Source organism: Nymphaea colorata, chromosome 9 (assembly GCF_008831285.2).
Source record: "Nymphaea colorata isolate Beijing-Zhang1983 chromosome 9, ASM883128v2, whole genome shotgun sequence".
Classification (NCBI taxonomy): Eukaryota; Viridiplantae; Streptophyta; class Magnoliopsida; order Nymphaeales; family Nymphaeaceae; genus Nymphaea; species Nymphaea colorata.
The window spans coordinates 9,792,812-9,936,990 of record NC_045146.1 but is presented as its reverse complement, the minus strand read 5'-3'; the positions used below and the strand labels follow the sequence as shown (position 1 = coordinate 9,936,990).

The window sequence follows — 144,179 nt, the reverse complement described above, 5'->3', positions numbered from 1 at the left end:
ATGTTTAGCTACCATACCCACATCTATTGTGCATCTTTAAACATCTAAAATTCACATTCTAACTTTCGAAAATTACAGAATCAGGATGATAAAGATCAAAGGAAAAATCACACACAGTAATTTTTATGTACATACAAAAAGGTGGTGCAGAAACATGAATTCATGGTAGCGGAGCGAGCATCCCTTTTCGCAGTCTATTGCACTCTCTCCTGCACAAATTTAGGCTCAAAATACCAAAGAGAGAGTAAATAAAGTCTCAAGTACAAAGAAAAAAATTGTAGCAAGTCAAAAAGACCCAAGTATAATTTTTGAATTTTGAGCAATGCAATGATGAGCCTTCATACCCATTTCGTAGTATTGATTTTCTCAACCAGTAGCAAGGGGTAGTTCTAAACCCATTCTAAAAACTGACAAAGTTTGTTGTCTAAATAACATGATTCGAATGCGGAATGAAAAGTATAAGATACACTCAACAAAGATTGCAGTCCTGCACTTGCAATGACTCAATGGCAAAATTAGGGTTGAACAAACAAGAGCAACATCTGCATTTTCTTCTCATTGAGCAAAATTATGTGACATCATTCTCCTTCAGTTGTGATTCCACTATAACAACCACACCCATTGCATTTGCATGAGAAAGCAAAGAGAAAAAGAGTGAGAGAGAAAGAGAGAGAGAGATCTGATATGGTGCAACACTATGTTCATAGCATAAAGAAACCATTATCATTTCCAGAATAAATCAGCTTATCTGTGCATGTGTGTGTGCATGTGTGTCAAGGAGATTTTATAAAATATCAAGGATATGTTATAACATTTTACCGCAATGAAATATGAATCATGCTAATTCGTCACCAGAAGATTCCTCCTTATCTTCAAAACTACAAAAAACACATTACCACAAGCAAACTGCAATGTTAGTACATCATGAAAAACAAAAGGAATGATTAAAATTTAACATTGGACAATGAACATCTTACGTTCACATGAGATATTTTTGTCACGAATCCAACTCTGTGTGCAAACTAGTGCTTCAATAGTTTTAGGAGTGGTTGAATATCATTAATGATTCTTCTAGTTGTATTGAATGCAGACTCAGATGCAACTGTGGATATAGAAATTGCCAATATATCTCAAGCCATTTTGGATAAAACTCTATATTTACTTTCATTTGCCTTCCACAAAGATAATATATTGAAGTCTTCATTAGGCCGAGGTCGTTCTATTAGATTAGTTAAATATGCTTCCAGATCTGTGCGAGGTACTTGAGGAGATGCAGAACCCATGTAATATGTGAAGAAGACATCTCTCAAAAAATCTCCATCTTGTTCAAATTCCACAATTGCGTTGTTTGCATTTTCATTTTCTTCATCGTTTGTACCCACACATTTTTGTACTAGACATACAATTCATGAAGATTTCTCTCCACTTTTTCATATTGTACTATTGCATCAACTTCATTTAAACTCTCAAGCACATACTTCAAAAATCCCAATTTGAATGTAAGATTAAGACAAATGTAATTGCAAAAAGGACATTGTAGTCATTTTTTCAATATTTGTCAAATTTGACTTGCATTTTGTATGCTAATGACCTTATATAATTATTGTATGCTACACGATGTGTATGCAAATGTTTGTGTACCTTCTGTATTTCTTCAAAAACTATATTAGCTATTACGTTTCTAGTGGCAGAGAATATATTTGTAACATTATCAAATAACTTCAAAAACTGGCACAAGGAAGTTGCATAAGACCATTCATCATCAGAAGGTAAATTTATATAATTGGGATCTATAAAAGCCAAATGTTGAAATGTATCTTTGTAGAACAATGCATATCTCAACATGACATATGTAGAGTTCCATCGAGTTGGAACATCATAAGTTAATTTCTTTGTACCATTCAAGCCCATTATTCTTATACAACCTTAAAAGTATATAATTGCTTTAGTGATCCCTTTACATATTTAACACTTTCACAAATTTTTTAAATTGTATCATGCAGATCCTGCATAGCATCTTAAACCATAAGATTTAGAATATGCGCAACACAACGAATATGCAAATGTTGCCCTTTCACTGGAGTAAGATTTCTTCTTCCTAAGTTCCTTTTCAATGTAGTTATTGCACTATCATTTGTCGAACAATTGTCGCCATTAATAGAAAATAACTTTGACTGAATGTTCCATTTAAAGATGCATTCCGATAAAACCTCACACAAACTATTTGCATTATGTGGTAGATGTACATGTATAAAACTAACATATAAGCATGCAACTTCCAATATCTATCAATATATTGTCTTGTCACACAAAGATAACCCAATGTTTGCTATGATATCAAATGTCAATGAAACTCACTGCATATAATCATTTATAAATCCTTCAAATCGGGCTTTTCAGTCTTGTACATTGACATAATTTCTTTTTTCAACATTCTTCTAGAAAATGGAACAAACATTGTATTGCAAGCTTGAAGAAGTTTGTTATGATATTTATATTCTATCAAATTGAACGAAAGCTCATGTGCTATTACACACTTTGACATCAACTTTCTTATAGACTCCATGTCAAATTTTTGTATACATAGAGAAGTTGCACCAGAGTCACTAACTGCAAGTGGTAAAGCTCTTTGTTTTCCTTCACTGATTTGCCTATTTAAACAAGATTTATATGTCGACTTAAATAACTAGTTTCATTAGCACTGCATCCTTTCAATCATTCTCCATAATGTTTGCATTTGGCAAGCTCTTTTCTTTTATATTTAACCAATGTAAAATCAATCCATACTTTTGAAATCCTTTTTCTCTTGGAGACAATTTCTCTCTCAGTAGATGAGTATGATTCGACTGATTCCATGATAGGAGTTGGACAATATTCTTTATCAGAAGAACTAGGCGACATAACTGACATAAGTTTAAATGACACATGTAAATAACCAAGACAATAAAATGCACAATAGAGTTTGTGAGAATGGATTTATTGAAACTGTTGATGAACAATAACTAAGACAGAATAAGTTGCAACTTATTGAAAGAAACAAACATACCAAAATGGAGAGAGGTTAATCAACAATTCCTCTTAAATACTCAAACCATCTATCAAAAGAATAGTTGTAACACTTTCTTAAGCAAAATAACTCAAGCAACTAGGATCTTAAAAAAAACTGTAAACTTATCAGCTCGTACAAGTTGATTGTAGTACATGCTATTCTTCTGCAACATAATACTATTAATACCTTGGATAAGCATGTTGTTGATTCCTAGACAAATGTAACCACAATGGATACAACAGGATTTAGCCTGAGATGATGCCAATACACCCTCAAAAGATGTAATCAATGACCTCCACTAGTCTTCCTTTGGTATGCAAACAAAAAGCTAGAGTAGTGAACTACTACTTATTGAGGAGCTACTAGCCTACTAGGGCGCATAAACATAATTAACACTGATGGAACCACAAATAGTTTTCAGAAAAAAAAAATCTTGTTCATTAGACTTGCAACAACCAAGATGGTATAACCGATTTTACAAGTTAGTAGACACCTGTAGAGCAAAAGCCTCAGAAACCCATAAAAAGAGTCTTGTCATGGACAAAAAGATAAAATGGAAAGGAAGAAAATGAAAATTTTGAGAACTGATGCAACACACAGCCTGAAAGAGTTGGTCCCGAAAAGTGAGTTACAGTTGCCTAAGACAGTAAACAAACTACATAGATTGACAAGCACATTAGAAATGATACTCAAGCATCAAGAAATGATCAAAAACTGTTAACCAGAGCATTTCATCAAGTTGCAGATGTTAACATGAGTATCAAGAGCACAGCTATATATAGAACTGATCAATTCAAAATGTCAAAAACATAAAAGCAAAGGCATTCAATATCTGGGAATGCAAAAAGGCACCATTAAAGTGAATTTTGCGGTCACTATCGTCAGAGCTCATAGTTGCTGAGGAAAAGACAAAAGCTACAACTGGTACAAAAGGATCATTGAAATCGACACTCCTAGAACACCAACCAACACAAATGAATAGTAATTGAAAAGCTGGAATCATCTCAAGCCAGATCAAGCACCACAAACAACCAAATCGACATTTCAGAGGACTGGTTGATTAACCTTAATACCAGAATAAGTTGCCGCTTATTGAAAGAAACAAACATACCAAAATTGAAAAAATGCAACACACACACACACACATATATATAGATGTGGGAGCATCCAAGAACGAGGTTCTGTAATTTGCATGCATCTTGAGACTCAATTAGAGAAAGAACACAACAAGCAAAAAAAGTTGACGTCGAAAAGGAAGGGAAAATGGGGAAAACAAAACAAAGAGCATGGATTAGATTCTTCAAAAAAAAGCAACCCACGGAAACCAGATTGGGCATCTCACCGACTCCTCAAATTTGAAGAGAAAGACAAGAAAAACAGAAAGCAACCAAGAAAGCAGCACAGCTACATTTAGAAAACCTCATAGAAACCCACATGTGAGTTTGGGGAAAACTCCAGCCATAGTCAAAATGCAGATACTTGTTGATGTTCAAAATTGTTGCATAAAGTTAAAGGCTTAAGCTGATACCTGAATCAAATACCCCTTGCCACAGCTCTATGAACCAAATGGGCAGTCTTCTACTCTTCTTCTCTCTTTCTCCCAGTTGAGCAAATGGGTGGTCTTTTTCTCTCTTTTCCTTAAACTGCTGCTAGATGGAAAGAGATCAGAGATGTAGAGAGAGGGGCCAGCAGCCCTCAATCCAGAGAGAGATACCTGAAATTGATATACACTCTGTTACTATGAGTGAAAGAAAGAGGGAGAGATAGAATAGGGAACGTGTGGTTGAAAAACCAACCTTCAACGGCGCGGCGATGATGGCAAGGCGGCAGTTGGCAGTCACAAAGCCGATGGGCGACGGAGAGGACTAGTTGATGGGCAATGGGGAGGACCAGAGGAGGCAGTCGGTACTCGCTGTCTTGCTGCTCTCGCAGAGCCGCAGAGGACTAGAGGAGGACGACGGTCGAGTGTCGACGACTCGACGGGGAGAATGAAAGTATGAAACGAAGGTTTCACCCTAACCTAAGTTAATTTTTTTAAAAAAAAAAAAAAAATTTAGTTACTGTCGAGCTTCTCGGGCCCTCGACGATCACATTCTCAAGCCCAAGCCCGACCCGTTCAGTGCCAGGCTGGGCCGAGCCTGGTAAAATGAGCCTGTTAAGCATTTTTTCAGGACCCGGGCCCAGGCCCGAGTCGGGCCGGGTACCGAGTACCCAGCGGCGGCCCGGCCCGGTGCCCAGGCTTACTTCATGACATTGTCTTAGATAATGATACCCATTTCAAGAACAAAAAGGTACAAGATTTTTTGCTAAATTTTGGATCAAAGATCGCTTTTTTGCACCTTATTTTCTACAAAGAAATGGCAAGACAAAAGCTACAAAGAAGATCCTAACCTAAACTTAAAAAGAATAGTAGAAACCATGCATGATTGGCCCAAGAAGGTTCATGATGCACTATGGGCATATAACAGCACAATTAAGACACCAATACTACTTGATATTCAGAAGCCATCCTTGAGGTTTGCTGCTATGACAGAAATGTCCATTGACGTATACCAAGGGCAAAGGATGTTCTAGCTAGATATATTAGATGAAAAAAGGCTTCAAACTTATGCATATTGTCGAAGAGTAGACCTGCACTATGCCAAATCAGTTAGTTAGTAAAAATTCATAATGACTAATCTCATCCTCAAATCAACCATTTCGTGGAGGAATCATCTATGAGGGAAAAGGGCACTGAGTTGGGATGCTCCATATGTGTTGAAAGAAGCCATTCCTAGGAACTCTTACTATCTCATTGATGTTGATGGAATAGAATTACCTAGTCTTGTAAATACTCTTCATCTAAAAAAAATCTACACTTGATGTATTTTTGTCAATCATAAAAAAGATTCTCTTTTGATGGCCAACTTATCTTCCAAATCTCTAATTTCACCCTTCTAACTGGGGCATCTTTCTCTATCTTTCTCACCATACTAACTGAGCAATGATGATGCCCATGAATTACAAAGGAAATTTCAAAAAGAATCTCACAAAAAGGAAAGGTTTCTCTAAAAAAGAAATTCAAATTTCGAGATCTTCCCCCATTCAAAAGGGAATTTCTTAAAGTTTTTAAATCGCAGTGTCTTCAAGAGCAAATTAATACTAAAAGCACTAGAATACATATGAATTTCACACTGAGTATGAACAACCAAGCACCTGCATAATAATGCAGAGATTTCATGCTTCAGTCCACAAACACCCAAATACCCATATATAGTGTGTGGATTTTACGCTCTAGCATACCCTTTGAACAACCCTTTAAACTAGAACTCCCGCAATGCACATAGAACTTATGCTAATAATTCACTAAAAATACCTAAGCACAAACATTAGAACTTGTGCTTCAACACACTAGAACTCGTATTTACGTGCATATAGAAGCATGTGAATACACCAAATTTACACAACCATGTTTTGAACTATCTTTGCAATACATAAAACTAGTACACTTGTACACTAGAACTCATACTCATGTTCATACATGAGAATGTGATTACACTGAACTCATGCCCTAGGTACATGAAACTTGTGTAGTGTACACTGAACTTTAGTCTCGGATCACCTCCTTGGAACTCGTATCACATTGGCAAGAACACCCATTATAAGGCTCCTTAGTGCCTCAGTGCCACGAACTCGCATTTCCAACACACCCTTATAGATCTCATCATGAAATGAACCAAATTCTCACAGGTTAGAACTCATGTTCATGAGCATAAAAAAACTCATGAACACAAAAATTAGAGCTCACATTCATGAGGATACATAAATTTATGAACACAAATATTAGAACTTATGCTCACATGCATGTATGACCACAAGAACATGCACTTAGGAAGAATGATTTTTTATCATGATCTAACAATAATTTGAAAAAAAGGTCTCGATAGGACTATAACATGAATTAAAAAGTGTCTTGATGAAATGGAATGCATCAAGTCTATGAGATGTCATTTTTTCTGACAAGTAGCTGGACATGAAAGACCCAAATGGAAATATATGAGGAATAATGATCGAGGTGAACCTAAGTCGATCAAGTATAACATTACAAAATAATTGCTGAGAAATGGGCTCAGGGCTAGTATATTGGTTCTTCTGGAACATTCGGTCAAGAATGTTAGGTGGCATATAGTTTATTTAGGTATATTCCATGAAAACTGAGATCAATGAACAATCTCACTTAATTGAAACTTGCAAATTCAAGCAAGTTGAAGATTGAGTAAGAGCTATATAAGTAACACCAAAGCAGTGAGGCTAAGGAGCTTGTGAGTGATGAGGTATTAACCTCTCAGGTATAGGCCAGACAAGAAAAGAAAAAGAAAACAAAAAAAAGATCTAAACAAGAGCCAAAGTGGCCAAATTACATGAAAGAGAAAAGATAAGTAGAAAAAATTGCTTGTCTAAAAAGCAAAAGAAGTCTTGGATAAAAAATTTCTCTATAGGAACCATGAAATCTCTCGTAACCAGGATCTTGACAAAATCAATTACAAACCCTTTATGAGATTATCTATGAAACTTAAATTTTGCTCTAAAATTCATAACATGGAAATGAGAAGAACTCTATCTTACAAAGTCAAAAGGTAATGATAAGGAAAAGCTCCAATCCTCAAGAGAACAATGAACAACAATGACATGTCCCTCCAAGCTGCTAAACTCAAGAGAAAGCAAGATCTCAAAATCAAATGTGAAATTTTTGAAGTCATCCTATTTGGACACCAATTTCCAAAATGATGAATAAGTACTCCTCAATTTCCAAGCTGATACATTTTTTCAGAATGCAAGTGTCTCAATTTCTGCAAATCTCAAAATGATTCTCAAACCTAAATAAGAACTATTACTCTGGAACATTTTATTTTATTTTTCCAAGATTTGGTGTGTCTTGTCTTTTCCATTAAGCACTACTTCCACTTGTCTTTTCCAAGATTTTATTTTATTTTATTTTAACCGAATTTCTCACAGTTGTAAAAATTCTTAAATATTTATGGTCAACATCCGAACATTAAACCCAATGGTTGCTTCAACCATTGACAATGCTTTCACAAACAAAGGAGGTAAAGCAAGAGACACTACCCAATTTTTCAAATAGAGTTGGTGGGAAGATACACATGTTTTAATGAGAATCAATGATGTTGGATAAGCCCAAAATATTGGTCAAGCCTCTTGATTTTTCCATATGCGGATCCATCATGGATCACAATAGGCCATATTTCATGCAGTGAATGAGCCAAACTTGAGCTAGATGTGTTCAACTATGTTGAGCTCAACTAAGCTCAATGAAAGAACATATGTTTCATAGTGTTATATCCACCTTGTTCAAACAAAATAAACATTATATGTGGTGCAAGAATGCAATATTTTACCAAATTCTTCTTAGATATCACTTTTTAGAAATATTATCCATGAGGATGCATGGAAATCCAAATTGAACACTTCCTTAGCACCACCTAAAAAACCTTACTGCCTTTTTGGTTAGCATGAAGTAGTTCTTTGGTTCAAACCTCATCATATATCATTCTATATGTATAAATGCCAAGAGTTTTAATGCATGATCTGACATAACTGTGTGTGGTCCAAACTGCAAAGTGAGTAGGGTGGTATGGTCTTTTATGGCATGTGGAAGGAGTAGGGGGTTTTCCCTTCTGTGGCGGTGCTTGGTTGGCCAGTGCTATGCCATACAGGTCGTTTTGTTGTTTTGCAGCTGAGTCTGCCTATGTGTTTGTCATGCTTGGATGGGTTGACCCGTTCCCTCATAACGAGATTTGGCAAGCAACCCACCAACTTTTGCTTTTCAAGGGCCGATTCAATGGAGGAAGACAATGGTCGTTCTGCAAGTATTGTGGCTGAATTCTTGTAGTAGTTATTGGTTGCTCTCTTGGGCACTGAAATAGAACTGTTGTGTGAAATTACCAATGTTGGCTCAAACACCACCTGCATAGTGCCTGCAGTTAATGGACAAGAGAAAATAATGTGTGCAAGCATGCCAATAGATCATCAAATTGCATACATTGCATATACATTCGCAAATGTCTTTAATGTAGTATTTATTATTGATTGATGATTATCCATATATATAGGCATTTATGAATGTTGGTACACTAAATTTATTGTTGTATCTAGATATTTTTTGTCATGTACTTTGTAGATTTGAGCTAGTTTTACCTGTCCTAAGTTGATTGTGAATGTGTTTGTTATAAGTTGGCAAGTCAAGGTAGTCATCGTACTGAGAACTAATTTTCAAGTTCTCACTCCACTATCTTTTTCAAGTGGCTGCAAGTAGAGGGGAATGGTCATTATGGATGTTGTGCAGTTGTGATGGTCTGATGATGCCAAACTTTGTCTCAAAGTTTTAGGATTTGGAAGTTGGAAACTCTTTATTTCCGTGTTTTCTTTTCCAACATAGGATGATCTCGTTATATTAGGTTTAGTTTATTTTATTACGGTGTGGTTGTGGTTGGTAAAAATGTAATGATTTTAAATGTTTTAAGGATTGAAAGGTTGATGTTTATTTTCACATATTGTGTTTTGTAAAAAAAACATCCTTCAAAATTTAGAGTAGATGCATGAACATTAAATTCAATGGTTGGTTCTATCATTGATAATGCTTTCACAAACAAAGGAGATGAAGCAAGAGGCACTACCCAAGTAGAGTCGGTGGGAAGACATACATGTTTTAGTGAGAATCGATGATGTAGGATAAAACCAAAATAGTGGTGAAGCTTCTTGATTTTTCCATATGCCATATTTCTTGCAGTTTACAAGCCAAACTTGAGCTAGATATCTTCAACCGGTTTGAGCTCAACTAAGCTTTTTCGAAGAAATATTATCCATGGTGCATGAAAGGCAAACTTTTACCAAATCCTTCTTATATAGTTCTTTTCAGAAATATTGTCCATGAGGGTGCACGGAAATCCGAATTCAACACTACCTTAGAGTTTTTCAAGGTAGCATGAAGTAGTCTTTTGGTTCAAACCCCATCATATATCATTGTATATGTATAAAATGTCAAAAGAGGTTTTCCATAACAACATAGTAAGCTTGACCTCATGACAAGCATGGGTTGGGCAGGGCAGAACTCAAGCTAGGTTCCATCTGGCCCAGCTGGGGCGCCCTCCTCTCAGCCTTATCTTTTAAGGCACTCTATCCAGGTTGAGCCACGTGATCTAGAAGGCGGGTTTGGTTTGGTCGTCGGTTTGAGCTTGAACCAACCCAGGACAACCTGTCCTGGCAATGCGTTGGGCTTAATTCAGGCCACGCGAGAGTACCGCCTTGGCTGAGACATCAATATTACGGGGATGCCATCTCCTTCCTGCTCTGATTAAATTCAGATAGACTACCGCCATCCCCTAAAGGATTGCCAAACCACCTTGTTCTCTGTGGCAGCAATGGCTGCTCTCTGCCTCCTTAAAGTTCCCATTGGCCGTCTCTCCGACGCTCTTGGTGCTTTTCCCGATTCATCCTTCCCCTCGTCCATGCCAGTTCCCCGTCCGTCGAAGAGGGTATGTTGTAAGATCGCCCCCAACGCCAAGCTTACTTCCAAGGCAAAGGTTTCCGCTGCTTGGTCGGCCTCTGCTCGGCGGAAGGAAGAAACCGAGGCCCTGAACATCGCCAATGACGTGACTCAGGTGCTCACACCTCTCCCTCTCTAATCTGACATTTTGCTCATCTTGGTAAAACAGCTAAGTGAAATACATTTAGAAAAGGGACGGAGCAAAGGTTGGACAAGCTGGAATATGTTAGTGCGTTTGCTGAATGCAACGCGTGCTTGGTTTATTTGTGTGGATGCTAATACTTCTTAGTTTCTCTGAATGTCGTCCAATAAATTTTCACAAAGTTTGTATTAACTTGTTAGAATATAAAATATGGAGCCGTTTTCTGGTGAAAAAGTTAACATCGTCTGACTTTTAATGCGTTATCTGTTTAAATTCTTCGTATGTGCTAAAGAAGCTAAAAAGAGAAAAGCTCAGAGTTGAGATGCTTGCTTGTCTAATATTTACTGATTATATTACTTTACATCAGATGATTGGTAAGACTCCGATGATATATCTCAACAGAGTTGTGGACGGTTGTGTGGCAAATATTGCTGCAAAGCTTGAGTCCATGGAACCATGCCGAAGTGTCAAGGACAGGTGAGTGTTTTTGTTGCTGTAGGCCATACTTTTAGAATGAGGTTCTTCCACTTGGATTTATCTAAATGTCATTTGCGTCACAGAATCAGTTACAGTATGATATCTGATGCTGAATTAAGTGGCGCTATTTCACCTGGAAAGGTTAACCTCTTTCTTTCATGTTTCTGTTTTGTGTTTGACATTACTTTTGACTTCCCACAGTCTGGTGCATTTGATGCTCAACTTTGTCCATTGTGGTATGTAAATTTCGTAAAGCACCGGCGTCACTTTCATATTGTTCAAATATCTGTTGCAGACAACGTTGGTAGAGCCAACTAGTGGAAACACTGGAGTTGGTATTGCTTTTATTGCTGCCTCCAAGGGATACAGGCTTATCTTAACAATGCCAGCTTCTGTAAACGTAGAGAGAAGAGTCCTTCTTCGTGCTTTTGGTGCAGAGCTTGTTTTGACAGACCCTGCTAAAGGAATGAAAGGGGCAATTGAAAAGGCATCAGAGATTGTGCGTGCAACACCAAATTCGTACATGCTTCAGCAGTTTGAAAACCCAGCAAATGCAAAGGTTTAAGCTTTACATGAATTGAATGTTTCCCCTGCATGAGCAATTTTTATATTGCAGAACTCCTTATGCTTCTTTTAAGTATTACAAAAACAAAACATAACCGACTGGCTTAAGGTATCATGACATTGGCAGTGAATCTGCAGTTTATGACTCTGAGCAGATATGTAACATCCCCCCCCCCCCCCCCCCTGCAATTCGCCAATATTCCACCCTGCATCTTGTCAGTGACTGGACGTGTGGAAGCAGCTAGCCTTGTCTATCTGCTTGTGTTATTTTAAGCTTACTGAACTGATGTTCTCTTCAGTGAAATTAGTTTCTTTAGTTGACATAGCAATAAATATGTTCATATGCAATCTTTCCTATCTTCTTCTTATGCCAATTATTTTAAACTTTCACTTGAATGATTACAGATCCATTTTGAAACTACTGGCCCAGAAATATGGGAGGATACGATGGGCAGTGTTGACATATTTGTTGCTGGAATTGGGACAGGTGGTACTGTGACAGGCACAGGAAGATACCTGAAGATGAGAAACAAAAACATCAAGGTCTGTGCCATTTTTAGCCATCTTTCTGGATGCCATTACACCTCAAAGGCTCAAACAATAACATTATTGTTGCTTCTGTATTTGTATACTTCCATAAGGCTGGATCCTAATGACAATAAACTATTGGAAAAGCAAGTGCAATATCATCTGTGCCTTAATTAACAGTTTGATTGTGGCATTGTCTGGTTATCTCAGATAGCTTTCATTTTCTTGTTCTTTCACCTTCACAAGAACATTGTGGGTTCTTTTTTTCTTGTATAAGAACTTTTTTGGATATATTGGCTGTCTTCTTGCCTTGTTTACTTGAGTTGTGTTTGGCGTATCTGTTTAGATCTAATTGTACAGTTTTTGCCTAGGTAGTTGGAGTAGAACCAGCTGAGTCTAGCAGTATATCTGGTGATAGTCCTGGTGAGTCATTATATTGCACCTTGGAGCATCTTTTTGTGTCTCTAGCATAAACTCATGGGAGCCTCATTTATGCTGTTGATGCAGGATGTTTCCCTAAAATTATGGATGTTAGATTGCTTGATGAGGTTATGAAGGTACAGTCGATTTTATTTTCTTGATCACATTTTCTTGTGAGTCACATAATTATTCTAGCATCATAGTTTGTGAAATGACATCATTGATTGCAACCATAGGACTCTATTGTTAATGACTGCAAAAGCAGCCTGGGTTCCCCACACTTCTAAGTCTGCTTTTTGTATCATTAGCCAGCCCCAAAACATATAAAAACCACATCATATCAAGAAACACTTTTATATATTAAACATTTTTGTCATTTTTAACAAAATCATCACAATCTGCTTTGTTCAACTGAATTGTGGAAAGTGAGATTCGATGTTTGATGTAATCGACTGCATTCCATGCTCACTGTAACTGTTAGGAGGCAAACACCTTTAAAGCAATTCATTTAGAATAATAGATCAAGGTGGCAAATATTAATAGGAACGTGATATCTCCTTATCAGGATTCTGCGTGATGAGGGAAAAATAAATAATAAAGAAGTACTAATATCATGAGTACCTTACAATTTTGAATATATTTAATTTTCAATTTTGTTGATCTTTGGGACTACTGCATAAAAATCAAAAGTATTTTTCAAAGTATTCAGAATATTGTTTTGGTTGATAATTTATTTTTTACTATTACGATCTCTATACTTGTTCCATGGACTTCTATAATCATGTCTTATTTATTATGCTAAAGCTAATTTTTTATTCACTGTACATTGGTTATTATATTAGTGAATTGCCAGTCTTGTCCCAATCTATGCTTTTGTTATTGATTTTAGTTTTCATATCTGATGTGTGTATTATAGACTGATGTCCTACTTATATTTTTCATTGCATTTTTCTCTCTAAAGGTGAAAATGTAAAGAGAGAATGTTTCTCACCATGAGTCTCTTTCATTATGAACTAACTGTAGTCAATTCTTGCTTCCCACTTGAATTGGACCCTATTTTCTGTTTTTGCTTCTTGATTGCTTTTATATTCTACTTCTTTTTGGCAAGTTCAATGAATACATTTCCCCTTTGAAAATCCGGCTAATGAAATATATCTCGTAGCCATAGTCTTCAACGAGAACTTGTAGGTTTGGGCAGTGCACCCTAACAACTACCTATGTGATTGGACCTTGACCAATAAATGTATCAAGTTACTGTAGTCCCTCTCTCAAGGCCAGAACTAAAAGTTTTTGGCTTTCTTTTTTTGTTTTTCCATTAGTGAAGCTTTGTACTTCTAAGGCACCTAACTGTAGCAAGATCTGTATGTGCATGGGAACACTGAATTTCTTGCTTTTAAAGCAAACATCTAAGTGCATTCACTATAGTCCTATTTTTCATTTCCTTGTATAGGAACATGGAATTAATATATATCTTTTTAATGTTCCATTAGATCACTAATCATGAGGCAGTCGAAATGGCAAGGAAACTAGCATTGAAGGAAGGTTTGTTGGTAAGGAAATCTTTTCTTTGAGCTATAGTATTATAAGATTCAACAGATATTTAAATATGCATCAGCACTGCCATGGAACCAGGTGAACTTGATAGAGTTTACTTTTGACTGATTGCTTATCAAATATTTCCAAGTTTCTTCCCTCAGATAGCATTTGTTTGAATGACTTGTTATGATACACATAAACACATCTGCCGTGAGCATTGTATGGCCACCCCCCACCCCCATATAGAATCCATGGATTTGGCCATCCAATCTGGACAACTGTCCATGTCTGTCTAGTGCCAGTGCTATCTGTTTTTCAAAAATTTGACCTCATAGATGAAGTTAGATTCTCCAAATCTTTAGGAGTGGAAAATGAAATCATCGACATTGGATGATTTGATTATATAAATATAGTTTTATACATTTTAAATCCAACAGTATGGTTGGATTTTGAAAGAACCAGCTGAACCGGCCAGTGGGCCATATATATATATATATTGTTAAGACATGTATATTTATGTCTTGTATCTGTTAGTATATTGGATCTGGATCTGGACTTAGTCCACTCCATATCTTATATGTTTTTGTTTTCTTCTCTTCTAAAGGAATACTTGCCTAGTTGTGTATTGAACATTAGGGCATCACCTTTTATAATAGAGAATACTGTCACTGTTTCCCAAGATTGGGACGTGTGACATTCTTGGCCTCTTCTTCTTCTTGCTGTTAACAAGTTTTGGATTTGAATCTGATCAACGTGATCAGATTTCAAACAGTAATATATCTTAATGACTGATTTACCGATCGAATATAGAATTGCTTCAAAGACAATAACTCTTTGGAATTTAGAGACATGTGAATCCTTTTGAATATCACAAGCAATATGAAAAACCAGGAAGAATGACATCTGAGTGACGTCAGATTGATTCGCGTCAAGTTCAGACTGATGTCACTTTGCAAATGTCACTTTGCAAATGGCCCAAAATGGCTGATATCAATTTGATTTTCACATGAATTCAGGAAAACAATTTGCAGAACAGAATATCAAAGAAATCTGACTTAGGGCAAGAAGAAAATTTTCAGATGTCGATAACGAGAATATTTAAGAATACTCATAAGGTATTTCAGATCCAAATCAGACAGAAGAAGAGTAGATATATGAAGAGATGTTAAGGAGATGATGACTAGAAGATGTTAAGTAACTATTTCTGTTTGGGTAAACCCTTCCTTACACATAGTTAAATACATATTATTTACATAAATTCTGCAGATATTACCCTTGTAAATGGAAATTATGATTTTAATACTGCATAGTATTTGTTTGCACAGGTTGGTATTTCATCAGGTGCTGCAGCAGCTGCTGCCATTAATGTCGCCAGAAGACCAGAGAATGCTGGGAAACTTCTTACAGTAAGTAAACCTCCACTTTCCATAACAGTAGCAGTTGATGCCTGATGAGATGCAAAGCATTTTGTATTTCAGTGCACCAAAGTTGGCTGCCAAACATGGTCTATGTTTATTACGGCTGACTAGACTTCGATTAAGCTTCTGCACCCAATTTCCTTTTAAATGCAGAAAGGTCATAAAACTCCTTGGTCCACATAGCTTTTAGTCACTATCTGGTTACAGTTTATGGAAAGGCTTTTTCCGAGGAGCTAAAAAATTAGCTGTCCTTCTGATTGCCTTCTGTTGCATTGTAGGTTATTTTCCCCAGCTTTGGTGAGAGATACATTCCGACTGTACTTTTCCGTTCAATTCATGAGCAAGTTCAAAGAACACATGAAAGTTGACAATTGCCAAGCAGTTGCACTTGCCATTGATTTGAGGAATCCCCTCTCTTGCCACTGGGACCTGTTAGGTCATGCGTTATGGATCTTATGCAAAGACTGGCATGCCAGGAAATTCCACAAGGGAAGTGCAGAAAAGTGCAATCTGTTTCCAGTAAGGAAATGAAGACCCATGGGGTCCCGTTGCAACAAGTTTTGTTTGTGATTTCGGCACCGAGTCTTTTGAGAAGTGTGATTAGTGTTTGTATGATTTGGCTGTTGTTCTAATTCGTTGGGGTCCTTGTTTTATTGACCCTGCATAATATATTTGTGCTAAATCCCCGCCTAAAGTCATCATATTTGAGATGGAGGTTGACTTGAGACGGACTTTGGTTTGGTTGCTCATACACCCATGGCAATAACTTAGTCCTGCCAATGTTCACTTCATTTTTATCGCATGGGCGGGAAGTGTTTTATACAAAGCCAAAGTCCTCTATTGTCTAAGCCCAGCATATGAGTCTTGCTGGTCTTTGTCAAATTACTGAAATCGAGTTTAGTTATGGAATTCCTGGCATAATTCATAAATCATATCTGAACAAGGACAGCGCCGTTTTATGCTATTGGTTTTCAAATTGGAGAATTATAATATGAAAGGGGGCTAAGGCGTATGTGTGGTGAATGATAATTTGATTAGAATATAGCCCTCTAGGAAAAGCTTCACTGTTATTTTCCGTTTTGTCAGTGCAGGGAGCTGTGAACTGTTCCAGCATGAGAAGGAACGACCCTTCAAAGGTGAAACGCTCATGCCGGCTGACTTTAACTGTTCTATTGTGGGGATGCCTTGTGTTTGTGTGGAGTTCTTAAGAGGGTTTTGAATCTAAAGGTGCAATACTATCGCCCTGGAAAGGTTGTGTTCAACCTGTCCCGTACGAAAGTTAAGGGGTCGTTTGGTAAATGGAACATTTCCTGAGTGTTTCATGGACGAAACTAAGGGGTTGTTTGGTAAATGGAACATTTCCTGAGTGTTTCATGACTTTGACACTTAGTATAGTATTACATAAGTTTGCCCAATACCGCAGAATGTTCCTGCCAAACAACTATTAAAGTCACACCTTCATTTGTTTTTTGATTCACACTTCCAGGGGCCCCAAACAAGTGTGTAATTGCTCTCGTAGAAATTACTAGGAAGCCAGATTTTGTCATCGTATGCCTCCATACATCTTCCAAAGAGGCCCTTACTGCAGAACTGCTTGGATGAGTTTGATGTGGCATTGTTTATTTGATAAGGAAGTCGAGCCAAATCATCGACTTTCTCAGACGCTTCCCGAAACTGGTTTTGATGTTCAAATAATGTTCTTTTATTATGATTGTACCGTCAAAAGCAGCCAAAATGAACCTTGTTCAGTCAAAAGCATCAATTGCTTGCCTTATCCATTTTTTTTGGCAAAGTCGCATTGGCTATTCAACATGACGGCGTGCTTATAGTAATTTTCATGCCATGGATGCCCTAGTTAGGGTGCCCCATGCATAGAAATACCCCGCATAAAATGAACAAACTAGGCTCCTTATATAATCTCTATTGGTCCCTAATTTTACTCTGTGTTGCATTTATTTATTTGGCCTTTGATTTGCCTATGAGACAAAGGCCCAATCCAGTTCCCTTCGTTTAAGATTAGGTGCACTCATAAACTTCTTGTGGTCGTATCATAGTTCGAGCATGTCTTGATAAATCCCAAAATGAAACGAATATGCAAGTGGAGCAAGTAGCAATAGGAGACCAATATGAGCTACCAGAACTGTCCTTTGTGCTTCGGAAATCACCTCGTTAATGTAAAAAATATTTATCAGATTAAACTTGGTAAAAGAATGATCCGTTCTTGATGCATACATATGGGGTATAAGTTGGAGAGCAGCTTACATTTTACCTTGCACAGCCTACTAAGTCGATGAGCCAACACAATATTGATTTGACTGGGCCTGGCCAAAGTTTTCGATAGCCCAATCAAGTAGAAGCACATAATGCCAATTAGATGATTAATCTCGGTTACTTAATGACCTGGCACATCAATTTGATGACTGGGGTGTAGCCTTTGTCTAAGTCATCTCAAAAGTATTCATGTACCTTCAGAAAAACATATACAAGGGCATAGCAAATATATCGATTTTTACATAACTATATATGTGCTCAACATGGTTGTGCTCGTAACTGCCAGAAAAATATGTTTGATTGGGCCAGGTTAAGCTCTTTCGTCGTGCAAATTAACCAGCATGATAAGCTCAAAAATAAATAAATTGATTGCAGCTAACGCCATTTTGGATCTGTGCGCCATTAAGCATTGATCAAAATGGGGCTACCCACTGTTTACCTCAAATATAAAAAATCACAGCTTTTACTGAGAATAGTCCACCCACCATTTAATACAACTTAAAAAGCTGTCTCCATCTCTCCTTATAAATACCTATGTTGAGCATTTGAAAAGGATGGAGATAGAGTTATTTGACTTGTTCCAATAATTGGTTGTCAGGATCTAGTTGCCTTACATGAGAGAGAGAGAGAGAGGGAGGTTTTCATTTATAATAGCACAATAGACGACTGTTTTTAGCAAGGGCAAAAACCATTGCTAAATACATAAGAAAACCCTACAAATAATAAAAACCATTATTACTGTGCCTAAAAACTTCTAGGCATGGTTTTAGATTTTTAAGAACTTGTTATCACAGGCATTATATAGAGATGTGTATGTGTGTGTGTAGATATATATAAAAAAATTGAATGGTGACTTTGGTTTTTAAGAGTTACCTGATTACCTATCTAGGGCTGTCTGATCTATCATGAAGGATGATTAGGAGAAAAATAATGCAGAAAAGGTGATGTATATTTTTATTATCTAGTATTGATTCATACTTTTTTTTTTCTCTCAACCATCAATTTGCTTTAGATGGACGGTTCTCATGAAACTTTGGATATATATATATATATATAGTGGTTGGTACATACTAGACCACTTGAATAAGGGATAAAGACCAAAAATGTTAAATTTATATTAAAAAGTGTTTTAAATAAAATGTGAACCTTTTAATGGGTCTATAAACACTAATTTAATATAAATCATGTTTTTGTTGGAGTCATTTCTGTAAAAAAAAAAGAAAAAAAAAGGGTTGGTCATTCTACTATCAAAATTTTGATGCAAGCCCTTCATTTTTTATTATTAAAAAATATTACTTAAGTAATAAGATGACTAACGGTACATATGTTCATCAAATCACCCTTAGGATCATATCTATAATGTTAATAATTAAATTTGATGGGTCTGGTTGTTGTCTCTTACCCAAGTGGTCTGGTTTTACAACACACACACACACACACACATATATATATATATATATATACATATTTGTGGCCGGAATTTTTTTGTTTTATGTGATTAAAAACTGTTACAAAAGGTGTATTAGCAATGACCAATTGATGGCTAGAACTTTAAATGACACAACACAAAAAAAATCAGCCCGCCATAGAGATAGCCAACAAATCTCTCTCTCTCTGGCAGCAGCGCTCTAGGCTGGGTTGGCTCGCGCATGGGGACAGAACTCTAGATTCTTCCACTTGGCCGCCTCTCAAAGGCGCCATCAGACGTTGCTCCAGTCCATGGGTATCGGGGGCAGGGTTTTTCTTGGCGATGACATCCTCCCAGCTCTGAGCGCTCATTTTCGGGATTTCTACTCTAAACCTCTTCGCTTCCATGCCACGCTGTCGGATTTTCACCTCTCCTCTCTCTCTGTCTCTTGAGCAGCCCTTCCAGCACCAAGAGATCAAGAACGTGGTCTGGGTCCTTGACTCTGGTAAGGCGCCCGGCATTGATGGTTTCCCTGTCGAATTTTTTCGTATTTTTTGGGAGGTTTGTAGCGCGGATGTGTTTGCGTTTTGTGATGAGTTCGCCTCCAATTCTGTTTTCCTGAAGGAATTCAATCAAGCTACCTGCGTCCTGGTGCCTAAGCGCCCTAACCCTACGGACGTCACCCACTTTCGCCCGATCTCCATCCTATGCACACTTTACAAGATTATTGCTAAGTTGCTCTCTTTGCGGCTTGCGCCTGTCATGCCTTCTGTCATTAACCCCTTTCAGGTTGCTTTCGTCAAGGGTCGGCATCTGCAGGACGCGGTTGTCCTAACCAATGAGGTTGTTCACTTCCTTTACTGTCTACGGCTTCCTTCATTCACCCTTAAGTTGGACATCTCTAAGGCCTTTGACTCGGTTAGTTGGGAGTTCCTTTCTGACCTCCTCACCCGTCTTGCGTTTGGTCCATCGTTTATATAGTGGATCATGTCGCTTGTCATTGGGGCCCAGCTTGCAGTCTCCTTCAATGGGAAGTGTGGCGATTTCTTTTGTCTCGAGCGTGGCCTCCGTCAAGGTTGCCCGTTATCGCCCTTGCTTTTCAACTTGGTTGCTGAGAGCTTTTCTGCGCTTTTCCATCACGCAACGGTCGTTGGCTTCCTCACACCCCATTCGCTCTCCCACTTACCGTCCTTCTCCACCCTTCTGTATGCTGATGATTTTCTCCTGTTCGGCAGTGCTTCCTGCCAGTAGATTGTAAGAACGTGGCTCATCCTTCGGGTTTTTGAGCTCATCATAGGTCTTTCTATCAATTCCGCCAAGTGTCACCTTTCCCTCATTCACGCGGATCCGACCACGGTACTTCTCGCGGAAGCTTGCTTTGGGTGTAAGGTTACTAGCCTGCCTATGGACTATTTGGGGCTTCAGATTACGTTGTCGCCTCCTGCTCCCTCTTTTTGGAATGGGTTGGAGCAGAAACTTACTGATCGCCTTCAGTGTTGGCAAGGAAAGCTGCTTTCTCTCCCAGGTTGGATTACTCTAGTTAAACACTGCCTTGTGTCGGTCACTCTCCATGCTTTGGCTCTCTTTCGGCTTCCTGTGGCTGTTTTGCATAGGTTTGATAAGCTTATTTGTAATTTTGTTTGGGATGGTGATCGACCTTCAGATCGCCTTGCGCATTGAGATGTGGTTGCCTTTCCACGTCTTCTTGGGGATGCTGGGGTTACCAACCTTAGTCGGGTTTGCGAGTCTTTTCTGTGTTCTTGGTGGTGGCGGTTAGCAACTGAACATTCTCTCATCACCCAATTCATTAGTTCAAAATTCAACCTGCCTTTTTCTAGCATCTGACATAGTTCTATCTCTCACACCTCCCCCTCTCACTTTTAGTGTGACATGCTTTCTGTCCTTCCTCTTTTCCTCCGCCTTGCTGACCTCTCATCATCCATGTCCCTATCCTGGCCTCTTTCACCTACCCGTGAGTTCACTTTTTCTTCTTGCTACCTGGCCTCCTTTGATCCTTCTGTCGCGTCACTCCCTCTCCAGTCTCTTTGGTCTCCTGGCCTATCTCCTCGTGCCATTGCTTTTGTCTGGCTTCTTCTCACTGACCATATCAACACTTTTGACCACCTACAGCGCCTTGGCATCAGTTTGGCTAACCAGTGTCCCCTATGTCTTGTCGCGACTGAGTATTGGGTCTACCTTTTTACTTCTTGCCCTTTTTTCTCTAGTGTCTTTGCTTCTACTTGGTCTTCCCTTGTTAGTAGTCTTCCAAACCCACCATCCATTCGTTTTCTTTTCCTCTTTTGCCCTTCCCCACACCTGACTGCTTCCTGGGGTCATGTCTGGAGGCCGTGGCTCATTTCAGCTTTGTGACGCATTTGGGTGGAGCGCAATAACAGGGTCTTTAGGGGCACCTTTTTTTCGCTAGATTCTGTGGCTCGTCTTGTGCAAGGGGATGTCCAGTTTGCCATTCGGTTGAAGCGCCGCTGCCCGTCTGCGGTTGGGTGACTGTGTCGCTCCGTCTTTCCTCTTCTCTTTTATTTTTCTGTGCATTGTATTGTATATTTCTTCTTCCTGCTTCTGTTTTTGCGGTCTGTTTTTTTGCGGATTGTTTTTGTATTTAGGGGACCTCTTGTCCCCAAATTTTGTTATATATTCCCATTTTATCGGCTCTCTCTCTCTCTATATGGAAAATTTTAAATAAGCTGGCTGTCTTAAATTTCCAGCTGACCAAAATACCTTCACTAAAAGCAACATAAATTGTAGCTACCCCATAATATTTTACTAGTGCTTCCATTTCATGATATTTTTTAGGATAGTTTTTTTTTTTAAATTCATCCAGCAGAATTCGGCGGCCGACTGACTTCAATATATATATATACACACACACACACACGTATGTCAGGGATAAAAAACAGTTCCTTTAATTGTTTGCTACAAAATTATTTTAAATAAAATATCAACATCATAATATTTTTATAAAAACTATTTTGGTATAAAACATGCTTTGGATCAAGTTGTTTTTATGAAAAATGTTGATGCTACGAGAGCAATTTTGTTTCGCTTATTATAAAAACGATATTAAAACTCAAAAAATGGTCAATTTAATATATATTTTGCATTAACCTATCTTTAAGATCATATTGATAAGGTTAGATTTCAAAAAAACAAAACTTTCGGTGTCATATTTAAGGGTCTAGTTTTTATTCCTGACCTAGTTGCAAACAATCACTATATATATATATATATATATATATATAATGAAAATTAGCTGGCTATCTCTGATGGTAAGTTTTTTTACACATTTATATGCATACAATGGTTTGTCATGCATGTATAAACCATTGATTTGCAATTTTCTTACATGTTGATCAACACAAATGCTTTTTACACGTGCGCACGGTTCCTCCTAAAAATGTTGCAGAAAAAAGATTGAATGTTTTGATATCTTGTAGGATACACTTTCGAAAACACACATCATGCTTTACAAAATTGAAGTCTTTTTCAAAACCCAATTCAAACTTCCTTTCAAATATGTTTCCAAAATTACTTTCCAAATCTGTCTTTAAAATCCCATTTTCATACTAGGTCTTCCAACCATGTTCCAAATTTGCTTTTTAGCACATGTTATAAACTCATTTTGAAATTTGATTTTCTACTTGGGCTCCACCACCCGTTCCCAATTAACTTTCACATTCTAAATTTGTTTTCTAATTCCAATTTCCACATGCATCATGTAGTCTTAAAATGTGTAACACGACCAGATGATAAAAAGGGTTTTCAATGGAATATGATCCATATTTCTATAACCCTGAGGGCTACTTACAGTTCTACCATGTTCCAAATTTGCTATTTAGCACATGTTATAAACTCATTTTGGCATTTGATTCTCTATTTGGGCTCCACCATCCGTTCCCAATTAACTTTCACATTTTAAATTTGTAATCTAATTCCACTTTCCACGTGCATCATGTAGTCTTAAAATGCATAACACGAGCAGATGATAAAAAGGGTTTCCAATGGAATATGATCCATATTTCTAAACCCCTGAGGGTTACTTACAGTTCTACCATGTTCCAAATTTGCTTTTTAGCACATGTTATAAACACATTTCGAAATTTGATTCTCTATTTGGGCTCCAACATCCGTTCCCAATTAACTTTCACATTCTAAATTTGTTTTCTAATTCCAATTTCTACATGCATCACGTAGTCTTAAAGTGCGTAACATGAGCAGATGATAAAAAGGGTTTCCAATGGAATATGATCCATATTTCTAAAACTCTGAGGGTTACTTACCGTTCTAAAATTAGCTTGAATATGATCCATATTTCTAAAACCCTGAGGGTTACTTACCGTTCTAAAATTAGCTCTCATTTTCAAACTCTCGAAGCAAAAGCAATACACGATACATGTTACAATTTATGTTTGAAGCATATTATACAGGAATATTAGACATGAAACAATGTCATTTTGGATTTTAGCTTGTTTAACTTGGATAAAGGCCTTGTGATTAGCCGATCCTCGTGCCAACAGAATAGGTTGTATCTCTTTTCAAATGGATGGAGGTGAGTTCTCTTTTCCCTACCTACCACAACACCACAAAAATTTCGCACATGAAAATAATGACTTGCCATAGTAATGCCAACAAGTAGAATTTTGGATAAAACCAAAACAAATCAAGTGATCTAAAACATCTCTTGCTTATTGATGTAAACAGTTTGCACTTTACACAAGGGCAACTTTTTTTTTTTTTTCCATTGATTACCATTGTATTTGCCATGGCAATATTAATGAATCCTTCAACTCCTGTCACATGTTCAAGACTTGTTTTGAAAATAAACAAATTAATAAATTATAATAAATCTTAAAATTTATAGTAAAATAAAAGAAAACATTACCTATCTTTATGTATTCAACTTCGAATCTTTCATCTTCAATAATCACATTTATTTATTATATACTATCCAACTGACAAAATTAAAATATTAATATACATAATATAGAGTGTGATGCACAAACCATATGGACATTACCCATTCAAAACTTTTTTGGGACCTCGTATCTTTATATATATTATAGAACCTGATTGGCTGACTCTTTACTTACTCTAATGGGCCATAATAAGCTATGATAAGATGTCTCTACAACATTCTTTATCTTTAACGACGGTTTTGATATCATCAAAAGCTGCAAGGTCGTCGTCATATGGTCATGACGACGACCTTTTCCTCATCGACCAACGCTTGGTCGGCGGAAGGCAGGCACATTTTATGACCGAAAAAGTCATCATCAAGGTATGTTTCTCACGACAGTTAGGCCAGTTGCGCCATGTTCAAATTAAAAATAAAAAAATAAAAAAAGAAACTCTGTACCATCATCGCTCAGAGAGAGAGAGAGAGAGAGAGAGAGAGAGAGAGAGAGGTAGAGAGGAGTGCGATAAGGGAGAGGATAAGAGAAGCTCACGGCCAGCCGAGGGTTTGAGAGAGATAGATAAAGGGAAATGCCTTTCTCTTTTGATTTTTCTACGAAACAAAGAACACAGTTGACCCTCCACACACATTTAAGAGGGTGAGAGAGAGCATTGGCCATGGCAGCCGAGGGATATGAGAGAGAATGAGAGAGAGGGAGGGAGGGCTTTTGACGCCCTCTTTTGTTTGACTTGCTAGTTGAAAGAGAAAGCGTGTGTTTGAGAAAGATCGATCTCGTACCTTATTCCAGTCAGCCACTGAGCATCGGCGCCCATCATCGATGGATAGAGATAAAGAGAGGGATTGACAAAGCGCCCCAAAGCTACAGATTGTTTTTATCTGTCGGTGCCCGAAAACCAACGTAGACAATTTGGGGAAAAACTATTTTATGAAGTGCGTGAACACTTGGTACGAGAGTGGTAGAAAGAAAATATTGTTGGAACAAGCATTGTTTAAAATCAAATATGCATGATTCTAAATCTAAACAATATATGATTTAACTCAAGTGAGAAACTATATGACCAATGCATGTATGAAGCTAGACAATGAAAATTTAATTAAACCTTAGAATTAAACCAAGAGAAGAGGGAAGAATCTCGAGGCATACTGACCTCCACGCCTACTAACGGGCAAAAATTTAAAATATAATCGAAAGGAAAACTGAAATAAACTATCCTAAGAATTTTAAAAGAACTTGAAGAAAACTAAAGCATGCTTCAAGAATATCTAAGAACTAAAATACAAATGAACTAAACTAAGCATGCGAAAAAAAAAAAAACTAAATTAAGTCATGTTTTAAACAAATGTACGAACTAAGCAGAAAAACTAAGCTAAGCATGTAAAAGCAGAAAAGGAGAATCTGAGCATGCTTCTAAAAGACCAAGTAAGAAAATAACTACATTGCAGATAAGAAAAGAAAGAAAGAGGGAAAGGAATTACATGAAATGATGACTTCCTTATTTGCAGTACATCCAGAGCACGTCTTGGCTCTATAAAGCTAAGCCTTTGTGGACTTGGTTAGACTCTAGAACTAAACTAAGACCCTGGCTCAAACCCAAAAGAACCTTAAAGGTTTTAGCCAAAAGACCTTTTTCATCAAGGTATAACTTAATGCACTTGTTGGGAATTTCTCAACTTTTATGCTAGCTTGTGTTGGAACTTTTTGGTTAGAGACCTCCTCCTCTAGTGGGTATTTATAGTGGTCAGGACGGTGGAGATTTCCCTCTAACTTTAGATACAAGACTAAACTTCATTGGGGGAAGAATCCTCAAGGAAGCTATATGATAAAAATTTTAAACTTGACATTATACTTGAGATCAAAATACAAAATTGTTTGGTCCAAGGCCATAAGTTCTGATTCCATCTAAACCACACAATATTTGTTGTAGGTACTAGAAACAATCTTTATTTTGATGTATGTTATAATATGCTTTCTTACTTGATTCAACATATTTGGCATAAAATGGACCTTCTTTTTGCCTTTATATGATTTTGTCAAACAATTGACTATCTTATCAATGCAGTCATATTCGTGTTGCCATTCTCACTTAGATAAAGCTCTCATGTTATCCGTTCTTGCACTAGTTTTGACAAATGGGCAACAATGCTACCAGCCATTGCATTTTCATATTTGCTTAGGGCTTCTACTTCCACATTCACTATTCCTATGTGGTATCATATTCCAAAATCATGACCTTTCATATATTTTAACCACCTATTCTACCTTATATTCAAATCTTTGTGGGAAATCAAATATATTGAAGTTATTTGTGGTCTATAATTACAAATTTTAGCCCACAAAGATAATGTCTCCATATTTGTAAACACAAATACGATTGCCTTAATCTCCAAATCATCAGTAGTAGGATAGTGTTTTTCATGAGTTTTAAGTAGCCTAGAAGCACATGCAACATCCTTCTCGTGCTGCATCAATACACAAGCATAACTTGTTCCTGATGCATTTGTGTACATCACAAATCTAGTGTTTCCAAAAGAGGGGTTAGAATTGGGAGGAGGGGGGAGTGGTAAACTTGTCTTTCAATGTATAAGAGCTCTTCTCACATCCAGCATGCCATGCAAACTTTGCTTCCTCTTTCAATAGTTTAGTCATTGACATGACAATCTTTGAAAAATCCTGTATAAATCTTTTATAATATCCTACCAACCCTAGGAAACTTGGAACCTTTGTCACATTTTTAGGTGCTTTCAAATTGTGCACAACTAACACTGTTGAAGAATTCCATGATACACCATCTTTAGATAAAATGTCGCCAAGGATGCTCACATTTTATAGCCACAACTTGCATTTTCAGCTTTTGGCATAAAGCTTATGCCATATAAAAACTCCGTCACACCTCCTTAAAAGATCTCTATATTATTTTTTGCTGTCAAAATATATCAATAATCAATAAATACAATCACAAACTAGTCTAAGTAATTTTGGAATATCTGATCTATTAATTCCACAAATATTGTAGAGGCATTGGTCAATCCAAATGGCATCACTCATACTTCATAATGCTTGTACCTAGTTTGCAAAGTTGTCTTAGTCACGTCTTTTTCTCATATGAGCAACTAATGGTACTTGAACTTCAAAATCTTTCTTCAACAATTCCTTCGCATTCTTAAGCAGGTCAAACATATCCTCAATTTTGGGGGAGGATATTTATTTTTATTATTGATATGATTAAGCATTCGATAATCACGTCCTTTTTCTTTACAAATAGCACTATTTCTCCCCATGGTGATGAAATGGGTCAAAATGAAACTCTTATCTACCAATTGCTTTAATTGCTTCTAGCTGTAGCCATGTAATCTGGTCCCTTAGATATAGGGAGGGGTTGCTAGAGCCAATATTGCAACTCCCCTGCTTATACAAGAGGTAGTTCAAGTAATTTATTAGAGAATACATTTGGATATTCATGAACAATTTTCATATCTTTGACTTTCAATGTTCTACCTTCATCTACCACAGTTGTAATACCCAATAACTTACTAAGCAAAAATTCAAAGTTTTCAATTATTAATTGTAACAGGATCAAAAAGGAAAATAAAAAGTGGTAGTGGTTGCAATTGTGACAATGGGATTAGCAATTGTCCATCATCTGTGGGAAAACCAAAGATTGTTTGTTGGCAGCACATTGCAGGTATGTGTTTACATGAGAATTCAAGGTTTCACATGCGATTAATAGGAAAAGAATGTTAACTTGCCTCTGTCCATTGAAAAAATATGGGACCCATCCTTTAGTAAGAGGAGCAGCTATTTCAGACATCTTTATTCAAAGTAACCAATCTAAGTTCCAAACTATGTTGTATAATGTCTAAAATTCTTATGTATTGTGCTTCAAACCTAGATAACAATGCATAATGTGAAATGCATATGCTTCCAGATTTTGAAAAATAGGAATTGTCTTTGGAAGGCTAAGTGGCCCTCAAGGTTTTAGAAATATGGTACATATCTCTTGAAAAAACCTTTAACAGATATGTATGTGTTTTAGATATCTAATTTTGGAACATGAATTGGAATTTTGAAATAAAAGTTTCGTCATTTTGTCAATTCTTACTAAATATGTTCGTTCCATTTGAAGAGAGGAAGGACTTGTTACCCCAAAAAGGATGTGTACGCTTGATCTAGTGTAGTTTGCATAGCAAATAGTTTCTCTTTTGTGAAAGCATATGTAGAATGGATTGTCATGCATGTATACAATATTTTTCTTGACTAAAAATTGGTATTTTGGACTCTGAGTATAGGACAGTTTACTGAAATTGGCAAATTGTGGAAAGACCTGCTAGACTGGAAGTTATGGTTTGACAAATATAGAGCAGAAAAACTAATTATAAAAGAAAATTGGGATGTAACATAGCATAGTTCCTTGGGTTGATTTTATTTTAGGAGCTAGGTAATGCATCATAATTTTGTGACAGCATTTCTTCATACAACATGAAGATGTCATGCAAAGAAACATGAAAATTATCTATTAAATGCAAAATTTGGTATTGAAAACACATTTTAAAAAGTTATAACAATTAGACAACCTATTACATTTTAGTAGAAAACCAGTATGAGAAAATACACTTGTTGACGTAGCAAAACACCTTAGATTTAGCTCAAATTTGGTATTTTTTAAATTCAAAATGAGTAAAGTAGGGCCATCGTGGAATGAAATGAAAGGTGTAAGGCTGATTCAAGGATCCAGGAGGGCCAAAAAATTTGATTCTTTGTAATAACCAAATTTCTAAGGTTTCTACGGTTCAAGGGCAGAATCATAAAAATGACCTAGGATTAGTGCCAGAACTAAGGCTCCCCTATGTTTATGGAATATGTCATCCTACTAGGGTAGAATGGGATATTCTAGGGCTGTACTAAAGTCATGCACACAATAGGTTAGAAAACTATTAAAAACAGTGATAAAACAATTGATGTAGAGCCAAATTGTCATTTTGTAGTATCTACAATATGGGGTGTTCATAGTATGGTGGCTAACCCATCCAATTATTTTCCCATTTTGACATTAATAAATTGCATGTATAATTGTAAATGATCATGCTTGACATTCGAAGATAACATGTTTTGTTTGTAACTATTGAAATTAAATTGATATGTGCTATTTGAATATGCTAATAATGGATGCACATATTACACAATATCTGCATAGGACAATTGTAGGTGTGCTTATGGGTTGAGCTTGGCTTCTCAAGCATGAGTGATGCATTAGAGAGTATCCCAAAATGTTAATTGTATAGGGCAGATATTTGTGGATTGTACATGGAGATTACTCTCCATGGTTGTTGACAGAAAAAAATAGATATCAAAGTGAATTTCTTTAACTAGAAGATACCAGTGGTTTACCTATATTGAAAATAGACCTTATCAAAATAGAATTGAATACTTACTTCACTTACTGTATAATGAATATACCTAGGTTAGGCAAACCTAATGGACACATAACAACTTGGGGTCACCTGTCCAAGTGTAAAATTTTGTGGTCACGAGTAGCTAAGTTTGTAAATAGAAAAGAATATTTAAATGATTGATTGATAAGAGTATGGAGTTTGTGTTAATGTATATAGATGCTTGACTGGGCACCATCTAACTACTGGACACCTAATTGATGGTTTGAGCCATCCCAAATTGATTGTGATTGTTCGAGTCATCCCTAATTGATTGTTTAGGCCATTGTGAGTGTCAATGAAATTGACTTTGTATGTGCTTGTTGAATTGTGTTATGTAGGCCTAAATGACTGACAAAAATGCTTTATGTTTCTTTGTCCAACACCTAAAAAAATTGATAAAATACTAATTATGTGTTGGGGAATTGGAGTGGCACTCCATGTGGTTGTGCCCTATCTTTTCCACTAGAAAGCCTACTCAAACAGTAGGTATTTGCAAGACCCTACAATATCAAATTGTGTTGTGTACTTTTGGAGTGTAGGCTCCCACCCTCCCAGCCTAGTGCCTTAGGAAAGGTTGAACAACCCTATTGGTAAATGAGTTTCTTGATAGATTGATCTGCCATTGTAGGAGGTCTAAATACAAGCATTTTATGCCATCATGGGGGTTTCTTCTGACCATGAGGTCACCGGTGGTGTGCACATGCTTGTATTTGCATTGACATGAGCTATAAATTGAAATGTGAAAATGTGAAAGGATCATAAGGTGTGATGGATAAAAATTGACAAGACCACTTAGATTAACAATTTAAAACATTAGAGGTAAATTGCAATTAGCCACATCTTGGGGTTTCAACTTAAGGGGTAGATACATTAAACCTTTAGGTGATTGTACAATATGCTTTTGTTAAACATGATAAGTGCCTTTCAAGTGGTCTAGGGTAATTGACAATGAAAATAGTATTTGAATGAATATCTAATGTTGAATTATAGGCACCGATTGAATGATGTCGTGTTTGTTTGAGCAAATGACATCCACATTATGTATACCATGTCTACATAATTGGAAGATTTAATGAAGGATTGATCAAGTGCAATGTGAATGACAAATCACTTTAATAAATGATAGCTAAGTGAACGATTTGATGAATGATTGATTACGTGTATTATGAGTAAGTGTACTGTGATCAAGTGAATGATTGATCAAGTGCTCAATATGAATGCATTGTGATGAAAAGGATGAGTGAATGTGTTAACATATCATGTGTAGGGAACCGGGTCTGGATCCAAACCCGGTCCCATGGGCACGGGTACCGAGAGTGGCTCGATACCCTAGGCGGTTTTCCCTCTTATTTAATCACACTTATGGTGTAATTGTTGATTAAGTGGAATAACATTTTCTCTCTCCTAGGGTTGCAGTTGTGCCCCTAGGTTAGAGCTTCTCCGTGGTTTTTCACCTCTCTTTGAGGTTTTCCACGTATATTGTGTGTTCCTTCTCTTTCTCTCCATCTTGGTGTGTGTTTCTATATGGTATCAGAGCCAACGCGTGAGAGATCGTTGGTGTGATAGTCGTGTTTCCACCGTTTTTTGCCGCTGCTGTTTCCGCCATTTTTTTCTGCCGCTGCTGCGTCGTCGCTCTCTGCTGCGCCGCCGCCGTCCAGCGCTGCCAGCTGCACCGCCATCGTCTAGCGCGGTTATTCTCTGCTGCGTTGCCGCCATCCAGCGCCGCCGTCGCCCACTTCAGCGCCGCCGTCGCCCACCGTCGTCGCTCTCTTCAGCAGCGCCGCCGTCGTCTAGCACTGCTGCCTCTTGTTTGTCGTCTCTGGTGCTGGGTATTCTTTCTCCTTGGTGATTGTGATGGCCGAGGAGATGTCCCTCAAGATCGATGATGCCCTAGACTCAGGCAGCAATACCAAGAGCGAGATCTTGCCTGTTCAAGTCACCTCCATCTGGCTGAACAAGGACAACTATCTCTCTTGGTCGGCTGCCCTAGAAATTGGGATAACCAGTCGTGGTCGCCTGTCCTACATTACTGGGGAGAAGCCTGCACCTTCAAAAACCGATCCGCGATGGGCAACTTGGGCGTTGGAAGATAGTCAGGTTAAAGTATGGATTATTAGTTCTGTTTCTGCAGATATTCAGCCTTTGATCTTGCGTAAATCGACTGCCTACGACATGTGGACTGTGCTTGCACGGATGTATGGCCGTAAGAAGAGAGTATTGCGTACGTACCAAATCAAACGTAGCATATACTCTCTTAAACAGGGTGACTTGTCTGTAGCCGCTTTCTTTGTAGCCCTAAAGACTAAGTGGGAGGAACTTGACTACCATGTGAATGATGACTGGCACTGTGGGTCTGATCATGCCTTGTACTGGGACAAGAATGGATGGATCGGACGTTTATTTTCCTTGGAGGCTTACACGATGAATTTGAATCCATTAGGAGCCAAATTCTCAATTGTGACGAGGTCCCCAGAATTGAAGAGGTGTATGCCCGTGTGGAATCTGAGGAACAACGTCGCCAGGTGATGCATATTGACACCAGTCAGGGGAGTTCTCCTTCAGCCTTTGTTAGTCGTGCTTCTGGGATTGGACAGCGTCCTGTTCGGCGGTGTAGTCATTGCAACAAATCAGGACATTCTGTTGATTTTTGTTGGGATCTTCATCCTGAGAGGCGGCTTGTCCGGGGTCGTCCTCCTTCTAGCCGCCGGAGTCCTTCTGTGCCTGAGCCTAGTCAGAGTAGCCCTTCAAATGTTGCCAAATCTAAGCTTTCCTCCGATCAGATCAAAGAACTGCATGCGTATATCAGCCGGCTGTCTACTACTCAGGAGGATACTTCCACGTCTGAGGGGGCTAAGTTAGCCCAAGCTCTCGTGGCCACTAGTGACCAAGGTAATTCCTCACATGGTGATTGGATTGTTGACAGTGGTGCTACGCATCATATGACAGGGGACCCTAAGATGTTCCAAGAATACAAATTGTCTTCGGGGCAGCAACGTGTTTCTATGGCTGATGGTTCTTCTATCTCTGTGGCTGGAAAAGGGAGTTTGTCCTTGTTAAATAAATACTGTCTTCATAATGCTCTTCATGTTCCCAATATTCCTGTGAATTTGTTATCTGTCAGCAGTATTACTAAAGAACTCAACTGTAATCTGATCTTTTCTGCTGATCGGTGTTTTCTGTAGGACTTGGTGACGGGGCAGAAGACTATGATTGGTTCGGCTATTGATGGAGTCTATAGGCTGCCTGTGCAGGTTGCGTCTGCTCTTATTTCAGCCACTAGTGGACAGTTGTCAGGCATGGAAGACAGATCTACTATTATGCGATGGCACGAGCGGCTTGGTCATCTTCCGTTTCCATTGATTGAGAAGTTGTTTCCTAGTTTGTTTCATTCTGTTTCCATGGACTCCTTCACCTGTGAAGTGTGTCAGTTGGCTAAACATGTTAGGGCCTCGTACCCTATTTCATTCAATAAAACCACTCGTCCATTTGCTTTGGTTCATTCTGATGTTTGGGGTCCTTCGGGAGTACCCACTTGTCGTGGTTTTCATTACTTTATGACCCTTATTGATGATTACTCCTGTTGTACGTTCGTGTATCTGTTGAAAGAACGTAGTGAAGTTCCCGTTATTGTCAAAAAATTTGTGGCCTTTGTTGAGACTCAGTTTCAGACGTCTGTCCAAGCTTTTTGCACCGATAATGCTAGAGAGTATGTCTCTCAATCCCTAGATGATTTCTTGAAGAGGAAGGGTATTGTTCATGAAACGTCATGTGGTTACACACCTCCCCAAAATGGCGTGGCTGAACGGAAGAATCGCCATTTGCTTGATGTTACCCGGGCTCTTCTGTTCCATCGACAGGTTTCCAAGCACTACTGGGGTGATGCGCTTCTCATTAGTGCCCACCTTATCAACCGTATGCCTACCCGTGTGTTGCAGGGACATTCCCCGTACTCTATGCTTTGGCCTACTCAGAATCCCTGGCCTCTTACTCCTCGGGTGTTCGGGTGTGTCTGTTTTGTTCATGACCATAGTCCCACCCTCAAGAAACTTGATCCTCGGTCGGTCAAGGCTGTCTTCCTGGGGTATTCCTCCACTCAGAAGGGATACAAATGTGTTGATCCTACCACCTCTAAAGTCTATGTGTCCCGGGACGTCACCTTCCATGAACATGAGGCATACTTTCATGTGAATCCTCTTCAGGGGGAGTATCTAGGGCACAGTAGTGAAGAGTATTCCTCAAATCAGTTGATTCAGTTTACGGATTTCTTGGATTACAAGGCCAGTGACAGTGTGGCAAACACAGTCAGAGATGATAGAGACCATCACATGGACGAGGGTCTTGTTGATAATCAGCCTACGGCTGTGATCATTTGTTTGGCCAGGTGTACAGAAGGAAGAAGACAGATGTGATTGAAAATGTTAATGTAACCAATCCCAATCTTGTGAGCTCCCCGGATGACCCAAGTCTAATCAATGAAGAGCTTCCTATAGCCCTGCGCAAGGGCACCAGGTCTTGCACTTCTCATCCTATTCAGAGATTTGTCTCTTATGCGAAATTGAGTAAGAATTACAAATGCTTTATAACATCCGTGTCTAAGTCTGTTATTCCCAGGTGTGTGGAAGATGCTAGAGAGGATCCTAAATGGCTACAGGCCATGACAGAGGAGATGAATGCCTTGGCAAAGAATGACACTTGGGAAGTTGTGGATATTCCCAAAGGGACTCATTTAGTTGGTTCAAAGTGGGTGTTCAATGTGAAGTACAAACCAGATGGTACTGTGGAAAGGTATAAGGCTCGGCTTGTTGCAAAGGGGTTCAGCCAGAAATATGGTATTGATTATCTTGAAACCTTTGCCCCTGTTGCCAAACTGAAAACTGTGAGGGTCATATTAGCACTTGCCGTGAAAAAGGGGTGGAGCATGAATCAACTTGATGTTAAGAACGTATTCTTGAATGGCCATCTAGAAGAAGAGGTCTATATGAGTATGCCTCCTGGATATGTTCAAAGCGGAAAATGCTGTCATCTTAAGAAAGCCTTGTATGGATTAAAGCAGTCTCCTAGAGCATGGTTTGAAAGACTGAGGATAGTGATGAAGACAAATGGATACAAACAGGGAAATGGTGATCACACCCTATTCATTAAGCAGAGAGATGGCCTGGTGAGTCTTCTTCTTATGTATGTTGATGATATGATAGTCACAGGTGACGATGAAGAAGAGAAAAAGAAGATGAAGGAGAGGTTAGCTGCTGAATTTGATCTTAAACATTTGGGTAAACTAAGGTACTTTCTAGGGATAGAGATTGCTCGGTCAGAGACAGGGCTGGTTATGAGCCAAAGGAAATACACTCTGGATCTTCTAAAGGAGACAGGCAAACTTGGATGCAGACCCTTTCTAACTCTAATGGAGTCTGGTACAAAGATAAGCATCAAAACTGGCAACATCCTAGATGAGGAAGGAAAAGGGCGGTATCAGAGGCTGGTTGGTAAGCTCATCTATCTTACTCTTACTTGCCCTGATATTACTTATGCTGTGAATGTGTTGAGTCAGTTTATGCATGCTCCTACTGATTGTCACTGGAAGAGTGCAGAAAGAGTGTTGGGGTACCTAAAGAATGACCTAGGAAAAGGATTACTCTATACTCAGCAAGACCAACTTAATATTGAAGGATACTCTGACGCAGATTGGGCAGGATGTACTGATACTAGGAGGTCTACCACAGAGTACTGCATCTTTCTGGGGGGTAACCTGGTTGTATGGAGAAGTAAGAGGCAGGAAGTTTGCTCTAGATCCAGTGCTGAGGCTGAATACAGGGCTGTGGCTATGGGAGTTACAGAAATGTTATGGTTAAAGATTCTCCTAGCAGATATTGGTGTTGAAACAGAAGAGAAGATGAGAATGTACTGCGACAACAAGTCTGCAATTAATCTTGCGAATAATCCTGTTTTGCATGACAAAACTAAACATGTGGAGATTGATCGCCACTTCATACGGGAACGCATAGATTCAAAGGAGTTGATCCTACCTTATATGAAGTCTGAAGATCAAATTGCAGATGTTCTAACCAAAGCCTTATGTACATCTCAATTCGAGAAAAATGTAAGCAAGCTTGGCATGTTTGACATGTATGCCAAGCTTGAGGGGGAGTGTTAACATATCATGTGTAGGGAACCGGGTCTGGATCCAGACCCGGTCCCATGGGCACGGGTACCGAGAGTGGCTCGGTAACCTAGGCGGTTTTCCCTCTTATTTAATCCCACTTATGGTGTAATTATTGATTAAGTGGAATAACATTTTCTCTCTCCTAGGGTTGCGGTTGTGCCCCTAGGTTAGAGCTTTTCCGTGGTTTTTCACCTCTCTTTGAGGTTTTCCACGTATATTGTGTGTTCCTTCTCTTTCTCTCCATCTTGATGTGTGTTTCTACAGAATGTATTATGATCGAATGAATGACCAATCAATTGTATCATGATAAAATAATTCGAACATACTATGATCAAATAAATAATGAATCAAGTGTAGTATGATAAAAAAAAGCAATTGTTGAGTGTATCAAGTTCTATGGTTTTGTGGGATTTCATCTTACTGGTCACATTATTTAGAAAGTTACATCACATGTGGGATATGTAATATAAATCTTGGTTGTGATATGCTTCACTATAAGAATATCGTATTATTTTGGGTAGTATAGTTTTGTGGAATTGAACTAAATGCATACACTATAAGAGGGGGTCTCCATCATATTGTGAAGGCTGCTCAACCTTCTGTTTATCTTACTTTCAGGTCTCAGCACACTTGGGCAGCAGGGAAATTTGAGGGGATAGTTTACATTCCATTGGAAAAGAAGTGTTTTGTGAGATGGCATAATATTTCTTTTGTTTACTCACTTGCTTTGGTCTTATGAACTTTAGTTTTGAAAGAAAAGGAAATTAGGCTGTCATGTCTATTATTTGATAGACATTTTTTTAGTACTTGCATGTTTTGTAGATAATGATAATGAACAAACAAAAGAAGTGTTCTATGTTTTATATGATTTGATTGTGTGCTTGTTACATCTCCAAACATTTTGTGTTCATTGAATTTTGGTATATCAAAACAAAAGGAATGTGTGAAATTTGGGGTGTGCACAATTTTTCTATCAGAGCCCACCCCAATTTGGATGTGAACAAGTGCCTATCTGATCAGCTTGGCTTGTCAAGGTATGTACATCCCTATCCTATATTGCTCAACTCAATCATTAAGTTTCATTGTAAGAAGATATCCCTAATGGGAATGCCATATTTTACATTTGGTTCTTTTTGGAGAAGGAAACATGTGAGATGGAAATCCAACATATATAGTGCTAATGATATTAGTGTTGAGAAAGGAATTGTCATATGCTAACCTCTGTTTTCCATTACCTACCACTGAATCAAAAAAGCATGTGGGTATATTCGAAGTTATATCGATGTACACATATGAAACAAGGTTATGTGAAGATGAACGACTGCAAGAGACAAATGTATGGGTTACATGAATTAAAGAAATATCCTATGTTTCCTTATGATATATCGACAAGTATATATAATGGAAAGAATGAGAATTTTTCTTCTTTCTTATCCGTGTACAGGTTGAGGCGTGTTTTTAGCATTAGTTACAAATATTATGGTGTGAAATGATACATACCAATGAAGGGGCCAAGAGCAACCTATGGGTGAAACTAGCACACCACCAAAGGAGGGACACTGCTAGTAATGTACAAGTAGTTTATGGTTTTGAAGGCACCATCTTTACTCTCTGTGATGATCTAGATGATGCCGAAGAGACATCCCATGAGGCGGGCCATATTTTTGAGCTTCTCAGCTTTCTAGAGGAGAACAAGGTGAATTTGACATTATTGGCCAGTCAATCCATGGCATCCTTTTTGCAAAAGAAGCACCCATCACATGACCGTAGTTTAGAGAAACCTTCTTCAACAAGTGTTTTACCATGAAGATGTAAGATCCCTTAAACAAAGGTAGAATGTTGTAGAAATACGAACAAGAAGAAGACGAAGAAAAACAATGATCACGATGTAACGTGGAAAACCCTCAACACGAGGGAGAAAAAACCACGAATGAGGAGGAGTTGGTGCCCACTAGCAGCCAGACTCTCTCTCTCTTAAGATTATCATTAACTCTTAAGGATTAGGGTTACATGACTTAAGTAGAGCCCAAACCGGGCTACAAGGCGGGTCGGGTATGGATCCGGACCCGAAACCCACAATCTATCAACACTCTCCCTCAAGTTGGGCGTACATATCAAACATGCCCAACTTGGATACATTCCTCTCAAATGAAGCTGAAGGAAGAGCTTTCGTCAGAACATCAGCAGTTTGGTCTTCAGACTTCATGTAAGGTAAGATCAACTCTTTCGCATCAATCCTTTCCCGAATGAAGTGACGATCAATTTCAACATGTTTTGTTCTGTCGTGAAGAACAGGATTGTTGGCTAAGTTGATTGCAGACTTGTTATCACAATACATCTTCGTAGGTCCTTCAATCCCTATTCCAATGTCAGTCAACAATATCTTCAACCATAATAACTCTGACACTCCCATAGCAACTGCCCTATATTCTGCCTCTGCACTGGATCTAGAGCAAACATCATGTCTCTTGCTCCTCCATACAACAAGGTTTCCTCCCAAGTAGACACAGTACCCTGTAGTGGATCGTCTGGTATCACCACAACCTGCCCAATCCGCATCAGAATAGCCCTCGGTTTCCACAGTCTCTTGTTTCACATACAGGAGTCCCTTACTAGGATTTTTCTTCAGGTAGCATAGCACTCTGTCCACAGCCTTCAGATGTGCATCGGTTGGCGCATGCATGAATTGGCTCAAAACATTCACCGCAAAGGTGATATCAGGTCTCGTGAGGGTAAGATAAATTAGCTTCCCAACCAAACGTTGATATCTTCCCTTGTCTTCTTCACAGAAAGGCTCTCCATCTCTAAGACTCAACTTGTGCCCAGTGTCAAAAGGGGTAGGAGTAGGTCTACATCCCAATTTACCAGTTTCTTCCAGCAGATCTAATGTATATTTCCTTTGGTTTAGTACAAGACCAGTATTAGACCTAGCAACCTCCATACCAATAAAATACCTTAGTTTGCCAAGATCTTTGAGGTCGAATTCTGTAGCCAGTAACCCTTTTAGCTTGATAATCTCCTCCTCATCATCTCCAGTAACAATCATGTCATCTACGTAGACGAGCAGGAGAGTAACCTTGCTCTCCTTCTTCTTCACAAACAGAGTGTGATCTCCATTTCTTTGTTTGTATCCATGACGTATCATCACTCTTCTCAGTCGTTCAAACCACGCTCTGGGCGATTGCTTAAGGCCATACAATGCCTTTTTCAGCTTACAACACATTTCTGGTTCTTCATATCCTGGAGGCATATGCATATATACTTCTTCTTCGAGGTCACCATTGAGGAATGCATTTTTAACATCCAGTTGATACATCTTCCACTCCTTCATCACAGCTAGGGATATAACCACCCTCACAGTCTTCATTTTCGCAACAGGAGCAAAGGTTTTATAGTAATCAATTCCATATTTCTGGCTAAACCCCTTGGCCACAAGTCGAGCTTTATATCTTTCAACACTCCCATCTGGTTTGTACTTGATGGTATACACCCATTTGGATCCAACTAGGTGAGCTGCTTCAGGAATCTTCACCACTTCCCATGTCAAGTTTCTTCTTAGGGCATCTATTTCTTCTTTCATTGCATCAACCCACTTTGAGCTTCAGCGACAGTCCTGGGAATCACAGCCAAAGAAAGAGTAGAAACAAAGCACTTGTAATCTTTCCCAAGTCTGGAATAAGAAACAAAATTACCAATGGGGTGTTGAGTACATGACCTGACACCCTTTCTCAGGGCAATGGGAAGATCGTCATTCTTCTTTTCAACCTCATCATGGGTCTCCACGGTCTCCTCGGTAGGACTTGGTTCATCCAGGGAAGGAGTGGCATTGGGATTGGAAGTAGATCTAGCATCACAAGTCATCACCTCTGTCCGAGTACCTCGTCTAGAGTAGAACTGTCCAAACAACTGAGGGCCTTCCTTCTCAATGCTATTGTCACCCCTTTCCTCCTTCTCAGGCACATCAACAGTATTAAGTGATTCTGCTTTCTTGTAGTCCAAAAAATCTATAAACTGAAGTTCCTGTCTCTGAGAATACTCTTCCCTGCCCACAGACTGCTCCCCCTGAAGAGGATTCGCACCAAAGTAAGAGGCATGTTCCAAGAAGGTAACATCCCTCGTAACATAAGCTCGACCAGTAATAGGATCAATACATTTGTATCCTTTTTGCGTAAGGGAGTATCCAACAAAGACACCTTTGATAGACCTAGGATCAAGTTTCTTGACATTTGGACTGTGATCATGGATAAAACATACACAACCAAAAACACGAGGAGGAAGAGGAAATGGTGGACGACTACCAGGAAGCAACGAGTGGGGAGTCCTACCATTCAAAACACGACTGGGCATGCGGTTAATAAGATAGGCACTAGTAAGAACTGCATCACCCCAATAGTGTTTAGGAAGATTTCTCTGACACAAAAGAGCCCTGGTGACATTAAGAAGTTGACGATTTTTCCTTTCAGCTACCCCATTTTGAGGGGGGGTGTAACTACAGGATGTCTCGTAAACAATCCCCCGTTGTCTAAGAAACTCCTCAACAGGCCGACACATGTACTCACAGGCATTATCGGACCTGAAAGTTTTAACATTCGCACCATACTGGGTATGCACAAGAAGAATAAATGTCTCGATGATTCGAGGAACCTCGCTGCGGTCTTTTAACAAGTATATAAATGTAGCACGAGAGAAATCATCAATGAAAGTGATAAAATACTGGAAACCTTGACGGGTATGAATGCCCGAAGGTCCCCATACATCAGAGTGAATCAGAGAAAAAGCTTCATTAGCACAACTAGAAGAAAGAGGGTACGAAGCCCTCACATGTTTGGCAAACTGACAAACATCACAAGAAATGGAAGACACATCAAAGGAGGAACACAAGTCTGGAAACAAATGTTTCAAAATCCCAAAAGGTAAATGCCCAAAACGTTCATGCCAGTACATAAAAGACTGAAGACAATCTTCTCTTCTCTTATCTGTCTTGCAGATCGCTGTCAACAGAGCAGTAGCCACATGTATGGGAAGACGATATAATCCATCAGAAGCTAAACCAATCCCAATCCTCTTCCCTGTCACCAAGTCCTGCAAAACACAACGATCGGCAGAGAATATAAGTTCACAATTCAATTCTTTAGTAAGTCTACTGACTGATAAGAGATTTAAAGGAAACTGGGGAACATGTAAAGCGCCCTGCACATGAAATTTGTCCAACAAGGACAGAGTGCCTTCGCCGGCCACACAGGTAGAGGAACCATCTGCAAGAGAAACACGTTCCCTTCCTGAGGACAACTTATACTCATGAAACAATTTTGGATTACCTGTCATGTGATGAGTAGCACCACTATCGACAATCCATTCCCCCACAGAAGAGTTACCTTGATTGCCAATAACTGCAAGAGCATGATTAGCTGTAGTTCCCTCTGAGGTCTCAGTCTTGTTGACATCGAGCCTGCCCAAATAAGCCCTTAGTTCACGAAGCTGGTCAGCAGAAATGGAGACTTTTTCTCCACTAGAGGCTTGCACCTCAGACACAGGCATTCTCCCAGTCAAAGATCTCCCTCTGTTCCCCTTCTTTTCTGGATGAAGATCCCAGCAATAATCCACAGTGTGACCTGTCTTCTTGCAGTGAGTGCACCTGCGAAGAGACCTAGATGGGCCGCCAAGACCACGACTCATGAGAGCAGATCTCTCGTTATAGGGCACAAGTTCCCTCTTCCCTTCTTTTGTAACAAGCCTTCTCTGTTCTTCCGCTTCAACACAGGAGTACACATCTTCAATACTGGACACCTCCCCTGAATTCAAAATCTGGCTTCGAACACCTTCAAACTCATCATTTAAACCTGCTAAAAATAGGAACACCCTGTTTTCCCATTCATGAGCAACATAGAGCGCCTGATCATGGGGACAATGCCAAGGAATATCAGAATGATAGTCAAGCTCTTCCCACTTGGCTTTCAAAGCCCCATAGTACTCTGCAACAGACGAGGTCCCTTGTCGAATGCCATAGACTGTCTTCATTACTTGGTAAGTACGAATTGCGGTCTTCTTTTGGCCATACATTTGCTCGAGGACCACCCACATGTCTCTAGCAGTCTTCTTCCGAAGGATAAGGGGCTGAATATCGGCGGAAACGGAATTGACAATCCAAGTTTTCACTTGATTATCCTTAAGAAACCAAGTATGCCACACATCACTTGTTCTTGCTGGTTCGGGGTTGCTCCCATCAATATAGGCCATGCGACCACGGCCAACAATCCCCATGGTCATAGCAGGCGACCACGAGAAATAATTATCCTTGGTGAGGCGAAGAGTGATGACCTGCATGGGAACATTCTCAGTTCTAAAAGCCCCTATTTCAGTGGGATTGGTGTTGATGGTTGACGAGGAAGAGGCTGCCATAATCACAGACCAGTCTAGCTACGGGTGAAGCCCAGTAGGCAGCAAGGGCAGCAGGGAGCAACAGCACAAAAAGGCAGAGAGCAGGCAACGGACAAAACGGAGAACGCCTAAACCTCACCGGCAGAAGAGACAGCAACAGAGAGGCAGCGCCAGAGAAAAAACGAAGCAGAACGGCGCGGCGCTGGGCGGAAACAGACCGCCGGAACCAGGCAGAGCGGCGCACCGGTGGAAGCAGACCGCCGGAAAAAGACACGGCGGTGGGCGATGCGTCGGATGACAGAGAGGAACGCCGCTGGACAGAGCATCGCTGGGCAGGCCGACGCTGGGCGGAAGCGACTGAACAGGAACGACGCTGATCAGGGCGTCGCTGGGCCGGTCGTCGCTAGGCGGAGACGGCGGAATCCTGAGCGGCGCTGATCAGGGCGGCGCTGGGCGGAGACGGCGGCGGGGCGACAGACGAAGCTCAGGCGTCGGGCACGGACGTCGGGCACGGGCACAAGCGTCGGGCAAGGGCGTCGGGCGAAGCTCGGGCACGGGCGATGAATAGTGCCGGGCGAGACGATGAACAGTGCCGGGCGAGTCAATGAACAGTGCCGGGCGAATCCTCCTCCAACACGGGCAAAAGACAAACCAGAAACGCCGGAACTTCACGGCTCTGATACCATGTAGAAATACGAACAAGAAGAAGACGAAGAGAAACATTGATCACGATGTAACGTGGAAAACCCTCAACGCGAGGGAGAAAAAACCACGAATGAGGAGGAGTTGGTGCCCACTAGCAGCCAGACTCTCTCTCTCTTAAGATTATCATTAACTCTTAAGGATTAGGGTTACATGACTTAAGTAGAGCCCAAACCGGGCTACAAGGCGGGTCGGGTATGGATCCGGACCCGAAACCCACAATCTATCAACAAATGTGATGCACTTATATTAAACAGATACATGAAATACTGACTCATTTCAGTATGGATTGCCAATATACAATCCATAAGATCTAACCTTCCATTGTCTGCACAAGCTTCATAAAATACACATAAAGAAGTATGGAAGGCAGGAAACAAGCATCATTTTTTTTAAAGAATGAGAAAAAGATCCTCATGCACCTCAGGTAGATGTTATAAATCGATGAGATTACTCCCCTTGTTAATGTGTATTTGCTCTAGTTAGGAGAATCCTTTCAAATGATGAAGTTATATGCTCACTGACCATCTCCTAAAGTTCTCCTTTCTTGCTGAAGGTGGATGTCGTAGGAAATGGTGACCTCCACCGGCTTACCTACTTAATGCATATAGATTTTCATATTGCTTTTAGTTGAAGATGAACTACATGCATTGAAGAACGTAACATAAAACTTCATCAAGTACTCTTTCTTCTGCCATAGTAATATATTTTTTGCCATGATTTAGATACGTGATAGTGACATATAGACCTTGAAGTGGTACATGGATGAGAATCAATAAAGTAATTGATGCATAAGTAGACCAAGCCGAGAATAAGGCAAAACTTAACAATCAAACAAGGATTTTGAGCACGATATTATGGCACTAAAGTCACAGCTGCTCTAAAGCAAGAAAAAAAAAAGCGTGTCTGATGAACGTGAGCGTCAGACGATGGTTAGCCCTAGCGCCACTGACAGGCTTGGCGCTAACCATACACGTGCTAGAGATAATGCCTCCTCGTCAAGCCACGAGAGCCAGATCTCTGCTGGTGGACATCCAATTGCCAGGGCCCACAACAATGACAACTCTTGCCAGGGGATGGCATTTTTAGGAACTCTAGCACTAGCTTTTGAAGCGCCATAAAAAGTTTTCTTCGCCACACAAACAAGATTTCATGTCTCCCCTGTGCGCCCAAAACAACTTTGCTGTTGCCAGAGGCCCCTGTGCTCAACTCGAAGAAATCATTTCCGTCGAACCTGCATTGGTCTTTCTCTCTACACATCCCCCCCCCCCACACACACACACAATCTTTCTTCTCCTTCACTCTCTTGTTTTCTGCCATTTTGCATACTGGGTGGGAGTAGTTGTGCCTTTGGCTGTCGGTTATCCACAACGCCAATTCTCTTCATCCATCTCTCTTCCCTTCTGCTCCTTCTTCCTCACGCTATTCTAATTTTGATCAGGGATTTTTCGATTATCCTACCAGACTTGTTCGCATCATCACCAGTGTAAAGCTTTTTTTCTCTTACATTCCCCTTGATAGAGATTTCAAGCCGATGTGTAGACTATGCTGAAAGACAATCCCGACGCTCTCTTATTTCCAATCACAGAAATTGTCCAACAGGACAAAGCAATAATAAAAAGGTAATTCCTTCTTTTTGTGTTCTCATGACCATTTTTAGGTTTTGGCTTTTATAAGTTTATTGTAAATTCAGATATCTGTATTTGTGGTATCTTCTTCATGCAGGCTACATCTGGTTTGGGTGAAGCAACTATGAAATGTTTACTTGATGAAGGCTTCTACGTCATTCTAGGGAGGATGCATAGATAATTCTACTTAAGTTCCTAATAGTATATAATAATAGACTTGGTGCTTCTGATTTTTTTCCCTTTCTTTAGAAACTAACAAACTGGACAAGGACTTAGAGAGAAAAAGAGTGGATCCCATATGATTTAATTAACAGGGAAGGCGAATATCTTGGATCAAATCCAAGCTCTCCTATTCTGCTGCTTGAGCTTTGAAGACTTGGCTGTTTGGGCTTGCTGAAGGTTTTCCTTTATGAAGGTTCATGGAGGAGGAAAAAATTAACTTGCTGAACAAAAATTTTGTGCTACGTCTAAAATCAAAATTGGCGAGTCATTTTTAGCTGATGATGGTAAAGGTTTCATTTAAATCTCATTAATATCCTTTGTCCACCTTGTTTATCTATTGTGTGTTAAAACTTTCAGCAATCTGTTAATCGTCTTCTTGCCACTTTTTTTAATGGCAAATCTCTGAATTACTCTTCTTCAATTAATTGCTCATGTTGAGACTTTATGACTCTTTTGTTACCTCTTTAACCTACTATTTTTAATGGTTCCTTTCTAAAATTAGACTCTATCTGCTCTTATGATTGTGCACATTCAAACTTCCTCCACCTTTGGATGGTTTTTGGCTCTTTTGTCTGCTTCTATGTGTTGCAGATTTTGCCAAATGCGATCGAAAAAGTTCTGTGTCATTGCAGCGACTACTCATGTGATGTGTTGTAGACTGATTTTCGCATGGTCACTCTTTTGTATTCCAAGTTCAGGTCTGCCCCTATGTTAATTTCTTTTTTCTGCAATATCCATGCTTCTAACTGCCAAATGCTTTTTACTTGAAGGTTGTCAATCTTGTACTTTGTCAATATTCTCTCATTAGTTCCAATGCAATCCTGTCGGGGGAAGGCCCCCGACCATATTATTGAAGAGCTATGAACAAAAGATGCAAAAGAGTGGAGGAATGTACACAGGAAAACACACAAAAGTGTCACTTATGCTAAAGAACTAAGCGACGAGTTCAAATTCCATCCACGAGAGGAGGGGTCCCAATGAAGGATAACATTGGATTGCAAGGACTAAGACAAAATGATACCCAACTCCTTAGAGGGATTATGACAACAAAACTTCATATGCGACTTTAGCCTGCATATGTTGTGGAAAACCAGTTGTCTGAGTTTGGCCACGAATCACCTACCACATAGCTTTAATCCACTGCATGTTGTTAGAAAGTACCTGCACACTCTGCCCCTCAATCTGCAGCATGGACAATAGCTGTTCCAAACTAGTAGTTTCATGGAAAAGTGGATGGGAAGTGAACGTGAAAAGGAAACCTGGTGGTGCTTCCTTGTGTCGAATCTACCTTTTGGTAGAGATCAATGCTCCAACTTTAACAATGTCATCCAATTTTAATGTAGCTATTTGGAATAGAAGCTCATAATATGCTTTGAGGAAATTTAGACCAGGAAGGAAGTCTGTTTTCACCCAAAGAGAAATCTCCCTTTTCAGATCTGGTGGCCAATTAAAAGATTGGTAAATCAAGCAGCAATCCTTCCAAATTTTGTCAATACTCTCTTGTGGGCAAATGGGACGATCTTCAAAGACTATCGAGTTTTTCTATGTCCAAATTTTTCATATCGCCACAGGAAAGGTTATTCGCTAGCATCGGCTCAACCATCCCCTCTTGAAAAATGAGGCCATCCACCATTGGATACCTTGTAGGAATGACCTCATTGTCCCACAAGGTTTGTGAAATTTAGTGAGGATGAGCTGCCAAAGGCCCGTAGTGACTGGACAACCAAAAAACATATGATTAATAGACCTCATCAGATAGGCAAAGAGGGCATCTATTCGGTAGATGAAACCCTCTACATTGGAGGTTATCCATAGTGCTCAACTTTCCTTCGCTCGCTATGTAGGCATACCACTGGGCCCTGGGGAGAACAACAACATCCTAGATAGCCTTTTTCTAATAGAAAGAGTTCCCTTTCTTCCTGACATCCTCCCAAATAAGCTGCCAAGATATGTTATCCCAATCTAAGCCCTTCCATTGCCACAAGTCTTGAGATTGGGAAAGGCAGATAGAGTTTAGATGGGGAAGAACATCCATAGCCAAGAGGTTGGCATCAAAGTCATGTTGTATGGAAATCTTTAAATTTGCATTAGAAAATGACCGCATGGCCTTCAAAATATAAAACTCAGAGGAAGGGACTTTGAACAACAAAATTTGTCCCCCAAATCATCCAACCACACTCGGGCTGTAGAGCCATTCCCCACAGACCATGTGACCTCTTTTTTAACGGTGTCCCGGCCTTACCCTTGCATGTTCAGAGACTATCATTCATGAGATATTTCTTTGAGACAAGGGATGCCCAAGAAGTTGTGGTATGACCAACCTGAAAAACAAGATTTCCTAAGTAGGCTCTGTTTAGGTTTGCAATGCTTCTCAGGTCCACACCCCCTTCCTTTTCGGTCTGCAAAGCTTATTCAATGCAACTAAGTGGTGTTTGCAGCATCCTAAGTTAGAGCTCCATAAAAAGTTAGCTGGAAGAGACTCGAGTACCTAAATAATCTTTTTCGAAAGTTTGAGTAGGGGACACCAGAAAAATATTAGAGGTATAAAGGAAAATTGAAATAAACATAGTCTACCCACATAGGAGAGTAGCAAGGCCTTCCATGCCGCCAGTTTCCTTTGAACTTTAAGGATGAGGAGTTGGCAGAGGTCAAGACTAAGTTTTACCAAAAAGAGGGGGAGCCTCATGTTAAGAGGAAGGGAGGAAAGGGGCGAGCCCGTGGAGGCCACAGCCGAGTTGCTCAAGTCTTCATGGGCATTGAAAGTTACCATTCTCGATTTAGCATCATTAACGCTCATACCAGCTTTCATCTCAAAATCTCCCATAATACTTCTGACTTCTCGAAGAAACTCAACCTTGAGAGGGAGGAAGAATATTATGTCATCAATGAAGAACAGTTCCATGAGTGCTCTTCCAATCCTTGGGAGAGTTGGCCCACAAAGCTTAATCATCTTCACACTATGCAGAATACGCCTATGGAGACACTCCATGATAACAATGAAGAGGAGGGGTGACATTGGGTCACCTTGTTTGAGGCCACGAGAGCTATCAAAGTATTGACCCACGACTCTATTGATTGAGATTGCAATTGAAGCTATGGAGATGCATGTCATAATGTGTGTGATCCATGTTTCATAAAAGCCCAGTGGAAGAAGGGAATTTCTAAGAAAATTTCATTTCACTCAATCATAGGCTTTTGATAAATCCAATTGGCAGCACACTGATGGGGCATAGTGGACAAACATTGAATTTACAACCTCGTGAGATATCATGCAATTTCTTGCCTTTGGTGAAGGCTTGCTGAGAATCTACGATAATTCTAGCTAGAATAGGTCTCATATGGAATCAAATGACTTTGGTGGTGAATTTATAAAGGGAGTTACAAAGTGCAATCAGCCTGAGGTCCTGTGGCAACCAAGTGCCTTGATGCTTTGGGGTAAGCAATAGAATGAACATGTTTATCTTCTTGACTAGGCGTCTTGTTTGAAAGAAGCCCTTAACCACCCTAGTGACATCGTCACCAACAATGTGCTAATGGCGTTGAAAAGAGAAAGCAGAGAAGCCATCTAGTCTTGGTGCATTGTCCGCCTTAGAACTAAAGACTGCATGTTTGATTTCTGAATCTGGGATAGGAGATAGGAGCTCTAGATTTTCCTTCCTAGATACAATGAGACTAGGGCTTAAATGAGCAAACATAGAGCTAGTGGCAGCATCCTCATAGAGTAGCGCTTTAAAGAATTTGTTATATTCTTCATTGATCTGGTCCTAAGGTTCAAACTTAAGGTCCCCCAAAGATATAGTAGATAGTGATTGCCTAGATTTCCTCCTGGATGCAACTTCTTGATAAAATTTAGTGTTTTTGTTGCCATTTCTCAACCAATTAATTCTGGCGTTTTGGGACCAGAGCAGCTCTTCTTCCTTTAATGTAGCTTACAACTCAAATCTAATGCAATACTCGAGGTCAGATAGGGATAAGTCCCTGCTATCCATTCTCGCTTTAACAATGTCTAGCTCTTTATGAAGGGAATCAATCTTGGCATTGATGTTGCCATAATGCAAGTGCTTCCAAGCCGAAAGTTTACTGCGAGTAACCTCAAGCTTGCCCAGAAAATGAATGAAGGCGCACCCTGAGGTTTGATAGCTCCAACCTTCTCTAATGACTTCCTCACATTTGGCTCTTAAACTTCAATTCTTAAGGAACTTAAACTAGCCTCTTCCAGAGCACTGTGGTTTGAAGCATACCGTGGTAAGATTTGAAGACTATTTTGATCCCCAAATTGAAGCACCCAATCAACATTAACCATGGCCCAGTCCAATTTGCACAAGATCATAGCCGAATTTTTTCTGTTATTGCTCCAGGTGAAATGCCATTGGAGGTCCTCAACAATGTTGAGGTTGTTGTCTGTTATGAACTAGTTAAAGTCATTGCAAAAGGAGGAATTTGGGGATCTGCCACTTTTGTCACTACTACCTCTTAACTGCATTAAAGTCCCCAAGCACAGGAATAGGGAGGACCAAAGTTCTGAGAGAGCTGCTAAGAGTACGAAGAGCAGCCTAACAGGCGAGTCAGTTGGGGTGGAGATAAAACCCGAAGCTAGCAAACGTTGGGGAACCATTACACTCCTTGGCAATTAGACCGATCCAATCTCTGCAAAGAATAATGCCTACAACTTGGATAGTTATGGGGTTCCATCCTGCAATTACACAAGCCCGACCATCCACTTGGTCATGGTTTAATACAAAATGATGTTTGTCATGTCTATTAAAGAAAATAGCAATGTGATGACTAGAAAGCATGGAATCAAGTAAAAACACTATGTGAGGATTTTTCTCCTGTAAGGAGTTATAAACCACATGTTGGGCTTCCTTTCGGACCAACCCTCTGATATTCCAATTCAAGATCTTCATAAGAATAGGGGTGGCAGGGTAGTACCTTCAATTAGCAAAGCAAATGTGAAGCAGCAAGGGGAGACTCTGTTTCCTCCTTCTCAAGAGGAGGGATAGGCTTGCTATCGGCACTCAAATTGCCAAGATAGACTTCCATAATGAGGTCCTGGCTGGGGAGAATAGACAGAATGTTGTTGTGCACCTGTTTGCCTTTCACCAGAGGTGAGGAGGGAAGAATAGATATATCTGTGAGCAGGATCCGGTTGTCGCCTGGGTCAATTGGCCAAGAGGGGGGCGCCTGAAAGGCGAGGTTCATCTGGCAGTCAAGGTCCTTTCCATAGGAGGGCTTTTTCACATGCTTCTTGAGGGAGGGAGAGGAGAGAGTATTCCCTGAGCTAATACCCTTCGAGCTCCCTGCGATTCTTTCTGAAAGTCTAGAGTGAGATTTGTGCATAGTAATCTTAGGAATGTGCAGGACATAGAGTGGTCTGCAGTAGCCAAGGCCATCTGGGGAAGGCAAAGTGGGCGTCTTCTCTTATTGGAGCTAGCTCCTCTACTCTACTCCTCTCCAGCAATCCATGCTGCCATGAGGTTGGATTTCTCTAGTTTGGTAGCCACTTGTTCCTGTGGATCATCTTGAGAGGAAGGGCGGCTTTCCCCTTCCTGCACGTTTCTTTGGAGTGCATTGAACCTAGTACTTTTTGGAGCTTGCTTAAAGACCTCCTGCATAGTGCCAGGGCATTTCAGTTTCATAGATTTCTTTGCCATTCTAACTTTAGTCCAACCACTAAGATTGCAGTTCTCAGATTTCTTCTCAACATCCTATGCAGAGCTCACCCTAGACTGGGCACAGTTTGAATCCAAGTATGAAAGTGATCCACAATTGCGACAGAACCTGATCACATTTTCATAAACCATTTCAACCCAGATGAACTCTCCATGAGTTCTGAGCAAGAAAATTTTTGGTTGGTGGGAGAAGTAAAGAGGAACCTCAACGCACATCCAAGCGTAGCCCATGTGAACCAATGAGTGAGTGAAAGGGTCAATGCTGACGACTTCACCTCCCAATGTCCTAGCAATTCCCTCAAATACCGATTGATTCCATAGTTATGACGCCAGGTTAGGGATTTGAATCCAGATAGGAATCCGTGCAATATGGTTGACTTCCATCTCCATGCGAGGATGCCAACAACAAACAACAAAGGTTTTGGCACCAATGCGCCAAGAGTTCCTCCGTAGGACAGCTAGTAGTTCAACTTCAGAGTCCACCCTGATGAGGTATAACCCTTTGCCGAGAATAGAGAAACGTGGGTTGTGAACTTCTCTCCAGTGTCTCAAGCTCTTGAAGACAAAACTATATTCCATATTCGCTTTGGCACCTCCTCCATAAAAAGTGCCAATGGCAGAAAACCTAAACAGCTTAGTAATCTCCTCATACACTTCATCTGAGATGAAGAGAAACTTGTGCCCATTCTCCTCATGTATCTCTAGGTCACCCAACTTGGAGAGTTCTTGTTGAACAATGTTACCAACCATGGCGGGCCAACACTTGAGAGGAGATTGAAGAGGTGCCTTTGGATGCTCTACTTTACCTAAGCCCTCAACTGAAGGGAGGCACTGCTTTGTACCAGCAGCACAAAAGCCAGAGTTATTCCCAGACTGCAAAACCAATGGATCATCCACTCACGGTCTTCCATGGTCACCTCTCTTAACGGAGTAGGACTCTCCTTGCCTATCCAAGACTGGAGAGAAGGGGTTGGAGGCCCAAGTTCATTCTCTACTGGTAGCAGGGGGATTGAATCTCGCCCCCATCTTCTGAGCAACTTGGAGGTGAAACGATGGAAGCACAAAGCCTTGGCTCCCCAAGCCTCTCTCGCAACGGCCACACATTTCTCATTAGTTCAAACGAATTCTTTTGTAAATATTCAAGCATCACCAATTTGACAACCTACCCATAGTATGGCGACCTTTTTTGGCTCTAGAAACAATGCCAGATTTGACCTACTCTGACGCTCAGAAAATGCCATGCATTATTATGTCTCTGGCACAATATTAGCAGCAAACTGATTCATCACTGGTAGCCACTACTATAAATAACACTTTTAGGAACGGCCAAAAACCGTTCTTAAAAGTATGGGTGGCCATTCCTAAAAAGTAAGGAATGACAAAGTGTTCCTAAAAGTGTGTTCCTAACTACTTTTAGGACTGGTCGCAACCGTTCCTAATGATATGTTTATTAGACCGGCTTCTATATGTGTTCCTAAAGCTTAAATTTGAAATTATATTTTAATATGCATATAGGCACCGCCATGGTGACCATTCCTAATACTTAATCGCAATAACTTATATATATATATACTATATGAGAGAGAGAGAGATAGGGTTTTTATATGAATATTGAAAATATCAATTTGTTCGTAGATTTCATGCTGACATAAGAGAAAAGAGAAGTACAACATTATTGTCCAAAACTTCTTCAGCTTGTATGCAGAAACCAATCACTCGAGTGCTCATTTTCTTGCATAGCAGAAGGTTTTATCTTCCCTCTTGCGTCTTGTCAAATGGTGTTTGTACAGATGTGGCTGGATGATTATGGCGTGTGGCGTATGAGTGTGAACATGTATCCCTTCAGGTTGCTAAAGCTTGCTGACCGCTTTAGCTTGGAAAGGTTGGCCGACTGCTTTGGTCGACTAATATCCCTTCAGGCACTTGACATTTCCAATTGTGCTTGCTTGAGATCAGTGTCAACTTCCATCCGTAGATTAATGGATGACTGCCAACGGCTAGCAGAACTACCTGCAGTGCAGGCCAAATAGATGTGGGGACTGGCGATACCTGCTGCATCCTGGGAGACTCACCAGTGTGCCTTTAACTTGACTAGAGATATGCACTTTGGCAACATTTGGGATGAGCCACCCTTTTATTTACAACAGCTTTTTTTAGAACTTTAGAGAGAAATGGTATTACCAAGGAAAAAAAGTTACTAGTCCAAACTCAAGTGGTTTTACCAGACAAGCAATTTGTTAAGGTCCCGTTAGCAATAAATTCATAAACCAGCATCTGTTCGCCCTTGTCAAAACGGAAACCCACAAGGCTAACTAGATTCTTTTGGTGAACTCTTGATAGCAGCTCAATTTCAGTCTTGTACTCGAGTCCACTTTGCATGACTCCATTTTTAGCTCTCTCGATGGCTACGATCTCACCTTTAGGAAGTATCCTCTTATAAACCTGTAAAAATTTGTTGACAACGAATAATGTATTGGCATGACTATTGTGTGAGCTAAACCAGACAAGGAATAGGTTTTAGGCCAAAGCCACCAACTCCAACTATCTTGCCTTTGGAGAAATTGTTTGTGAAGGAACCAAAGAAATTTCCTATGCATGCTTCATCATGCACATTACCTTAATGCTTAAAGAATAAAAAATGAAACAACCTTTTAACAGGATCCTGCCTTCTTACTTCTTAAATATCTCAGAGTACTGGAATATCTGATGCCCCTAGATGTTTAGCTTATAAATTAGATAAAGAACTTCTAAAATCAGCCAAATGTGTTATGAAAGAACATAAAGAACACAATTCTTGGAAAAACTATATGCATGATTTGGAACATAGATTGCAGATACCCGAACTACAAAGAAGTCGTATCCGTGCAATTCTTCTGAGGACAAACAATGACAGAAAGACAAATAACGCAATCATCATTAATACGACACAGGGAATTGATCCTTTGAAATTGTTAGTGCAGGGCTCCATTGATCCTTCAAAATGTTGATACAAATGTTGTCGTTATTGTTAATATTTGGATGGAAAACTTTTGTCCTAAAGACAACCTAAAGCAAAACAACGAAAAGTTATTAAGCAATATTTTGCCAAGCATTATCAAACAGTGTGTGCAGCAAGCATATGGAAGAAACATGTCAAAAAAACATCCCATTCCTTAATCAGGGCAATACAGTTTTGATCTTATGTACCTTCAGTGGCTTAAAGGGATAGTTTAGAAGGAAATGAATCGTTACTAGAAAGACAGCCCCTGCATATGGACTGACAGGAGGACCCATTATTGTTGATTTCTAGTGAAACTTGTCCTCTGCTACTGCACCTAGAAATAGTTAATACATAAAAGGAAACATCAAATATGAGATCTCAATATATGCAACTTCCCAATTAATTCAATAAAGTCAACAATGTTCTTATAGAAAATGGTAATACATAAATCGAAAGCTATTCTACTGAAACAAAATATGCAACCTTCCAAGTAATTCACTCAAACCGACAGGGTTCTTGTAGAAAGGGGCAACACATAAACAGAAAGTTATTCTGCTTAGGCACAGGTTCATAGATAATTATATGCAGAAAATTCTGACTAATGAGACTAAACCAAACTTTTCTGGAAGTTGATAGAAAATTTGAAAGAGAAGTAATACAAAAAATAACAAATTTGAAACAGAAGTAATACAACATCAATATCTCAGAGTACTGAAAGGGTCCTGCCTTCTTCTTTCTCAAATATCTCAAAGTACTAAAATATCTGATCCCCCTAGATGTTTAGCTTACAAATCAGACAAAGAACTTATACAATAAACCAAATGAATTATGAAAAAAACATAAAGAACACAGTTCTTGGAAAAACTATATGCATGATTTGGAACATAGAACCCATCCTACAAAGAAGTCATATCCGTGCAATTCTTTTGAGGAAAAACAATGAAGGAAAGACGAATAACGCAATCATCATTAATCTGAGGCAGGAAACCATTAATCTGAGGTAGGAAACTGATGCCTCAAATGTGACCAACCTTTGAAATTGTTAGTGCAAGGCTCCATTGTTCCTTCAAAATGTCAAGACAAATGTTGTCGTTACTGTTAATATTTGGATGGAAAACTTTCATCCTGAAGGCAACCTAAAGCAAAACAACAAAAAGTTATTAATCCTGAGTATTTGGATAGAGTTCTTCTTTTTACAGTTGCTATATTTTCCAATTCAGAAGCGAATTAGATGATAATACACAAACTAGGTTAAATTTAGTAAATGGTCAAGCCAAATTTGAACTTGTGCTTCTTACTTTTAAATTAGTAGTTTTCCCTTTTCTTGAACTTAGTAATTCCTCTTTGCTCTTCCACTAAGGTAGTTGATTTTTTTGAATAAATCATGTACAATAGTAGTAACCTCTGCATACCAAACTGCAGTTTTAGCTTGTACCACTCTTTTATACATTCTTGAATGATGATCTTGAATAATCAGTTTTAATTATGCTATAAATAGGACAGAACAAATAAAAAATGAAAAAATAAGTATAAGCAATTTACTGCAAAACTGGACCTGCCAAAACTCATCTCTTGGACGACTCCACCACTCAGGATGCATGGACAGCACAACCATGGTCCAGGTCAAGGTCACTCCCATTGTATCCTAGCCTAAAAACTAAACAGCTTGCACTCCTCTGTCACATTGCCTTTGGACATTTTCATTTCCTTGATCCTTCTTTGTTCTGCTCATGTGCCTTTGAGTGCGTTTGGCTTCACTGCTTGATGTGTGCCTTTGAGCCTTTAGTGAAGGCATGTTATCCACTCTCGTTTGCCTTCACACATACATACCATGTAGCATAGCCCTTTATTGCTGAAACCAGATGCATTTGTCTTCACCAAAATTCCTCAAGTTGTCTTCACGGAAATTCCTGAAGTTGTGTATGCATGTAGCATAGCCCTTTATTGCTGAAACCAGATGCATTTGTCTTCACCGAAATTCCTCAAGTTGTCTTCACGGAAATTCCTGAAGTTGTGTATGCATTGTTGTATTTAGATTTTCCCCTGCATTGTAGGCTTCATTCCATTCGACCTTCCCTCTACACTGCCTTACTCTTTTTACTAGGGGCACCTCTACAGGCCTAATCCACTAAAAAAATGATCATTCTAGAGGTGGAATTTAGACTCTGAAACACATTATTGGCACTGAGAGGATCCTAACACAAGATTAGCCAGGGTTGCTGGAGCTTTGATGTCATGAAGTGGTGAAGATTGAATGAAAATGGACCATTTTTGGACCATATATGGCTGAAATTGTGTTTGTGAGGTCTAGCCTAATTATTCTTGAAGGCTTGCTATCCAAAATGAACTAAAGGTAGACAATTCTTAGTTTTTCTACGAGAATTGGCTAAAATGGTGGAGTTCATTGTCAAAATGATAAAAATGTAGCGGGTGCCCTATGAAACTAAATTTTTCCTACAACACGTTGATCATAAGTTGTTTCATGTGAAAAGAGGCAAACCAAATTCCTTTCCCTTTCCTCATGCAGCTAATATCCTAAATTCCAGCTTGTAATGCATGCGGTGTGTGTGTGTGTGTGTGTGTGTGTGTGGCTTAGAAGAAGTGGCCCATTAGGCAATCAATTGCTAGTTAAGTCTATTAAACAAGCAGTTGTGGCACATGAGAATATGCAATGTGGAAAATAGGGATTGATTGCCTAATGGGCCATTGGGATGGAATTGTCATCTGGGACGCCGAAATTGTACTATATTTTGGATAGCTTTTTTTTATGTTCATTTTATAAGAAATTTATTTACCTTGACAATGCAGTATGTTCATGTGCTCCTTGGCACTGTATTGCATGTGGCGCCTGAAACACTATGAACACTTTGTCTTAGGGACCATTTGATAGTGTTACAATGTACTGTAATGGAAGGACAAAAATTCAAATTTAAAAAAAAAAAAATTTCCTCACCATCAAACAAGGGACTCAAAATGTGGTCGTTGGTCTCATAACAATTCTTCGTTTTTCTATGAGAATTGGCTAAAATGGTGGAGTTTTGAGGATTCAGATATGTGGTTGAGGCTGAAACATGATATCCTAGAATGCTTTATGGTTGAGGTGGGGGTTGTTCCTTGCATGGGAAAAATGTCTCTAAGGGCCATCTAGGGTTCCAGGTTTCTTCTAGTTTTGAATTATACTACACCTACTGGGAATATAATGGTCATTGCCCTGGCAACTCAAACTTGACAAATTGAAAAATAAGTTTGAAATTTGTGATAAAGCAGATGATCAGGGATAAAATGGTCATTTTAAAAGGAAAAAAATTAAAGGTGGTCACAAATTTTTGTGAATAGTAGCATATTTGTATGAATTGAAGCATGAAAATGTGTGTTAAGTCATGAAATACTTGTGAAAAGTTGTGTGCATCGAAGTGCAAAATTTTGTGTAGAAACGCAAAATGCTTGTGAAAACTTATGCACGCCGCAACAAGAAATTGTGTGCTAAATCATGAAATTATGTGTCAAAGTATGAAATACTAGTAAAAACTTGTGTGTGAAAAAAAGCAAAATTATGTGCCAAGGCACGAAATTGTATGTCGAAGCACAAAATACTTATGAAAACTTGTGTGCATTGAAATGTGAAATTGTATGCCAAAGCACGAAATTGTGTGTCGAAATATGAAATACTTGTCTAAACTTGCCTGCATCGACGCGTGAAATCATATGCCAAATGCACGAAAACTTATAAAGATTTGTATGTGCCAAGGTATAAACTGTAAAGCAGTGGGTTCCCTAGCCCACATCCGTAAACTAGGAGACATTTACATTAAATCCATCTAGAAAGCAGGAAATAGCTAAATTACAACATACTTCATACAAATTAAAATAACCTAGGCACTAAGATGAAAATAAACTAACCTAAGCATTAAAACAAAAATAAGTTAAACCAATGTTGTTAAATGCAATGAGGCGAAGCGAAACACTAACCCCATGAAGCGAAGCATCGCGAGGCAAACCGAAGCATAAACTTCAAAGCAAAAAAAATGTGAATTATATGAAAAATGAAAAGCATGTCACAAACAAACATAAAATTAAATTATTAAGCTAGTCATGGCTAATATAATGAAAGACAAACTGCATTCAAATCCAACCCACCTAACTAAAACTTTAACAAAACCAAAGTGAACTGCACTAGCAAAAACCTAAGAACCTCTAAATACATAGGGAATTAAGACAACAAGACAAGTAACATGTAACAAAAAGGAAAAATGACTTGTGCTAAAAACGTCTAGGACCATGTCAAAAAACAGATTAACCAGCAAAAACCTCAAAAGCAGCTCACAATGGACCCTTCCATGGTTGAATCCTTAATGAAATGGTGGGAAATCAACAAAAATATTTAGGATGAAGGCTCAGGAATTCGATTAATTAGATCCAACAACACATTGATTATAAGTTGTTTCATGTGAAAAGAGGCAAACCAAATTCCTTTCCCTTTTCTCATGCAGCTAATATCCTAAATTCCAGCTTGTCATGCATGCATTATATATATATATATATATATATATGTATGTGTGTGTGTGTGTGTGTGTGTGTGTGTGTGTGTGTGTGTGGCTTACAAGGAGTGGCCCATTAGGCAATCAATTTGCTAGTTAAGTCTATTGAACAAGCAGTTGTGGCACACGAGAATATGCAATTTGGAAAATAGGGATTGATTGCCTAATGGGCCATTGGGATGGAATTGCCATTCGGTTGTAGAAATTATATTATATTTTGGATATTCCTTTTTTTTATGTTCATTTTATAAGAAATTTATTTACCTTGCCAATGCAGTATGTTCATGTGGTCCTCGGCACTGTATTGTGTGTGGTGCCTGAAACACTATGAACACTTTCTTTTAGGGACCGTTTGATAGTGTTGAAATGCAGTGGAAGGACAAAAATTCAAATTTAAAAAAAAAATTCCTCAAAATGTGGTCGTTGGTCTCATTTCCAGAATTATTATTCTGGTTTCTCTCGTCTGGTAAGAACCTATCGCTGCCACTGCTGCTGCTGTGCCCTTTCCCTTGGAAGCTCCCTTCCCTTCCTCCTGCAAGAAGTGATGGAGCAAAAGTCATCGGCAGCTGCACGGAAGCATGTGGTGGAACGGAGTAGCTTGGCGACGCCATTATTCTGACTCTTGCTGTTGTTCGTTGAATTTGGGACTAATTGCAGGTTTTATTTCTCTCTCTCAGCCTCTCTCTTTGTACCTCTAAAAACTTCAGGGCTGGCAGACGACCACAACTGGTGTGACTCAAAAACAATGGCTACATATTAGGGCAGATGGGGCTCAGTTGTTAAAGAAAATGAGGCCAGAAAGGCACTGCTTTGGTATCAGTCTGAATGATTCCTCTCTTGGGTATGATAGGCTGCTGCTTCTGCTATGCTTTGCAGTATTGCTTCTTCTTTTTCCTTGTGGGCATTTCTTTTTTTTCTCCTCTCCTTTCGCTAACCTGGAACATTGTCGATTGGCTTTCGAACGAGATCTCAATCTTCCATCATAATCATCAGTCATCACATTATTTCTCACATCTTGCTTCTAAGAGTAGCATATTTTCTTCACTACCCATTTACTATTTTCTCTGTTTTCCATCTCTAGAAAGAAACCCAAGGCTCTCTTTCAGCTCACTATTCCAAAAGAGAGTGAATTCATGATATGTAGGTATACTTTTTAATGAGAGATTCCATTTAATGAATAGAGAAATGATGGTATTCATGATTCCAGGTCAGGACATTGTAGTTTTTCCTTTGGTTTTTGCAGCCGGACCCTCTTAGACAAGCATGACAGAGTTGGATAATGATGCTTGCTGAAAATCTTTCATCATAATCCCCTTCATGGGATCCGATTCCCTTTCTGTTCTTTTGAAGGAATAATGTTCTTGGTCTACTGGAGAAGTATCAGAGTGTGAAAGTAGAATAGGGACGGAAATACAATGAAGCCTTTCTGGCCTCAGAAATCTTATTTTTGTTGATGGGTGGGGATTTGATAACACCATGGGTTGTTGCCACATTTGATTTGTCCTCTTCTTTTCCTGTTTGAGAAGATTTATTTTCATTCCAAATGGTTAATGATGATTCAACGCTAGGGGTGATGCTGGTATGAAGAGCAAGTAAGATTAGCCTTCTTGGCCAACAGTTGGCTTTCCTTGACCAAGAAGATGATTAATTCAACTGGCTGCAATTTTATACTTACATTACCAATTTATCTTAACCTAGGAGAGAAGTCAACACTTACTAGCAAGAGTTTTAACTTTTTAGCAAAAGGAAGACTACACTTGCCATGAACAAGCAATAGTTAAGCTGTTTTTGTTTTACAATGTCAATCTAAAACATCAGACAAAAGAATGCAGTTGATTGCTCTACCTAATATATTTCTTCTTTGGCAAACTATTTTACTATCAATAGTTAAGAGAAAGCACTTATAGTGATTTAGAACTGTTGAATTAGAAGAGTTTATGTTTCTAGGTGGCTCTTCGTAATATTAAAGAGTTATAAGACCTCTTTAATCATTTCTTTATTTTTGGTTGATGTAATCTGTAAATCTCTTTTCTACCCTAATCTCTTTATAATGGAGATTAGGGTTAGTGAATGGATCAAGCTTTCTCTCTCCAAGTCTCACGGCTGCAACTCTTTCTCTCTCCAAGTCTCACAGCTGCAACATGGTACCAGAGCCATAACGTGACTGGCGACATGAAGCAAGCGGCTGGATTGTGAATCAGGTTGGAGACGTACATTAATCTGGCAATGTGAAGAAAACAGTCGGTGACCATCCTTCTCTTCTCTGGCTATATCTCTTCCACCGTCTCCTTCTCCTTCTCTTCTCGTTTGTTCTAGCTGACTGTTTTCCAACAACGGAACCGTGTGGAGGAGTCTATTCAAGCTATTAAATATGTGTGAATAAACTCCAACCGTGGGTTAAACAAGTATATATATTATCGCAGTTGTGTGGGAGTCTGCATTGATTAACTTATTATGGTCTGATGGGTTCTATGATCAAAGCAGCCAAGTGGAGGACTGCTCTCTATGAATTCCATGGCTGTTTATGTTCCATGGCAGTTTATGTTGAATGTTTCTTGTTGTCACTATTCATGATTTGTAGAAAATAATCTGCTGATACAACAACGTTAGATGGATAAATAGACAAGTTGTTGGTTGGAGCAGACAGTACAAGTAGTGTGGATTTTTTTTTTCTATCGTGGGTTTGCTGTTAATAGGTTTTTCTGTCGTTGGGTTGCTGTTTTTTGTCGTGGGGTTGCTGTCAGCCATTGGAAAGCAGTCTGCTATTTGTGTCGTTGGTGCTATCAGCAGTTGGACAACAGTCTGCTATCGTGGGGTATTTTTTTTTAAAGGAGGGCTGCTTCATACTCACTCTATTATCCTCTTTTAGAAGTTTGTGTGGGAGAAGTGTTGTGCATCTAACATTGCCATGTGGTGTTGCACATTTGTTATTGCTAATCACTCTCTCTCTCTCTCTCTCTCTCTCTCTCTCTCTATATATATATATATATATATATATATATATATATATATATATATATATATATATATATATATATATATATATATATATATATATATATATATATATATATATTCTCTTGCAAGTGGTGGTTGTTCTCTTGTGGACAGATTTGCAATGGCTGAAAATTCTAAAATTGATTTCTCTCATGAGGTTAAAAGTGGAGGAAATCCATTCTCTTATGGTTGTACTATAAAGTTAGATGGATCTAACTATGAGATTTGGTCTCGTGTGTTTATAATGTATGTGATTGGACATCGGAATGAGCATGTTATCGAAGAAGATGAGCCTGTGGCAAAGAATGAGAAATATGTTTCATGGATTGAAGATCAACGCAGAGGACGACGTGACCTCCTGGCTGCTGCTGAAGTCCACGGCTCGGCCCTGCTGGCCGAGCGCGGTAGGGTGCCGGATGAAGGACGCGACCCGCCTGGTCGCGCGTGGGCTGAAGGCGTGTGTGAGGGCCGGCAGCGTAGACTGAGCTGCTGGCTGGGATCCACCGGTCACAAGGTAGCCAAGGTTGTGAAGGGGTTCACGGGCTGCCTTGGGAGCTAAGTCTGTGACCGACTAAGAGGTGGACCAAGGTGGGCTTGGGCAGTCTAGGCTAGGCTCGGGTTAGGTGGGTCCACTATTGACTAAGCTCAGATTGGGCTGAAATTAGGTCACGGAGTAGGTTAGGTATGCTAGGCTCAGTGGTCCAAGTCTGGGTTCAAGCAAATGTAGGCGCGGGGGTCAAATGTCAACTCCTACAATGTAGGTAGGGTAGGTGTATGGACGTCTTAGTTAGGGAGAAATGGGAAATGAAGGGAATGTTGGCCAAGGGTATGTGGTGGCTGGATAGGTACTTGGAATGATGAGCTGGACGACAATCTAGGGAAGGAATCCCACTAAGGATTGAACTCCTAGATGCTTGGCTGAGGTGTAAGGCACGTGGAGGCTACCTTCCTCAAGTATAGGAAGGGAGGCAGAGGTGTCGCCAACAAATGTGGGCAACTGGCTGAGGTGGGTCTCTAGGACGTGGAGCTTGGGACAAGTGGAGGCTAGATGAGGCTGACTTCCTACATTGTTGGGGAATATCCTAGCTAGAAGATATCTGATTCCCCAATAGAGAATCAAATCGACGAGGTGGCGATTTGGTGATCCACCAAATGTGTATCACTACTCACTCGATTCCTAGGGTTTCTCTAGGTCTCCCGATGCTTGCCACGTAGACTAAACGAAGGGTGGAGATGGCGAAGGGCCCAAGAACAGATCCACTTACCTCAATTGTAGGGACGAAGGCTGGATTCTCCAAATGCACCGGTGGCTAGGTGGCGTCGCCTAGGAGCTCCTCCACATTTCACACGGTTTCTCCCCAAATGACGTCGAGATCTTTGGAGATATTCTAGGGCAGCTCGAGTTCAGCTGTGGGACGTGGCCTGATATCCCAAATGTTCGCTGGAAGTACCAATGAAGTGCCAGAATGCTAGCAGTGGTGGCCGGAGACTACAAGTTCCGGCCGGTCCCTAAAACGGACCGAAATGATCCTAATTTGCCGTTTTCAACTCATTCTTTGGGCGTTTTCATTTCTTTTTTCTTTCTTTTTCTCGCCTTTTTTTTTTCTTTCTTTTTCTCTTTTTCTTTTCTGTTTTTCACGGCAAGAGGACAAGCTAAACCAGAATATAGAATACCGGCCAAATGACTCCAATCAATCAGAAAAACGAAATTCAATCTAAGAACTAGCACGAGTGATCCAAGGGGGTCCCTTGTGACTCGTAAGAATAGGTTTGGGGAAGCTTCCACCGGAAATTGAGGCTGCTTTTCACGGCTGGAACCGAGAAATTCAGACCCTCTCGTGGTGAAATCTCAACTCAAATCTACCCAACGAAGTTACACAATTTCACTCCAAGGTGTCGTCGTACTAACCTCAATTTTTGAAAGCAAAGGTCGATCACTCCAATACGCCGAGTTGCCTAGGTGTAAGGAGTCTTCCCGGGAACGAGTAGCCTCAAGCCTTCACGGTGTGGGAGTGTCGGCTGCACTATTTCGTTGCTGATCACTTGGGGTAAAGCCGTGGACTTGTGGAGAGCTCTTCACGCCGGAGCAAGAGGAGGACTTCAAGCCGTCGTTTCCTTGGGCGAGTGGATGAGAAGAGAGAAGAGATCTAGGCATAGAAAGAAGAAAAACCCACTGGATTTGAGAGTGCCTTACAGAAATTCACCATGGAAGGACAGATTTCTCAAGGTGCTTTCACGAGAAAGGAGAAGACAAGAGGCGCAGGGGTAGAGAGTGCGCAAAGGGAGAGGAGAGAGCCGTGAGGAGAGAGAGCGATAGTGAACAAATGAATTCCAATTCTAATTCTTGCATGCGAAATCAAATGTGTACAAAATATTTATAGTCTGAACTAAGAAAAACGGATCTAACACTTGATCCGGATTAAAACTTGATCAAAATAACTCAAGCAATTGGCGCACTCCAAATCCAAAGAAAAAACGCACAAAAGCAAACTCGAGACTTAGAGTCTCATCCCTAAAACTGGTCCTCCTCTAGCCCGCGCGTGCTTGGGCTTGACTTGGACCTCGAATTGCCTAGGCTCGCCCTAGACTGACCCTAAGTGACTGGGTTTTAACCACGACCTGGGCTGGGCCTGACCTGGACCGGACTAGACCCACCGCCTTGGTCTTCAAGAGCCTCGCTTAGAGTCGTTGCACTTCCTCCCGCTCCTCCCTTTGCTTCAGCTCTAAGCTTGTCTGTGAACCCATCATCGGTCTGACCTTGCTGCTCTACGCCTCCCACTCCTCCCTCTTGACCCGTGCTTGGGTCAACTCGGCCCTGTTGGACCCCGACTGTATGAAGGGCAGCCTTGCCTCGCCCGCTATGGCTGCTTTCAACCTCATTAGTGGCTGCTCTAGGCCAAGTCGAAGGCTGACCCGTATCAGATAATAATATTGTCATGTGTTGGGAATAGCATGCAACCATAGATTACTTCTACCATTGCATTCTATAACTCTGCCAAACAAATATAGGATTTTTTGCTACAAACTTACTCGAATGACAAGAATGTTAGCAAGATATTGCAAGTGGATGAAGAATTACTTAATTTATAACAGGGTGACCAAAGTCTTGCTCAGTATTTTGCTTCCCTCATCGATCTATGAACAGCTTAAAGCATTACGTCCCCCTTGTCCAACATGCCGTGAGACTCATGGTGAACAATCTATGGTTGCGAAGTTTCTACAGGGACTCTCTCCTGAATGCGCAGTAGCAAAGACACAGATGTTGACCGGAGCAAAAGTCTCTGATCTAGCTGAAGCCTACAAGAGACTCAGCCGTCTCTGATCTAGCTGAGAATGTAACACATGGAATGAATGCCAGAGATATTTGGCCGGACTTAAAGGATGCAAAGCACTACCCCAAGAAAACACCAAATAAGATCAATGGTCAATAGGCATGTTCAAGAAAATCAGTCCATCGTTGCATATTTTACTAAGCTGAAATTATATTGGGACGAGTTGACATCTTATGATCCTTTCTTGTGTTGCACCTTTTGAGCTACGAAGGTTATGGTAAAAAAACAACAGGAGGAGAAAGTCATTCAATCTTTAATGGGCCTTAATGACTCGCATAACTCCATAAGAGGCCAAATTCTTCTTCAAGAACCAATTCCTTCTTTAGCAAAAATGTATGTGTTGGTCATTCAAAAAAAAAAAAAAACGAACGGAGGCATGAATGGTTGGAATTCCTATGCATTATGGTGTTGCAGCTATGAACACATATCAAAAATGGAACAAGAATCCTAATTGGCAGCAAGTTTCTTGCATGTATTCTCAAATCATTGGCCCTGCTAGGGAAAAATGTTTTGAGTTACATAGATTTCCTTGTAATTTCAAGAATAAAAAATTGAGGTAGAATAACCAAAAACGGGGTTACACCAAATGTTGAGAAACCAGCTAATGTTAATATTGTTAATGCTTTTAAACCTACATGCTATAGGAAGATGGTCAACAACAAGACTATGCTAACCTTTACTTTAGAACGATATGAAAAAGCCATTCAACTTATCAATGAAATAGTATCTTCCTCTTCATCCTAAACTCAATTTGTTGGTATGTCATTTTTCTTTGGTGACACATGGATCCTATATAGCAATGCTACTGATCACTTGGTATCAACTTTGTCCTTCAACTTTTAGTATTTAAAACTTGGGAAATTGTTTCATAGAATGCTACCCAATAACAATGGGCTATGCTTCAAATGTTGGTATTGTCATTCTCTCTTCATCATTAATCTTGCAACAAGTTTTCTCTGTGTCTAGTCTTAAATTAATCTTATGTCCATTAGCTGACTTATATGCTATAAAGACGAACAATTATTACTATGAGATTTGTAACATCTCAAAGCAAACTCGATTTCCATTTTTTTTGTCTACAATTAAAACTTGTGACCCTTTTGAATTCCTTCATTTTGACATATGCAGTCCTTATTCACAAAGTTCTCTAAGTGGTGCTTAACATTTTTTTAAGCATTGTAGATGACTACACTAGATTGGCATAGGTGTACCTCATGTGACACAAGCAAAAAATGGACAATAATGCAGAATTTTTTCACATATTGATTTTTACTTGATGAAAGGGACCTCACATGAGCACAACTGCCCCAAAATTCCATAACAAAGCAATGTGTTGAAAGAAAATACTAGCACTTACTTTGTGTGGCCAAAGCATTGCAATTTCAAGCAAAGGTAACACCGAAGTTTTGGGAAAAACATTTTGATGGTAGCCTATTTTATAAATAGAACACCATCACCAGTGCTTCAAGGATTGACTCTTTTTGAATGATTATATAAAAAAAAAACATGTTTCTGATCATATTAAAGTGTTCAGTTGCTTATATTATGCATAAATTTGGAAACAAAACATAAAGTTGATCAAAAGCCAAAATGGTGTGTGACATGCACCTGTTCAAAAAGTGTATTGTCTGCATAAAATATTTTTTGACAAAGATCTTACATTCTCTGAAAATGTTTTCTCCTTACAAAGATGATAAAAACAAAAAAAATGGAAGCCGTTTTACCTATATCAATTGCATATGATATAGCTTGAAACAAGAGAATTGTAATGACTAAGGGACCAACTAATGCCTCCACACCACAGCCAATAAACTCCTTGGTAGAAAATATTTCTCATGAAGACAACAAACCCAATGAACCCCCCATTGAGTACCACAAACTTAGCAAATGAACTATGTTATTTCTCATGAACTTGTTCCTGAACATATCCTTGCTTTCCCAGAAAAATCTCCTCAAGAATCATTTGAACCGAGAAAGTTTGCTTGTCCAAGAAAACCATCAGTGTTACAGAAGGACTTCTACTATAATGCAGTCTCTCAAAATTCAGGTTCATCATCTTCACTGGAACTTGGAAACAACTATCAGTATCGTCTTTCAAGTTGCATTACCTCCAAAAAATTCTCACCTATACATCAATTGTTCGTCTTGTCTTTCTGTAGTGAGTCAGAACCTAATTTTTGTAATGAGACAATGTAGTCACCTCAATGAAGGGAAGCTATGTCGGCAGAATTAAAAGTGTTAGAAGACAACAACACATGGGTCCATTCATCATTACCACTTGGAGTAAAACCAATGGTATGTAAATTGGCTTTTAGGATCAAATGTAAAGCAATTGTCATGGTTGCGAAGGATAACTCACAAATTGAATCACTAAACATTTGCACTGGTAGCCAAATCAGCTATGTTAAGGTGTCATCTTACTCTTACAGCAAAATTTGACCGGCATCTTCACCAAATGGATGTAAAACCAATGATGACGACAACAGGCAATCTTACAATTGTAAAAAACACAAACATAGCTGTTGAGCAGGTGTTGGTTGAAGAGCATATCGACTTTCCTTGTGTTCACGCCTCTCCATTTTTGTTGTTATCTCATATTCTTCGAGAGTACATGTACTTACATCCCCCCATAAGCTGCACAGTAAAAGAGGCTTAGTAAGGATGTCTACAATTTGTGTATTGGAACTTAAAAGTCGAAATTGCACAACCTTATACTTTATCTCGAACAAAATGCACATCAATTACCATGTGCTTTCTTCCATTTTGAAACGTTATTTGATCAGCTAGAGAATTTGCACTAAGATTGTCGTGCCATATTGTGGGAATTTGTGACAAAGGAATTCCAAGTTCTAAGAAAAGGGAGCTGATCCACAACACCTCACCAGCAGTGTTGGCTATTCCTCTGTATTCAGCTTCTTTGGTTTCTTGAACTCTAGGATATTAGATTTGGACCAAAGTATGTAGCATACCTAGACGTGGATTTTCCATCAACAAGACATCCTACACAATCTACATCTATATGACATCTATACTTTGATCTCGGGATGGTGAAAGGAGGAGTCCATAGTGAATGGTTTGCTTCAGGTAGTAGAAGGTCCTCTTGACAGCTCCCCACTGAAGTAGGACAATGCATAAACTAACATACTCGATTCACACTAGATGCAATATCAAGTTGTGTTATGGTAAAATATTATAGAGCCTTTATGGTAAAATATTGTAGAGCTCCCACTGTATGTCAATAAAGAATGGTGTTGCCCATGGGTGGGCTATCGGACTATCTTGATCAAACAACTTGGTGGAGGTGGCCATTGGCGTCATCATAGGTTTAGCTTCCAACATGTTTGTTCATTTTAAAATATTATTAAGGATGTGATTTCTTTGAGAGAGCAAGAGACCATCCTTAGTATAGGAAGCCCTCAAGGCCTAAGAAAATGAAGTCTCCCCAAGTCCTTGAAGGCAAATTTTCCTTTATAGAATTAATCTTTGATGGAAATGAGCTTCTCAACAAAATTGTTGGGACATCCAGTCACAAGGATGTCATCCACATAGACTAAAATAAAAACTGCCTCTCTATTATTCTTGTACATAAAAAGAGAAGGATTAAACTTGGAGCTTGAAAGACCTAAATTAGTGAGAGCAAGTTTTAGCTATAACCAAACCCTTGGCACTTGTTTCAAACCATACAAACTTTATTTAGCTTACAAACATAAGTTGGATTTCTCTTATCAATAAATCCTAGTGGTTGAATCATGTACTTGGTCTCAGTGAGTGCAATTTAAAAAAGCATTATTGACGTCAAGTTGCCTCACTGCTCATCTTTGATTGATAGCCAAGGCTAGAACGGTTCTGGTCATAGTTGGTTTCACCACAAGGTTAAAAGTCTCAAAAAAATTACACCTTCTTCTTGAAGAATGCGATGATAAGTCTTACCTTGAACCTCTCAAGGGTTCCATCAGATCTTCTCTTTATTTTGTTCACTCATTTGCACCCTACTATGTTCTAAGCATCGCCTGTTGGAATCAAGTTCCAAGTTCGATTCCATTGAAGAGCTTGGCATTCTTCCTCCATTTGGCACTATTTGAGGACATTTACTAGGTAGTAGTGGGTTTAGACTCAAGGGTAAGTAAGGTAAATGAGAAGGTATGTTTAGATAGATAAACCTTTGGTTTCCTTGTACCATCCATGGTATATGTGACCATGGGATGTGTATGCTGAATGGGAGGAGTAGGTTGGGTCTCAGGCCCAAGGTTTTCAGTTTGAGGCAAACTTTGATGCTGGCCTAAAGAGCTATTTGAGATTAGTGAATTAGATTCAAAATTATGAGGCTCATGGTTTTCAGGTTCAGGGTGATTTGTGACAGTTGTTGGGAGACCTGAGCATTTTGGATTGGAATGGGTATCCAACTTGACACAATAACTGGTTTTTCTAAATCATGGTTGGGTGTTTGTCTACTGGTCTGACGTTTTTCAAAAGGAAAGTCTTGTTCATTGAAGATGACGTCCCTAGAGATGACTATCTTATAGGTTTCACGATCCAAACAGAGATACATGGTGATTAGGACTATACCCCGTAAACACGTGGTCTTTGGATCCGAAGTTGAGTTTATGATTATGGTAAGGTCTTCCAGAAATGTGTAGGAATGTGAGTATGAGTCATGAGTGTCAATCATGTGCCATCAATGTGCCTATGCTTCCTTTCTACCAAATAAACAACGGTAGTAAAAGCGCATGTGTAGAAATGTGAGTATGAGTCATGAGTGTCAATCATGTGCCATCAATGTGCCTATGCTTCCTTTCTGAGATGTCTTGTTCTTGAGTTTACTCATCTCTTCCATCAGTGTGAATATAGTTAATTTTTTTCAGATCACATTTTCAACAAGAACCTTCAAGGATTTAAAACTTCCATTACATCTGATTTACTTTTTAACATATAAATCCAAGTACACCTTGATCGTGTGACAACAAATATGACATAATATTTAGTCCCATTCACGCCACACACTGGCGCAGGTTCCCAAACATCACTGAACACAATTTCAAGGGCTTCTAGTTTGGAGTAATCAATATGCTGAAATGGAAATTTATGTATCTTGCCATATTAACAAGCAGAGCAGACAAAATGTCCATGAACATTAGGACCCAACTCAAACCTTTTGACAATTCTATCAACAATATTTAGACTAGCATGTCCCAACCTACGGGCCAAGTATAAAAACCAGTCTTTTCTCCTACAAAAGCAAATTTCAAATTCTTATGTAAAACATCAAAGTCAAGCTTGTATAAACCTCGTCTTCAATTGAGCCTTTTGCATACTGATGTCTTGTAATTTGTCTCGAACTCGGCACTCCTCGTCGTGAAAATTACTCCATTGTCCTTTGCAAATCCTTGTACAGAAGGAAACTTCTTAGTAATCATGGAAACATGTAATATCTCATTTAAATGGAGTTTAGATCCAACAGAATTTATAATGGAGTTACCAAAATGAGATGTGAACAAACCTATTCCATTTCCAATTTCACAAAGCCAGATCCCTGATACTCGGTGTGCGTGGATAAGGCATTTAGATCGGGGGTAATGTCGTGAGTAGGACCTGAGTCTGGGTACCATGACCGACCTGTCGCCTGTAACAATATTAGACGTGACAACACTGTAAGCATGTGGACATGTACCTTGTTTCTCTGGATGTATTTTAAAACAGTTCTTGACAGAATGTCCCGTTTCATCACAGTATTGGTAAACGATCGACTGAATTAAGTTGCCTCTGTTGTCACCTTGCCATCCACTGCCTCTTCCTCTAAATCCTCCTCTGTAGTTTCCTTGGTTACCACCACTATTATTACTATTATGAGAGTGTAGTGGTCTAGGATTAGTTAGAGCCAACTGAGCTTCAACGCCCTTCACGGTGTCTTCAGAGTCACCAAGAAAGGCCTCATATGAAAGGAGAAGGCTATGCAGTTTGATAATATTCAGATTATGTCTTTGAGTAGATAGAGACACTATATTTGAGTGGATCGTATTCAGAAGGTAATCCTCGCAAGCTATGAAGCACAAGTTCATCAGTGGGAACTGGTTTGCCAGTAATACCTAATTGGTGAGAAGCCTGACTGCTCTTTCAATTGCATTACTCAAGCTTTTGACTGAGCCGCATAGACTTCCTTAAGGGAGGTGCAGACTCATAGGAAGTTTCTAATCCAATGACCTGAGCACTGAGAGAGAGCTGGTATAATGCAGCTCAAGAGAAGCTGCTCATGACGACGCCAGACCACATACTCGGGGTAAATAATTTTTTTGTATGTCAACTATAACAAATTTTTTAGGCTACGTTTTGGTTCCATCAACGTAACCATCCAAGTCGTATGAGATAAAAAGTGGTCTAAAATGAGAGACCCATAGAGAGTAATTTTCACCATCCAATTTGATCGACAAAAAATGCTGGAAAGAATTAGGAGTAGGAAGTGATGGCAAAACAGGGAATTGACTACTTATCTTAGAGTTTCAGCTGATGTGAGAAGTTGAAACATCGGCATTGGCCATTTCGGCTCTGATACTATGTAAAACACAGGATGAAGGCAAACAATTGTGCAAACACAAACACACTCAAAGAAGAAGGATTTAACATGGTTCGGCTGTTAAGCCTACATCCACGGTAGGAGGTCCCAAAATTTTTCAGCTGTGCTTTGAGCCTCACGCACTAATGTTTAAATACTACTTTTACATAAAGGAAATATTCCCTGCGTTTGATTTTAAGCGTCAGTTGAGAAGCAGATCGACGCATCTGTTGAGAAGGCGTCGGTTGAGGAGCAGACCGATGCATCTGTTGAGCAGGCATCGGTTGAGGAGCAGGTCGACTTTTCTTGTGTTTACCTTTTCATTTTCGTTGTTATCTCATCTTCTTCAAGAATGCACGTCTTCACAATGGATATCCATAATGCATTTCTTCATGGGCAAATTGTTCCACATGATCTTGGCAATTTAAAGTACTTCTTGGGGAATGAGTTCCCCCAAGCAAAATAGGGCCTATTTATCTCTCAACGTAAGTACACAATGGACATCTTAGAAGAAATATGATATTTGAATGTAAAGCCATCTAAAATCCCAATGGATCAAACCATATGAAAGTTGTGCTCAACGGGGCGTGTTACCTTAAGAAGAATTCAGGACGAGAGATTTTGATGAAATCAAATAATGAAATTCAGTTGACATCCTACTATGACATCGATTGGGCTGCTTGCAAAGAGACAAGGCGCTCGGCCACTGGGTATTGCATATTTTTGGGAAAAAATCATATATCTCAGAAAACAAAAAAATTAATATGGATCAAGGCGTTAGTTGCATATTTATATGTTAGAGACATACAAGCTGTCAACTTGTTCTACGGTAACCAGGTTGTATTACATATTGCATCCAACCCTTCGTTTCATGAGAACATGAAACACATTGAGGTTGATTGCCTTGGCTCAGAAACGGTTCTAGATATTTTATGTGCCGGAAAAGAACCATACCATTCTCTAATGAACTTGATTATTTATGGCATTGTTCTTTATGTAAACTAAAATAATTTTAAAAGGTATAAATAGCTAACATATCAAAAAAAAAGGGCAGATGCTTGTTCCTGTCTTTCACTCCAAGCTTTTTTTTTCTGTGTCTCCTCTGTTTCATGTCCTGCTATATCGATTTCTCTATTAGTCTCTGTTTTGGTCCTGTTTGATTAGCTTTTTCTATGTACTTATCACTGGTGATCTTCCATTGAATATGGCTATTATTGCAGCAATTTCGCCCATTGTTTCAATATTTTCTGGACTAGTTGGCTGGTGTAGCTTTTATGTTTTGTCTATATGTAATGCGTCGTCATGCTTCATTTCACTAACTTACGCGTCTTAGTTTATGCATCTGAAACTAGTTAACTAAGTGGTAATTAGGCATCAAGTTTTAGTTAGGCTTTGATTTGGTTTGGTTCAAATTGAATTCTAGTTAGGCTTCATCTGGTTAAGCTAGGACTAGAATTTGGTCCACTTTTTTGGATATTTTTCCAGGTCAATCAATGCTACTCTACAGGGGCTAGTGAGTCATTTCACTTCGTTTCTGAAGTTTTGGTAGAAAAGGGGCAAGGAGGCGCCACCGTCCCGTTAGGATTCTCCCCACTTGGTTATCCAAAAGCCTTTAGTGGAGTCCTGGATTCTTTAAAAATACCACTGTGAAGGTTTAGGTAGGGTAGATTGATTCCTGGATTTTGTCTTGAATAGGACTAGGAAAGAGGCAAAGCTCTTCTGCACCAATTTTGGAGAGTGAAGACCCAAGGACGCCCTATCCCCGCGCCCGCCAAGTGGCTTCCCCATGTATCCAGTTAGTAAGCTTATTATTTTGTTTTATTTCTTAATTACTTAGCTACTTAATAGTATGGTAGATAATTTATGAACTCTCAGAATTTATTGCCTTTTGGCATCAACTCTTGTTCAGCTTAGAATAAGGTCTCAGTTAAGTATGTAAGTAATATTTATTTTATTATACATAACCAACTAGAGTACATTCTTAACGTTTCAGACTTAGGTTTTAATTTTTATTAAGTGAGAGTCAGGCCCCAACTGAACACATCCTTCAAACCCTAACCAGCCACCTGTTTCTCTTCCTCTCTATATTCATCTTTTTATTCTCTTTTCCTCTCTTCTTCTTCTGCTTCCTCCTCCTCCTTGGCATGGGTGAGCTCTTTCTAGCACATGAGCTGTAATGATATCAGATTCCATCCTCATCTGTCATCCACAATTTTGGTCCCCCTTGTTTTATATAGTCTGGTAATTTGTTCGATCATGTTTTCAATTTGAGTTTGCTTAATTATTCATTAGTTAGGTGTTTGGATTTATATTCCAGTATAGGTTAGTGTAATCCAAGTGTCTTCATTTATGTTTGACTTGTCATGATTGGCCAGTTATCTGGTATAAGTAGATTAGGTTTTTGTATGTCAGTTTCTTGTTTGAGTAGAACGACCCTGGTAGAGGGCAGTTTAGTAAGTAATGATTCTAGTCGTTCTTGGTCATTTTAACTGCTTCTTCATTATCTAGATTCTGTAGTTCATTTTGTGCTTGTGATTTAAATGGTCTATGTTTCTCAATTATGATTTGAAAGGGTGCACGTTACTAGAATTGGGATTTCGTATCACTTAGTCTAGAACTAATTAGACCTTGCCCTACTGGAGGGCTATTTTTTCTTTCTTTTGAATTGATTTAGCAGAATAAACTTGACGTGTTGTTAATGCATTGCATGAGATATAATAAGTGTCTTTTCCAAAATTTTGTTAACTATATTCGTGCATGCTAGTCTAGGGTGTGGCTCATCGTTGTTAATTTTTTGAAAATCTTAGCATTTCTATTTAGATTTTCTAATTTGCTCTTAGATATACTACGCTTTTTGCTGTGTGCAATGTTAGATAGTCATAAGTTTCTAATTGAATAGGTCTTAAAAGTAGATGTTACAAAGCCATTGTGAATTAAATATATTTCACTTATGAAACAATTAAATATATTTCACTTATGAAACAAAAGAACAGGAACCAGATTTTGACCAAACTCTAGGAAGCCATTTCATGTTCAGATTTTGAATCTCTTATTAGATCAGAGGACAAACCATAATAAGTAAAATTTCTATTTTCCAAGTTTCTTGACAAGGGGTGCAGAGTCAGTAGTTCCGTCTAAAAGTTTCTTCCGGAAATGATATGTTAGGCTTCCCTTTTTCTACCCCGTTGTCATCGAATCAGCCTCGAATTAGCCTCTTTGAAACTCGTGCATCAAACGGGCCATTGTCATTTGGTTTTCTGGGGTGTAAAAGGACCCACCGCCCAAAAACAAAAATGCTGAAAATTCTGCTGCATCAGCATCAAGAATGGCAGGACCCACCGCCAAAAAAAAAAAAACAAAAAGAAAGGCTGAAAATTCTACTGCATCAGCATCAAGAATGGCAATCGGAAACCCTAACTAGGGTACCATGCCTCATCACATCACTTAAATACAAAAGCATGGAAGCGACAGTAATCAAGCGTCCTTTTACATGCCCATGCACTTTAGCTACACCATGCCTTTCCTGCCATGGTTTTAAGAGAAAGGTATTCCTTATTATTTTTTTGCTGGTGCAACTCTGTTTTTAATCATTCTAAAATTAAAAAAGAAAAACTATGTGGCGACGTATAATATGCCGGCGGTATCGTTCAGCAACCGGTACGTGCCGATTCAGACGCAACCCTAGTTATGTAGCCAGACGAATTATGGTGCCCAGAAACAGATCAGCAAGGTGCAGATCGCACACAAGCCCTAGAGACTCGAGAAAAAAAAACGAAAAGAAAAAGAAGTGCTATAGATAGAAAGTTGGAGAACCAAAGCCCGTCTCAAAGATAGTTTTCACAGCGGAACTTAGATTTTCAGGCTGCTAACTGACACCTTCCATCTTTACAAGAAAAGTGCAAGAGATCGAGTTCCCCAGTCATAAAACATGAGAGCCCCAACCAGGAGAACGTAAATACAGCTCGAAAAAATAGCAGAACTTTCTCAAATGAAAAATGAAGTGAAACAAATAGGGTTATGTAGACAGACGAGTCATTTTTACCGAATAAAATATGCGTCCAATGTGTCTTGGCAGCTTCACTTGGCTCCAAAAATAAGGTGGCAGTCTATACCTTGCAAATGCACTACCAAAATGTCCTATATCCCTCGAAAATTTGAGAAGTATACCGCAAGAAAGAAACAACTTCACCTGTCTTATGTTAGCTGTTTCCATGGTGACGATGCACAGAAAGCAAGAATTATCCGTTCAAGCAATCAAAGCTCATCATGGCCCTCCATGCGGCCCTCATTCATGGAGTCAAGCTTATCTTGCAACTCCTATTAAAGGGCACATGCACAATGCGTAAGTAAAGAATATAAAAAACTCAGTGATGCTGAAAAAATATAGTACCTTCAATCTTTCCTCAAGGCATACAGCAGGAGATGACATCACCGATTCATATCTGTCATGCATCCAATAATAAGTGCGTGAGAGAGGAAGAAGGGGGATGGGAGAGACAGAGAGACAGAGAGAGACAGAGAGAGAGATTTACTCGCATCTACTTGGTTCATCAACATCAACAAGCTCATTCTTTAGACCACACCGGAGTCTAACCTGCGTAACTTCATCATGTTAAAACAACATCATGTTAAAACAAGTAAAAACACAACTGCAAGGCCACAGAGATAGCTACATCAATACCTTCAAGCTTCTATCAGGTCCATTCCAACACCTTTCACCATTTGAAAATTGCATGACCCTGTAACCTTCCTCAAACTTCTCCCAATGTCTGGTCATAGGAAGAGGAAAAACTAAGTCAGGCTTATCATTTAGCCAAAAAAGCAGGGAAAAAGAAAACCATGACCAAGCATCACCAAGAATTTGGCAAAACAAGTAAAACAACTAACCCCTGAGACAAGATAGGGTAAGTAGATAGCGCAGAAGACAAATATCGGAAGCAAACAATGCAAAATTAAGTTGTTGAGGGTTATTGCCGATAGACCTATATAGGTTGAACAACAAACATCGAGTCAGTAACATAAGAATTTCAGAGAGATGCACTGATGTTCCTGACAAGTGACACCAACCAGAAACTGGAGCTGAATTAATGGCGTTGACAGGAACATCTATGTCAAATTAACATGTCGAAGACAGTTGCCTTCCAGATAACCATGATATCTTATGGAGTTTGATAGTGTGACTATAAAATGTCAAGACAGCAGAATGCGAAGTTCAATATGGACCATTATTTGTGTCCATGTCTCTGAATAACTCAACAACGTTCAGACTCCAGGCTAATGGTACTTTGTTGGGTTAATGTGTCTTTTACTTCCATTAACAGAGGAATCTTCAAAAATTAGAAAAAAATAAAAGCATAAAAAGTTCATTGCCCTTGATAAGAAAGCTCATCAAATGATAAAAAGAGTTATGCACACACTCTTTCCAAAAATTGAGGAACCAAAAGCTCTATTGTTTAAAACAGAGAAAATAACATCATGTTAAAATAAGCCAAACATAAGTCGAAGTTCATTTCTTTACACTCACGGTACTTTTTTATTCATTAATCATCATCAACCTGAGAAAAGAAGATACCAAAACATTTCTATGACGTACAATCAGTACTTGCATTACTATGGAGTGTTAGAATACCGTGTAATAGGGAACTGGGTTCGGATATGGACCCGGTACCCATGGGCACGGGAACCGAGGACGGGCTCAGTTCCCTAGGCGGGTCTCTCTTCCTCCCTCTTTTATTCTAATCACTTATTGTAATTGTTGATTAAGTGAATTAAGATTTCTCTCTCCTAGGGTTGCGGTTTTGCCCCTAGGTTAGTGCTTCCCCGTGGTTTTTCACCTCATTCCGAGGTTTTCCACGTAAATCTTGTGTTTGTTTTCCCTTCTCTTCTTCCGTTGCGTGTTTCTACATGGTATCAGAGCCAGGTTCGTGCTGTTTGGCTTCTTCATTCGTGTGTGATTTAGGGTTTTTTTTTTTTGGAACCCTAAGTCTGACCTTGCTGGAGTTCTATCTCCGACGTCGCCCTAAGTCCCGCCGCCGACGCAGCCCGCCGTCCCACCGCCGCCCGTCGTCGCCTGGCCTGTTCCCCGCACGACGCCTGGCCTGTTCCCCGCCCTGTGCCTGCTTGCCGGAGATCCCGCTGCCCGTCTTCCATTGTAGGCAAAGTGCCACAGCGCCCGGGTCCTCCTGCGTTTTTCTGGTATTCTCTGACTATTGGATTTTTTTTTTGTGGTCGTTATGGCTGAGGAGATGACCTCCAAGACCGATGTTACCTTTGACACGGGCAGCAATACCAATTACCAAGAGTGAAAATTTGCCTATTCAAGTCACCTCTATTCGACTGAACAAAGATAGTTATCTCTCTTGGTCTGCTGCGCTTGAAATTGGGATCACTAGTCGCGGTCGTCTGCCCTATATCACTGGGGAGAAACCTGTGCCTAGTAAAACTGATCCTGGATGGGCGACTTGGGCGTTCGAAGATAGTCAAGTTAAGGTTTGGATTATTAGTTCTGTTTCTGCTGATATTCAGCCCCTTATTTTGCGAAAGTTGACCTCATATGACATGTGGACTGTGCTTGCGAGGATGTATGGCCGTAAAAAGAGAGTCCTGCGTACATACCAGATTAAACGCAGCATTTATTCTCTTAAACAGGGTGACTTGTCTGTGGCATCCTTCTATGCAGCCCTGAAAACTAAATGGGAGGAACTGGATTATCATGTGAATGATAACTGAAATTGTGGTTCTGATCATGAACTGTACTGGCAGAAAGAATGGATGGACCGCACTTTTATTTTTCTGGGAGGTCTGCGTGATGAGTTTGAATCCATTAGGAGTCAAATTCTCAACTGTGACGAGACCCCTGGAATTGAGGAGGTGTATGCCCGGGTGGAATATGAGGAACAACGTTGTCAAGTGATGCATATTGACTCTAGTCATGGTAGTTCTCCCTCTGCTTTTGTTAGCCGTGCTCCAGGGACTGGGCAGCGTCCTATTCGGCGTTGCAGTCGCTGTAACAAGTTGTGACACTCAGTTGATTTTTGTTGGGATCTTCATCCTGAGAAGAGGCTCACCCGTGGTCGTCCTCCCTCTGGTAGGCGGGGGCCTCCTGTGCCTGATACTAGCTCTCCCAGTGTTGAAAAACCGAAGCTTTCCTCTGACCAAATCAAGGAATTACAAGCTTACATCAGCCGGTTATCTACTACTAAGGAGGAAGCCTCCTGAGGGAGCTCAGTTAGCCCAAGCTCTTGTTGCCACAAGTGATCAAGGTAATCCCTTACTTGGTGATTGGGTAGTTGACAGTGGAGCTACTCATCATATGACAGGGAACCCTAAGATGTTTCAAGAGTACAAATTGTCTTCAGGGCAGCAACGCGTATCTATGGCTGATGGGTCCTCGATCTCTGTGGCTGGAAAAGGGAGTTTGTCCTTATTAAATAAATATCTTCTGCATAATGCTCTTCATGTTCCCAATATTCCTGTGAATTTGTTATCTATCAGTAGTATCACCAAAGAACTCAATTGTAATCTAATTTTCTCTGCTGATCATTGTACCCTGCAGGACTTGGTGACGGGGAAGAAGATTGGGATTGGTTCGGTTATTGATGGCCTCTACAGACTGCCCGTACAGGTTGCCTCTGCTCTCATCTCAGCCACTAGCAGACAGTTGACGGGCGTGGAGGACAGGTCTAGCATTATGAGATGGCACGAGCGCCTTGGACATCTCCCATTCCAGTTGATTAAGAAGTTGTTTCCTAGGTTGTTTACTTTTGTTTCCATGGACTCCTTCACATGTGAAGTGTGTCAGTTTGCTAAGCATGTTAGGGCTTCGTACCCCATTTCTATCAATAAAACCACTCGTCCTTTTGCTTTGGTTCACTCTGATGTTTGGGGTCCTTCGAGAGTACCCACTTGTCGTGGTTTCCATTACTTTATGACTCTGATTGATAACTACTCCCGTTGTACATTCGTGTACTTGTTGAAAGAACGCAGTGAGGTTCCTGTCGTTGTCAAAAGTTTTGTTGCCTTTGTCGAAAATCAATTTCAGACCTCTGTTCAGATTTTCCGTACTGATAATGCCAGGGAGTATGTCTCCCAATCCCTGGATGACTTCCTACGGGGCAAGGGTATTGTTCATGAGACGTCCTGTAGTTATACTCCTCCTCAAAATGGCGTGGCCGAACGTAAAAATCGCCATTTATTAGATGTCACCCGAGCTATTATGTTCCACAGGCACGTTCCTAAGCGCTACTGGGGCGATGCTCTCCTCACTAGTGCCCACCTCATCAACTATAATTAACATAATGTGTTTCACTCGTTATGACATACTTCAACAAAAACCATAGTCCCACCATCAAGAAACTTACCCTCGGTCTGTCAAAGCTGTCTTCTTGGGGTATTCCTCCACTCAGAAGGGATATAAATGTATTGATCCTACTACCTCCAAAATCTGTTTCCCGAGATGTTACCTTTCATGAACATGAGGGGTATTTTCCTGTGAATCCTCTTCAGGGGGAGTGTATAGGGGACAGTGTGGAAGAGTATTCTCCAAATCAGCTTATTCAGTTTACTGACTTCTTGGACTACAAACTTAGTCATAGTGTGGAAGATACAGTCAGAGATGATAAAGACAGTCATGTGGAAGGGGAATGATCACCCCACATCCTGTGATCATTTGTTTGGGCAGGTTTACACTAGAAAGGAAAAAGATGTGGTTGAGACTGTTGATGTAACCAATCCCAATCCTGTGAGTTCCCCGAATGAACCAAGTCCAATGAATGAAGAGTTTCCCATAGCCTTGCGCAAGGGCACCAGGTCATGTACTTCTCACCCTATTCAGAGATTTGTCTCATATTCAAAACTCAGTAAATAATACAAATGCTTTATTACCACTCTGTCTATGTCTGTGATTCCCAGGTGTGTGGAAGATGCTAGAGAGGATCCTAAATGGCTACAGGCCATGACAGAGGAGATGGATGCCTTGGCAAAGAACAACACTTGGGAAGTGGTCGATATTCCCAAGGGGACTCACTTAGTTGGTTCCAAATGGGTGTTTAGTGTGAAGTATAAACCTGATGGCACTGTGGATCGGTATAAAGCTCGTCTGGTTGCAAAGGGGTTCAGCCAAAAATACGGAATTGACTATCTTGAAACCTTTGCTCTTGTTGCAAAACTGAAGACTGTGAGGGTTATTTTGGCACTTGCAGTGCAAAAGAAGTGGGGCATGGACCAGCTTGATGTCAAGAACGCCTTCTTGAACGGCCATCTAGAGGAGGAGGTCTATATGAGCATGCCTCCCGGATATGCTTAAAGTGGAAAATGCTGTCATCTCAAGAAGGCCCTGTACGGCCTGAAGCAGTCCCCTAGAGCATGGTTTGAAAGATTAAGGGTGGTAATGGAGACAAATGGGTACAAACAAGGAAATGGTGATCATACCCTGTTCATTAAGCAGAGAAGTGGCCTGGTGAGCATTCTTTTTGTGTATGTTGATGATATGATTGTCACAGGTGATGATGAAGAAAAGAAAAGGAAGATGAAGGAGAGGTTAGCTGCTGAATTTGACCTTAAAGATCTGGGAAAATTAAGGTACTTTTTGGGAATAGAGATTGCACGATCAGAGACAGGGCTTGTTATGAGCCAAAGGAAGTACACTCTGGACCTCTTGAAAGAGACAGGTAAACTGGGATGCAGGCCCTTTCTAACTCCAATGGAGTCAGGTACAAAGATAAGTATCAAAACTGGTAACATCCTGGATGAGGAAGGAAAAGGACGGTATCAGAGTCTGGTTGGTAAGCTTATTTATCTTACGCTTACTCGCCCTAATATTACTTATGTTGTAAATGTGTTGAGTCAGTTTATGCATGCTCCTACTGATTGTCACTGGAAGAGTGCAGAAAGAGTGTTGGGGTACCTGAAGAATAACCCAGGTAAAGGGTTACTGTATACACGGTAGGACAAACTTAATATTGAAGGATACTCTGACGCCGATTGAGCTGGTTGCACGGATACCAGAAGGTCTACCACAGGGTACTGCATCTTTCTAGGGGGAAACCTGGTGGTATGGAGGAGTAAAAGGCAGGAGGTCTATTCTAGATCCAGTGTTGAGGCTGAATACAGGGCTATTGCTATGGGGGTTACAGAGATGTTATGGATAAAGATTCTTCTAGCAGATATTGGAATTGAAATTAAAAAGAAGATGAAAATGTATTGTGACAATAAGTCTGCGATTAACCTGGCAAATAATCCCGTCCTGCATGACAGAACCAAACATGTGGAAATAGATCACCACTTCATACGGGAGCGCATAGATTCAAAGGAGTTGATCCTTCCTTATATGAAGTCTGAAGATCAAATTGCAGATGTTCTAACTAAAGCCTTATGTACATCTCAATTTGAAAAGAATGTTAGCAAGCTTGGCATGTTGGACATGTATGCCATGCTTGAGGGGGAGTGTTAGAAACTTAGAATACCGTGTAATAGGGAACCGGGTTCGGATATGGACCCGGTACCCATGGGCATGGGAACCGAGGACGGGCTCAGTTCCCTAGGCGGGTCTCTCTTCCTCCCTCTTTTATTCTAATCACTTATTGTAATTGTTGATTAAGTGAATTAAGATTTCTCTCTCCTAGGGTTGCGGTTTTGCCCCTAGGTTAGTGCTTCCCCGTGGTTTTTCACCTCGTTCTGAGGTTTTCCACATAAATTCTGTGTTTGTTTTCCCTTCTCTTCTTCCGCTGCGTGTTTCTACATGGAGGAATTGCTTCCAACTTCTGAGCAGTTGGAATCCAGTTTATGCAACCATATTTTCCGTAAGTATTCATGTAATTAATGTTGCGCAACAAGTAGGAATCATCACGTTAAAATAAGCCAAACATCAAGTGGAAGTTCATTTCTTTACAGCCACGGTACTTTTTTATTCATTAATCATCATCAACCTGAGAAAAGAAGACGCCAAAACATTTCTATGACGTACAATCAATACTTGCATTACTATGGAGGAATTGCTTCCAACTTCTGAGCAGTTGGAATCCAGTTTATGCAACCATATTTTCTATAGGTATTCATGTAATTAATGTTGCGCAACAAGTAGGAACTCTACCCCAGCGTTGTATGTATGCATTTTGAAAACGCGATATGGTACAACACTTGTATCCTAAACAGATGGTGTACCATAGTTGTATCTTTTTACAAATGTTGCTTTAAAACCCACCCCCTCCTCATGCCCAAACCTATTCTAGAGTTGGAGGGGAGAAAGAGAGAGAGAGAGAGAGAGAGAGAGAGACTATGCCGATTTGGAGGGGAATCATCGATTTTCATCCTGCAAGCATCGATTAAACCATAGATTGGTGTGTGGGTGGTGAATTCCCCATTGGGAAGAAAGGAGTTTTTTCGATTTCTTCTCCATAAGGTATGAAATCTCTCGTTTTAACCATAGATTCATATATTTTTACTATAAATTCATAGATTCCAATTGTTTTTTGTTACGCTCACTGTAGGTTTTCACTTTTTTCTAAAAATATGGCATCGTCCGATCCCACATGGCAGTGCTGAAAAAGGGTGAAGGAGAATGACCAGTTAAGAATCCAATGCGAATGTTGTGACAGTATATTTTCAGGAGGGATTATTAGAATGCAACACCATTTTGCAAGGACACATTGTGATGTGGCTCCATGAATTGGAAAAGCAAACAAATATTTGCCTCCATTTGTGCATCAGTAATGTCTAGATATGATTAATGCAATGTTGTAAAAAGCGTATCGTATGCCGTATCGGTCTGGCTTTAAGATACGTTGTATCGTAATCTATTGTAATGTATCGTAACCATATCGTTTTATTTTAAAAAAAAAATCAGAAAAAATATAAAAAAATTCTCAAAAAATAATAAAAAATCAATAAAAATTACCCTATCGTACCTGTATCGTGCCGTATCGTAACTGTATCGTGTCGTATCGTAATTGTATCATTGCCATATCGTAACCGTATCGTACGATACGGTGCTCGTATCGTAAATGTACGATATGAGAGGTGTATCGTATCGTATTTGTATCGATACGTATCGTACGATACGGCTCCGTATCATACGATACGTACAATACTGGATTAATGTTTTACATCAAAAGAAGGTGCAAAAACAAATGGAAGAGGCAGATCAGGGCTATGATGAAGAAGTTGAAGAAGATGATGAAAACGTTGAAAATGATGAATGTGACATCAGTCTAAGAACAAATGTCGATAGTTCCGAGGTAGATCTGTCCCATCTGGGAGGAAGACAAGAGGTGAATCAAATATTAGGCGTGGTGGTTGGGGACCTCATGGTTGTTGTAGACCTAGCGATAGAGTTCCTAGTGGCAGGTCTAGTGTTGGTTCCATCAAGAACTTTTTCCCTTCATATACTAGCCCAAGTTCTCAGCCCCATATTCGTGCAGCTATGACATCTAAAGGTATGCTAGAGCAAGCACAAATGACTGTAAGGAAATGATTTTATAATGCATGTATTCCTTTCGATGCAGGTAATTTCTTTCAGTTTGAGGCCATGGCAGATGTGATTGCTTCTATAGGCCCTTGATTTAAAAAGCCATCATATCATTAGTCAATGGGCAAATTTCTTGATGCTACAGTAAAAGAAGTAATGGAACTTGCAACGAATTGAAATTGAGTTGGAAGGAAACATGTTGCCTCATTAAGGGAGATGGATGAACTGATATATAGTCAAAAACACTTGTGAATTTTCTTGTTTATAGCCCTAAAGGAGTCTTCTAGAAATCTCTTGATTTGTTTGATGTTTCTAAGACTGTTGAAATTTTATCAATGTTTTTGATAATATCGTATAAGAAGTTGGACCTACAAGCATTGTACCGTTTATTATAGACAACGCTGAAAATTATAGAGTTGCATGAGATATGTTGTTTCAAAAGTATACATTTTATTGGAGTTTGTGTGTCATTCATTGTGTTAATCTAATGCTTCAAGATCTTGGCGAAACGTATGATATGAGATCAGTTGTTGACTAAGGCCAAGAGATTACAAAATTTATCTATAATCATGCACACGTATTGATTTTGATGAGAACAATACAAAGGGATTGAATTAATATGACCTGCACAAACTAGATTTGCTACAAATGTGTTGACTATGCAGAGCATAGTGAAACAAAGACCCCGTTGAGGCAAATGTCCTCCATGAAGAATGGACAGCATATCCACATGCTCGTAAAAGAAAATCTTCTATAGTTAAAGATATATATTTAATAATGAATTATGAGAATCATATGTGAAGTTATTGAAGATTTGTGTCTCAGTCATTAAAGTCCTCAGGTTAGCTAACAGTGAAGACAAGCCTTCCATAGGGTACTTGTATGAAGTTATGGATAGACCAAAAGAGGAAATTCAAGAGAACTTGAAAGGAATGAAAAAGTTATACGTGTCCATATGAAATATTATAGATAAAAGGTGGACTGGACAATTCATCAACATCTTCATGCAGCAACTTACTACCTAAATCCTGCCATTGGAATACATTTACAAAGGAGAGAGAAGTCATGCATGGTTTGCTAAATTGTGTTGAAGTGTTAATGACAAATTCTAGAGCACAAGATGTGTGCACAATGAATTGGAACTTTATGATAATTGTATAGAAGACATGAAAATAAGCACAACCATTCGAACCAGGACAACCATGTGTCCAGGTAATTACACAAAAAAAAAATAATTTACTTTGCATTTGTTATCTTTTTGTTGTTTTACTTTTACGTGAGATTCCTTCTTTTTTTTTGTTTACATTTATAGTGGAATAAGTTTGGGAATGATTGTCAAAACCGTAAAACTTTTGCAATTAAAGCCCTTAGCCAAACATGTAGTGCTAGTGCATACGAAATGAATTAAAGCATTTTCCAACACATCCACAACAGGAACAGGTTCAAACATAAAAGGTTGAATGACCTTGTTTCTGTTCTTTATAATATGAGGTTCACACAAACATAATACAACTTAGTGTAGCATACATTTGTTATATAATATATATAATTGTATATTAACAAGTTTTCTCTTATTTAACATAGGCAATTACAAAAAACATCAGCAAGAAAACACACATCTCTGTTTGATCCTATCAGCTGGGACAACTTTGATGTGCTAGAACCATGGGATGAACCAACTACAATATTTGATGATCATCTTCAATGCTTCAACATTGAAGCTGAAGTAACAGAAATTGCTAATGCATGAGAGCTGTTGGCTATGTTGATGAGGGTGTTCAACTTCATGAAGATGAAGATGAAAATGAGAATAAAGATGATAAAGATTATGAATGAAAGTGGAGAGTGCTTTCATTTTGTGCTACCCATGTGATTCTTGTGCCCCAAGCTGAAGATTGCAACTCCATTACAAATTTAATTGATTCAGCATAGGAAGGAAAGAACCTTCACTTGCATTTGCAAAGCTGTCAACGACATCAACAAGAACTCGATTAAGAGTCGCATTTGATTTGCAGGGTGTGACCTCCACTATTAACTATGTAGTAGGGGATAAGTAGCAACAAATCCAAGCTGCACCACTTCCAGTGAATCAAAACAACTCACTGACTGCGAGCTAGCATTCCTATTGCAAGAAGCTCATTGATATAGTCAAGAAATTTGTTCACTAAAGAATCCAATATGATTCTTGTTTCTGACTCTCCAACTATAGGATTGCCATTCATCATTAATATGTGAATGTCTCTAGGGAGAATTGTAATTAATGCCTACAGAGCATCAATCAGGGCTTCATGTGCACAAACTGAACTTTTGCTTCAGCTTCTGTTATGGCGGCAGCAATGTAATCACATTCCAAGTGTAACTTCACCAAAACTCAACTGCTGAAGTAACAAGGCCATCCTCCAAATGAACATATAACTTCAATAGGGAAGTGATAGCCCTTAGAGATGTGACCACTTGCAGCAGAGAAGTAGGTGATGAGGTGGGCAACCTCCGTTGACTAGGCCACCCAAGCTTTCCCAATACAAAACCAGCTAAATCAACACCTTCTAGAATATTTCAGGATTGCAATACAACAGATGCTGGTCTTGCAAAGGAAACAAGCTCCTCCAAAATATGTTGGAATGACTCCAAGAATTTATCCAATAAAGCGCCAATCAAATGAAAATCCTTTCCCATCATTATACAGTCATTGCATATTTTCATCTCAATATCCATTTTGGCCATGGGTGGCTGGTGCAAAGAACATGTCCCCCTAATCATACGAGATGAGCAAGTGGCAAAAAAGCCTGCTTTTATCTTCAGCATATCATGATAGAGCACAACGTTCTACATCTGAGCTTCAATAACAAGCATTATAACCTTCGATGTGTCCTTAGTGTTGAGACTGAGAGTTTGTTGTTTATGGTCAGTGTCCACCATCCTCCTATCGATACGGATTGCAAGAGCAATCATCGACAACCTCTCCCCATCCTTATGAACCAGTCAGCCCTCCCTTATTCTCTAAGGCATGTTGTTGGTGTATACCTGACATGGAGCATACCCTTCGCTGGAACCTGATTGTCAATCTCCAAGTGAATAAGATAATTGATTATAATATCAAATAATAGTACCTTAGATGTTTGTTCCCTTGAGCCTCCCTGCCTTCCTCAGCTCCAAGGGGTTTTCTCAGGCTGCCTTATTGAGCCCCCTTTCCATTCTTTAGTGTCGCCATCTTTGTGCCCTAATGCAGGGACGAAGGGGTTCTCTGCTGCCAGTCCTTCCTCCGTCAGCACCTCATTCAACTCCACATAGAAGACTCCATCCGCGACCATCTTTCGTTCCTTGCTTGTTAGAGATGCCATCCTAGAGCCACTGAGGAGCGGTACAGGGACCTCATCTCCTGACATGAAGTCATTATCACCTTTAATAAGAAGATGAAAGCTAGGGTTCAACCATGATTTTTTGTTGTTAATTGAGTGACCACGTTCGCCATACTAGGGGAGTTTCTCCAACTGAGGACTTCCCCCTTTCCATTTTCTCATTGAATTGATTCGTATTGCTTCGCACACAATAAGGCTACAAGAACCCAACAATGTGTCACTGTAATTTTTCACATCATTACTATGCGAATTATGTCAGTTTCTTCCACGCCTGCTACTCCAGCTACCTTTCTACTTAAGCTTTTGTTTCTCCCTGTTGCGCATCTCTTTGATTGTTCCATCCAGCTACTGCAGTCTCTCCACGACTATGGGTTTGGCTGCAGAAACCCACACCCTTAAGGCGCCCCTGGATTGTAGCCAAGGAGGTTTTCCTGGCTGCAATACGTGCCTGCTCCTCTTTCCTCATTGCTCGATTCCTACAAAAACTTCACTAGACTCAAGCATACTTGGATTTGTAGGTGCTATTGACATGAAGATAGCGTAGTCCTTGGGTGGTCGAACCAACACACCAATGTCGCTGATCTAGCCGACGATTGAATCTGCTCACTTGAGAGGCGGCATTGTAGAAGGCCTTCTTGCTTGCTCCCTTGACCGTAATTTCTTTTGCAAGGTGGGTCAACACTGAGAGTGGCTCAATGGCAGAAATGGAGCCCGGGAGCCTTTCTCCTCATTATTGGAGATTCCAAGAGTCTCATGGAACATAGATGTTTTGTCGCCACTAACATGAACTGTGGTTGGTGGTGGTAGGAGGCTGGACCCTACAGTAATGAATGCACTCAGTAGGTTTGCGGTGGCAGCATCTCCGCCCTGTCATCCTGGAGTTTTCTTGGCCTTGTTGCTGCCAAGTTGTGAAGATATCTTCAGGAGATACTCGAGTGCTCATGTCGTGAAGCCTTTCTTCAAGCAAGACCCTCATCCGCCGCTGTCTTAGCAGTATCGCAACTTCTCGTCCACTTGGTCCAACTTCTGATTGATCCCTGCGAGGGTACTCTCCCATAATCTACCGACCTAAGCCCCTTCCATTGAGTTGCTCCACAGCTGCCATGGCGAGTGGTAACTCTCTCTGCCGCCCTCTAGCTCTGATACCTTGTTAGCAACCACTTGCTATCTATCTCCTCATACTTGGTAATTCCACCCAAACTCACTCACACGCACTACCATAACCCAATTAGAGAAATTCCCTCACCAGAGGAGAGACCTAATTTCTTTTGATCCCCTTAACGACCCCCACAATTCCCTTATTTATCGTAATCTATGTCACACAGGTACGGGTACGATAAGGGTACGGGTACGGGTACGCGGACACGACAATTTTCAAAATTTTAGGATACGCGGACACGGCGAATTTTATATTCTAAAAAATTAAAAAGGATAATAAAATAAAATAAAAAAAACATTAAATTAATAATTCACTCTTACAATCTCATAAGTCATAAGAAAGAAAGTCTCAGATTCTCAAACAAAACATTGTTCATCACCAATCTCATAAGTCATAAGAAAGAAATTCTCAAACAAAACAAAGAATGTCGGGTTAGTAAAGTGGTTCGGATAGGGTCTGACCCAGACCCGATCCAAAACGTATCCTGCCGTGTCCAAGTGTCGGTATCCAGGTGTCAGAGTGTCGACACCGGTACGTGGCCCATTTTGCCGTGTCCGTGTGACATAGATCGTAATCATCTGGGTCAGTCTAGTAGACCTGATACAGACCCGATTTCAAATCCGAACCCTAGACTGTAACATATTCATATAGAACAAGTGTTTCATGAATCTACCTCAAGCTTTGAAATAGAAGTATGCAACACTCACAAAATGTTATCACTGCCAAGCAACCCCCAAAGGATCTGAGTCATCATCAAAACCCAAAAGTAGCAAAAACCCAATGACTCGGGACTGAACTCAAAGTAGATTGACTCATGACTCACTAGGTCAACTCAGTATATAATACGTATTATATTGTATATGTATATGTGAAGCAAATTTCAGTAACATCTTACTACAATCACATTAAATGCATATGCATCTCTTGTGTAATACAGTAAAAATTTCATGGAACATATAACATGAGGAATGACGCCAACTGCATCGTACCCCACACAACCGTTTTTAGGGCCATCAGATTTCTCTTAATTGTACGGTCCTTTTCTCCTTTAAATGGAAAAACATAAAGAATGATGCAGGTCTGCCACAACAGACCTGCGGGCAGAGGTCGTTGCCTTCCTCGATGCTGTTGGAGGCCGCATAAAGGGGCAGCAATGATCAATTAAACCAACCTGTGACTTGGCTAACTCAGTCATAACTCAGGTGGCATGATCTAAGATTCTAAAATAAAGATTGATGATGGTGTAATTCTGGATAATCCTATACCATATAGGAATATAGTGGGATCACTCATATACCTTAGCATTACTCATCCTAATATTGCCCATGCAGTACATGTGGTAAGTTAATTTCAACGGCATTTTAAACTATGGAAATAGTATGGCTGAGACAACTGCTGCTTGATATGGGAACAAGAATAGAAGAGCCCACTGAGTTGCACTGTGATAATAAAAGTTCTATATGCACAGCTAAGAATCGCAAATTTCATAAGCGTACTAATCATATAAATATGGATTATCATTACGATCGTGAAAAGTTTTCGAAGAAGACAATCTATCTGTCATATTTTCCTTCAGAATTTCAATTCGCTAATTTCTTCATCAAACCTTTGTGCCCACCAAGATTTAAATTTCTTTTAGGCAACTTGCAGTGATCACACCATAAGTTTGAGGAGGGATTTTAAATTATACGTTAAATACTTGTATAAATTTCACTGACTATGATTCATAGATCTCTGTGTGTGTGTGTGTGCATTTAATGTTTATACTGGTATATAGGAAGTTGTAACATGTTTATTATTTTTACTTTCCTTGTTTTTGGACTTTTTATTTTCAGGTGCAGCTGAGATGGATCTAGCCATTGGAGCTAGTCCAATGGCTACCTCTCTGAAAGGTCTTCTCTGATCTTTATTCTTTGTTGCACGTATATCACCTTGATTCTTTGTCACAGGTATGCTCTGTTTTACAACTTCTTTTGTGAATCAATAATATTTTCTTCATTCTCTATCACTTGGTGTCTTGGCCTTAATGCTTATTATTGTGAGTTGGCTATGAGTTTTTTTCTTCGACTGTTTACATTCATATTTGCAATATGTTGATTCTTACAAATGCTAGGACAAAGTTGGTATACAAGTACAGTATCCTGAAGTAGACTGTCATGCTTCTTATACAGCCAAATCGATATAGGAGCAAACCTTTCACTGAACCCATGAAAGGAGACGAAGATGAATCCATGTGTCCAGTCCCTCCTCATCAACTCCATCTGTACTACCTAATTTATGCCTCAGCATATACTAACTGCAACAACTACTTAAGGCTGCGTAAGCGACATACACAAAAATGTTATAAAGAAATCTATAACTCCCTACACATGATATAAAGGACACGCATTGAACCTCTGCACATTCAGGTCTTGTATCAAGTGAGTTCACAGGCTGACATTTCTGATGTTTTCAAGAAATCATGTAGATTTTTAGAAAGAACTAATAGTACCATTTGTGATCCATCTCCATTCTAAGGAATGATGTGGGCTTAAGTCTCATCTGAAACTTGTCCACAAACAAACATAATGTTCATGTATTTCATAACTAAAAATAAATTCAGTACCAGAAGCTGATGCAGTGATTAGAGGGTTAGTTCTAATCCCCGCTGCAAACTACTATCTAAATGACAAGTAAAAAAGCAAATCGAGGAACATAGAGAAAACATATAAATAAAGGAAGGAAATAACCTAAAAGAAGAGATTAAGGTTTTCATTAATCTTCAATAAAATTCAAATGAATCACAAGTCCCTCTTAAATAGACTAAATATGGATCTGGATCCAAAACAAATCTCGATCAGAAAATAAAAGGTCTACTAATCCATAATAAAGCAGACATAAAATGACCTCTCTACAAGACCCGTTCCCAACATATCAGCCTTGCATCAGAAGCTTAACAAACTTCTTAGAAATAATTTCAACCATGCATAACTCAAGCAATATGAAAAAAAAGACATCAGAAAAGTAATTATACTTTTTTAAATCAAACCATGTTTAAATTTTAAAAGAACATATTATAGTTCCAGAAAACCTAAGAACTAAGGGTTATCCCTTGTATCTATATCTCATGTTTTCATCGACATTGGCAATCTTAGCAGCAACAATCAATCATGCCAAACTGCAAGCTCAAAAGCAACCTAGGGGGAACCCTTTTTTAACCCTTAGCCGGCACATTCTGAACCACGGCTTTCACTCCAATGCTTGGATCAAGTTCTCTTAACAAAAGTAAGATCAAGGGGGGAGAAAACAGGCAGAATAACAACTATATTGGAAGCGCAGTTGTGGTTGGAGAGTTCAAAGAATTTCACCAATTTCATACTGGTCAAAGGACCTGCAAATGCACGTTCTGGGTGTAAACTTAGTTTTCAAGGCGCCGAAGCAAAAAAGGCGACTTTTTTTTTGTTTTTTTAGTTATGTTAATCATTACATAATAAAATTATATAGTTACTGACTGAACTATAAGCTTATTTTCCAAGTAAAACTTGAAAAACTGTTCTGTTCTGTTCTGTCCTGATTGGATGATTATACTTTGTAAAGTGAAGCCAAAGAGTAAAACATGAAAAAGTGTTCTGTTCTTGTTTACATGACAGATTAACAGTACGTTTCCAGCATGTTTACATACTGGAAAACTGTGTTGTAATGTTCTAGCTGATGCCTTAGTTTGATACGCAAAAGAAAATTGTGTTGTTTACAATTTACATACTAGACAATGTTAACTATTTCAGTTATAGACCTTACAGACTATTTCATTTGAATCATTTCAAACAAAAATCATATCAAATCAGTACATATAATATACATTACAAGTTTACAACAGATTGTAAATATAACATATAATATACATATAACACACAAAAACACCCTCACAAATGAGAAAATAAATCTGTATTCAGGTTGCAAAAGTGAGGTCCACACGTATTTCTCTGGTTACTAGACATGCACTAAACAAGAAAACTGTGGCCATTTTACCAAAAACCTAGGTTTTAACATGGGTAAAAAGGCTGGCATAGGTTCCACAAAATATGTTTAAGAGCACATAAGACATATACAGAAATTCATTGGTTCTATAGAATATGTACTTAACGTATGGCTGGGACTTCCACTTGATGAGTTGATATAGGATATGTAATTAACGTACAGCAAAGTGTACTTCAAGAACAGAAATTACATAATATAACTGCATATAATATAAATATATATGGTATAACAGTGTATAATAAAATTACAGGACTTAATTTGAAGGGAAGGTGACTTTTCACCTTCCAATGGCCTAGAAGTGCTAGCACCTAGTCCAGCCTAATAGCCTATCACATGTCGTTTAAGTGATGGACTTAGGTGACGGGTGTGGACTCATGCCTAGGCATGGACTAGTCCATGCCTTAACAACTAAGGGTGTAAATGTATCCCACCGAACAGCTATAATAGTGCATAACGAAACATGGAAGCCTATTGAATAGAGTGTTTTTTCTTAACAAGACTAAGAAAGTCAAAAATTAAAAATGTAAAATGTAAGGTAGGAAAACTTACCCTAGCCGGGTGGTACTATGACCTTCCACCTGGGAAGCTTGCTGAAAAGGACATACCTTGTAAACGTACCTTAGGACAAGAAAAGACAATGGATGAAACATAGAAAAGGAAGACAACAGTAAAGGTTAACAAGAAAGGAACACAAAGCAAAGATAAGGTTCCATACTTGTCTTGTTTTTTCTCAAAACAAGAATCATAAAAAGAGTAAAATTCCTTCTCTGGCCCTGTATCATACAGAACCGGTCAGATATAATAAGTATTACCTGAAAATGAATTGACTTCTGCAGAAATGAATCAAGAAAGATAGATTGTACTCTCCCTTTCACATGTACACACATGTGCTAGACAGATGAACATACATGTTCATGTCCATTAGCTAATGAATTCATATGAATCACCGTAAGCACACGGGTCAAAGGTTTCATGGGGAAATGATACCAAAATATTGGAGAATGCCACTAGCATGATACTTGTGCCTACATGCAACAAAAAAGAAAGATGTAACGAACATTATGTGAACATGTATACTTACCAAAGTCGGTCTTCAACTTTTCAGACAAGCTTGATATCCTTGATTGCATCTTCAGTAACTTCCCACTGTAATCATCATATTCCTTGCGTACTCGACTAGCATCTGTTTGATATACTCATTAACCACAATTTTAGTCTAAAGATTCAGCAGCAAAATTTCATCTGAATTTAGCAGTAAATTGCTCAAAGAAATCAATATGCAATTATGTTTACCTGATGTATTAACTGGGGTCTTGAACAGTTTAAGTGACTGTAGAACTGCTTGAAATGACTGCCGGAATTTATCTAACCAAGATGACGCACCAATAACTGATAAATCTGACACACAAAATAAATAGTTAGCCATGCTACTAAGAATGTAGACAAGGCTTAAAATTTTCTCATGAAAAACATGGTATGGTGCACAAAACCATCAAACCAAGATGACACATCAAGAATGGATAAACCAAAATGTATAAAATAAAGAGTTAGTTGTGCTGCTAAAATGTAGATAAGGCTCAAAATTTTCTCATGAAAAACATGTTATGAAGCATAAAACTAAAAAACTTGGATAAAAGTACCAACTTGAAGCCATAACAGAGACTCCCTGTTTCACTGATTAAGCAGCTGGCATGCAAGAAATCATCCAAGTGTAGCAAATTCAAGTTTAAGTCTAGCAAATTCAAGTTTCAGATAGACACCTCAAGTCCAACACCTTCAACAAGATGCCTCAAAAGGAGTACACTAGGGTTTGCTTCCTTGTGTTTGAGCCAAGTAAGGATATAAGGACTGGGATTCTGATAGTCTAGGTGTATTAAAATTCGGATACAGTCAGATTTGGTACACCAAAACAACAAAATATCTCAAACCCAATCCCAACAATTTACATTCCTAAAGCCAATGTAGACTTCTGAGACACTTTCTTGATACATATTTAACTATTTAAACTTGTTTTATTGTAAAAATAACTCACTCTTTCTCAAAAGTGAAAACAAGGATATGAAATAATAACCTGAGATTTTAGTGGCATCGTCAAGGTCAGAATTGCTTGAAATGTCATGGTCAACATGCTCCTCGACATCATCTTCTTCGAGACTGTCAGGTTCCATGTCATCCCCATAAGTTCTGTCATGTCCCCCACTGTCTGAATGATAACCATCATATTCGTCATCACTTCGATTTTCTGGAGTACCAGAATCATCATCATCCTCTATATCTCCAGTATGATGCAGTTCCTCAGTGTGGTCATCTGAATGTTGTCCTGTCCATCGACTAGCTACTACACGACCCAGTTCTTCTTTAGACATGCTCTCTGTGTTCTCAAAAGTTTCCTCCTTCAGAATATCATCGCATAAGAACATATCTTAGTCACATGCAACGTAGACTTGAAACAAAAATGTATTGTGATTTCCCTCCTCATGGGTCATTAAAGTCATAAACATTAAATACTGCTTCATATAAGTAACATCCAACTAAACCTTTTTACCCAAAAAAAAAAATTGTTGAAGGATAAAAAGTATATGACACAATCTAATAAAAAAGGAAGAGACAAGGATGAAACACAATCATCTGACAGGGAACAAGAGAGGCTTGTCCATATACTTCAACTGGACAGTAAAATGCTAAATGTTAAGTCCATCCCAGCTATGATGGTGAGGCTGCGAAATGAACAATGACTAACTCATAAAACAACAATGAGGCCACCTTCAAACCTGAATTAGCAACCTTGGTGAACAATGTGCCTGTGAAGGTTGTTTTCAATGCCTAGAGGAAAAAAATTCACGCAATAGCCCTTTTGTAAGACCTAGGGGAACACCAAGCCATGTCTATAGTTCCTTCTTGGGTTTCAGTTCAAAAGCCAAATATTATTTCACATTAAAGAGGACTAAACAGTTGGAAATCTGAAAAACAAGGACACTTTTCCATATGACAAACATGTGATCCTTGCTACAAGAGAAACACAACCAATCACTAGAAAAGCTGAGAATGCCAACAAACGTACTCCTGTAGTGGCCCAAATCTTGATTTTGAAATCTTCATAAACCATAATGTACACATACATGGTAAAATAAAGGAACCATGTGGAAGTCAGCAGAGATTTCAGTCTAGAAAATCCTGAAAGGATCATATTAAAAGGTAAAAACTACAATAAACTATGATTCATAGCAGTATGAGAAAATCAGTAAGGGAAATGGGAAATGAAACATGAACCACGAGAAGACATTATATATACATATATATATATATATATGTACTGGGGAGAGAGAGAGAACTATACCTTTACTTCGTTAAGACCAGAAGCTTGGTTGCTAACATCACTACCATCTTGCTCAAATTCATTTCCGAAATCAGCATCTTCTACTGCATGCTGTTTTAGAAAAGAAAATGCTTTATAAGAAACAAAATCTAGGAGATTGACTGCATAAAACCCAATAACAAAATTTCAAGTAGATTATAAAAGTAAGAATATTGACTTGTACTAGTGTAATGCTATTATTAGTGAAGAAATATGCAACGGAAGAGAGGAAAATAGAAGAAACACACGATATACGTGGAAAACCTCAAGAGGTGAAAAACCATGGAGAAGCTCTAACCTAGGGGCAAAACCGCAACCCTAGGAGAGAGAAAATTATATTCCACTTAATCAACAAAACAACACTAAGTGGGATTATAAGGGGGAAACCCGCCTAGGGTACCGAGCCACTCTCGGTTCCCGTGCCCATGGGACCGGGTCCATATCCAGACCCGGTTCCCTTACACAAGATATTCTAACACTCCCCCTCAAGCTTGGCATACATGTCAAACATGCCAAGCTTGCTCACATTTTTTTCAAATTGAGATGTACATAAGGCTTTGGTTAAAACATTTGCAATTTGATCTTCAGATTTCATATAAGGCAAGATCAACTCCTTTGAATCAATGCGTTCCCGTATGAAGTGGCGATCAATCTCCACGTTTTTGGTTCTGTCATGCAGGACGGGATTATTTGCAAGGTTAATCGCAGATTTGTTGTCGCAGTACATGTTCATCTTCTCTTCCATTTCAATTCCAATATCTGCTAGAAGGATCTTCAACCATAGCATTTCTGTAACTCCCATAGCAACCGCCCTGTATTCAGCCTCAGCACTGGATCTAGAACAAACTTCCTGCCTTTTACTTCTCCAAACAACCAGGTTACCCCCTAGAAAGATGCAGTACCCTGTGGTAGACCTCCTAGTATCAGTGCACCCTGCCCAATCTGCGTCAGAGTATCCTTCAATATTAAGTTGATCTTGCTGAGTATACAGTAATCCTTTCCCTGGGTCATTTTTCAGATACCCCAACACTCTTTCTGCACTCTTCCAGTGACAATCAGTAGGAGCATGCATAAACTGACTCAACACACTCACAACATAGGTGATATCAGGGCGAGTGAGGGTAAGATAGATGAGCTTACCAACCAACCTCTGATACCGACCTTTTCCTTCTTCATCCAGGATGTTGTCAGTTTTGATGCTTATCTTCGTACCAGACTCCATTGGAGTTAGAAAGGGCCTACATCCAAATTTACCTGTCTCCTTTAAGAGATCCAGAGTGTACTTCCTTTGGCTCATAACAAGCCCTGTCTCTGATCGAGCAATCTCTATCCCCAAAAAGTACCTTAGTTTACCCAGATCTTTCAGATCAAATTCAGCAGCTAACATCTCCTTCATCTTCTTTTTCTCTTCTTCATCGTCACATGTGACAATCATATCATCAACGTATACAAGAAGGAGACTCACCAAACTATTTCTCTGCTTAATGAATAGGGTGTGATCACCATTTCCCTGTTTGTATCCATTAGTCTTTATCACTATCCTCAGTCTTTCAAACCAAGCTCTAGGAGACTGCTTTAGTCCATACAAGGCTTTCTTGAGATGACAACATTTTTCGCTTTGGGCATATCCAAGGAGCATGCTCATATAGACCTCTTCTTCTAGATGGCCGTTCAAGAATGCATTCTTGACATCAAGCTGGTCCAGGTTCCACTTCTTTTGCACAGCAAGTGCTAAGATGACTCTCACGGTTTTCAGTTTGGCAACAGGGGCAAAAGTTTCAAGATAATCAATACCATATTTCTGACTGAACCCCTTTGCAACAAGGCGAGCCTTATACCTTTCCACAGTACCATCAGGTTTGTACTTCACACTAAACACCCACTTGGAACCAACTAAATGAGTGTCCTTGGGGATATCAACAACTTCCCACGTGCTGTTCTTTGCCAAGGCATTCATCTCCTCTGTCATGGCCTGTAGCCATTTAGGATCCTCTCTGGCATCTTCCACACACCTGGGGATCATAGACTTAGACAAGGATGTAATAAAGCATTTGTAATTCTTACTAAGTTTCGCATAAGAGACAAATCTCTGAATAGGGTGAGAAGTACATGACCTGGTTCCCTTGCGCAAGGCTATGGGAAGCTCTTCATCTATTGGACTTGGGTCATCCGGGGAACTCACAGGATTGGGATTGGTTACATCAACATCTTCAACCACATCTGTCTTCTTTCTGATGTACACCTGGCCGAACAGATGATCACGGGCTGTGGGCTGATCATCCACAGAGTTCCCTTGCACAGGGCTGTCGCTATCACCTCTGACTGTCTCTGTCACACTGTGGCTGACCTTGTACTCCAAAAAATCCATAAACTGAACCAGCTGGTCTGAGGAATATTCTTCCACACTTTTCCCTATACACTCCCCCTGAAGAGGATTCACAGGAAAATACGCCTCATGTTCATGAAAGGTAACATCCCGAGAGACATAAATTTTGGAGGTAGTAGGGTCAAGACACTTATATCCTTTCTGAGTTGGAGAATACCCCAAGAAGACAGCTTTGACGGACCGAGGATCAAGTTTCTTAAGGGTTGGACTATGGTCATGAACAAAGCAAGTACACCCAAACACTCGAGGAGTAAGAGGCCAAGGGTTATGAGTGGGCCTAAGAACAGAGTAGGGAGAACGACCATTCAACACACGAGTAGGCATACGGTTAATCAGATGGGCACTAGTGAGAAGATCATCACCCCAGTAGCGCTTAGGAACATGCCTATGGAACATAATGGCACGGGTGACTTCTAATAAATGGCGATTTTTACGTTCGGCCACGCCATTTTGAGGAGGTGTGTAACTACAGGATGTCTCATGAATAATACCCTTGCTCCTCAAGAAATCATCTATAGATTGGGAGACATACTCCCGAGCATTATCGGTGCGGAAAGCTTGAACAGAGGTCTGAAATTGAGTCTCAACAAATGCAACAAAATTTTTGACAATGATGGGAACTTCACTACGTTCTTTCAACAGGTACACGAACGTACAACGGGAGTAATCATCAATAAGAGTCATAAAATAATGAAAACCACGACAAGTGGGTACTCCCGAAGGACCCCAAACATCAGAGTGAACCAAAGCAAACGGACGAGTGGTTTTATTGAGAGAAATAGGGTACGAAGCCCTGACATGTTTAGCCAACTGGCAAACTTTACATGAGAAAGAGTCAATAGAAACAGAAGTAAAAAGCCTTGGAAACAACTTCTTGATCAACTGGAAAGGAAGATGCCCAAGATGCTCGTGCCATCACATAATGGTAGATCTGTCTTTCATGCCTGACACCCGTCCACTAGTGGCTGAGATCAAGGCAGACGCAACTTGCACGGGCAGTCTGTAGAGTCCATCAATAACCGAACCAATCTCAATCTTCTTCCCCGTCACCAAGTCCTGCAGGGAACAATGATCAGCAGAAAAGATTAGATTACAATTGAGTTCTCTGGTAATACTGCTGACAGATAAGAAGTTCACAGGAATATTGGGAACATGGAGAGCATTATGAAGATGATATTTATTCAACAAGGACAAACTCCCTTTTCCAGCCACAGAAATAGAAGACCCGTCAGCCATAGACACGCGTTGCTGCCCTGAGGACAATTGGTATTCTTGAAACAGCTTAGGATTCCCTGTCATATGATGCGTAGCCCCACTGTCAACAATCCAATCACCAAGTGAGGGATTACCTTGATCGCTTGTGGCTACAAGAGCTTGAGCTAATTTAGCTACTTCGGACGTGGAAGTTTCCTTTTGCGTAGTAGACAGCCGACTGATATAAGCTTGTAATTCCTTGATTTGATCGGAGGAAAGTTTTGATTTTTCAACAGTTGAGGAACTACCCTGACTAGAGTCAGGAACAGAAGAACCCCGCCGACTAGAAGGAGGGCGACACGAACAAGACTCTTCTCAGGATGAATATCCCAACAAAAATCCACAGAATGCCCCAACTTGTTACAATGACTACAACGTCGAACAGAACGTTGTCCAGTCCCAGAGGCACGGCTAACAAACGCTGAGGGGGAACTCCCATGGCTGGAGTCAATATGTATAACTTGACGACGTTGTTCCTCAGATTCCACCCGGGCATACACCTCCTCAATCCCGGGAATCTCCTCACAATTGAGAATTTGGCTCCTAATGGATTCAAATTCATCGCGTAAGCCTCCAAGGAAAATAAAAGTCCGGTCCATCCATTCTTTGTCCCAGTACAGGGCATGATCAGAACCACAATGCCAGTCATCATTCACATGGTAGTCTAGTTCCTCCCATTTAGTCTTCAGGGCTGCAAAGAAAGAAGCTACAGACAAGTCACCCTGTTTAAGAGAGTAGATGCTACGTTTGATTTGGTACGTATGCAATACTCTCTTCTTACGGCCATACATCCGCGCAAGCACAGTCCACATGTCGTATGCAGTCGATTTACGCAAGATCAGAGGCTGAATATCTGCGGAAACAGAACTAATGATCCATACTTTCACCTGACTATCTTCCAACGCCCAAGTCGCCCATCGCGGATCCGTTTTTGAAGGTGCAGGTTTCTCCCCAGTAATATAGGGCAGGCGACCACGACTGGTTATCCCGATTTCTAGGGCAGCAGACCAAGAGAGATAGTTGTCCTTGTTCAGTCGGATGGAGGTGACTTGAACAGGCAAGTTCTCGCTCTTGGTATTGCTGCCCGTATCTAGGGCATCATCGATCTTAGGAGTCATCGCTTCGGCCATCACAATCACCAAAGAGAAGCAATACCCAGCACCAGAGACGACAGACAAGAGGCAACGGAGGCGGAAGAATTACTGGCGGTGATAGCAATGACGGCGGCGATGGCGGCGACGCAGGAAAGGCGACGGCAGCAGCAATGACGGCGGCGACGGCGACGATGACGCCGGCGATGCAGGAAAGGCGACGGCGGCAGCAATGACGACGGCGACGATGACGCCGGCGACGCAGGAAAGGCGACGGCACTGGAAATGACGCCGGCGACGGCGCTGGAACTGGCGGCGGCGGCACTGGAACAGGCGGCGACGGCGGGAGACGACCAGCGGCAGAAACGATGGAAACACACGATCACAGAGCAAAACCCACACACGGTAGCTCTGATACCATGAAGAAATATGTAACGGAAGAGAGGAAAAGAGAAGAAACACACGATATACGTGAAAAACCTCAAGAAGAGGTGAAAAACCACGGAGAAGCTCTAACCTAGGGGCAAAACCGCAACCCTAGGAGAGAGAAAAATATATTCCACTTAATCAACAAAACAACACTAAGTGGGATTATAAGGGGGAAACCCACCTAGGGTACCGAGCCACTCTCGGTTCCCGTGCCCATGGGACCGGGTCCATATCCAGACCCGGTTCCCTTACACAAGATATTCTAACAATTAGCAAGGCAAATTATTTGGAAACTAAAAAGGTTGTTTCCTAAACGACATACCACTTTTTATGGTTTCTTATACCTATGTCAACCAGATCAATATCAATAGATTCTTTCTGTTTCTACTATAGGGTAAGATCCACCTGACAAATTCACCAAGAAGGTGAGATATGCTGTCCAAGTTATTAAAACTAACCTTAAGAAATTATGCATGTACACCTACGTTGTCAAGGCACCAAGGCACTGCCTGGTGCCATAGGCAGAAAAAGGCGATGAAATTTTTTTTTTTTCTAGTTATGTTAGTATGCCAAGTTATTTTGATTAACTATTATTAATATTTGAAATGTGGAGAGTACTAATATAACAAGCATAATCAACTTAAACATGTTGTCAAGGCCAAGGGGCTGCCTGGGCCCCAGGTGGCGGCCTAGGCAAAAAAGGCAACCAATTTTTTTTTTTTAGTTATGTTAATATGCCAAGTTATTTTGATTAATTATTATTAATATTTGAAATGTGGAGGGCAGTAATATAACAAGCATAATCAATTTAAACAATCAAAAATTAATTGTTGACTTCATTGAATATGCAAAATCAATAGACGAAGTTTAACATTGCTCATTAAATGTAATCTAAAGAAACAAAAAAACAAACTAAATCTAATCTCTATAACAGACTAAAGACTCTAAAGTCTAAACAGTAATACAGACTGTATTATGAACTAAAACAGAATACATGATATGAATCATAAACAGAATACATATAACAGTCTACTAATGGTTAAATCATATTACAAGAAACAGCTATAACATGTTACAGTATATTACAGACTTACAGTATATATATTATTAGAAATTAGAAATCAGAAACAATCATATATACTATTAGTATATAACAGAAATGACTTCAGAGACAGTCATATAACAGAAAGAGAAACATAACCAATTAACAATTCAAACTGAAATCAGAAACAGAAACATATATAAAACAGATAAACTGTTTACATAATATATTTATATATAAGTTATATAATATCACAATTATAGCAAATTATACTTAAAGAACACGTAATATAACAAAAAAAGGCTAATAGTACATAATAGTATACATATAACTACAAAACAGTAACAATACATATAAGTACATAACCATACTAACAATGAAGGGGTTGCTCATTATGCAGCTCCTTCGTATCTGTATATACTAATTTGTTTGTGGAACCTTTTCAGTTTCCACAATCAGAAATAAATCTTTAACAGTTTTCAAAATTGTGTTCCATAACTAATTAAGAAACTTCAATTGGAAGGGAAGACTTTTCTTTTTCCCATGGACTAGGCATGCTGGTGCCTAGGCCAACCTAGGTGCCAGCCTAGGCAGCAGCACATATCCCCTTGCCTAAGCGGTGGACTTAGGAGATGGGTGTGGACTCACGCTTAGGTGGCACCTAGACAACCCAGATATACAATCAATTCTTTGCAAAAGAATTTCTTACAAAAGCAATATGATTTTTCACGAGTTGAAAAAGTTTACTATTAGATTAAGTCTCCACTACCTTTGCATTAATATTAAATACCAAGAAAGGCAAGAACAGTCGGAATATGATTATTTTAGTTAGATAAAACAGTAGTAACACTATTTTGTAGCAGTTGCATGTTGTGGTGGTAATCATGATAGTCATGGCAGCCGCAGGTGGTCATATTAATTATGCCAGCAAGCAATTGCTAATAGTACAAGCTATTAACATTATAGTAATAGATGATCAGAAAATTAAACTATATCAGTTACCTAGTTTCCTAACAATACATTGTTAAGGTGAAAAGAGCTTAATCCAAATTTCACATCCTAGAAGAAGGAAAGGTGGGGAAAAGATGGAGTTTGCTCTTTTTTCTAAATTTGGGATTTAAATTCCCATGTTTGAGGACCTGGCCTTAATAGGTGCACAGTTCATTCAGAAAATGTAACGTCCAATTGCTTGGGAAAAAAGTTGCTACCTAGATTATTCACGTAGTCAAATAGACAAAATAGCCACCAATATCATTCAATTTGGAAACTTCTCTTTTTAAGATGTGGTTTTTCTCTGGAAACTGTTGGAAACTTTAAAAGTAGAAGATTATAAAAACACAAAAAAAAGGATGAAATAATACATTTTTGTCCCATTTTTCTTGTGAAAAAATAAAAAACAGCAGAAAGGTTTTTTAACATAAAAGAAACAAAAGATAAAAAACACATGTGATCAAAAAAGAACTTCAATGCCTCAGGAAAATACTGAGAATGTCACTGGATAATACCAAAATAATATTGTGATACTTTCATTTTCCACAATATTTTGATTACATCAGGTTATGTTGCCAATATTAATTGCTGGATTCAAAACGACAACAGTATCAAGATACTTTCAAAATATTGGTAAAATCTGTGACTTTGTAGAACACACATCAAATCAGATATTCCCCTAAGGAAAAAGATGTCTTTTATTACACGGTGAATGAAATGCAATTTATTACATCTCCAGGAGATTCTCACAAACAGATAAAAATTGGACTCCCACAATTACAACTCGGTTCATGCCATATCCTCAACAATTTATTGCATCCTTTGATCCAGATATAGGTGGAAAAAAATAAGCCACCACATAAGTGATGACAACAACCTGCCGTTACAACTGTTGTGAAAGGGAATCAAGGATAAACGGTAATTATTGTAAAATTGTACATGGGCAGACTAGGTTGGGCCAAAGAATTTGAAAAATTGAAATGATTACAATGTTGCAAACCTAGACCTCCATAAATTTTGAAACTGTTCATGGGCAGGCATCAGGCAGGGGTAGCTTTAAGTGCCTCCTAGTCCTTACCCTAAGTAGGCCAGGCCTTAGTCAGATTACTAGTACAAAATTTCTAAGTCGCAAACCGATCTCCATCGTGCTTATACCACAGCTGGCAGGAAACTTGGAGGCAACCCTAAGTTATCAAAATTGAAATTCAGAGGCAGATAACTCAAGGCCCTAAGAAGGTTAGTCACCACCAGTCAGTCCACCTTATTTGACTAAAATAAAATTAACATAAGGATCTAAAAGCAGACTATTAAAAAACATGAAAAAATAAATGAGTAAATCATATATATATATATATATATATATATATATATATATATATATATATATATATATATACACATAACCCCCAAGCCATCTTGAGCTCCGTCCAATCACAATCACCTGCCACATTGCATCGGGTGGGTGTGACTGAACACTGTCTAGTGCAATGCATCAGTATGCTATGAGAGGCCAGAGGATTTTCCCATCCAAACCCAGACGGAGAAAAATAAAGAATTATATGGCACATCTAACTTTTACAATGGTTTTTAAACTTTTTATAAGTTATCCTACTCTAAAAGAAAGATAAAAAAACACAGATATAAAAGCATGAGCGTAAACCACCCTACCAACTAGGCAGTCAATGATCTAGACACCCAACTAGGCCTTGGTGACTTTCAGGCCAAGGCCTAGTTGACCACTGACTAGGCCGACTAGTCAGTGGTTTGACAACCAACAATAAGGTCAGGATTCTTTATATTCAATCAAAAATTGTTAGGACACCTCCCTTCCAAACACAGCCCAGGCCGTAACTAAATTATGGGCCAAAATAGTGCAGCCACGAAACTGAAACAGCATATTAAGTGAGAAACCTAACCTGATCAGGTGACTCAGGTGATCCTCTTACCGCCTCATCAGGTGTCGCAGGTGGAGTTTCCTCTAGTTCATTTACTTGCTCTACTTTTTTCCCAGTTTCTTTTAACTTCTCTGCTTCTTTTTCCTTCTTTAAGCGCTCCTCCTCTTCAGCTTTTTCGATCTGTTGCTTGTTCTCTACAAAAGAATAAAAACAAAAAAAGAAACAGAAATCATGGTTTGAGATCATGAAATTTCAAAACCGCAGCTCCAATTAATTGCATTTGTATGTTTTTGCTATTTTGGCATAACCTATCATCAACACAGTGCAACGTTGCTTACTTTCACAATCATTATGTATCCGTTGTTCAAAATGAGACTGCTGTTCCTTCAAAAGACAAAACTAAAGAAAGAAAACAATGGGGGAAGGGGGGAGAGAATAAGAGGACCAAGAGGTTAATAATACTCACCCATACATCAGATCAACAATGATTGTAAAACAACACGAAAAAAAAATCGCATATTTAGTGTTGTATGTATCGTACGATGCGGGGCTGTATCATATGGTGCATACGGGGCTGTATTGTACGATGCATATCATCACTTTTTAGATTTACGACACGATACACCACCTGTATCGCAAACAGCTTGTGTATCGTGGCATTGTTAAATACTATAGACAGTCGATTAGAGTGATTCTGCAATATTAGAAAGTTGGAGAATAGGTCTTTAAATATTTTCTTATGTTTCTTGGACTGAATTTGTAATTATTGTATCGCCAGCCCTAATCTCTTTAACTTTGAGATTAGGGTTACGTAAAGGACATCTTTTTGGCTTCTCTCTCTCTCTGATCGTAACATGGCATCAGAGCCAAGAACGACCTAACGCTGGCAGCCAAGCAGATTTTCCGGGGCACCTCTCTCTGGCGACTTGTTCCCTCTTCTCCGGCATCTTCTTATCTCTTTTCCTCTTATCTTCTATTGTCATCTATCTCAATCAGCAAAGAGGAGATAAGAGGATAGACCTTGCTGCATGGAGGACCTGATCACGCCTGTGTGGAAGGTGTGATCAGATCCTCATGTGGATCGTGTGGAGCAGGAAAATATTTTTCTACTGTTCGTGGATGCAGTTTCAAGCGTGATCAGAATATGCTGGCTGTGGATGATGATTAGAGTATTGTAGCAGTGATCTGCCATATGTGGACATTGGTTAAGAAGTAATCAGATGATCACGTGGAGCAGTATAGCAGAATTGATCTGCCATACGTGAATGGTGGTTAAAATTGCTAGTCCTATGTGCAGTCGTATATGGGATCACTAAGACTGGGCTGCAGCAGTCATCGGCTGAAACAGTAATAAGGTGGTATCTTCTCTTGTTAGACGGTTCAGGTTTGATTCAGGACTAGTGATTGTGATCCTTTTGTGTTGCCCAGCTTATTATATTTGGTTTAATATTTCTGTGGTCCGTAGAGATACCTTTCTCGACTGTTGTTGACTGTTGCATCTTATACATACATATATTGTGCGAAAAATTCTATGTGGGGTTTTGCTATGGCTAATGGTAATATGTTTGAGGGTTCTAATGACTACAAGATGGCTGGAAATTCTTTCTCATATGGAACCACGATCAAACTTAATGGTTCAAACTATGAAATCTGGTCTAGGGTGTTTATGATGTCTGTGGCTGGTCATAGGAAGAAATATATTCTTGAAGAAGATGAACCTCCTGAGAAAAAGAGGAAATATGCTCTGTGGGATGAAGATAATAACATTGTAATGTCATGGATTATGAACAGTGTAGAGTCCCGTATAGCTCCAACAATTGCATACTACACCAGGGCTAAAGATATAGAGTCTTTCTTGAAGAAGACATATTTTCATGCTACTAATGTTATTAAGATTCTACAACTGGAAGAGGAGCTTTGTAACATACGGCAAGGAGATCAAGACCTGTCACAATATTTTGCTACATTAATTGCTGCATATGAATGGTTAAAAGCTCTTTGTCTGTCTTGCAAACATTGCTATGCATCACACCTTAAAACTAGTATGGTAGCAAAGTTTCTATCTGGGTTATCTTCAAAGTACTCTGTGGCAAAGTCTCAAATCCTCACAGGCAATGATCTTCCAGATTAGCAGACACATATAATAGATTGAGTCGTCTTGCAGTCACTCTTTCTCAGCCTACGCATGATACGCCAGAATCTGCACTTGTGATATCAGGAGGACGTGGCCATAGTCCTTATGTTGGAGCTAGAGGACATGGTAAAATCGTGGTGCAGGACGTGGCCATAGTCCTTATGTTGGAGCTAGAGGACGTGGTAAAGCCGCGGTGCAGGACGTGGCAGGTTTCAATGTACATTTTATGGCAAATTGGGCCATTTGTTAGGATAAGCATCCTCATCTTCATTCTATTAGTCTATCCGAGGGTGGTGGAGGTAGAATCACTGCAGCCAAAGGGTCTTCTTCATCCCAAGCAGCTTTCTCGAAGGCGACTATATCTATGGTTGGGTCTTCTATTGATTCTCTTACACCCACGTCATATTCACTTAAGTAAAAATGAATATGATCTTGTTCTTGTTTAGAGATCTGCCACCACATTAGCAGTAAACTCAACCTTCTCCATTGGTGCCCCTACCGATGACCTAGGTATGATGTAGATGATAGATTCAGGAGCATCCAAGCCCTGTTGTAATCAGCCGCAGATGTTTTCTTCCTTCATCAGATTCTCTACTCGACAAGATGTCCGACTAGCTGATGGCAAGTTGTCCCCTGTTTTGGGCAGCAATGATATTTACCTCTCACACTCAAGCACCATTACACATGTGCTATATGTTCATTGATTCCCTGTTAATTTGTTATATGTTAAGCAACTGGCTAGTGATTTACAATGTAGAGTCATTTTTTACCCTAGTTCATGTTCTTTTCAAGACTTACTAACTGGAAAGATGATTGATGGCAGCCCTGAATGTGAGGGACTCTATTTAGAACGCATTCCCATTTAAATTTTATATCCAGATCGTTCATTATTTCATATATCTCCCAAAGTATTTGGATGCACCTGTTTTGCACACGCCCTAGGCCCTAACAAAAACAAGTTTGCTGCCCAAGCCATCAAATGTGTATTTATTAGACATTCTACCAATCAAAAAGGCTATAAGTGCTTTGACCCCCAGACAAAGAAAGAGATTATCAATGCGGATGTTACATTCTTTGAGTCCTAGTCCCTCTACGTCTGAGATGTCAGTTTCTATTCCTCTTCTTATTCCTCCTGTGTCACTTGAGTCAATTCCCCCTTCTCCACCTATGTCACATGATTGTTTCCTTGATCCTCCCTTAGTCTACACTCGTCGTCACGAACATTTTTCCTCCCCAAACCACCCACCAGCACCTTCTCAAGAGGTAAGCTCCACTGATAAGACTGACTCAGGTTTAAATGATGACTACTCCACAGATGATCTACCTATTGCTATTCGCAAGGGCAAGCAACAATGCACACTACATCTAATTTTTAATTCTCTCTACCAGTGTTGTACGTATCGTACGATACGGGGCCGTATCATTTACAAAATACGATACGATACACCCCCTGTATCGTAAATGGGGGTGTATCGTACCTGTATCGTACGATACGTGCGATACGAGCCCCCGTATCGTACGATACGGGCTGATCTCTAAAAAGGGGGATTGAAACCATTTTTTCGAGTTTTTTTTTATAAAAACTCACCCCTTCTTCATTTCTAATCTATAGATTGTACCGCCTTAGAGGGAAATCATCGATTTCCATTGTGAAATCATCTATTAAACCATGGATTTGTGCATGGGTGGCTGATTCCCATTGGAAGGAAAGGGGTTTTTCTAAACCATGAAGATGAAGATGAAAAAGAATAATATTGTTATGAATTTTGATGTCTATGAAGAATGAATGATGAACCGTCCGCGTGAACGCGTAAGTTTATAGCATTTAGCAAAATAATAAGTCTATCATTATCTAAAAGACCAAAACATGTTTTCTATGAAGAATTTATTATTTTTAATTTTTTCTGATTTTTTTTATGAATTTTCCGATTTTTTTTAATTTTTTCTGATTTATTATTATTATTTTTTAAAAATTTACGATACAGTTACGATACGTTACGATACGGCGTATCTTAAAGCCCGACCGATACGGCTTACGATACACGTTTTACAACATTGCTCTCTACTATCTGAGTACAAATTTGGTGCAGTTTGATCGGGCTATGTCTAGTCACATTATCTCGTCTTCTCACCATCAAGTCTTATTAGATTCACGGTGGAGGCCAGCCATGCAGGAGGAAATGGATGCTCTTATTTATAGGGAGACTTTATAGGGAGACGTGGGACTTGGTGGATCCACCAATGCATTGTGATGTGGTTGGCTCCAAATGGGTATTTACCATCAAGTATCATTCTGATGATTCAGTTGAACGGTTTAAAGCTTGCTTTGTCGCTAAATGATATACACAAACGTATGGGGTTGACTTCTTTGAGACATTTTCGTCTGTGGCTCGGTTGGGTACTATTCGACTGATTATATCTCTTGTTGTCCAGCAAGATTGGCCTCTATTTCAACTGGATGTGAAAAATGTCTTTTTCTATGGAGATCTCTCTGAAACCGTCTATATGTAGCAACCGCCTGGTTTTGAGCAACAATGACAAGTGTTCCAAGGTATGCAAACTAAAGAAGGCTATCCATGGACTGAAACAAAGTCATCGTGCATGGTTCCATAAGCTAACTGAGGTTGTATCTAAGTGTGGATTTCGAAGATCCCAGCTTGATCACTTGTTGCTCATCAAACGAGACACATCTGATATCGTGATATTGATTGTATATGTTGATGATCACCGGGAAAAGTAATCAAGAGATAGCTCAGACAAAGGAGTTCCTAAAGAAGCACTTTGTCACAAAGAACATTGGTCAACTTCGTTATTTTCTTGGTATTGAGGTGGCACGTAGTAGTAAAGGAGTTGTAGTGTCTCAAAAAAAAATATGTTCTTGATCTTATGCAAGAAACAGGTTTATTGGGGGCTAAACCTGCCACACTTCCTATGAATCCTCGAGTTCATATCCATGATGATGAATCAGAGCAGTTTGACTCTAGATCTTACAGATCTCTGATAGGAAAATTTTTATATTTGACTGTTACATGACTTGACATTAGCTTTATTGTAAATAAGCTAAGTCAATTCATAGAAAAACCCCGAAAGCTTCATTGGGAGGCTGCACTAATGGTAGTAAGATAGTTGAAATCAGTCCCGAGAAAGGGGTTATGATTCAAACATGGAGAAGGTGTTCACATAGAAGTTTATAGTGATGGTAAAGTTTGTAGATGACAGGAAGTCTACTACAGGTTTTTTGTGTATTAGTGGGAGGTAATCTTATTTCTTGGAGGAGCAAGAAGCAGAATGTGGTGGCTCGATCTAGTACTGAGTCTGAATATAGGGCTATGACTCAAACTATGGTTGAAATGTCATGAGTCAGATCAGAGCTTCTAGATTTGGGTGTTTCAGTGAATCTCCCAACCAATGTTATAAAAGGCGTAGCGTATCGCGTATCGGTCGGGCTGACCTATACGCTGTATCGTAACGTATCGTAAACGTAGCGTAGCGTATCGTAAAATTAATTTTTTAATTTTAAAAAATATTTAAAAATCAGAAAAAATAGAGAAAATTTATTAAAAATCTGAAAAAATAAACAAAAAATAAGAAATCAAGAAAAATATATTCAAATATAAAAAAGATCATCATACATAAGGAACATTCATGTGTGTCAACAACGCATACAAAAATTAGAAATTAGATATTCAAAATAACATAATAAGCATCCATCACAATTTTAAACTTGAAAATTTTATAGAATCTTAAGACTTAGAGTCTTAGGACTTTGAGTTTTAGGACTTATATTACATCACAATTTTATAAGTTCAAAACATATAGTTATCAACTTATCATCTTTCATGATTTAACGATAATATTTTCCAAATCGATGAATCCTTGGTTATTTTTTATGAAAATGTGCAAAATCTCTCCCTCCTACGTCTCTTGGAGTCTTTAAATACAAGAAGAGAGAGAGGGAGGAGTGTTTAAACTTTAAAAAATAAAAAATTTTGTGTTTTAACCCGTATCGTACGATATGGGGGTGTATCGCCCGTATCGTACGATACGGCCCCCGTATCGTGCGATACGTGTACGATACAGACGCGTATCGTCTTTAAACATCGTATCGTATAGGTTTTCTTGACCTATACGATACGTATCGTACGATACGCGTCCGTATCGTACGATACGGATAACATTGCTCCCAACGAAGATGTATTGTGACAACAAGGCAACAAACCTATATTGCAAACAATCTTGTCTTCCATGAGATGACGAAACAGATTGAAATGGATTGCCACTATGTTCGGAACTTAGTACAAAAAGGAGTTATTAGCACTATTTATGTCTCCTCAAAAGATCAGGCAGCTGATATTTTTACCAAGGCTCTTTCCATAAGCGATTTCCTGAAAGGTTGTAATAAGCCGAGCATGATTGATATCTAAGCTCCAACTGGAAGGGAAGTGTTAAATACTCTACAGTCTACACAGTCGATTAGAGTGTTTCTGCAATATTAGAAAGTTGGAGAGTAGGTCTTTAAATATTTTCTTATGTTTCTTGGACTGATTAGTGTATCGCCAGCCCTAATCTCTTTGAGATTAGGGTTACGTAAAGGGCATCTTTTTGGCTTCTCTCTCTCTCTGGTCGTAACAGGTATCATATGTACAGTGTGATACACGACGTATATTGTACGATACAATCTTAGTTGTCAAGGCAGCTAGCCGCTGCCTAAGCACCATGTGCCAAAAGTCATTGCATTTTTGCTTCGTTATTTTTAATTTTAAAATGTTAGTTTTATGTTTTATATGTTATAGCATGTTAGCAAGTTAGGATTAATCAAAATCAATTTATAAAACAGCAAAATAAAATGTTTAATGCATTGGCAAATAGTGGAATACCAGGATATAGTTGGTTCTGATCAAATGCATTGACAAACAGCTTTAGGTTTTTCAAGTTGTATTTGACAAATAGTGAAATGTCAGGCTATAGTTGGTTCTGGTCAAATGCAAGGCCTTAAACAGTTTTTTGTGTATGGAGATTAGTTCAACATATAAAGAAATAGAAGAAGAAATCAGTTACCAAAATTTATGAAAGAAAAGATAGAAGAAGAAATCAGTTACCAATAATGATAGGATTGCATTCAATGTATGGAGAGTTAGAAGAGGAAACCAGTTACCATAAAAGCTTTTAATGATGTAACAAGTTACATATATACACAAACAAATATGGAACTTGTGAAGTATGTTAGACGGGTCTCGGGACCGGGCCCGAATCCATACCCGATCCATCTTGTAGCCTTTGTTGGGCATTACTTAAGTCGTGTAACCCTAATCCTTATGGTTAATGAAATCTTAAGAGAGAGAGAGTCTGGCGGCTAGTGGGCAACCAGCTCCTCCTCATCTGTGGTTTTTTTCCTCTTGTTGAGGGTTTTTCCACGTTACATCGTGTTCCTCGTATTCTCTTTCTCTATGCTCGTGTTTCTTCATGGTATCAGAGCCCACGAGATTGGGACTTTTTTGGTGATCGTGGAGTTTTCTTCACCCGCCGCCGCTGCTGTCACCGTCGTCGTTTCCACCGCCGCCGCAGTGTCCGACGCCGTTACCTTTCTGCTGCATCGTCCGACGACGCTGCTGACACCGCCACCGGCGTCACCGCCCTTACGACCGCGCCGTCGACCTGCTCCCTGACGTCGCGCCCTGCTCCCTGCCATCATCCTTTGCGTCGTCGCCTTCTGGGTCGGCCCTACTCCAGTGGTGCCCTCCATTGCTGCCACCGTTCGCTGTCGCCCCCCTTCCTCCCTGCCGTCGCCCTCTGCGCCGTCCATATCGGCGCCCGACCTGCTCCCTGCTCCGCCTGACCAACAACGTCTTCCGTCGCCCGACCTGCTTCCTGGTGTTGCCTTTCCGTCTAGCGCTGCCTCTACTCCCTGCATCATTGTTCTCCTGCGGGTCTGCTGCAAAGTTCCAGCACCTCTGCTCACACCAGTTGCTGCGTGCTCCCCATTGCCGCGGCTGCCCTTTGTCACTGCAGGAGAAATTTGGGTGTTCGATCGACGTGATGGCGGATTCCCCTATGGGAGAGTGGATCATCGACAGTGGCGCTACTCACCACATGACCGGCGATCCTAAAGTCTTTCATGGGTATAAGCTTTCGTCAGGAAAGGAACGTGTTTCTCTTGCTAATGGTTCCTCTATCTCTGTGGCTGGGAAAGGGAATCTCCCACTTTTGAACAAGTTCTTTGTCCACAATGCTCTACATGTTCCCCATCTTCCCTTGAACCTCTTGTCGGTTAGCAAGATTACAAAAGAGTTGAATTGCGAACTAATTTTTTCTGCTGATCGTTGTGTTATGCAGGACTTGGTGACAGGGAAGAGGATTGGGATTGGTCTGACTTATGACGGGCTATATCGCTTACCCATGCGTACTGCTCAGGCTCTCATGACGGCAGTCAGTCAAGCAACGAAGAACAGAGAGGAGTCCCTTCAATTGCTTCTACGGTGGCATGAGCGCCTTGGACACCTGCCTTTTGGAATTCTTAGACAGTTGTTTCCTGATTTATGTTCCAGGTTAGATATGACTATGGTGTCCTGTGATGTCTGTCACCTGGCCAAACATGTTAGGGCTTCATATCCTTTGTCTAGCCATCGGTCTAATGGGGTATTTGCCATGATTCATTCTGATGTGTGGGGGCCTTCAGGGATTCCTTCTTATCATGGTTTTCAGTATTTTATCACCTTTATAGATGATTGTTCTCGTCACACTATTGTCTACTTGTTGAAAGACCATAGTGAAGTTCCTATTGCCATAGAGACTTTCATTGCTTATGTGGAAACTCAATATAGAGCATCTGTTAAGACCTTTCGATCTGACAATGCTCGTGAGTATATGTGTCAGTCTGTTGATAACTTCTTTCGACAAAAAGGAATTGTTCATGAGACTTCTTGTAGTTATACTCCTCCTCAAAATGGAGTTGTTGAACGAAAGAATCGTCAGTTATTGAATATGACTCGAGCTCTTCTTTTTCAACGTCATGTTCCTAAAAGGTATTGGGGGGATGCTGTGTTGACCAGTGCGTATTTTATAAACCGTTTGCCTAGTCGTGTGTTGAATGGGCAGACGCCTCACTCTATGTTACCGGGGAGTCTTTGCTTTATTCATAATCATAGTCCTCACATTAAAAAGCTTGATCCAAGGTCTATTAAGGGCGTATTTCTAGGTTATTCTCCCACTCAAAAAGGGTATAAGTGTCGGGAACCCTTCCACTGGTCGTGCCTATGTTACCAAAGATGTGACTTTCCTTGAACATACTTCCTATTTTGGTGAGAATCCTCTTCAGGGGGAGAATTCTATGTCAAAGGAAGAATATTCTTCGAGTCAAGAAATTCTGTTTACAGTTTTTTTAGACTACAGGCGTGAATCCATTGGTCCTTCTATTGAGGTGCTTGAACAAGAGAAAAATGGAGAGTGTTCTACTGGGGCAGGAGAGGAATGCAATCGTCTGTTTGGGCAAGTTTATTTTAGGCGAAGAGTCTGTACTGAGGAGATGATAGGTGGTGAGAATTCTGCTCCCAATCCAGTTAGTCCTTCCCTGGATGACCCAAGTCGTGCTCAGAAGCAACCTGTTGAAGAAGAGATTCAGACTGTTATTGCAAGTGAAGAGCTTCCCATCGCCCTGCGAAAGGGTGTCAGGTCATGTACTCAACATCCTATTGGTAATTTTGTTTCATATTCTAGACTGAGCAAGAACTACAAATGTTTTGTATCTTCTCTTTCTTTGGCTATGATTCCCAGGAATGTTGCTGAGGCTCGAAGTGATCCCAAGTGGACTTATGCAATGCAAGAAGAGATGGAAGCCCTGAGAAGAAACATGACATGGGAAGTTATAAAGATTCCTAAGGCGGCTCACTTGGTTGGATATAAGTGGGTCTACACCATCAAGTACAAACCAGATGGAAGTGTTGAAAGATACAAAGCTCGTCTTGTGGCCCAGGGGTTTAGTCAGAAATATGGGATTGATTATTTGGAGACCTTTGCTCCTGTTGCGAAGATGAAGACTGTCAGAGTCATTATCTCCTTAGTTGTGATGAAGGAGTGGAAGATGTACCAACTTGATGTCAAGAATGCATTTCTCAATGGAGACCTTGAAGAGGAAGTATATATGTGTATGCCTCCAGGATATGAGGAACCTGGAAAATGTTGCAAGTTAAGGAAAGCTTTATATGGGCTCAAGCAATCTCCTCGAGCATGGTTTGAACGACTTAGACTTGTCATGAGACAATGTGGATACCATCAAGGGAATGGAGATCATACACTCTTTGTGAAGAGAAATAAACAAAAGGTTACTATTTTGTTGGTATATGTTGATGATATGATTGTCACAGGTGATGATGAAGATGAAATAATTAAGTTAAAGAAACTGTTGGCGATCGAGTTTAATCTCAAGGACCTTGGTAAGTTGAAATATTTTCTTGGCATTGAAATTGCTAGGTCTGGGACTAGCCTCGTGCTAAATCAACGGAAGTACACCCTAGATTTGTTAAAAGAGACTGGGAAATTAGGGTGTAGAACAGCTTCTACTCCTCTATATGCTGGCCATAAGTTAAGTCTTAGAGATGGGGAGCCTATCTGTGAAGAGGCCAAAAGAAGATATCAATGTCTTGTAGGGAAGTTGATTTATCTTACTCTCACTAGACCTGATTTACCTTTGTTGTGAATGTGATGAGTCAGTTCATGCATGCTCCCACGAATGCCCACTTGAAGGCTGTTGACAGTATCTTGTGCTACTTGAAGAGAAATCCTGGCAAAGGTCTTTTGTATGTCAAGCAAGACACTCTTGGGATTGAAGGTTATTCAGATGCAGACTAGGCAGGCTGTATTGACACTAAGAGGTCCACCTCTGGTTATTGTATCTATTTGGGAGGGAATCTCATAGTGTGGAGAAGTAAAAGGCAAGATGTGTGTTCTCGTTCCAGTGCTGAAGCAGAATACAGAGCAGTGGCTATGGGAGTTTCAGAGCTTTTGTGGCTAAAAGTATTGTTGACGGATATTGGTATAAAGGTTGAAGAACCAATGAAGATGTATTGCGATAACAAGTCTGCAATCAACTTGGCCAACAACCCTGTGCTTCATGACAGAACAAAGCATGTTGAGATTGACCGACATTTAATTCGAGAGAGAATTGATGCTAAAGAACTTGTACTTCCTTACATGAGATCTGAAGACCAAACAGCTGATGTTCTGACGAAAGCTCTATCTTCAACTTCATTCGAGAGAAATGTATCCAAGTTGGGCATGTTTGATATGTATGCCCAACTTGAGCGGGAGTGTTGAAGTATGTTAGACGGGTCTCGGGACTGGGTCTGAATCCATACCCGATCCATCTTGTAGCCCTTGTTGGGCATTACTTAAGTCGTGTAACCCTAATCCTTATGGTTAATGAAATCTTAAGAGAGAGAGAGTCTGGCGGCTAGTGGGCAACCAGCTCCTCCTCATCTGTGGTTTTTTTCCTCTTGTTGAGGGTTTTTCCACGTTACATCGTGTTCCTCGTATTCTCTTTCTTTGTGCTCATGTTTCTTCAGAACTCATAGACAAATAAATACTGGTAGAACACACAGAAAAACACTTTGAATACTTTGAAACACATTATACACACAGTAAACACTTTGAAAACACACAGCAAACATGTTGAACAGAAAACACAAAAAAAAACTCTTTGAAGGTGAAAAGTCACCTTCCATGGACTACGTGTGCTAGTGTCTAGTCCAGCCCAGGACCGCCTAGGCGCCAACACCAAATCCCCCCCTAAGTCACCTAGTCCATGACTAAGCGTCGCCTAGGCAACATCTTAACAACTAAGGATACAATACATGTCTATTTTGGAAAATGTGGGGTTAAGCCCCCCTTTTCAAACTAATTTTTAAAACTTGCCTCCTTCATTTCTAAACATATCTAACAGTTGAAGGAGGGGAAGGTTCTAACAATTTTGAAAAGGAATAATCGGTTTCACCATCAAATCATCGATTTGAGAGCAGATTTATGCATGGATTACTGATTCTTGATTAGATAAAGAGGGTTTATATCTTTTACAAAAGATGAAAATGAGAATGGAGATGATAAAGATTATGAATGAAGTTATTTTCATTTGTTATCTGCACTAAAATTGAACAATTTTGTCTTGGGATGTGACGTATAATGTATGTAAAACTTGTTTTTTGATGATTATGGATCTTGTGACTTACTTGTGAGTTATTATGTAGATCTTATAAATTATGTTTCTTGATGTCTTAGATCATGTTGTGTCACTATATGATATTATGAGTTATTAATGTTTGTGAAGTAATTTTGTATCTACAATAAGCCTATCATTATGTATAACATTTTTTTTCATTAAAAAAACCATATTTTTTTACTTATCTGTTTTGTTCTTTATTTCTGACTTTTTCTTATTTTCTGAATTAAAAAAACCACTGTTGTACGCATTAGGGCCGTATCGTATGATATATACCGTCGCTTTTAAAATTTACAATATGATACATCACCTGTATTGCAAACAGGTGGTGTAACGTATGTGTATCGCATGTATCATGCAATACACAACTTGTATCGTACGATATAGGGCGATACACCTCATATCGCACGATACATGTCTATTTTGAGAAGTATGTGGTTAAAACCATCCTTTTTCAAACTAATTTTTAAAACTTGTCACCCTCTTCATTTCTGAACATATTTAATAGTTGAAGGAGAGGGAGATTGTGGCAATCTTCAGAAGGAATAATCAATTTCACCATGAAATCATCAATTTGAAAGCAGATTTATGCATGGATACATAAAGAGGGGTTTATATCTTCTACAAAAGATGAAAATGAGAATGAGATGATAAAGATTATGAATGAACCTGTTTTCATTTGTTATTTGCATTCACATTGAACAATTTTGTCTTGTGATGTGATGTATAGTGTACGTAAAACTTGGTTTTTGATACGTTATGTATCTTATAACTTACTTGTGAGTTATTATGTAGGTCATCATATAAATTATGTTTCTTGATGTCTTAGATCATGTTGTGTTACTATATGATATTATGACCACTTATTAGTGTTTGTGAAGTAACTTCATACCTATAATAAGCCTGCCATTATGTATAACATGTTTTTTTATTTAAAAAACATAAATTTTATTTTTCTTCATTTATCTGATTTTTCTTTAATTTTTTTTATTTTTTAATTAAAAAATAAATTTACGATACGTTATGATACTTTACGATAAAGCGTATTCTAGTAGCCGGACCGATACGGCTTACGATACGCTTTTTACAATATTGAAAAATACAATTTTACGATACATATACGATACGTTACGATACTTTACGATACAAAGTATCTATTGGACTGATATGGCTTACAATATGCTTTTTACAACATTTTATATAAGTAACAGTAGGTTAGATATATTAGCATTAGTTTGAGAACATCCAGGATATCAATGAAGCTAAATTGCAAATAAGAGAAACTTATTAAGACACGTTCCATGAAAAACTTATTAAGACACGTAAGACACGTTCCATGAATGGCATGCAAGCATATACCTTCTCAAAGCAAGACACAACCTATGCAGTAGTTGAGACTAAAGCTATTTGTGCAAATTAGTCTAAAACTTGAGCAGAATCTAGAATGCATAATAGCATCCAAAGCTGAAGTTCAAGGGCTTCTCTCTCTCTCTCTCTCTCTTATATATAAGAATTTGCCATCATTGAGTGACAGTAGAATAAAGAGTAAGCTGGGTAAAACGATAAGACCTTGCCAAGTTACCTTTGAGCTTGTCAACTACATCTTTGAGCAGTTTCTCCTCTTTTTTCAGCTTTGATAGCTCTGCCTCTTCTTTCTCAATTGCTTGTTTGGCATGCTCAATTTCCTGCCTACGTATAGCAGAACCCTCCTGAAATGTAGAAATCTTCTTCTTTAATTTTTCTCTAGCTGCTTTGCCAGCCTCCCAACATGTATTTGGACATTTGATCTTCCCATCATATTCATCACTTCCATCACAACAATCTGCTCAATGAGTACAAAAAAAGAAACTGAAAATATCAAACAAGAACTTCATAGTTCATTATGGCTCCGGGCACATCTAAGTCATGTAATGAGGATGTAATCTATCAGCTAAAGTAGATGTTTGACTATTCACTCATCAGACGGTCAGGTTCAAATAAGCTAACTTCTAAAGAAAAATCAACTTCAGATGGCATCAAGATTACTACAAACAGAACGACAATCAACTGTTCAAGAAACACAAGCAAACTTCGGCCCAATTCAAGAAGCAATCTTGTGGCAATACCATCGTTAACACACAACATGCTCCCCCATAAAACAAACAATCAATCACTAAGAATTTGCTTGAACAACAAGAAGCAAATTCAGAAGCATTTGATGGTACAGAATCAAACCCTCAATCAAATAGCAGAAAAAGAAACATCATTTTAGTTTAGTGGAAAGAAACCCTTACCACAAATGCCATCATTCACACGAGAAGAAAATAATGTGAGGGGCGTGTGGCCGGAGTTTCTGCAGAAGAATCTTCCCTCAGGACATGCAGGCGTTCCTACACAATAGAAACAAATAATGCGTGAATCTGCTTTTTCCGCATCATCAATGGACAGACCCTGCTTCATTCCCGAGCTCAAAAATGGTTGTGGGGGGGGGGGGGGGGGGGGACCCTCACCGTACTGATAAAACCAAGAGTTACCAGACGCAAAAGAAAGCATCAAACTTCGATCGCAAGCTCATGAGAAAAGAAAGCTTCCTCGAATTCGGTAAGACAACGCAAAAAAGAAGTTAGAGAGAGAAAGAGATTGCTCACCAGGTTCGTCCGTTCCGTCCGCGCAATCGCAGAATCCATCGTTCAATCTAGCCCTAACGAAACTCTTCGATCCGTCCTTGCACTTAATCGCTTCTGATTTGAAGTATTTCTCATCTGATGATCACACAATAAGAGCATTCAGAAAGAAAGATTACAAATCTGAAGAATCAGAAAAAGGAACGTGGTTGAATGTCCGAGAAGCAAGTAGGAAAATGAGAGTTCGCGAATCGCCTTACCTAGGGGAGACAGTCCTAGGAGTTGCACGGCGGAATCCGCCTCGACTCCATTGTAAGTAACGGCGAGCCATATGAATCCAAGTAGAAAGATCCAATAAGTCATTTCTTCAAATTTTCCAACGAATTTTGCGCTCAATCGACTTCTCTTTCACTTCCCCCTCGGGAGGAGAGGAAAGGACAGCACCACCGCCGACTCTGCCTTCGGTCCCCGTCCGCCGCTTGGGTTCCAATTCACAAGAGTATTCACAGAGTTGTCTATTCACCGTCCAACCCGACAGGAGGACTGGAGTCGGACATCATTTATTTATTTGTTTGTTTCAACGAATGTTTTTAAAATTAGGAAATTGAGTCGGAATCCGTCCAGTTGCGGGTTTCTAAATCGGCCGATTCAGTTAAATCAATTATGAATCGGAAAAAGTATTATTTCTAGACAGATGAGATTATTAGAACACACAGTAAGCAAAACTAAGCAAACCGACTGCTAACTATGAGCTTGGCAATGATATTAGAAAACAAAATATGTGGAGCATAGAAGAAACCTAATCTAACTACTCTAACACTCACCAAAAATCTAAAGAACAGCCTAATTTACTCAACTAAATAACGGAAAGCTAGGGTAATACTCATATGAAATAGTGCCTAAACCATAAGAAAAACTGTTCTGACAGCTATGAAATAGTAAGCCCTATAAATATTCTACTCTAGTTCTTAGAAGAGCAGAAGTCTTACAAACCTACTAAAACCAATTCTTGAACAGAAGTATCTTGCAAATGAAAGTGCTATCTTGCATTGGATCTCTTTTTGTGTTTTCATTTAATGGATTGAGTTGGACTTTGTTATTTTTAGTTTTGGATCTACATCTAAGGATCCAATAAGTGTGTTTTGGGTTCATGATCAGTCATTTGTTGAATCAAAATCCTAATTGTTTCCTTGCATTTTCTTTCTCTATTTTTTATTGTTATTTATGTTCCATTTTTTTTCATTTTCTCCAACTTGGTCAGGCTTTGATCCAATTGAAGCAAAATTTCTAATCTCTTCATCAAATTGGTATTAGAGCCTACGGTTCTTCGTCCTTTTTCAACCATTAGAAAGGCCTGAGGATGATATGATTATTGAGTATGTTGACAAGTATGCAAGAAGATATGAAGCGTATGAATCAAGATTCAGCTAATTGCACAAAGGGGATGGACTTGATCAAAGCAAGGTTGCAGCATATAAAAAAATCATCGGTCAACAAAATCGAGATATAAGAAACAAGCTACGATAGAAGCACTGTGGGATTAAGTGAAGAACTCCATATACAAAGTATGAAAAGGTGTCTACAACTTCCCCCGAGGGCCTACCCCCCAACCTAGAGTAGCCTGGGGAAGTAAAATCAATCCTTGTTCACACATAGGCTTCTCTGGTACGAAATGAGCCACTTCAAATAGGTTCACTACTCCAGCCTAGAATACGATTAATCCGGCAACGTGAGCTCCGAGTAATTTACCAGATAGATTGATAAGTCGGGCATTCCCCGCCCACCAAGCAAAACCGGTGGTTTTTTGGTCACCACCAACTAAAGCTAAAGTTCCATTAAAGAGCGTTTCCATGAGGCAGAACCTCCTTAGGGAATATAAGGTTTTCATGAGGCTGATCCTGAGCCACCATCCAAGCACGAATACCTTCATTTAAAAGAAATATTTTTGGTGTAGAAAGTCTCAAATTTAGGATCTTTTGCTGCATGGATTTTTTGGGAAATGAAGTCCTAGGCTCGTAGGTTCAAAGCCAAACCGACTACCCTAAGAGCACTCATCTATAAACTGGTGACTTGTACAAATAACATAAAGAAATGTAACCGATGTTTATTGGAAAAAGCAACCCCATAGATTTGTGACCAAAACCGGTTAGCAACGACCATAGAATAGGTCTCTTCAGCTTGAGTTGGGTTAAAGGCATGGAATGTATTCGCACCATCACCATCCTTGAATAAAGTATTTTCTATGGTAGCACCATGAATAGCGCATAGCAAAGCAGCACCCAATACTCCGGCAAGTCCTATCATATGAAATGGGTTCAATGTCCAATTATGAAACCCTTGGAAGAAAATGATGAATTGAAATATAGCTGTTACGCCAAAACTGGGCGCAAAGAACCAGCCAGACTGACCTAGTGGATAAATTAGGAATATGGAAACAAAAACAACAATAGGACCAGAGATTGCAATCACATTATAAGGTCTCAATTGAATCGATCGAGCAAATTCAAATTGATGTAACATGATGCCTATTAGTCCGAAAGTGCCATGGAGAGTGACAAAAGTCCACAAACCACCTAATTGGCACCAACGAGTAAAATTTTGTTGTGCTTTCGAGCCCCATAGTAGCAATAAAAAATGCACTAAACTATTAGCAGGGGTAGAAACTGAAGTGGTTAGGAAATTGCAACCTTCCAAATATGAATTATCCAATCCATGGTTATACCATAAAGGTACAAAGGTTGTACCTGTGAACCACCCTCCTAAAGTGAAATAGGAGCAAGGAAGAGCAATAGACAGGACCAACCCACAAAAACGAACTGGTCTCTTCGTAGCCAGTCATCCATAATATAAAATAAATCATTTTCTTCTTTGGTAAATCTACCAAGGGCTATAGTCATAGTGATCCTCCTATTTAACTACTTCAACCATTTTCAAACACCTCATATCATTATCTGAGTATATGAAGGTTTTATCGTCTATAGATGATTCCCCATCCACTACCCTTTTCCAAATTTTTAGTTTCGAAGATACAATACGGATCCTTCCTTTCTATTGTACCAAACCGACCTAGGCATCCTAGCTCACCTCAATTATTCTTTTCTATTCCTACGAACCATCTGATACCGGAATTGTCTTATGCCTTATCAATCAGATTCAATTTATGAAATAACTGACAAGAAGCAACCGGTCCCTTCTTTCCTTACCACTTGCTTTCTAGATCTATCTCCCCCTCCCTTCCATCAATTGATTTGATTGTTGGATCTTAGTGGTGATATTAAGAAAAGATCAACTATTTATGTTATGGATTCTCTCAATTTCTGTGTATATCTATGCAATTAATAGATTCCCCTAATTTATATTTCTCTGTATACTATATACTATATTAATGTAATATGATCTATACTACTAATAGTATGATCTATACTACTGATCTATACTACTATTTCTTTCTATACTACTGTTTATAAATAATCTAGTTATAATCAAATAAAGTAGTTATAGTTATTTATAGTTATATTAATAGTAATAATATTTTTTGTTACTGTTTAATTTTTTTATTTTTTTCTTCCTTGGATGAATCTCAAATTCTAGAGTATTTATTTTCACCCAAAGTATATGTTTTCAGGGGTTGAAGCAAAAAAAAAAAAAAGAAACTTTGTCTCCTCTTTCCTATAGGAAACTAGAAATAAAAATTCCTTTTCATGATTCAGGTTTATTCACCATTGGCGGAACTAAAATATCAGATGCATCAGTAAGGAATGGTGCTGCGTGAGTTCATGATCAGATATCTGTATATAAATTCTATATAGACATAACCTAGTCTTTTTTTTTCTAGAATCAGTCAAAGATATAGAAAAATAGATTGCTCTTGTAACTCATAATGAACGGTTTCAGTGGAGAAGAGAAAATAAATAGTGATTTATTCCTGTGGCATTCTTATGGGGCACCCAGGAGGAGGAAGAAGATTCAATCGACCCACAATATGTTGCATGGTCCAAGGAAATTACAGATCTGCTTGTACAATTTCATTTATATCGAATCTTGCTATCAGTCTTAGTATGAGAATAGCTGATATAGTCATGATTCAACAGGTCAGGTCCACTTACTTTTTTTCTCTATTTCTCATTTTTCCGCTGGATTTGATCCTGATTGGAACAAGAGAGAAGTATGAATACTTTGGTAATTGCTACTTGGGTATCTAGAATATCTATGTCCCAAGACAAAAAAATACGAATAACGAGAATATATCCCTTAGTAATGTAGTAGTCTTCCTAATGCGGGACATCCTATTATCATAATGAATGAACAGGTTTTCAACCCCATAACTCATTATAACTTTGACAGGCAGTTCCCTTTTTTATGCCATCTCTACCGAATGTGGAAAAATGACCATTGCAGCTTCATGCAAAAGCCCTTTATTGGATTTGAATTGATGACTTGTGCCTTACCATGGCGTTACTCTACCGCTAAGTTAAAAGAGCCTGTTTAATTCACAAATTTAGCCCACTAAGAATCTACTGGACATACCTATACAATTTTATCTTGTACAATTATATATTGTATATATTGTATACAATATATACAATTTACATATATAGATGGGGGCTCATTCAGGAACAATGAATAGTTAATTCAATTGAATACATATATAAATACATATTTGAAATGAATAGTAATATAACAGTCTATGTCTATTATATCTTAATGATGTATGAATCATTGAGTGAAAATTAGAATGAATGGGTTTGACTTTTTCTGTCGGGCAAGACATCCCTTATACTCCGTTATTTTGATTATGATTAGATTATAGAATTAATCTTTGTTATATAAGAATATATAATGTAATGAAAGGTTCCTGAATGAACAATAGAGAATTTTTCTTACATTAATATGTATATGGAATCACAAAAGCGACTTCCCCTAGGGGTAATAGGGTACAACGAAAGAAAAGTTGACCATGAATTATCAATACACCAACAACTTATTCTTCCTGGGTCGATGCTTGAGCGGTTAATGGGGATGGACTGTAATTTCGTTGGTGATATGTCTACGCTGGTTAAAATCCAGCTCAGCCCAAGAATTCGCCGATCCTTGAGGATGATATTAACCAATCCATACTCCAAAAATACATGATGATATGAAGGAATAAAGAGTCAACTTGATTCTATTTGTTCCTTCGTGTTCTCATGTTTCTAACAATCTGGATCTATGAATTATTTTCAGCCAATTCGAGAAATAAAATGAAAAGATGAAAAAAAGAGCCCTTTTTCATTGAAAGATGGATTGTCAGTCAATTTGGCAATAACCACAAGTTGCTTTGTTATTTATCCATCCATCTTCTCTTCTATCTATGTAGATATGTATATCAATATATCCGTTACAGGCATCAATTACAATCTATTTTGTTATATGATATATCTATATGGTTATGGTTCAATGAAATAAAATCAAAATACAAAATCAAAATAAACAATAAATAATGTAAGTTGTACACCTCTTTTTCTTGGGATTGTAGTTCAATTGGTCATAGCACTGCCCTGTCAAGGCGGAAGCTACAGATTCGAGCCCCATTAGTCCCACACTGACCTGGGATCCTATGAATCAATTGATTCATTGCTCCGCCTTCTACGAAGTGGAGGAGACAAAGAGCAGTGTCTAATTCCATGTGGAAGGATCCTTATTTCACATTTATCATCGGGCAAGGTAAGCTCAATTACTAACTGAATTGGGGACAATCTCTTTATCTCGCCCAAATTGCATGTTGGATTCTCAATTTATACATCTGAATTAAGGAAAGGAAGGAGGATACAAATACTAATAAAAGATCAATCAAAGATCCTATCTTTCTGTTATGGGGGTGGAGAATAGAAAATGGAACGAATAATCTTTTTTTCATTTTTCTCTGTCTTTCAAGAAGATTAGGTCATCACAAAAACTTAGCTTAGAACTTAATTCGTTTTCCAGTTCATTTCTACTGTTTGTATCTATGACGAATGGAATCCTGGTCAAACCTCATTCATATGATGTCATTCTATAAAGAATGAGGACGGCGGGTTATAGAAAGGAACGAAAAAGTAGAAAAATATGAGAAATTCAAAGGGATTCTTGGGTGGGGGTCAGGAATGCAATCTTTCGATTCAGTATGGATAAAAGATCTTCCTATGTTATACTATTCAATTCTTGACGATGAATTGATTTGATAGATCAGATATTGTTATTCATGATATTAGAATCTGATTCAGTATCATCAGGATTTAATTAATGCCATTGAATTTCAAAATTATGGAGAATGATTGATCATCTCTAAGGGATTAGATCCCAATTTCTTGCGAAGCAAAATAAAATTAAATTATGAGATTATGGAAGTAAATATACTTGCATTTATTGCTACTACGCTGTTCATTCTAGTTTCTACTGCTTTTTTACTTGTCATCTACGTAAAAATAGTCAATCAAAATGATTAATTTGAATGAAACTTGAGTTAGTCCAATTTTATTAGTTTATTTCTTTTAAAAGGATTCAATAAATGAAAGAAAGGGATGACAATTCCAAGTCTTAAATTAAGTGAGCAGATTGGATTGAATCCTCGGTGTATGTATCCAATAGATGAGATAGTATGATGGGGAGAACTATATGAACCTTTCTACTGTACTATCTATTGTATGAAGATATGAAATATGGACTTGATAGAGATCAATTTATAATCAACCTACATACATACATGTGGATGCAAATCCATAAATTCGTTATATTATATATATATATATATATAGTAAAGAAGAAGTAGGTAAAAAAGAATGTCGTATTTATTCACTATTGCTATAGGCCCCAAGATTACCTATTGTTTGTTGAGGTGAGGGAGTCCCAAGGAAAACCATCGGATTAATGGTAATCCCATAATTTCATGGATTTTAGTTATTACATATAATATAATCCTTTTTCTAACCCTCTCATATTCATATAAATATAAAAAGACAAAGAAATTCTTTGTCATTCTTTGTCCTTACATTATCTCAAACCACATAGGAACAATAGCAAATAGTTATGAATATAGCAAGAGAGTGGTAAAGAAACAATTAAACAAAACTAGAACTAGCTACTATACCGGTCCATCTTTTGATTTCATATTCATTTTGTTTGATTAACTCGAAGTTCCTTAAATACCTCTAACTTTTTTGAAATATCATGAACAATTCCTGTGGGTTGAACTCCTTTTTCAAGGAAATATAGAATAGTAGGAACATTTAAATAAGTTTGATTCTTTATCGGGTCGTAAAAGCCTACTTTTCGAAGATCTCTTCCCTCTCTTTAGGATCTGACATCAATTGCAATGATTCGATAGGTGGATCATTGGGATAAATCAATGGGCAATACCCCCTGGAAACATATAGGAAGTTTTCTCCTCATATGGCTCGAGAAAGAATGATTAAAATTTATGGATATAAATCTATAGCAAACAGATCCTTGAAATCATCAATTAAATTATGATTGAAGTCATCTTTTTTCCTTATTCCTTCCTTTAAAAATAAAAATATCATTCATCCTCATAACTCAAGTTGTGTAATTCTCAAAGGACTAAAAAAGAAATCCTTAAATAAATATTTATTGAGCAGTCTATAACCCCTTTTTTGTCTCGTCTGGAATATATTTCAATTTCTTACTCATTATGATCCAATCCACTTGATTGAGACAGTCATTGAAAATGGTGTCTTCTTGTTTTGGAGTCACTTATCCTTGAATCATTAGGTTTAGACATTACTTCGGTGAACTTTAATCTTCTGAAATGGTAGCAACATACCTTTTGGCTATTTCTTTATGTCAAAGAATCATAGGAATGATTCAATTCCATTAATTTCCATGTGATACACTTCTTTATCATCGAAATAGTCTCACCAATTACAGCAAATTTTTTCATTAAAAAGTTGGTCCAATTTGACCTTTTCTATATCGAAGACATACTTACAAAGTCGTTCCAAATTATTAATTGGCACTAACCCTAGATCCTGCCTCTGATAATCATTTATTCTCGAGCTCCATCATGTACTATTTTATTTACATTACAACCCAACATTGTGGAGTAATGGTGAAACAGAACAAAATATGTCGAGCCAAGAGCATCCTCATTGAAGATGATGGATGTCAAAATCCACAGCTGATCATGTCATTCAAGTCGCATGTTGCTTTCTACCACATCATTCCAAATGAAGTTTTACCATAACAAAAATTCCTATAATTCAGAATCAGTACGGGATTGATTCAATATGGAATTAAATCATGAATAGTCATTGATTGATCTTTTATTCTATTTTTTAATATTCTCCATGGACGCATATGTATATCTCACAAGTATCTAGTTTGCCCCCTGATTCTAGCATATGAATCATTTATTTCACCATTTATAAGAAAGACGAATAAACAAGAAGTTAGTTAACAACCTGATCATTTGTGACGATCATCCATGAATGAAATGAGCCAATTCTTGCTCGAACGACTAAGATAAACTAAAGATCTTTAATTGGATTTCCAATATCGAAAAAGAATGAGTTAGTAACTGATTAATCCATTCCAATGAACCGGAAAGGGCCAAAGTAGTTTGATGGTAAATGATAAATTAACTAGTCTCAGACTTCATTGAGTACCAAGGATTCATTAAAAATGGTTTCACATAAAAAAATCTTATACTTTGCCATCATTGCTATTGGTGGAAAGCAGTTCTTTGGTAAAGACTCAATTTGATCTTTGAATCAATCAGCAAGTCTGTGCAATCACAACAAATAGCTGTAATTATGGATATCTCCTAGACGTCAATTTGATCATTTTGATAATCATAATAACATGAAATTTAATTTTGCTGTTCCTTAAATCATCAACTGTCTAAACCAGATAAATGGGATGAGAAACAAAATCTAAAACTAATTTCAATTCTTTGTTCATGAGCATCAAACATAATAAAAAATTTTGTAAAAGTAAAAAAATGAATAAAAAAAAGACACAATAAAGTAAATAAGATAAAGTGAATGTCCTCGATTCATTCTTGAATCTGATTGAGAATATCAGAATCAAAGCAGCATGATCTTTTGGTATCCTTCGGGTTATGTTATATATACAGCTATTACCGCGGATATTTTAAGGCATCACAGAAATTTCTGACCGAAACCAAAGACTGTTTGTTGTTTGTTCTTACTGAAATAGAACAATAACAATACAAAAGGGTGGCATGCTTATTTTTGGCATATTCTACTTTTTTGCTTCCAGAGTCATTCGATAAAGTCAAGTAAATTAAATCCACGATTTTGCCTACCAATGGATTTACAATTTCATTACTCATCAGTTCACTAGAACCATATGCAAATTGGGTACAATACACTGCATCTATTCCTGTTGAACTTGATTGTCTATTGATAAAATCGGGAATAGCCACAGATATTGCAAGTGACACCTTCCATTGTTGATCAACACATCACATATCAAAAAAACATTTCATCTGGATTATGAATCATGCATACCCGGTCAACCAACAAAATAATCTTCTTTTCTTATAAGCTATATAAGTTGCGTGCTATACCAGTACCAGACACATATAAGTGCAAAACAAAACAGGTCCAGATCAATTTTTTATTCTCATTTTTTCATTTGAGTCCAGTCATAGGAACTCGAATCCCATTGATGGAATTGGTACCACAAACTCGAACACTCATTAGAATCCAAATAAAATGAATTCTAAATTGGGATAATTATTAAATGAGATACAATTACCATATTTGCTTTACCATTAATTAAAAGTTGGAAGATAGAAGAGGTTTCTTTCAGATTTCGACTCAAAATGGATCATGCAGGAATCAGAATTTTCTAGATTCAAGTATAAAGCTTCTTTTGACTAACTAACTCCAATATGAACGGTACGAACATAGACTAGATAATCCAATTTTGAATTAAATAAAAAAAATACCTTTTCAATGGATCTATGTCTATGATGCCCACATGTCTATACCAAAATCATGGATTTTTTGTACGTTCGCCAGTCATTGAAGTTGAATTACGTTTGTAGGAAACAGAATAGAAAGGTAAAGTCTAATAAAAAAAGAATCATTAACATTAAAATCCAAACTAGAAAGAAAAAATAGAAATAAAGAATAGATTACTATTACATTGTATCCAACAAATGATTAAAGAGAACAAATAACATTTGTTAAGTTAAGATGGAATTAATCTGGGACGGAAGGATTCAAACCTTTGAGTAACAAGACCAAAACCTGTTGCCCTACCGCTTGGCCATGCCCCATTTATGTTTCTATTCAAACACGAATATGCGTTAATATTGGTATCGGGCGTTTGTCAATTCCAGCCCAGTATCTATGGAAGAAAGAAGTTGTTGCTGAGATTTGACACGTGTAGATCCGGAATAAAACTAAATTCATTGATCATTACATATAAGTAATAAGATAATTAAGATATTGGATGAAAGTATGATTCAGTATAATTCAGTTTGACAATTAAAGCATCTTTGATTGGGGGAATTCAAAGAAAGAAGGACTTTTTTACCTAGCCTCTTTCTTGATTTTTTCCCTTCAAGAAATAACTCAATGAAAATGATATTATTCTAAAAGCAAAATATTTGTTATGCATAATATCTTTAGTTTAATCTGTATCTGTCTTAATTCTACCCTTCAGCCGAGTGGTTTTTTCTTTGCAAAGTTGCCCAAGGCTTATGCTTTTTTGAACCCAATCGTGGATTTTATGCCGGTCATACCTGTGCCCTTTTTTTCTCTTAGACTTTGTGTGGCAAGATGCTGTAAGTTTTCGATGAGATTCTTGATACTGTTCTAGAAAGATTCACGACTTATTCAAAAAAAAAATTACCAGTTTTACCAAGAAAGATGAAATAAGTCATAAGACAAGAACCCTCGATTCAAACATTAAACATTCTTCAATAGACTCAGTGAATCTGGATCACCTCAATTCCTCGTTCTGATCCTCCATCCATGGAGCACATATGGTATTCTGAGCCCCCTCAATGCAATATCTACAAATTGCGTTGTATGTATGACAAGATTATTTTGGTAACGAAGGAATCAAAGCCTTATTTTATTGAAATACAAATGACTTGAATTCCTGTTAATTCCTTTCTTTTCTAAAAACCACTTCGTTTCTTGGTGTCAAAAAATGAGATGGTACAAAGGTTGAGAATCTATTCCCTTTTTCTCCCCCAATAGGTCTTGGAGATTTGTAATGCTTACTCTCAAACTGTTCGGTTATACGGTGGTGATATTCTTTGTTTCGCTCTTCATCTTCAGATTCCTATCTAATGACCTAGGACGTAATTCTGGACGCGAAGAATAAAGAATAATAGATTTGTTCTTTCCTTCCTTTGTTTAGTTTCTAAATCTACTTAACTTCAAATTCTATCTATTCCATACATTTCATTTATTTTAATGAAATCATCAATCCAACCAAACCAAAGGGACTTGAGGTCTGTAGAATGAAAAAATAAATATCAAGTGAGCATTGGAAACGGAGAGAGAGGGATTCAAACCATCGGTACGAATAGCTCGTACAACAAATTAGCAATCTGCCACTTTAGTCCACTCAGCCATCTCTCCAATTTGAAAAAAAAAAATAATTCATATGTGACACGACATGTGAAGTAAACATTAATATTTCTTTTTCTTTATTTTATATATATATATATATATATATATATATATAGTATAAACAATCCTATTTATACAACCATTCAAAAGAGGTATCTCTAAAAGAAAAGAGGAAAAAAAGATCCCTCTTTGATTTTATTTCATTCAAAATGTTCTTCTTTTGTTCTCCGGGCCTGGCTAGGCACTGGCCAAGCCATTCCCCCCTTTTCAACCTAACCTAAAATGAGAAATTGGAAAACTCAATATGTTATTGAGTTGATGCAGCAACAAGATCTATTTCAATTTCTATGATATGAAGGAAAATTATTATATTGTTATTTCCTTATTTTTTCTTTGATTCATCGTTGCTTTTTTTTTTATTGGAATGGGAAAAGGGTATGTATGTTCCCTCAAGTACTCAAGAAACAAGCTTTGTTTTCTTTAAATAAATGCTTGACTTGAACAAAAAAAAATGGAACTATAACTTAACTATATATGTTATTGCACAAAACTTATTTTTCTGCTCCAACCTCACCGATTCTATCGGACCTCTGAGTAACGACTTCTATAGCAAAACAAAAAGGTTTTTTATTTATCCTCTTGCCCTATTTCATCAAGTATCCCCGGAGACAGGGCATGTCATCAGTCTAATAATGACATTATCTTGTTCAAGCCTCGTCTCCTTGTTTGACAAATGGGCCATTCCTATACAATAATCACAATGCAGCATGTATAGTTTGGTGGTAAAAGTGTGATTTGTTCTGTTACCAACTGAAATAGTTAAGGGTTCTTTCGGTTTGATACATTCATATTCCGATCAAAAACTTTATTTTTTATAAAGGTTTAACCCTTTCCTATCAATGCCACAATTGGGGAAGAATATAATTTTCGCGATTTGCATCCAAAAACTGAGATTATGGAATTGTGAAGCATAATTTTTTGAGTTTTCCAATTAAAATTAGATAAGTATGAGTAAAAGATCCATGGATGAAGATACAAAAGTGTATTTCTAATTGTAAATAGATATTTGATTTTTGTAAAGGGGAGATTGAAGCCAAATAGCTATTAAACAATGACTCCGGTTTACCAGGGCCATCGCATATATTGTTTCAGCTCAGTAGAAATAAGATTTGTTTCCTAAGGATTCATGTCAGTAGAAATAGGGAACGAAGTAACTAGAAGGGTTTTTATAATACTCCTCCTCTAGAGGATCATCTAGAAAGCAAGTACCTTTGGATACATTTAGATAAAAAAGCTGACATAGGTGTTACGGATCGGATTTTTCTTATTCCAATTTGCGATGACTTCCTTCTTTTATTTCCATACCGTTCCATTTCCATACTAATATCATACATAGTCAATTTTTTCGTTTAGGTTACTTTACGCCCTAAATCAGGGAATATATCCTTTATTACATAAAGGAGCTGAATGAAACCAAAGTTTCATGTTCAGTTTTGAATTAGAGACGTTAATAGTGAAGAATCGACGTTGACTATAACCCCTAGCCGTCCAAGCTAATGATGCGGGTTCCATTCCCGCTACCCGCTCGATATGAATCATAATACATCCATCATTGATTTGAATATGCATCCTTATTCCCTAAGACACATACAATCTGATTGTTTTTGTTTTTATCCAAATAGGGAATGGAAAGGAGGAATCAAAAACAAGAGAATCGGGATAAGAAGCATCCATTGTCTAATGGATAGGACAGAGATCTTCTAAACCTTTGGTATAGGTTCAAATCCTATTGGAGGCAATTTATTTACATCTATTTTGTTTGGATTGCTATTCCAAGAAACATGTTTGGAATGATTCGAGCAAGAGCCATTTCTTTTCTCAACAATTTATGTCGTACTAAGAGACTCTACCAAATGAAATAACCAATTTCTTTATGTTTGTTCCTGAAGTAGAAATAGTTCCATCTGCTCTTGAATAGCCTCTTTCAAAAGGGCTTCTGCTTGCTCAGTGAATACCTTGGTAGAAGATATGATTTCTTGTAACTGAGGCTTATTTGTTCTTAAATGGATCTGTAACTGCACAATAAATTTCTTTACCTATCCAATTTCCAATTGATCAAGATATCCATTCATTCCGGTATAAATAGTAACTATCTGTTCATCCATTGCGAGAGGGGATGATTGGGATTGTTTGAGCAACTCCCATAGTCATTGACCTCTTGCCTATTGATTCTACATAGCTTTATCTAGATTGGAAGCGAATTGCGCAAAGGCTTCTAACTCTGCAAATTTAGCCAATTCTAATTTTAATTTGTCAGCTACTTGTTTCATGGTTTTAATTTGAGCTACGGATCCTACTCTGGAGACAAAAATACCCACATTAATGGGAATATAAGCCAAAATGCCCCCAGATTGAATCTCAACTATTGGTAAAGCAGTCATACTTCCTTTGCCTAAATGAGAACTAAGTTTAGTGGCTCTTTCCAAAAGGCAGGAATGCAAATAAAAAATGTCTCTTGGATAAGCTTCGCAACCAAGTGGTATTCTTAATAGAAGGGACATTTGGCAATAAGCTTGTGCTTGTTTGGAGAGATCATCATAAATTATTAAGGTATGTCATTGACGGTACATAAAATATCAGCCAGAGCGGCTCCTGTATAAGGAACGAGGTATTGTAATGTAGCAGGCGAATCTGCTGTTTCCGCTTCAACAATGGTGTATTCCATTGCTCCCCGTTCCTGAAAAGTAGTACTGCCTAATTCATGGAAGATGCTTTTTGACCAATAGTTACATAAACACATATTACATTTTGACCTTTTTGATTGAGAATAATATATGTAGCTACTACTGTTTTACTAGTTGACCTTTTGATTGAGAATAGTATCTATAGCTACTGTTGTTTTACCAGTTTGTTTGTCTCCAATATAATTAATTCTCACTGACCGCATCCTATACGGATCATTGAATCAATAGCAATAAGCCCCTGTTCGAAGAGGCTCATATACAAAACGTCTCAAAATAATGCCTGGAGCAGGAAACTCAATTAACTGATATTCAGAAGCTAAAATTTCACCCCTCCAATCAATAGGTTTAGCTAGGGCATTTCTCACATGACCCAAATAAGCCTTACCAGCATTTGTACAATTCATCTTGTTGCTTTCATGAACCTACCCTCTTGTATCATCAAACTTTCACCCATTAATACAATGCCAACATTATTTGGTTCCAAATTCAGAGCAATACCTATCATACCCTCTTCAAACTCTACTAATTCACCTGCCATTACTTCATCAAGACCATGAATACGAGCTATGTCATCGCCCACTTGAAGTACAGTACAAATGTTCACAATCTTTACTTCTCTATTATCTTGCTCAATCTGTTCACAGATAATATTACTAATTTCTTCCGCTCAAATGGTTACCATTAGTATCTCTTAATTCTTTATAGGAAGCAAAAAAGGAGAAAATAATACCTATCCTATAGTAGAAGGACTAATTGCTTATTTCTTTCATGGCCCCAAGTATGCCAATATTAGCACCAATGGTGTGTAAATGTAACTCGCTTTTGAAACAATTACTCTGAGTTCCTAGAGCCCCTTGTAAGGCTTGTTGGAAAACTCGTTGTTGGACCTGATTAATCACTCTTTGTTGTTCGAAATGAATGCTTTCGTTTTTGTAATTTTCTAATCGTTCCAAATTCTGATAAGTGGCATTAATCAAATTTATTTTTTCTTGTTCTATCTCGGAGTATCCATTCACTCAAAACTCTTCCACTTCACTTTCCACTTTCCGTAAGCGAGCATGTGCCTTTTGAAGCTGCTCAATGACTCCTCCGCAAAGTTCTTCTGAATTGCGAATAGTACTCAAAATTCTATGCTTTCGATTATCCAATAAATCACTTAATGAAAGTAGATTATCTCCCAATCAATTCCACAACTTCCACGATCTCTTCCCGTACCGAACATGAATCTTTCGATTCATTTGGCTCTCACGCTTATTTAAATTACTTATACTTATGGGACATTCCCATATCTATTTCTTAATGAGCCTACCCTCTCTTCTCCGTTCCTATTCCAGGATATAAAAACTGATACAAGAAACAAAATTTTTCACTTGGTCAAATTACCATTTGCCATTCACTATGTTTCTAAACTCGTTTTCAAAAGCATTTTAAAACTTGAAGGCTTCTTCACCATAACAAAATTTGAACCTATTTAGGCACCAAGCACCAAGAGTCTAGGAGAACTAGGACCAACTAGGGTTGATGTCATTTTGTCCAAAGACCATTTTACCCTTTAGAAAACCTCAAGAACTCTGGTAGCAGTTTAGGACAAGGTTAAATAGGGTAATTCTAAGCTCTACAGGTCTCTAGGGTTGTTAAAATCAGCTCAACAACCTTTTTGACCATCTCAAGTCAGTTCACCCTAGCTCAAGTAAGCTCAATAGAACCTAAAACTATAAGCCTACCCAACCTGAGGATAAGCTTACCTTAATGAGAAAATAGTATTATTTCATTTACCTTAAGTTAGAAAACCCAAATTTTAGTTCCAGACTGACTCCAAGTTTTCACTGAGTCACTTGAACTGGTTTCACATGAAAACCTTTCAAAATAAAGGCTGAACCTATTTAGGCACCAAACACCTAGAGTCTAGCAGTACTAGTCTACTACTATCAAATGATCATTTTGCCCTTGAGCCTCAAAAAATCTTAAGAACTCTAGTAATGATTTAAGCCAAGCTCAAGTTGGGTAATTCTCAGCTCCACAAGTCCCCTGGGGTAGATAAAATCATCTCACCAGCTCTTTTGGAGCTGCAAAGTCAATTCACCTAGCTCTAGTCTGATCATTGGAAACTAAAACTAATTTTTTTAACTTAATTGTATGTCGTTAAGCCCAATCGAGCTCATGATAGACTTATGCCAGTGCAAAAATAGAATTATTTCACTTACTTTGAGTTACAAAACCTGAATTTTAGTTCTAGACTTATTCCACTTGTTACTCTCTCCTATTTAGCATGGCTTGAGATGAATTTCAGTTCAACCAGGTTGAGTTAGCTTAGCTTGAACCAAGCTTGGGGTGTATTCGTCATGTTTAAATCTATCTTTCCTAAGTTCAGTTTGAGTTTATTCATCATAGTTTGAATTCAATTTCAGTTCTTAATCTTCTAGCTCACTTCTTTCTCTTTGCTCGCTATATTTTGAGGGTTTGAGCTGAATTTTAGCTCAACCGAGTAGATTGAGCTCAAGCCAATCCATCTTCATGTTTGTCAAGTTTGAATCTATATTTCCTCAGTTTTGTTTGAGTTCCATTATTCTTGGTTTATGTGCAATTCTGCTTCCATGTTTTTGAAGCTCACTTCTTTCTCCCTCTTCACATCATTTTTAGGGTTTGAGTTGAATTTCAGCCCAATAGAGTAAGTAAGATCAGACCCTAAGCTGAATTTTCAGGCTTTGAGCTCGGTTTGAGTATATTAATCATGGTTTGGGTTCAAATTAGTTTCCTAGGTTTTTGTAACTCCTTCCCAGTACTTGCTACACTATGTAATCATTGTTCAGCTCATTTCAACCAAATCATATCAAAAGTTTTTTGGTCATTCATCTTTATCAACAAGTAGATGATCTAAGCATCTCTAGATCCACCAATGAAAATTCCAATGTTAACATGAGCTATGAGAAAAAATTTGATGGAATCGAGGGTGTCAAAGTTAAAAAAAAAAACAAACTTTGATGATCGAATGGACATTGGGACCTAATGAAACATGTGCGAAAACAATGATCTAAACTAGCACGATCTAAGCATACATGACACTACAAAATGAACATTGAGGACTCAGATAGGGGCAAGGATAGTTGTTCTTTTGGGTTAGTACTCAAGAGTGCTAGGTAGGCATAAAGCTTGATTTGAGTTAAGAAGTTATATGACCTATGAACTATTGTATGGTTATGTCTATTAAAGTGTTTTGGATTCGAGTAAGTAAACCCGAGGGTGTTCTACACCTAGTAACATAAGACTAACTAGTCTAGGAGCTACTGTTCCAAAACTCGTTATAAGGGTTCAATAGAAAGTTTGACATACATGACATTGCACATGATAGAACTATGCATAAATATCAAAATGTCAGGGCTTCGCATTAGCCTGTGGGGTGGTGAGATATTTTTCCCATAGGTGAAGGTTGGACTAAAAAATATACATGAAAAGGTCAGAAGATAAAATTTAAAGAGCCAAAATGGTCTAAATATAAGAAAAATGAAAATCAAAAAAAGAAAACAAGCAAAAAGAAAGTATTTGCCTAAAAAGAAAAGGCCTGCTTAGGTCAAAATTTTAAACAAGAGCAATGAATTCTCTAGTAACCATGATACACCAAGATAGTGGCAGATTCTTTACAAGGCTCTCTATGAAATTGAAAACAATTTCTCCAAGCTGATGTCACAAGAATGAAAGGAAATTCACCCTAGAGAACTCAATATCATTGATTAGAGAAAATTCCAACTCTGGGAAGCATACAAAGTGACAAAGGTATGTATTTAGTGGATACAAAATTGATTAAAGATTGATGTCAAACAAGAGACTTTCCCAAAGAGAATGCTCAAGAAGTTCACCCACCAAGGACATCTTTTCAAACAAGCTTTGCCCAAACATTCATGAACAAGTATTGTACAAACATATTATGTTTTTGAACAAGCATCTTTCAAACAATGTCTGATTCAAACAAGCATTTCCGCTATGTCTGTGCAATTTCCTGAACTGGAGCTTTTTTTTATGATATCTTGAACAAGCACAAACACCTTTCACAGGATTTTGAAGATCAAGAACTTTCTTTTATACTGGGGCATTTATTTAAAATATTTCAAAATTTGGTGTGTTTTATCTTTGCTACTAGGCACAACTTTCTCTAGCTCAATAGAAAAAAAAGGTATTTGTGAACACTCAAAATTTTTATATCATATCAAGATGACTATTTTACCCTTCAAATCTTCAAATCAAGTTTTCACAATGATTTCAACGATAGGGGCCCGTTCATCAAGGTGGAACTCTAATAACTTCATTCAGGAACCAAGAACCTAGACTCAAAACATCTAGGTCATTGCCATCATGTCAAATGACCATTTTGCCTTTAAATCTTAGAAAATTTTAAGAAACCTAGTAAAGATTTAGACCAAACTCAAATAGGATAATTCTTGGCTCTACAAGTCTCTAAGGGTAGTTAAAATTAACTCACCAGCTCTTGTGACATGCTTTAACAAGCTCATCCCAGCTCAAGTCAGCTCACTGAAAAAAATGCATTTTTTAGCTTGACTATATACTCTTAAGTGCAACCTAGTTCAAGGTAGGATTACCTTAGTAGAAAGAAAATATTATTTCATTCATTCTATGGCAGAGTGTAGAGTAAGCTCCGTTACTTTGAGTTATCAAGCCCAAATTTAAATTTCAGAGTAACTCATAGGTTTCCACTAGGTCCCTCTCTCTCCCATGGCAAGGTGTAAGCTGAATTTTGGCTTAGCTAGGTTGAGTCAGCTGAAACTGAGCCAAAATCATGTTTATCATGCTTAAAATCTAACGTCCCTCATTTTGGCTTGAGTTCATTAATCCTGATTTGAGTTTAATTCAGCTTTGAATGTCCTGGAACCCACTTACTCTCCTGTTTTTCAGGGGCATGAGCTGAGTTTGAGTTCAGCCCGATGGAGTAAGTTATCATGTTTATCATGTTTAAATCTATCTTCCTTTGACTCAGTTTGAGTTCATGCATTCTAGTTTGTGTTCAATTCAGTTCTGAATGTCCGAGAGACCGCTCTCTCTTATGGTTTTCAAGGGTCTGAGTTAAATTAGAATCCAGCCCTATATAGTAAGGTAAAATCAAGCTAGGATCATATTTGTCATATGTAGATCCATTTTCTCTTAGTTTGGTTTGAGTTCCTCCATCCCAATTTGAGTTCAATTCAGTTCCCCATTTTCTGAAACTCATTTGTAGTACTTGCTACACTCTACAGTCTCTGTCACACTCATTACATCCAAATCATAATAAAAATCTCAATCTTTCATCGTATCATTATTGGTCGATCTAAGTACCCCCAATTCTACTAGTGAAAATTCCAATGATAACCTTTTTTTTCAAACCCTCCCAGTTTTCCTTTATAAATTTGACATTTTGAAGCTAGTGATTTTAGAAAAATCAAATTTTAGAGCAATTTAAGAGATATGTTTCAATGAGATTTTAATCAGGGCAGGCTTTTGTGTAAACCTGTAGGATGGTCCAATCAATTTAAGAAATCTCATTCGAAGTTCTGGAATCACATACGTAGGAGTCATTTCCTTTTCAATCACATTTTTCTGCATAACTCAGGTTATATATCTTACATATACATAAGTTTATTGGTTTCCTTGATTTATAGAGCTCCAAGTTGAACCAAATTCATGATTTGGGGAAAAACATTCAGTTTCTTTTGATCCATATTTTCCACTGGAACCTCTGATTATATGTCATAAATACCTAAGATCATCCGGCTTATCATTGTCAGATCTTCAAAGCTCTAGTTTGAAAATCCTTCCCTCATTTTACATACACAACAATGATACAGGTGTCAACCCAAGGGTAAAATAGTCATTTATTTTTAAATTTCTTACCCATGCCCAAGGGCAAAAGAGCCATTTCATCTTCAAAACTATCATTTTATACTTAGGTTATATGTCACATATACTTAAGTTTATAATATTTTTGAGCACAATCATAATCTTTCCATCAACATTTTTAAATCCGTGAACTATTTTCATCATGACTTCTTATCTAGAATTATGATCCAAATCTCCTATCATATCCAAGATCCATTTTCTAGAGCTTTATCTAGATTTAGGCCTCAAACTAAAACTTAGAACCATATCAAGAATCCATTTTCTAGAACTTTTTCAGGATTTAGATATTGATTTGAATATTAGAACCATGTCCCGATCCAAGATCCATATACATCAGATGTTCATACATGAAACAAATGTCATACTCGATTTTATGCTTTATGCCAGTTGTTAACATACACATATGGACATGAATTGTGTATAATTTTCTACCAACCAGTTAGGTTCATACGAAATTGAATTTGGTGATTGTATGGCTCCATAACAAATATTTTTCAGTTTGACATCTAATTTAATATATGGTTTGATGTGTGCCTTCTCTTCATTATGTTTGCATCAAATTTTCACTCCATGAAACATGTCAATGTAAAAAATTTCTCATGAACCATTCAGAACTTAGCAAAGGTCAGTCTGCTTTAGACCAAATTGATTTTCATAAAAAATTGGCTCTAGAATGAACAAAATATGGTAAAAATTCAAGTTTTAACACATGGTTTTTCATGCCACATGATGAGGGGAGCACTCCTCCCCACTCTCCCTACACTCCTTGCTCTCTTGCTTGTTGAGTACAACAAATTTGGAGAAAACCCAAATGACTACCCAAGCTTAAAAGTGAGTAAAATTTTAAGAGTCTTACTAAATTCTTGGATCGGAGCTGTAGTAGCACTCACACAAGAATTAAATTAGACTCAAGCAGAGGTCATGGAAGCAGGCTCAGTCCAGGTCTTCAACAGTTCAAGTACTTTCTTTTCCCTTCTTCTTTTCTTTATTTTCAGTTCAAATCTTCTCTTTTCCAGTTTTCTTTCAGTAGCGTGTCTTAGGTTTTCCTTTTCTACTTTAGCACAGGTAGTTTATGTTATTTTGCTTTAGTTCTTAGTTTAATTTCCATTAAGCATGCATAGGTTTTAGAATTTCTAACTTTATTAGAATTAGAATTTTAATTTTTTCAATCTATAGGCTAGGAATGTGGGGTCAGTTTATGCCCTTCCTTTCCCTCTCTCTCCCCCTCTCTCTTTCTCTCTCTCTCTCTCTCTCTCTCTCACACACACACACCGAGAGACTCTCTCGTTAGTAATTAAATTTTGGTTTATGTTCTTGTTTTAATGCATGTTCAACTATGTAGTTTCCCTTCTACATGATGATGGCATATCTAGGATCATGCATTTAAATTTGATTTTATGTTTGCACTTACACATAGGATGCATGTAGAAACTAAGTCTGATTGGCTAGTATCATGCCAAGTGACAGTAGTCCTAGCATGAGAACATCCAAATTTAGTCTCTACATGAACTCACTTTCAAATAGATAGGTTTTCAAATGCACATCTTCAAAACCAAACTTCTTTTAAAACCTATGTTTTCTAAAAACCCTAAGTTCATGCATGGTCAAGATCTAAAGCTAGAGTTAAACCATGTCCAAGTCTTCCAAGGAGTAACCTAAACCGGCTCTAGAACCCATTGAAAGTAAGTCATAAACCCTAGATCTAAGACTCCTTGGCTGGCCCCTATAAAATCTCTCAATGCTTTATTAAGATCTAGCATTGAGTCCGCTACAAGGAACCATGATTTGATCAAGTATTAGCTAGGTTAACTGGACTCCAATCCAACCATAAGTCCTTAGTCAAGTCAACCCCTACTATGAAACCCTCATTAGTTCAAGCTTAGTGAAACCTATATCCAAATCAATTGAACATCCAATAGGCATTTTGGATCTTATGGTGAATCAGATCCAAGATCTTAATAAGATGATATTAGACGTCAGATTTAGATTCGGGTTTCATAACAATATTAGAATTGACTATGGATCATAGATTACAACTATTAGATCTCAAATTCAATCTTTGAATCTCAGTTTAGATGATTTGGATCAAACGTCAAGGATTTGGATCTTTTATTATGAATTTTGGATCTTAGATATCACATTACAAGTCCAAATCATAAATCTGATCTAAAATCTAGTCGATTCTTAGGTAATCCATAGAGCCGAAATCCCCATTATAAGTTTGAAACAAGAAATTTGGATTTTAAATCAAGTAGATCATGAATTGAGTTTGCATTTTTTAAGGTCAGGTTCCATATTTCCTAAACCTCAAAGACCAAACCTTGACCATGCATAATCTAGTTGCATGCGTAGACTTAGATTCATTTGCACAAGCTAATGATGAATCAAGGCATGGCCTCAATCCCTTCAGACAAGTACAAGTTCATGAATCCTAAATTCTAGTAGTTCACATAGATTCCATTACTTTTTAAAACGTAGGCCATGTTTGACAACATTTTTACTTAGGAACTCAGAGCATTAAATTTAGTCATTGATCTGATCTCCCATGGTAAAGGTGCTAGAAATGATCAAACATCATACCAACATGGAAAACAGAGGCGAGTACAAGTAATTTTTATTCATGCACCAATGTTAAATAGTCTATATGCAAAGTTCAGAAATCTTGCATGTAAACAGGTCTAAGAAAATGGGAGCCATGAACCGTAGAACCTAGAGGAGTCTATGCCATGTCATAGACATCACAAATTTCTCATAAGTCAAGATGACTATTTTGCCCTTCACAATGTGCTTTCAAACTAATTTCAACGCAAAATTTCAATAGTTGGGGGCTATTTATCAAAATGAAACTCTAACAACTTCATTACGGAAAATGGACCTAGAATCATATCACCTAGGTTGCTGGCCATCCTGAAATAGACAATTTTGCCTCTGTAACTGGCCATTTTTAGCCTAAAATCATGAATTTCACCTAGGAACTCCAAGAATTGCCTAACACATAATTCTCATCTTTACAATTGTAAGCACCCCAAAATTTTCCACCATATCAATTAACCTTTTTTCCCTTAAGTGTCAAAAAAATCTGAGAAACCGTGATAGTGAATTAGAACCGACTCAAATAGAGTAATTCTTAGCTCTACAACTCTCCAAGGATAGTTGAAATTTGCTCACCAGCTCTTTTGACCAGCTCAGATCAGCTCACCCTAGCTCAAATCAGCTCACCAAAATTGATTGTGTATCGTTAAGTCCAACCAAGTTCAAGTTAGGTTTACCTTAGTGGAAAGAAAGTACTATTTCACTTATTTTGAATTACCAAGATCCATTTCTATAACTTTCTATGAATTACAATCATTCTCATATCAACATCCATGCGTATTTTCTAGAATTTACTCAAAACCATATCCTAATCCAAGATCTAAATGCATAAAATGTTTGTAGATTGGGAAAATGTCATGCTTGATTTCATACACTATATCAAATGTGAAATCCTACAGCTAGTCATGATTCATGGAGAATGGTGAGCTAAGCACTTTGTTTAGACGAAATCAAAATTTGTATTTGTAACATTCTTCTGTTTCAAGAAATTGTAAGACATAATGTTTTTTATTTTTTAACTTATGGTTTGCTTGAGAGAAGGGCTCCTCCCCCAAAAAAGTTTAGTCATGTATCGATGGAGGAGGAGAGAATTTCCTCTATCCCCACCCTATAAAAAGAGTTGCCCCTCCCTTTTAGACACACCCATCTCCTTTGAGAAATTCCACTTAAATACTGGGACAAACTCAAGGCTTAAAACAAATTTTAATGTCTTTGTCTAATCTTGATTTTAGTCACAATAGTGGGCAATCAAGCTGATTGACTAAGGCCACAAGGAGTTCTCTGAACCCATGGGTCAGCTTGGGAGCAGGTGTGGGTCAAGTAAATTTCTTTCTCCCTCTTTTTTTCTTTTTGCATTTTAATCTTTACTTTTCCATTTCCTTAGATAGCATGCTTTATGTTTTTCTTTTTCTACTTAACATGTTTAGGTTAGTTTATTTTTAGTTTGCATGCTTATTTTAGTTTATTTTCATTTTAGTGCCTAGGTTAGTTTATTTTCATTTAAGAATGTTATAGTTCAACTATTTCATGCTTTGTAGATATATTTAATTTAAATGTCTCCTTGGTTAAGTATATGGGGCATGTAACACATTACTATCTCTCTCTTGTTATTTATAATGTTTCAAACTTTAATTCACATGTCTGCTTTAAAAATTCATGCATACCATCATATAATTTTTTTTTTTTTTTCATTATAGCATATTAGGATCATGCATATGCATCTTTTTTTAATTATGCACATAGATCTAGGACCTTGTTACCAGCCAAACTTGATTGAATAGTATCATGCCATGCAGCAAAAGTTCTATTTGGAGAAAGCTCAGCTCAACCTAGGCTCCATATGGGATTACTCTAAAAAACTTAGTTCCAAATGCACATTTTCTAAATTCCAAACCTATTTGATTTTCCAAAACCTAACTTCAAACATGGTTGAGATTTAGTCTAGGACTAAACCCAATTTGAGTCTTCTAGGACCTAGCTCAGATTGGTCCTAGGACCCACTACCACTTGATGTGATTCAACCTAAAACTTTAAAAGCTTGGCTCAATTTACCATCTCCATTAGATTCACCAGTGTCTAGTCCCAAACCGAACATTGGGCCAACTACTTGGAT

At 38.6% G+C, this 144,179-nt stretch overlaps 3 protein-coding genes and 1 long non-coding RNA gene across 8 annotated transcripts; 2 read left to right on the top strand and 2 right to left on the bottom strand.

Moving 5' to 3' along the window:
• Positions 1-10,387: 10,387 nt before the first annotated feature.
• Positions 10,388-16,359, top strand: LOC116261332 (cysteine synthase-like). 3 transcript variants are annotated; one of them, XR_007574344.1, is made up of 11 exons: positions 10,388-10,707; positions 11,102-11,211; positions 11,295-11,352; positions 11,507-11,770; positions 12,181-12,318; positions 12,675-12,726; positions 12,811-12,860; positions 14,214-14,273; positions 15,276-15,471; positions 15,585-15,665; positions 15,956-16,005. XR_007574344.1 is itself a non-coding variant. In XM_031640045.2 (10 exons), the coding sequence occupies exons 1-10, from the start codon at positions 10,468-10,470 to the stop codon at positions 16,043-16,045; spliced, it is 1,143 nt and encodes a 380-aa protein (XP_031495905.1). In that variant the 5' UTR covers positions 10,395-10,467; the 3' UTR covers positions 16,046-16,359. The 3 variants fall into 3 exon arrangements, 1 of the variants encoding a protein (XP_031495905.1); XM_031640045.2 differs by lacking the exon at positions 15,276-15,471 and having other exon boundaries at positions 10,395-10,707; positions 15,956-16,359; XR_004174272.2 differs by lacking the exons at positions 15,276-15,471; positions 15,585-15,665; positions 15,956-16,005 and having other exon boundaries at positions 10,393-10,707; positions 12,679-12,726; positions 14,214-14,264.
• Positions 16,360-44,086: 27,727 nt separating this feature from the next.
• Positions 44,087-45,117, top strand: LOC116259952 (uncharacterized). The gene is made up of 2 exons (XR_004174007.2): positions 44,087-44,578; positions 44,682-45,117. It is a non-coding gene; the product is annotated as an uncharacterized LOC116259952 (long non-coding RNA).
• Positions 45,118-74,696: 29,579 nt separating this feature from the next.
• Positions 74,697-119,805, bottom strand: LOC116260437 (glucosidase 2 subunit beta). Of its 3 annotated transcripts, none has more exons than XM_031638778.2 (15): positions 119,517-119,805; positions 119,281-119,394; positions 118,927-119,022; positions 118,236-118,475; positions 104,334-104,506; positions 95,208-95,297; positions 93,942-94,263; positions 93,164-93,268; positions 92,952-93,053; positions 92,586-92,643; positions 92,420-92,488; positions 75,554-75,641; positions 75,405-75,466; positions 75,263-75,314; positions 74,697-75,189 (listed from the first exon to the last, which is right to left on the bottom strand). In XM_031638778.2, the coding sequence occupies exons 1-15, from the start codon at positions 119,617-119,619 to the stop codon at positions 75,127-75,129; spliced, it is 1,737 nt and encodes a 578-aa protein (XP_031494638.1). In that variant the 5' UTR covers positions 119,620-119,805; the 3' UTR covers positions 74,697-75,126. The 3 variants fall into 3 exon arrangements, 2 of the variants coding, with proteins under 2 accessions (XP_031494638.1, XP_031494639.1); XM_031638779.2 differs by having other exon boundaries at positions 104,364-104,506; XR_007574223.1 differs by lacking the exons at positions 74,697-75,189; positions 75,263-75,314 and adding an exon at positions 90,047-90,149 and having other exon boundaries at positions 75,438-75,466.
• Positions 119,806-121,091: 1,286 nt separating this feature from the next.
• LOC126410366 (photosystem II D2 protein-like) lies at positions 121,092-122,165 on the bottom strand. The gene is given in 3 exon segments (XM_050079486.1): positions 121,092-121,193; positions 121,195-122,039; positions 122,042-122,165. Coding segments are annotated over 3 exon segments (1,059 nt in total). The 5' UTR covers positions 122,154-122,165.
• Between the last annotated feature and the right edge of the window lie 22,014 nt (positions 122,166-144,179).

What these genes read in the sequence shown, in the direction of transcription:
- LOC116261332 (XM_031640045.2), top strand. Translation starts at nt 10,468, where the DNA reads ATGGCTGCTCTCTGCCTCCTTAAAGTTCCCATTGGCCGTCTCTCCGAC. An exon ending in GCGCTATTTCACCTGGAAAG is followed by an intron (nt 11,353 to 11,506) that starts GTTAACCTCTTT and finishes TATCTGTTGCAG; the next exon opens with ACAACGTTGGTAGAGCCAAC. An exon ending in ATGCTGGGAAACTTCTTACA is followed by an intron (nt 15,666 to 15,955) that starts GTAAGTAAACCT and finishes GTTGCATTGTAG; the next exon opens with GTTATTTTCCCCAGCTTTGG.
- LOC116260437 (XM_031638778.2), bottom strand. Translation starts at nt 119,619, where the DNA reads ATGACTTATTGGATCTTTCTACTTGGATTCATATGGCTCGCCGTTACT. An exon ending in TTTGAGAAAAAACAAGACAA is followed by an intron (nt 92,489 to 92,585) that starts GTATGGAACCTT and finishes TCTTGTCCTAAG; the next exon opens with GTACGTTTACAAGGTATGTC. An exon ending in CATAGTACCACCCGGCTAGG is followed by an intron (nt 75,642 to 92,419) that starts GTAAGTTTTCCT and finishes TCCTATGACCAG; the next exon opens with ACATTGGGAGAAGTTTGAGG.